Source organism: Salvelinus fontinalis, chromosome 2 (assembly GCF_029448725.1).
Source record: "Salvelinus fontinalis isolate EN_2023a chromosome 2, ASM2944872v1, whole genome shotgun sequence".
Lineage (NCBI taxonomy): Eukaryota > Metazoa > Chordata > Actinopteri > Salmoniformes > Salmonidae > Salvelinus > Salvelinus fontinalis.
The window spans coordinates 90,518,476-90,662,654 of NC_074666.1; the positions used below are offsets into that span (position 1 = coordinate 90,518,476).

The following is a 144,179-nucleotide window of genomic DNA, read 5'->3' on the forward strand; positions in this document are numbered from 1 at the left end:
TTTCAATGTTTACCCATTTTTATTCCAAAATCTTTTTTTATTTCACTGGATCAAACATTCATGCATTTTATTTGGGATGGCAAGGTACCACGGATTGGTAGAAAACATTTACAGAAGCCTAAGTCATTGGGGGGTTTAGCTCTACCAAATTTTCAGACATACTATTGGGCTGCAAATGTCAGAGCCCTTCTGTACTGGCTGCAGACTGATCCTACTGGCCCTAGACCAATCTGGGTCCAGATGGAGTCTGAATCGTGTAAACCTGCTGCACTTTCTTCTGTGTTGTGCTCGTCTCTCCCAGTGTCCCTAGGCAAAAGGTGTGTCAACCCAATTGTAAAGCAGTCTCTTAAAATTTGGAATCAGTTCCGTTTAGCCTTTGGCCTCCGAGGCTTTTCTCTATCAGGCCCAATCAATCAGAACATTTTATTTCCTCCATCTTTGAATGATGGGGCTTTTGGCATCTGGCACTCACTAGGCCTCTCCTCACTAGCCCAATTATTCTTTGATGATACATTTGCCTCTTTTGCTCAGCTACAGGAAAGGTTCAACCTCCCCCAATCCCACTTTTCCGCTATCTCCAGACTAGGAACTTTGTCAGAGCTAACACACCTGAATTTCCCCATAGGCCTGTGAATACAGCTATAGAGAGCATCCTGGAGCTGAACAAGCTTCCTAGGGGCGCAATTTCAGATGTATATGCAATCATTCATGACTTACAGAACCCTTCTTTGGTGCCTTTAAAGACTCGATGGGAAAAGGAGTTGGGGGAGGAACTTGGGGAAGACACCTGGGAATCTGTGCTGCGCAGGGTGCATTCGTCCTCTTTTAGCACTAGACACAGCCTCATTCAATTCAAGGTGGTTCACCGTATCCACTGGTCTGGGGCCAGACTTGGAAGAATATTCTCTGATTTTGATCCTACCTGTGTCAGATGTAAAATTGAACCAGCCACACTGTTGCATATGTTCTGGGGCTGTCATAAACTGTCAGGTTTCTGGGAATTAATATTTAAATGTTTCTCTGATATATATAACACTGTTATAGATCCCTCTCCCCTTACAGCCCTTTTTGGAGTACTGCCCATAGGCACCCCCCTGTCAAGAATCCAGTCGGACACTGTTGCTTATACAACTCTTTTAGCTAGACGGCTAATACTACAGAACTGGAAGATGGCAGCTCCCCCATCTTATAAATATTGGGTGAGAGATGTGTTGTGCTCTCTGAAACTAGAAAAAATTAAATTAAATTCACGTGGGAACCCCAAACTGTTTAATGAGGCTTGGGCTCCATTCCGGTCTTACTTTAAACAGTCCATCCTCTGATGGCATTCCTATTAAAACCAAAATAAGTCTGTATTTGACCCCCCTGTGACTTAGAGGTTGGATGAGCATTTCTCTGTGTTTTTTTCTGGGGTGGGGGTGGGGGGCATTAAGGCTGATGTGCTTATTGATTGTGACCTGCGGATGCCTTGTTCATCTTGCCCGGGCAGAGACTAAGGTGTGAGCTTGTTTTTCCCAGTTATTTTTATTTTTTAATTCTGTTCACGCCTACATAAAATTATTATTATTCATTTTTTATTTTAAAGCATTGTAAACTTTTTATTTTTGGTCCAGTGGATGGTTGGTCTGTGGCCTTGACTGTCTGTGAGTGGTTGCATTTCTCCACCCCATCCCTTGACTGTTTACAGGAACAATGGTGAGGTGTTTGCTCTGTCCCTATACTATAGATTGCCCTTTAACCTTTTGTAGCCTTCTGCCTGGTGTGTTTAACTTGTCTAAAGTATGGTATCTTTAAAGTTATTTTTTTTATATGTATTATTTGTATTTTTTTTCTAGTTGAGTATATTATTTATATTGCTTTGTCTTGTCTGTGTGTGTGTAAAACTTAATAAACAGAGTTTTCAAAAAAAAGAAATAAGGTTCATGAAATCAATAACTTGCTAACATCAGATAACATTCATATACTAGCCATTTCTGAGACTCACTTAGATAATTAATTTGATGATACAGCAGTAGCAATTGAAGGATATAACGTCTATAGAAGAGACAGAAATGCTTAAAGGGGAGTTGTGCTGTATATATTCAGAGCCAAATCCCTGTAATGCTTAGAGAAGATCTTATGTCAAGTGTTATTGAAGTGTTGTGGTTGCAGTTTCACTTGGCACATCTAAAGCCTTTTCTTTTGGGGTGTTGCTATAGGCCACCAAGTGCTAACAATCAGTATCTAAATAATGTGTGTGAAATGTTTGATAGTGCATGTGTTGTCAACAGAGAGGTCTACTTCTTGGGGGCCTGAATATTGACTGGTTTTCATCAAGCTGTCCGCTCAAGAGAAAGCTTCTCACTGTAACTAGTGCCTGTAATCTGGTTCAGGTTATTAATCAATTTACCAAGGTATTTATAAACATTACAGGAACAATATCATCCACATGTATCGATCACATTTTTACTAATACCGTCAAACTTTGTTCTAAAGCTGTATCCGTACCCAACGGATATATATTGTGGCTATATCCAAAAGCTATAAGTTCTAAAAGCTAGGCCAAAATAGTGATCATACAAAAGATTTTGCTGTGACTCTTATGTGGATGATGGTAAAAATATTCAAATAAAATAAAATTGTATGTGTCACACGAATACACAGTCCCCGCAGCCGGACAACTTTCTCATGGCTTCTGGAGGGAAATGCTGTTGGAATGCTCAACCGGTGTCGCTCATTCAGCCGACAGAAACTTTCAACCGGTTTTCCCCATTATGTAGCGAGTCGGAGTCTGAGTCTGAGTCTTCTCTTGTCTCTACTCCTCCCGTTACGGGGTCTGAGACGCCGAAGGCTCCCACCGTTAGCTCTGACAAATTGAAAACCCTAGTCATTGGCGACTCCATTACCCGCAGTATTAGACTTAAAACGAATCACCCAGCGATCATACACTGTTTACCAGGGGGCAGGGCTACCGACGTTAAGGCTAATCTTAAGATGGTGCTGGCTAAAGCTAAATCTGGCGAGTGTAGAGAGTATAGAGATATTGTTATCCACGTCGGCACCAACGATGTTAGGATGAAACAGTCAGAGGTCACCAAGTGCAGCATAGCTTCAGCGTGTAAATCAGCTAGAAAGATGTGTCGGCATCGAGTAATTGTCTCTGGCCCCCTCCCAGTTAGGGGGAGTGACGAGCTCTACAGCAGAGTCTCAGCACTCAATCGCTGGTTGAAAACTGTTTTCTGCCCCTCCCAAAAGATAGAATTTGTAGATAATTGGCCCTCTTTCTGGGACTCACCCACAAACAGGACCAAGCCTGACCTGCTAAGGAGTGACGGACTCCATCCTACCTGGAGGGGTGCTCTCATCTTATCTACCAACATAGATAGGGCTCTAACTCCTTTAGCCCCACAATGAAATAGGGTGCAGGTCAGGCAGCAGGCTGTTAGCCAACCTGCCAGCTTAGTGGAGTCTGCCAATAGCACAGTCAGTGTAGTCAGCTCAGCCATACCCATTGAGACTGTGTCTGTGCCTCGACCTAGGTTGGGCAAAACTAAACATGGCGGTGTTCGCCTTAGCAATCTTATTAGGATAAAGACCTCCTCCATTCCTGCCATTATTGAAAGAGATCGTGATACCTCACATCTCAAAATAGGGTTACTTAATGTTAGATCCCTCACTTCAAAGGCAGTCATAGTCAATGAACTAATCACTGATCATAATCTTGATGTGATTGGCCTGACTGAAACATGGCTTAAGCCTGATGAATTTACTGTGTTAAATGAGGCCTCACCTCCTGGTTACACTAGTGACCATATCCCCCGTGCATCCCGCAAAGGCGGAGGTGTTGCTAACATCTACGATAGCAAATTTCAATTTACAAAAAAAAAAATGGCGTTTTTGTCTTTTGAGCTTCTAGTCATGAAATCTATGCAGCCTACTCAATCACTTTTTATAGCTACTGTTTACAGGCCCCCTGGGCCATATACAGCGTTCCTCTCTGAGTTTCCTGAATTCCTATCAGACCTTGTAGTCATAGCAGATCATATTCTAATTTTTGGTGATTTTAATATTCATATGGAGAAGTCCACAGACCCACTCCAAAAGTCTTTCGGAGCCATCATCGACTCAGTGGGTTTTGTCCAACATGTCTCTGGACCTACTCACTGCCACAGTCATACTCTGGACCTAGTTTTGTCCCATGGAATAAATGTTGTAGATCTTAATGTTTTTCCACATAATCCTGGACTATCGGACCAACATTTTATTACGTTTGCAATCGCAACAAATAATCTGCTCAGACCCCAACCAAGGAGCATCAAAAGTCGTGCTATAAATTCTCAGACAACACAAAAATTCCTTGATGCCCTTCCAGACTCCTTCTGCCTACCGAAGGACGTCAGAGGACAAAAATCAGTTAACCACTTAACTGAGGAACTCAATTTAACCTTGCGCAATACCCTAGATGCAGTTGCACCCCTAAAAACGAAAAACATTTGTCATAAGAAACTAGCTCCCTGGTATACAGAAAATACCCGAGCTTTGAAGCAAGCTTCCAGGAAATTGGAACGGAAATGGCGCCACACAAAACTGGAAGTCTTCCGACTAGCTTGGAAAGACAGTACCGTGCAGTACCGAAGAGCCCTCACTGCTGCTCGATCATCCTACCTTTCCAACTTAATCGAGGAAAATAAGAACAATCCAAAATTTCTTTTTGATACTGTTGCAAAGCTAACTAAAAAGCAGCATTCCCCAAGAGAGGATGGCTTTCACTTCAGCAGTAATAAATTCATGAACTTCTTTGAGGAAAAGATCATGACCATTAGAAAGCAAATTACGGACTCCTCTTTGAATCTGCGTATTCCTCCAGGGCTTAGCTGTCCTGGATCTGCACAGCTCTGCGAGGGCCTGGGATCGGGAGAGACACTTAAGTGTTTTAGTATTATATCTCTTGACACAATGATGAAAATAATCATGGCCTCTAAACCTTCAAGCTGCATACTGGATCCTATTCCTACTAAACTGCTGAAGGAGCTGCTTCCTGTGCTTGGCCCTCCTATGTTGAACATAATAAACAGCTCTCTATCCACCGGATGTGTACCAAACTCACTAAAAGTGGCAGTGATAAAGCCTCTCTTGAAAAAGCCAAACCTTGACCCGGAAAATATAAAAAACTATCGGCCTATATCGAATCTTCCATTCCTCTCAAACATTTTAGAAAAAGCTGTTGCAACTCACTGCCTTTCTGAAGACAAACAATGTATACGAAATGCTTCAGTCTGGTTTTAGACCCCATCATAGCACTGAGACTGCACTTGTGAAGGTGGTAAATGACCTTTTAATGGCGTCAGACCGAGGCTCTGCATCTGTCCTCGTGCTACTAGACCTTAGTGCTGCCTTTGACACCATCGATCACCACATTCTTTTGGAGAGACTGGAAACCCAAATTGGTCTACACGGACAAGTTCTGGCCTGGTTTAGATCTTACCTGTCGGAAAGATATCAGTTTGTCTCTGTGAATGGTCTGTCCTCTGACAAATCAACTGTACATTTCGGTGTTCCTCAAGGTTCCGTCTTAGGACCACTATTGTTTTCACTATATATTTTACCTCTTGGGGATGTTATTCGAAAACATAATGTTAACTTTCACTGCTATGCGGATGACACACAGCTGTACATTTCAATGAAACATGGTGAAGCCCCAAAATTGCCCTCGCTAGAAGCCTGTGTTTCAGACATAAGGAAGTGGATGGCTGAAAACTTTCTACTTTTAAACTCGGACAAAACAGAGATGCTTGTTCTAGGTCCCAAGAAACAAAGAGATCTTCTGTTAAATCTGACAATTCATCTTGATGGTTGTAAAGTCGTCTCAAATAAAACTGTGAAGGACCTCGGCGTTACTCTTGACCCTGATCTCTCTTTTGACGAACATATCAAGACTGTTTCAAGGACAGCTTTTTTCCATCTACGTAACATTGCAAAAATCAGACATTTTCTGTCCAAAAATGATGCAGAAAAATTAATCCATGCATTTGTTACTTCTAGGTTAGACTACTGCAATGCTCTACTTTCCGGCTACCCGGATAAAGCACTAAATAAACTTCAGTTAGTGCTAAATACGGCTGCTAGAATCCTGACTAGAACCAAGAAATTTGATCATATTACTCCAGTGCTAGCTTCCCTACACTGGCTTCCTGTTAAGGCAAGGGCTCATTTCAAGGTTTTACTGTTAACCTATAAAGCGTTACATGGGCTTGCTCCTACCTATCTTTCCGAGTTGGTCCTGCCGTACATACCTACACGTACGCTACGGTCACAAGACGCAGGCCTCCTAATTGTCCCTAAAATTTCTAAGCAAACAGCTGGAGGCAGGGCTTTCTCCTATAGATCTCCATTTTTATGGAACAGTCTGCCTACCCATGTGAGAGACGCAGACTCGGTCTCAACCTTTAAGTCTTTACTGAAGACTTATCTCTTCAGTAGGTCATATGATTGAGTGTAGTCTGGCCCAGGAGTGTGAAGGTGAACGGAAAGGCTCTGGAGCAACGAACCGCCCTTGCTGTCTCTCCAGGGCCGGTTCCCCTCTCTCCACTGGGATTCTCTGCCTCTAACCCTGTTACTGGGGCTGAGTCACTGGCTTGCTGGTGCTCTTTCATGCCGTCCCTAGGAGGGGTGCGTCACTTGAGTGGGTTGAGTTACTGACGTGAACTTCCTGTCTGGGTTGGCGCCCTCCCTTGGTTGTGCTGTAGTGGAGACCTTTGTGGGCTATACTCGGCCTTGTCTCAGGATTGTAAGTTGGTGGTTGAGGATATCCCTCTAGTGGTGTGGGGGCTGTGCTTTGGCAGAGTGGGTGGGGTTATATCCTTCCTGTTTGGCCCTGTCCGGGGGTTTCTTCGGATGGGGCCACAGTGTCTCCTGACCGCTCCTGTCTCAGCCTCCAGTATTTATGCTGCAGTAGTTTATGTGTCGGGGGGCTAGGGTCAGTTGGTTATACCTGGAGTACTTCTCCTGTCTTATCCAGTGTCCTGTGTGAATTTAAGTATGCTCTCTCTAATTCTCTCGTTCTCTCTTTCTCTCTGAGAACCTGAGCCCTAGGACCATACGTCAGGACTACCGGGCATGCTGACACCTGACACCTTGCTGTCCCCAGTCCGCCCGGCCTTGCTGCTATTCCAGTTTCAACTGTTTCTGCCTGCGGTTACGAAACCCCTACCTGTCCCAGACCTGCTGTTTTCAACTCTTAATGATCGGCTATGAAAAGCCAACTGAGATTTATTCCTGATTATTATTTGACCATGCTTGTCATTTATGAACATTTTGAAAATCTTGGCTCTCTCTAATTTTCTCCTTCTCTCTTTCTCTCGGAGGACCTGAGCCCTAGGACCATACGTCGGGACTACCGGCCGTGGTGACTCCTTGCTGCCCCCAGTCCGCCTGGCCTTGCTGCTATTCCAGTTTCAACTCTTCTGCCTGCGGTTATGGAACCCCTACCTGTCCCAGACCTGCTGTTTTCAACTCTTAATGATCGGCTATGAAAAGCCAACTGAGATTTATTCCTGATTATTATTTGACGATGCTTGTCATTTATGAACATTTTGAAAATCTTGGCTCTCTCTAATTTTCTCCTTCTCTCTTTCTTTCTCTCGGAGGACCTGGGCCCTAGGACCATGCGTCGGGACTGCCGCCCGTGGTGACTCCTTGCTGTCCCCAGTCCGCCTGGCCTTGCTGCTATTCCAGTTTCAGCTGTTCTGCCTGCGGTTATGGAACCGCCACCTGTCCCAGACCTGTTGTTTTTCAACTCTTAATGATCAGCTATGAAAAGCCAACTGAAAATTGTTCATGATTATTGTTTGACCATGCTTGTCACTTATGAACATTTTTGAACATCTTGGCATAGTTCTGTTATAATCTCCACCCGGCACAGCCAGAAGAGGACTGGCCACCCCTCATAGCCTGGTTCCTCTCTAGGTTTCTTCCTAGGTTTTGGCCTTTCTAGGGAGTTTTTCCTAGCCACCGTGCTTCTACACCTGCATTCTAGCTGTTTGGGGTTTTAGGCTGGGTTTCTGTACAGCACTTCGAGATATTATCTGATGTACGAAGGGCTATATAAAATAAAATTGATTGATTGATTGAATACAACAGGTGTGGACCTTACCGTGAAATGCTTTCTTACAAGCTCCTAACCAACAATGCAGTTTTAAGAAAAATTTGATTTAAGAAAATATTTATTCAATACAGTAAAGTAAAAAATAAAAGAGTAACAATAAAATAACAATAAGGAGGCTATATACAGAGGGTACCAGTACCGAGTCAATGTGCGGGGGCAGTCGTGATGTTAGTCAAGGCAGTTGAGGTAATGGAGTATATGTAGGTAGGAGTAAAGTGACTATGCATAGATAATAGACAATAAACAGCGAGTAGCAGCAGCGTTTTGATTAGCTGTTCAGCTTATGACTTGGGGATAGAAGCTGTTCAGAAGCCATTTGGACCTAGACTTGGCGCTCCGGTACCGCTTGCCGTGCGTTAGCAAAGAGCACAGTCTGTGATTTGCGTGGCGGGAGTCTTTGGCAATTTTTAGGGCCTTCCTCTGACACCGCCTGGTATAGAGGTCCTGGATGGCAGGAAGCTTGGTCCCAGTGATGTACTGGGCCTTACGCACTACCTTCTGTAGCGCCTTGCGGTCTGAGACCGAATAGTTGCTATGCCAGGCGGTGATGCAGCCAGTCAGGATGCTCTCGATGGTGCAGCTGTAGAACTTTTTGAGGATCTGAGGACCCATGCCAAATATTTTCAGTCTCCTGAGGGGGAATAGGCTTTGTCGTGCCCACTTCATGACTGTCTTGGTGTGTTTGGACCATGATAGTTTGTTGGTGATGTGATAGGAGTGGCTATAGAGTCAGCTACCATCCTCAGAAATGTCTATATAGTACCTTTAAGTTAAGACCTCACAGATCTGTTCATGCCAGAGTAATTCAATTAATGATATTAATTGATTCTTAAAGAAGACAAGTTGTAAATCATGAGCCTCATCTTGAGGAGTCACATGTGACAATAAAACAATTGTATGAGTGCTGATCTAGGATCAGTTTAGTATTTTAGATCATAATGCATCAGATTACATGGAGAGGGGTGACCGGATCCTATATCAGACACCTGTATGAATAGGGGACCAGAAGTCACCAGGACCAAGAAACCGAAAACATACTGTTGTAAAGTCTAGTTACAGCATGTGTTTAGTGTCATCTAGTGGAAGATACGAATACAACACTATTCATAGAGTGGGGGGATAGCTGATTCAAACAGAAAGTAAAGTTGGTATTTTGTACTGGATCCATTTTGAGACAAATGAGCAGAAAACACTATATGCAGAGAAGTACAAAATAAAGTAAGTATTTCTGAACAATAATCTATTCTAATGGACATAGTAAGATAATTAATACATGGAATGAGATGATACTAGTTAGTAGAACTGCTACTTGAGCTTAGTTGCTGACAGACAGCAGTTTTCAAGTGGAAACTAATCAGTAGACCTACATGTTATCAGTCAAACGTCTGGTAAAGATGGTGGAGGAGCGTTTCAATAATAGGGTTTTATGTTTATCTTAGGGCTTCTCAAGCCTTTTGTTCCTACTCAGTATTTACACACCTGATTCAACTTGTCATCAAATATTTAAAACAGTTTAATATTTGAGGCATACAAATGAACATTGTCAAATTAAAAACTGTTTGGTTTGTAGGCATGCTTACAATTATTAAAGGCCACCAGTGATTCACATTTTGGAGGAGCAACATTTGGTGCAATGGCATGGGCTTCATGCAACTGACTGTTAGCGCCACATTCTGTTTACTGTTGTTATATAAAGGAGTTAAACCGTGAAGCATTCCCTGAAGTCTCGCCTCTGAGCCACCAAGGTAAAGACAGTTTCACGTTGGATATTTAACGGATATTCACGCTTTCAAACCTCAATAGCTTTCAAGCCACTTGAGCCACAGACTCCAAATAAGTGCCATGATGTTGGAAAAATTGCGCACAACATTATACACAGGTCTTATTTTCACGATTTGGACATTAAATTGCTTTCCAAAGCAAATAAACATGTGGAAATGTGAGCAGCATTTTGTATTCCTAGCTGATTCAGTTAGGGAGCATAAACAAAGTACAAACTTTTTTTTACATTCGAATTTCAATCGCTCCTTGGTCATGTGACCTACTTGACTCAAACAAGGTCCAGAATGTCCACTGACTACCCTTCTATATTGCACACCCTTGAGTTTGTCCATTTTCATCTCAAACGTTTTTACATTCATTTTTCAAACTTTCAAACATTTGTGACCTACTGATCTCAAACTACTTTCAGAATGTCCGTGGACTGGTGGAGACGGAGTGAAGCTTACACTCCGGTAACGCGACCGATCCCGGAGAAGCTGGCGGGAGCCCTGGGGAGAGTTCTCTTTTCTTTGTGAAGGGCAGGGCACCCTGGAATGGGTTCGCCCCAAGAGAAGGGCCCAAGCCCTGGAAAGCGTTGCGGTTCCGGTGGCGTCCGGTGAGCTCTCGCTGGCCCTTGAAAATCCGGGAGAGAGTGTATAAATCACGCAAAAATGAGCATTAGGGAGGTGGGGCACTGATGTTGGGCTATTAGGCCTGTGTCGCAGTCGGTGTTCCAATTCATCCCTAAGGTGTTCGATAGGGTTGAGATCAGGGCTCTGTACAGGCCAGTCAAGTTCGTCCACACCGATCTCAACAAGCCATTTCTGTACGGACCTCGCTTTGTGCGCGAGACATTTTCATGCTGAAACAGAAAACGGCCTTCTGCAAACTGTTGTCACAAAGTTGGAAGCACAGAATTGTCTACAATGTCATTGTATGCTGTAGCGTTAAGATTTCCCTTCACTGGACCAAAGGAGACGAGCCTGAACTATAAAAACCCCCTCAGACAATTATACCTCATCCACCAAACTTTTCAGTTGGCACATATGTATTTGGGCAAGTAGCGTTCTCCTGGCATCTGGCAAACCCAGATTTATTGGACTGCCAGATGGTGAAGCGTGATTCATCACTCCAGAGAACGCGTTTCCACTGCTCCAGAGTCCAATGGCGGCGAGCTTTACACCACTCCAGCCGATGCTTGTCATTGTGCATGGTGATCTTAAGCTTGTGTGCGTGCGGCTGCTCGGCCATGTAAACAAATTTCATGAACCCCCCATTTCATGACGAACAGTTCTTGTGCTGATGTTGCTTCCAGACACAGTTTGGAACTGGGTAGTGAGTGTTGAAACCGAGGACAGGCAATTATTACGAGCTTCAGCACTCGGTGGTCCCGTTCTGTGATCTTGTGTGGCCTACCACAATACGGCTCAGCTGTTGTTGCTCCTAGAAGTTTCCACTTCACAATAACAGCACTTACAGTTGACCGGGGCAGCTCTAGCAGGGCAGAAATGGGATGAACTGACTAGTTGGAAAGGTGCTTTTCCTACGACGGTGCCATGTTGAAAGTCACTGAGGTCTTCAGTAAGGCCATTCTACTGCCAATGTTTGTCTATGGAGATTGCATGGCTGTGTGCTCGATCTTATACACCTGTCAGCAACGGCTGTAGCTGAAATAGCCAATTCTACTAATTTGAAGGGGTGTCCACATACTTTTGTAGATATACTGTACATTCTCTGTCCTGCTACTGGCAGGCCTATAACGTTATGTGAACTGATCTGAACAGGTTTAGGCTGGTCATCTAGGATATGTAGGCTATAGCTGAGGTATAGACCTCGATCTGCATATCACTAACAAACCGCTATTATACATTTTATTACTTTACATAATATATAATATCTTACTTGTTGCAAAAAAACGTTCCAATTGGATCGATGATTCCCCCCAGATCAATCAGACCTGTTTTAGCCCTTCTGTCTACATTCTAAGATACGTTTAGAAAAGAACAGATTGAAAGACAATAAATAGCCTACTTTTAATGACTAAAAATAAGTGTGAGACATGGCTTTGTGTTGCTGCACTGTCTAGAACTACCTTAAAACCTCTACCACTTCTCTCTCCCGGATCCGGGATCCTCCTCATTAGAAAAGCTGACTAGCATAGCCTAGCCTAACGGGACAGGGATATCATATAATATAATTTTCATGAAATCACAAGTCCAATACAGCAAATGAAAGATAAACATCTTGTGAATCCAGCCATCATTTCCGATTTTTTAAATGTTTTACAGCGAAAACACAATATGTATTTCTATTAGCTAACCACAATAGCCAAACACACAACCGCATATTTTCACCATGTTTTCACCGCATAGGTAGCTTTCACAAAACCGACAAAATAGAGATAAAGTTAGTCACTAACCAAGAAACAACTGCATCAGATGACAGTCTTATAACATGTTATACAATACATTTATGTTTTGTTCGAAAATGTGCATATTTAGAGCTGCAAATCGTGGTTATACATTGTGAATACGTAGCAACATTTTCCCAGAATGTCCGGAGATATTTTGGACACTCACCTAATCTGACCAAAGAACTCATCATAAACTTTACATAAAAATACTTGTTGTATGGCAAATGAAAGATACACTGGTTCTTAATGCAACCGCTGTGTTAGATTTTTTTAAATAACTTTACCATAACATACAGCTTGCGTTATTGTGAGACAGCACTCACCAACACGGCGGAGAATAGGACTCAATATTTTACACAGAAATACGAAATAACATCATAAATGTTTTCTTACTTTTGCTGAGCTTCCATCAGAATGTTGTACAAGGAGTCCTTGGTCCAGAATAAATCGTTGTTTGGTTTTAGAGTGTCCATTTCTTCTGTCGATTTCGCGCCACAATGCTAGCCAAGGTTGCTAACATTCCCATCCTCTCTTGGCGCAAAGAACGGAAAACTCCAAAAGTCCCAATAAACGTTGAATAAACTGATAAAACTGGGTTGAAAAACCTACTTCATGATGTTATTATCATATGTATCAAATAAAATCAGAGCCGGAGATATTCGCCGTGTATACCGAACGCTTTTCAGACGACAATGTCGAGCTCCCCTGCGCGCCTTCGAGGACAAAGAAAATACTGGACCTGTCACTCCAAAAGCTCTTATTTGACCTCAGATCAAGCTAGACACCCCATTCCACCTTCCACTGCCTGTTGACATCTAGTGGAAGGCGTATGAAGTGCATGCATATCGATAAATAAAAGCCAGTTGAATAGGCAGGCCCTGAAACAGAGCCTCTTTTTCAGATTTTTCACCTTCTGTATGGAAGTTTGCTGCCAAATGAGTTCTGTTTTACTCACAGATATAATTCAAACAGTTTTAGAAACTTGAGAGTGTTTTCTATCCAACAGTAATAATAATATGCATATTGTATGATCTAGAATAGAGTACGAGGCCGTTTAAATTGGGCACGATTTTTTCCAAAGTGAAAACAGCGCCCCCCTATTGACAAGAAGTTACAAACAGTGACTTATTATTAGTTCATTGACAGTTACCATGGAGAAGAGATGTCACAACTACATGTTCATGTGCTTGCATTGAATCGCCTGACTGTTTTGATATGTCTGTTAGTAAATGTTTTATTTCAAAGAGAGAATGATTATAATAGAAACCAATTGACATTCAATAATTAATTGTCACTGTGTGAACCATAACCAACATGCTGGATCTCTGTTTAGGGGTCAGTGCTCTGAAATGAGTCTCTCTGGGGAGAGAGAGGAGGGGGACCCTGCCTCTGAAATGAGTCTCTCTGAGGAGAGAGAGGAGGGGGACCCTGCCTCTGAAATGAGTCACTCTGAGGAACATGACACCAAAGCTAAGAGGTGAGATGACAATTTTGTTTAAGAATAATTAAGTTTATTTCCAAAATACTATAGCCACAATTTCTTCACTTTAGTTTTTTCATCATAAATGATTGCTTATGGGTACCTTCAATATTGCTATTTTTAAAAACGTTTATATCCATTGTTTAGCTTGAATAGAATGTTCGTATCTTGTATATAAAACGAATGCACTTACAGATGTCATATCTTAATTTGACCCAGTTTCTCACAGCAGGAAAATTATGTGGATTATAATTCTTTAATAGGTTTTGTAGGGGTTGGTACCTTTCTTCATTAGGGCAAATCAAACTGGACATTTTTTAAGTGAAAATTACAAAATATAGAATACTTTTTTAAAGCTTGAATACACTACAGTACGATAACTGTATTGTAAGTCACTCTGGACCCAGTTTCCCGATAGCGATGGAATTTAGGTTTACGAGTGTTTTAAGATGCATCTTTCCTACAACAGCTGAAGATGTAACATACATTTCCCACTCACAACGTAGAGAGAACGATTTCTAAGTGCTTCGTTAGAGCATGTTGTTATGTAGAAGATCGAAAGTAAGGGAGCCCTGCTCTCAGATCAGCTTTCTGCGTTCAAATATTTTCTTAACATTATAATTAGTTCACAATACTGACAACAGATCAGCTCCTAGAGAGACATTACCACCTACGGCTGAAAATATTGAGGCGCCTTATTCTAAGGCTTATCCAATAAAAGTGCACTAAATCACAGATTTGGCACATCATTGCGCAAATGTTAGGCATCAAATATATTGACAAATTACTGACAGTAGTCTACAAGTGGCAATATAACTCCATTGATTGAACATTAAATGTATTTCAATATGATTGAAATAGGCTTATAAACTACTGTTAATATTTTAATGCAGTCATCTGGGCTTTTATTTGAAGCATACTTTCATATGTCGCTTGTTTGTGTCAATTACAAAGACATTTGTAACTTTGTATTTGTAGTCAACTTTGTTCTGAAATGATCAGCGATCAAAGAGAGACGGATTAACCATGTGAATCTATTTTTAGCAGAGATCTTCTCTGTATAAAATGATGCTGGAGGGGGAGAAGCATCTAAAGACTCAGCTGTTCTACGAGTGGTCTGAGGCAGGCGTTAGATTTTGAGCATTTTCAAGTGCATCGTTAATAATGATGGTTTTGCTAAACAGCTCAGAGATTTAACAATGATCGTACAAAGATTCTAATGATGAATTTAGCCTTAAGAAGCTTTTGTGAAACCGGGCCATGGATAAAAACATCTGCTAAATTCAAAAGTATGTGTTTTACATACAGATCTTATATTACTGTATTGAATTATAAAAAATAAATATTATATTATGCTGTTCTTTATTATACATGTAGCTATTTGTAACATTTTAACTGTGTAAAACCTAGCAGTACAACTTATTTCTCTGAGAGTGAGACAGATATATAGCATTTTGGAAAACAAACACACAATTATTTGTCGTTCTGAAATGAAACCATAGATATTAAACAAACACGTGTCTGTCATTGAATGCCATGATTAGCTAGTGAAAAAACACAACAATCTTTTTCATAATTTCTTTAAGCAATAAAATCAAATTTACCAACATTTCTGACAATGGATATATTGCGTTTTGGAATTAAACTTCTTATTTTTCCCTATTTGAGTTCAGAGTAAATGAGAGAAGAAATGTTTGTCTCTGTTGTGTTGAAGCCCAATCAAGCGCAAGAGACCAGCCTCCCTTGCACCCAGCTGTGTGTCCATGAAGAGTGACCGGTCTATGTTTCCTCCTATAATGTTTAGAGAGGGAGACTTTTCTACTGAACAAAGGTAAGAAGAACTCATGGGACATGGTCAGTGAGTTAAACAACTCTGTCTCTAGTAATTTCTCCTCCCATTTTCCCATTTATTTTTGTTGTTTTCATAATCCATATTCTAATCCTTTTTCGCATTTTCATAGTCATAAAACAATATTAAACAAAAACAACATTCCCTTCCTCTGTGTGTGTGTGTGCGTGCGTGTGTGTTTGAGAGAGAGAGAGAGAGACCTCCCTGGATGAGGAGATGTAATATCATGTTTTGTCCACAGTTACCAACAGGAGAGATCAGAGTCAGAGATTCTCAGTGGTCAATCTTCCCAGAGTCATCAAACAGACCTGGCCTCCATATTCAGTGTATGTAGTCCTTTTATGTACATTTGTTTTTGTTTACCTCAAGTAAAGTTGATCTGTAAATCATTCATTAATATGTCAATGAGAAAGCATTTATTATCTTGCTTAACTTAATGACTTAATTTATCTCAGTTGCTTGAAGAGAATATTATGACATTTGTGAAGAACGAGCTGAAGATGTTCAAGAGGATTCTTAGTCCAGAACTCCCAGAAGGCTTTGAGTTTCAGAAGCAGGATATGGAAATGGTGGATGCTGAAGATGAGCAGCAGGAGAGCAGTGCCAGAGAGGGGGCTCTGAAGATCACACTGCACATCCTGAGGAAAATGAACCAGAAGGAGCTTGCTGACACACTGGAGAAAAGTAAGAGTTGTCTGCCTCATGATAAATGCTGTTTTATAACAAACATTTAAAAACTGTAGATAAAGTACAGCTAAAGTAGCTGTGTAACTCAATGATATTGTAACAGCCTTAACACAACACCTAGTGACCTCATCAAGTAGCAGCGGAATGTGTTGTGTTGATTATTTTAGACACAGAGAAGAGGAGTGAGACAGTGAAGAGGAGAGACAGAGGAGAGACAGAGAGAGACAACATGAATAATACCATAAATAATACCAATAATAATATAATCAATCACTCCAGTGTGTAATGCATTATGAAAACATTTACACATTTATACAGACAGTTAAGAGAATACATTATTATAATGTACAACACTATAACACCGTCCTACAATACTGTAGGCATTAAAACAGACGTAATATTAGTATCCTCTGTGTTATTTTTAGATTCAGTAGAGCTTGATGTGATTTGCCAACGTCAACTCAAATCTAATCTAAAGAAGAAATTTCAATGTATATTTGAGGGGATCGCTAAACAAGGAAACCCAACACTTCTCAATAAGATCTACACAGAGCTCTACATCACAGAGGGTGGAACAGGAGAGGTCAATAATGAACATGAGCTGAGACAGATTGAGACAACAACCAGGAAACAAGCAATACCAGAGAGAGGAATCAAATGTAACGACATCTTCAAACCCTTAACTGGACAAGACAAACCGATCAGAACTGTGCTGACAAAGGGAGTCGCTGGCATTGGAAAAACAGTCTCTGTGCAGAAGTTCATTCTGGACTGGGCTGAAGGAAAAGCAAATCAGGATGTCCAATTTGTATTTTCATTCCCTTTTCGGGAGCTGAATTTGATGAAAGGGGAAAAACACACTTTGATTGATCTTCTCAATCACTTCTCAATGGAAACCAAAGAATCAACAATCTCCAACTATGACAAGTACAAAGTTCTGTTCATCTTCGATGGTCTGGATGAGTGCCGACTGCCCCTAGACTTCCAGAAGAACAAGATCTGTTGTGACGTCACAAAGTCAACTTCAGTGGACGTTCTGCTGACAAATCTCATCAAGGGAAATCTGCTTCCCTCTGCTCTCCTCTGGATAACTACCCGACCTGCAGCAGCCAATAAGATCCCTTCAGGGTGTGTTGACCAGGTGACAGAGGTACGAGGGTTCAATGACCCACAGAAGGAGGAGTACTTCAGGAAGAGATTCAGGGATAAGGACCTGGCCAGCAGAATCATCTCACACATAAAGACATCAAGGAGCCTCCACATCATGTGCCACATTCCAGTCTTCTGTTGGATTTCTGCAACAGTCCTTGAACACATGCTGAAACATAAGAGAGAAGAGATGCCCAAGACTCTGACTGAGATGTACACACACCTTCTGGAGTTTCATACCAAATGGAAGAATGAAAAATATCTTGGGAAAGAAGAGGCAGGTCCTGACTGGAGTAAAGAGAGCATTCTGTCACTGGGAAAACTGGCTTTTCAACAGCTTGTGAAAGGCAATATGATTTTCTATAAAGAAGACCTGAAAGAGGCTGGCATTGATGTCAATGAAGCCTCAGTGTACTCAGGATTGTGCACACAGCTCTTTAAAGAGGAATGTGGGCTGTACCAGGACAAGGTGTACTGCTTTGTGCATCTGAGCATTCAGGAGTTTCTGGCTGCTGTATATGTGCTCATCTCATACATCAACAACAATGAGAATCTAATGGCCAAACCGCAATCAACTTCCAGTAACTTTACTGCACTGTTCAGAGACAAGCCTGAAGTTGCTTTCTACAAGAGTGCTGTGGATAAAGCCTTACAAAGTGAAACAGGAAACCTGGACCTTTTCCTCCGCTTCCTTCTGGGCCTCTCACTGGAGTCCAATCACAAGCACTTACGAGGTCTACTGACAAAGACAAGAAGCAGCTCACAGAGCCATGAAGAAACAGTCAAGTACATCAAGGAGAAAATCAGGGAGAATCCCTCTCCAGAGAGGTGCATCAATCTGTTCCACTGTCTGAATGAACTGAATGACCATTCTCTAGTGGAGGAGATTCAAAGCTACCTGAGATCAGGAAGTGTCTCAAAAGCCAAACTGTCACCTGCACAGTGGTCAGCTCTGGTCTTTGTGTTGCTGACATCAGAGAAGGAGGTGGATGTGTTTGACCTGAAGAAATACTCCAGATCAGAGGAAGGTCTTCTGAGGCTGCTGCCAGTGATCAAAGCTTCCAGAGCTGCTCTGTGAGTACAAACATGACATTTAAGTACCAATCATCAGGAAGAAATATTCCGTTTAGAGAACTGATATTGAAAAACTAGATTGAAAAACATTTTGAATCAATGCATTGATGTTCACATAACTATAACGATATGACCATACAATTGTGGTAGAAGGAAGATGAATCTATATGTTGTTTGAGAGAATTAACCATTCTCCTTCTACACTACTGGTGTTAAATTAACAGTGTGTTTTTGACATCATGATGATCTTTCTGTCAGGCTGTCAGGCTGTGGAGTCACAGAGGAAGGCTGTGCTTCTCTGGTCTCAGCTCTGGAGTCAAACCCCTCACACCTGAGAGAGCTGGATCTGAGTAACAATGACCTGAAGGATTCAGGAGTGAAGCTTCTCTCTGCTGGACTGGGGAATCCCCACTGTAAACTGGAGACTCTGAGGTCAGTATTCCTGTAGTTGGTCAACAAGTGATAACTGTTCACCAGATCCACATGTGTTTTCCAGGCACACATAGTCCACACCATATGTGTTTGGACAGTGAAGCTTACAGTTTTACATTTGTCGCTATGCTCCAGCATTTTGGATATGACATAGAATGTTTGATATTAGGCGACAGTACAGTGTGTTACCTTTTATTTGAGGGTAATGGTGAGAGGTTAGCATGTTTTGTTGTAGCCTCTGTAAAACTCTCACTCATTATTATTCATGATTCATACATGATTTTCTTAATCATGGCACCATCAGGATTAATTTAGTAGTGTTTAGAAACATGTTATCTACTCACTTAGACAGATGATTAATCCAGTCATCATCCACCATTCAGTTACTATTGGTCAAAACATAACCCAAAACACAACCAAAACAAACTGCAAATGCAACCCACGAGTTTGGAACCAAATACTAAACTTTTGACGACTTTAATACACTGTAAGTGAATTGGTCAGAATAGTTATGACTTCTTCAAATGGGGGGACTAGATACATAAAGTGCTTTAATTTCTAAACTGTGAAAAAGATATGTATGAAAATACCCTCAAATAAAAGGTGACATTATATACTGTCACCTCATATGAAACATTTGATCTCCAATCCAAAATGCTGGATTATAGAGCCAAATCAAAATGTTTTCTTCACGGTCAAACTAGATATGTTTTGGACTGTATACTCAAAACAATCTAAATCTGATACCTGACTTTCTGTATTTTGACTGATACTGCTTTGTTAACTGGTCTGGTCTGTCTACTCAAATATTTGTGTTTTATATTTCTCTCTACAAGCAGTACTTTGATTATTAGAAATGTTTCATAATGATACATCCATTTAAAATGTTGTAAAAAATATACTGCCACTCCATTCACCACCAAATAATAGCATTGCGATTTTTAATATGATTTTACTCTTTTATCAGGCTGTCAGGCTGTGGAGTCACAGAGGAAGGTTGTACTTCTCTGGTCTCAGCTCTGAAGTCAAACCCCTCACACCTGAGAGAGCTGGATCTGAGTAACAATGACCTGAACAATTCAGGAGTGAACCTGCTCTCTGATGGACTGGGGAATCCCCACTGTCAACTGGAGACTCTGAGGTCAGTATTCCTGTAGTTGGTCAACAAGTGATAACTGTTCACCAGATCCACATGTGTTTACCAGGCACACATAGTCCACACCATATGTGTTTGGACAGTGAAGCTTACAGTTTAAAATTAGGCGCTATGCTCCAGCATTTTGGATTTGATATAAATTAGAATGTTTCATATTAGGTGACTTTACAGAATGTTACCTTTTTATATGAGTGTATTCATACATATCTGTTTTACCCTTTAGAAATGAACGCACTTTATCTGGGATTCTTTTATTTGAAGAAGTCGTAATTATTTGGACAAATTCACTTATAGTGTATTAAATTATTCAAAAGTTAAGCATTTGGTCCCATATTCTTTGCCTGCAGTGATTACATCAAGCTTGTGACTCTACACACTTGTTGAATGCATATGCAGTTTGTTTTGGTTGTGTTTTGGATTGTGTTTTTCCCAATAGAAACTAAATGGTGAATAAAGTCCTGTCATTTTAGAGTCACTGCACTTGTACTGTATGTAAGAATAGAAGATGTTTCTGAACACTTCTACATTCATGTGGATACTACCATGATTATGAATAATGAATTAATCGTGAATGATGATGAATGACCAAGTTACAGAGGAACAAATATCATACCCCCTCTGTTATTGGTAATGTTGAGAGGTTAACTGTTTTGTTGAATCCTCTGTAACTTTTCACTCATAATTTTTCAGGTTTGATTAATGATTTTTCTTAATCATGGAATCATCAGGATTATTTTAGTAGTGTCTAGAAACATGTTATCTACTCACTTAGACAGATGATTAATCCAGTCATCATCCACCATTCAGTTACTATTGGGCAAAACACAACCCAAAACACAACCAAAACAAACTGCAAATGCAACCCACGAGTTTGGGACCAAATACTAAACTTTCGACTACTTTAATACACTATGAGTGAATTGGTCAGAATACTTATGGCTTCTTCAAATGGGGGGACTAGATACATAAAGTGCTTTTATTCTGAAACGGTTCAATAGATACGTATGACAATACTGTCAAATAAAAGGTGACATGTATGTATGTATGTATGTATGTATGTATGTATGTATGTATGTATGTATGTATGTATGTATGTATGTATGTATGTATGTATGAAAACACTCTGAATTTAAAGGTGACGTTATATACTGTTATATATTTATTTATATGTTTATATATACTGTCACCCCATCGGAAAAGTTGATATCAAATCCCAAATTCTGGATTATAGAGCCACATTTAAAATGTTAGGTTCATTGTCAAAATAGATTTGGTGTGGACTCAATACAATCATAATCTGATACCTCACTGTCTGTCTTTGGACTGAAACTACTTTTTAAACTGGTTTGGTCAGTCTACTCAAATATTTGTAATTTACATTGTGTCTCTAAAAGCAACAATTTGATCATTTGTCATTTATGAATTCGTATGGCAGGTTTCAGGACACAGATGTATCTGAATATGTTGAAAAATAATAGTGTGATTTTAAAGTGCTGTTACTCTTTTCAGGCTGTCATTCTGTCTAGTCACAGAGGAAGGCTGTGCTTCTCTGGCCTCAGCTCTGAAGTCAAACCCCTCACACCTGAGAGAGCTGGACCTGAGCTACAATCACCCAGGAGACTCAGGAGTCAGACTGCTCTCTGCTGGACTGGAGGATCCACACTGCAGACTGGAGAAACTCAAGTATGTAGAGGATTTATGTCAATGTTCATATCCGACATGTTTGAGTTATCAGGCTAGTTAAGACACCAATTGGACAAAAGTGTGTGTGTGTGTGTGTGTGCGTTCACGTGTACCACTCAATAACTGTCTGTTCTGCTTACCTCTATACAGTGTGGAATATGGTGGAGAGTACACAATGAAACCTGGGCTTAGAAAATGTGAGTGTTTACTGCTGTGAAGAATATGACTAAGAATAAGTCTTAATTCAAGTCAAAGACCACCATCATTACTTACTTGGTCATATTAAATATAAGCTGTAGTTCTACAGAAGCAGAAATCAGGGACACCAAAGCTTAGAAAGAGTTGCTTTAACAATGTGTGTGTCTGTGTATGTGTGTGCCGTGTTTGTGCTACATAAGAAGTGTGTGTGTGTGTGTGAGTAATTAATGGGAATAAGTGTGTTTTATATTACCATACAGTATCACATATGATCTCAAGTTACCTTAACTTCTCCTTTTGATACCTAGAAACATCTACATCAAATTAATTAGTGAAAAGTGAGTTAACATTCTAATGTGAATGATGATGATTTCTAATATTGTGTCTGGTTTCATCCATCAGATGCCTGTGATCTCACACTGGACCCAAACACAGTAAACATACACCTCTCTCTGTCTGAGGAAAACACAAAGGTGACATGGAGGAGGGAGAGGCAGCCGTATCCTGATCACCTAGAGAGATTTGAGGACTGTGGACAGGTGCTGTGTAGAGAGGGTCTGACTGGGCGCTGTTACTGGGAGGTAGAGTGGAGTGGGAGTGTGGCAATTATAGGAGTGACATATAAAGGAATCAGCAGGAGAGGAGGGGGTATGGACTGTCTGATTGGATGGAATGACAAGTCCTGGAGTCTGTTCTGCTCTTACAATAGTTACAAAGCCTATCACAATAATAATCCCACTACCATAGACGTCCCCCCCTCCAGCCCCCACAGAGTAGGAGTGTATCTGGACTGGCCAGCCGGCACTCTGTCCTTCTACAGAGTCTCCTCTGACTCACTGACCCACCTGTACACATTCCACACTACATTCACTGAGACCCTCTATCCAGGATTTAGGGTTTGGTTTGAAGACTCCTCAGTGTCCCTGTGTCAGGTGGTCCCTGTGTCAAACACAACATGAGGTTTCACTCTAATCCTGGTCATGTTCAGTAAGACACACTGGAGCAACAATGTAGAATATCTCTCTAGTGTGTAAACATACGATTGTAAATATTCATGAATACACACCATTGAAGTTGACAGACATTGTCAACTAGATTCCTTCATTAATAGAATGAATCACCACACTGTCTGGTAAAAACTGTTTTCATTTAGAAATCACTGATCTTGTTGTTATTGGTCTTCTTGGTGTTTGTAAATATTGTTGTCTGTAAAAAGTTAATATGTTAAATTCTTGACACAACAATCTTGGTTCTGTATAAACTCAATTCCACTGAATGAAATGTACATGTGACAGATGTGACTAATAAAGGTTAATCAACCAGATGAAAGAAGAGAGGTGGAAATGTTTTATTATTGATCAGAATATGACAATACAGTAAATGGAGTACAGTAATAGGGGTTGTGTTCAGTACATAGAAAAGGGTCTTATTCAGTTGAAAAGGAAGCTGTTATGATCTCACACACACACACACACACACAGACCATAACCGTGTAAAATGTCACCTTCAATGGGGTCGTAGCTGTATTGAAGTGGTGTGTTTTTAGTGAATCTCCTTTCTCTATCATCTCTGGTACAACACCCTCTGTGGGGTCAGAAACATTCAGGGGAAGTGGAAAGAGATCCTGTGACGTGACTTACTCTTTTGGATGTTAACAACACAACATCTTAACTCCTCCTCCACAGTTACTGGATTGGTTCAACAGGACAGAAGAGAACCTCCCTCAATACATATTAATATATACACGACCGTAACAACACAACATCTTAACTCCTCCTCCACAGTTACTGGATTGGTTCAACAGGACAGAAGAGAACCTCCCTCAATACATATTAATATATACACGACCGTAACAACACAACATCTTAACTCCTCCTCCACAGTTACTGGATTGGTTCAACAGGACAGAAGAGAACCTCCCTCAATACATATTAATATATACACGACCGTAACAACACAACATCTTAACTCCTCCTCCACAGTTACTGGATTGGTTCAACAGGACAGAAGAGAACCTCCCTCAATACATATTAATATATACACGACCGTAACAACACAACATCTTAACTCCTCCTCCACAGCTACTGGATTGGTTCAACAGGACAGAAGAGAACCTCCCTCAATACATATTAATATATACACGACCGTAACAACACAACATCTTAACTCCTCCTCCACAGTTACTGGATTGGTTCAACAGGACAGAAGAGAACCTCCCTCAATACATATTAATATATACACGACCGTAACAACACAACATCTTAACTCCTCCTCCACAGCTACTGGATTGGTTCAACAGTGTAGAAGAGAACCTCCCCTGACATTTCATTTTTTTCTTGTAAGGACCAGAAAGACAGAAACGCCACTCAGTAATTTATTTTATGCCTCTTTTGTTACTGGTTGTCAACAATGATGACACCTGCTTAAATACACATCCTTGATACGTTGCAGCAAGATGCTTCAGGAAGTGATACTGTGCATTCAGTTTTCACATAATATGCAGTATTCTGTCATTATAATATCCACTATTCTGTCATTATAATATCCACTATTCTGTCATTATAATATCCACTATTCTGTCATTATAATATCCACTATTCTGTCATAATATCCACTATTCTGTCATTATAATATCCACTATTCTGTCATTATAATATCCACTATTCTGTCATTATAATATCCACTATTCTGTCATTATAATATCCACTATTCTGTCATTATAATATCCACTATTGTCATTATAATATTCACTGTTCTGTTATTATAATATCAACTATTCTGTCATTATAATATCCACTATTCTGTCATTATACTATCCACTATTCTGTCATAATATCCACTATTCTGTCATTATAATATCCACTATTCTGTCATTATAATATCCACTATTCTGTCATTATAATATCCACTATTCTGTCATTATAATATCCACTATTCTGTCATTATAATATCCACTATTGTCATTATAATATTCACTGTTCTGTTATTATAATATCAACTATTCTGTCATTATAATATCCACTATTCTGTCATTATAATATCCACTATTCTGTCATAATATCCACTATTCTGTCATTATAATATCCACTATTCTGTCATTATAATATCCACTATTCTGTCATTATAATATCCACTATTCTGTCATTATAATATCCACTATTCTGTCATTATAATATCCACTATTGTCATTATAATATTCACTATTCTGTCATTATAATATCTACTATTCTGTCATTATAATATCCACTATTTTGTCATTATGTCACGCCCTGGCCTTAGTTATCTTTGTTCTCTTTATTATTTTGGTTAGGTCAGGGTGTGACGAGGGTGGTTTGTGTGTTTTTGTCTCGTCTAGGGTGTTTGTACTGTCTAGGTTTTTTTTGTAGAGTTATGGGGTTGTGTTCATTATAGGTGTTTATGTAAGTCTATGGTTGCCTAGATTGGTTCTCAATTAGAGGCAAGTGTTTATCGTTGTCTCTGATTGGGAACCATATTTGGCCAGCCATGTTCTTTGGGTATTTTGTGGGTGATTGTTTCCTGTGTCAGTGTTTGTGCCACACGGGACTGTTACGGTTTATTGTTTTTGTATTGGTGTTCATAGTTCAGTTTTCTATATTAAAACATGGATACCTACCACGCTGCGTATTGGTCCGATCCTTGTTACACCTCTTCGGAGGAAGAAGAGGAAGACAGCCGTGACACATTATTATATCCACTATTCTGTCATTATAATATCTACTATTCTGTCATTATAATATCCACTATTCTGTCATTATAATATCCACTATTCTGTCATTATAATATCCACTATTCTGTCATTATGATATCCTCTATTCTGTCATTATAATATCCACTATTCTGTCATTATAATATTCACTATTCTGTCATTATAATATCTACTATTCTGTCATTATAATTTCCACTATTCTGTCATTATAATATCCACTATTCTGTCATTATAATATCCACTATTCTGTCATTATTATATCCACTATTCTGTCATTATAATATCCACTATTCTGTCATAATAATATCCACTATTCTGTCATTATAATATTCACTATTCTGTCATTATAATATCCACTATTCTGTCATTATAATATCCACTATTCTGTCATTATAATATCCACTATTCTGTCATTATAATATCCACTATTCTGTCATTATAATATCCAATATTCTGTCATTATAATATCCACTATTCTGTCATTATAATATCCACTATTCTGTCATTATAATATCCACTATTCTGTCATTATAATATCCACTATTCTGTCATTATAATATCCACTATTCTGTCATAATAATATCCACTATTCTGTCATAATAATATCCACTATTCTGTCATAATAATATCCACTATTCTGTCATTATAATATCCACTATTCTGTCATTATAATATCCACTATTCTGTCATTATAATATTCACTATTCTGTCATTATAATATCTACTATTCTGTCATTATAATATCCACTATTCTGTCATTATAATATCCACTATTCTGTCATTATAATATCCACTATTCTGTCATAATAATATCCACTATTCTGTCATTATAATATCCACTATTCTGTCATTATAATATCCACTATTCTGTCATTATAATATTCACTATTCTGTAATTATAATATCTACTATTCTGTTATCATATCCACTATAATGACAGAATAGTGGCTATTGTAATAACCACTATTCTGTCATTATAATATCCACTAGTCTGTCCAGATAACAGGAGATAACCATGGGACTGGAGGAATCCAACTAGAAACTTGGCATCTTTGATTGTTTTCCCCAGTTTATGATTAGAACATCACAAACAAATGACAAACTATAGGAAACCAGAAAGTTGTCCAGGTTCAGCCCCAGTTCTCTATTCTTGGGAGAGAGAGTTTGACCAAACCATTTACTGTATCAGTGAGTGATGAAGATCTGCTACACGTTTCCACCCTCATGAAAGGTAAGTGTTGTAATAATTATATTGTAAACATGGTTATCACTTATCTAGATAGATACTATACTATACTTTATTCAACCCATAGGAGCAAAGGACAGAATGATGATTGTCATCTTTGTATACCTGTCACTGTCATTGTAATGCTGGTCGTTGGAATGAGAAGAGGAGGACCAATGTGCAGCTCTGCCTTGGGGCGGCGATATTCTCCCGGCTGTAGCCAGGGTCCCTTGCCATCCAAGATCTCCTCCCAAGTCCAGGAGTCTTGAACCCTCTGCTCCTGGCTCCCACGCTGCTTGGTCCGGTTGTGGTGGGTGGTTCTGTAACGCTTGTCGTGGTTGGAATGAGAAGAGGAGGACCAATGCGCAGCGTGGTAAGTATCCATTTTAATAAGAATACTTGAACAATGAACAAAAACAATAAACTGACAAACGACCGAGACAGTTCCGTATGGTGAAGCACAGACACAGAAATTAATCACCCACAAAACCCAAAGGAAAACAGGCTACCTAAATATGTCTCCCAATCAGAGACAACGACTGACACCTGCCTTTGATTGGGAACCATACTAGGCCAAACATAGAAATAGACAACCTAGACAAAACAACATAGAATGCCCACCCACATCACACCCTGACCAAACAAAACATAGAAACATACAAAGCAATCTATGGTCAGGGCGTGACAGTCATTCATTGATTGTCTAATAAATGTAGTCAAGCCACTGTGCTTATGACGTTTACTAACCTGTTACAGCCCTGTTGAGAATTAATTATATATATTTTACCTTTATTTAACTAGCCAAGTCAATTAAGAACAAATTATTATTTACAATGACGACCTACATCGGCAAAACCCTCCCCTAACCCAGACGACGCTGGGCCAATTTTGCGCCGCCCTATGGGACTCCCGATCACGGTCGGTTGTGATACAGCCCGGGATCGAACCAGGATCTGTAGTGACGCCTCTAGCACTGAGTTGCAGTGCCTTAGACCGCTGTGCCATTCGGGAGCTAGGCTTGGACTGGTCCTAATCAATATAACCTGGTACAGGAGGCTTGGACTGGTCCTAATCAATATAACCTGGTACAGGAGGCTTGGACTGGTCCTAATCAATATAACCCTGGTACAGGAGGCTTGGACTGGTCCTAATCAATATAACCTGGTACAGGAGGCTTGGACTGGTCCTAATCAATATAACCTGGTACAGGAGGCTTGGACTGGCCCTAATTAATATAACCTGGTACAGGAGGCTTGGACTGGTCCTAATTAATATAACCTGGTTCAGGAGGCTTGGACTGGTCCTAATCAAAATAACCTGGTACAGGAGGCTTGGATTACCTGCCCGCCAGGACACCTACACCACCCGATGTCACAGGAAGGCCATAAAGATCATCAAGGACAACAACCACCCGAGCCACTGCCTGTTCATCCCGCTATCATCCAGAAGGCGAGGGCAGTACAGGTGCATCAAAGCAGGGACCGAGAGACTGAAAAACAGCTTCTATCTCAAGGCCATCAGACTATTAAACAGCCACCACAAACATTTAGTGGCCGCTGCCAACATACTGACTCAACTCCAGCTCACTTTAATAATGGAAATTGATGGGAGTTGATCAAAAATGTATCACTAGCCACTTTAAACAATGCCACTTAATATAATGTATATGTATATACTGTACTCTATATCATCTACTGCATCTTGCCATCTTTATGTAATACATGTATCACTAGCCTCTTTAAACTATGCCACTTTTATGTTTACATACCCTACATTACTCATCTCAAATGTATGTACTGTACTCGATACCATCTACTGCATCTTGCCTATGCCGTTCTGTACCATCACTTATTCATATATCTTTATGTACATATTCTTTATCCCTTTACACTTGTGTGTATAAGGTAGTAGTTGTGGAACTGTTAGGCTAGATTACTCGTTGGTTATTACTGCATTGTCAGAACTAGAAGCACAAGCATTTCGCTACACTCGCATTAACATCTGCTAACCATGTGTATGTGACAAATAAAAATTTGATTTGATTTGAACCTGGTACAGAAGGCTTGGACTGGTCCTAATGACTACAACTCTGGTACAGGAGGCTTGGTCTGGTCCTAATTAATACAACTCTGGTACAGGAGGCTTGGACTGGTCCTAATGAATATAACCTGGTACAGGAGGCTTGGACTGGTCCTAATCAATACAACTCTGGTACAGGAGGCTTGGACTGGTCCTAATGAATACAACTCTGGTACAGGAGGCTTGGTCTGGTCCTAATCAATATAACCTGGTACCGGAGGCTTGGACTGGTCCTAATCAATACAACTCTGGTACAGGAGGCTTGGTCTGGTCCTAATCAATATAACCTGGTACCGGAGGCTTGGACTGGTCCTAATCAATACAACTCTGGTACAGGAAGCTTGGACTGGTCCTAATAAATACAACTCTGGTACAGGAGGCTTGGACTGGTCCTAATAAATACAACTCTGGTACAGGAGGCTTGGACTGGTCCTAATCAATATAACCTGGTACAGAAGGCTTGGACTGGTCCTAATGAATACAACTCTGGTACAGGAGGCTTGGACTGGTCCTAATAAATACAACTCTGGTACAGGAGGCTTGGACTGGTCCTAATCAATACAACTCTGGTACAGGAGGCTTGGACTGGTCCTAATCAATACAACTCTGGTACAGGAGGCTTGGACTGGTCCTAATCAATACAACTCTGGTACAGGAGGCTTGGACTGGTCCTAATGAATACAACTCTGGTACAGGAAGCTTGGACTGGTCCTAATCAATACAACTCTGGTACAGGAGGCTTGGACTGGTCCTAATGTATACAACTCTGGTACAGGAGGCTTGGACTGGTTCTCATGAATACAACTCTGGTACAGGAGGCTTGGACTGGTTCTCATGAATACAACTCTGGTACAAGAGGCTTGGACTGGTCCTAATCAATACAACTCTGGTACAGGAGGCTTGGACTGGTCCTAATCAATATAACTCTGGTACAGGAGGATTGGACTGGTCCTAATGAATACAACTCTGGTACAGGAAGCTTGGACTGGTCATAATCAATACAACTCTGGTACAGGAGGCTTGGGCTGGTCCTAATGAATACAACTCTGGTACAGAAGGCTTGGACTGGTTCTCATGAATACAACTCTGGTACAGGAGGCTTGGACTGGTCCTAATGAATACAACTCTGGTACAGGAGGCTTGGACTGGTCATAATCAATACAACTCTGGTACAGGAGGCTTGGGCTGGTCCTAATGAATACAACTCTGGTACAGAAGGCTTGGGCTGGTCCTAATGAATACAACTCTGGTACAGGAGGCTTGGACTGGTTCTCATGAATACAACTCTGGTACAGGAGGCTTGGGCTGGTCCTAATGAATACAACTCTGGTACAGGAAGCTTGGACTGGTCCTAATCAATATAACTCTGGTACAGGAGGCTTGGACTGGTTCTCATGAATACAACTCTGGTACAGGAGGCTTGGGCTGGTCCTAATGAATACAACTCTGGTACAGAAGGCTTGGACTGGTTCTCATGAATACAACTCTGGTACAGGAGGCTACGATTGGTGTATTTCACTGTTGTAATTAATTAAACTATGGACTTTTCTAATGTGAATTTATTACACATCTTCACAGCAGCAATCACTGGTAAAAAATAAAATAACACACTTGTTAAAAATAATAAAAGTGCCTTAAAAACATTGAAGCCCTTTTGTACAATGCAAGGAAGTACACCATCAATGGTACACAATTCAGAAGACTGGTCTCCAGGTCTTCATTGGCTTGCCCCGAAGAGCCCTGCGCCGGCGGGGAGGCAGAAGGATGCACCCTGCAGCCAGGGAGTCCTCCATGTAGGTCTCCATAGCCTTGGTCTCCGGACCCAACAGAGAGTACAGTCGTCCCCGAGCCACTATCTCCAAATGCAGTACGAAGACAACATGTGCTTACCCACCCAACACCTGACATATTTACTGACACCTATTCAATCCTCTCAGATATACATGTGTCTATGGGTAGGGAGCTAGGAGTTGATATGCCTGTGTCTATGGGTAGGGGGCTAGGAGTTGATATGGATTGCATGCTGATTTTAGTGGGGCGGCTTAGCAACTCAATAGTCCAATGAGTGGTAGTGTTTAATGGAAGTTATTACGGTATAATACCACGTAGTGTCGTGTCATGCTGTGTTTCACATTCTGCATCAGTGACCAGAATAGAAGCTGCAGTTCTGTCAACGTCCACCAGAGGAGGACATAGGACCACCAATAATGACTGAGGAAAGATCTACATGTACTTTACAACAGGAACAGCTGTCTGTAGACCACTGGTTTCAGTCCCACCCAAAGACCAGCTGATGGTTTCATGTCTAGTATCTCTAGTTATCAGAGTCATTCACCAGGGACGTGTTCTAGTTCTGACACTGAGTTACAGGCAGTGATGCGTTGCTCCCCCAGGACACACCTGCTTCCCCTCCCCTCCTCCTCTCCTTATTTATAGCTTCATGCAAATGAAGGGGTTATTTTATCTCCTCTCAGAACTGTGTGTGGGGGGGAGAAGGGGGGGAGAAGGGGACTGAGGGTGCATCCCAAATGGCACTCTATTCCCTTTACAGTGCACTGCTTTGACCAGGGCACTATAAAGTACGCCCTCCCCAAAATTCACAAAAGCGTGACTCCACCGAAACCAGGCAGGCCCATTGTCAGTGGTAACGGATCTCTGACAGAGAATATCTCTACCATTTTGTGAAACCCTGGGTGATCTCTCTCCCCACGTATGTCAGAGAATCTATTGATTCTATTAATATTTTGAAATCTGTGGACCCTATTCCTGAAAAATTCTATTCTGTATACTTTTGATGTTACCAGTCTATATACTAACATCCCCCATCAGGGCGGCCTAGAGGTCCTCCTGTTCTACCTCAGTGAACGTCCTCCTAATGCTCTACCCAGCACTAATTGTATGGTGGACTTGGCTGAACTGCTGCTAACCTCCAACTATTTTCTCTTCAGAGGAGACCTTTTCCTTCAGACCAAAGGGACAGCGACGGGGAGCACTATGGCTTCTAATTATGTTAACCTATATCTAGGAATGTTTGAAAAACATGTGGTGCTGAATCCAGACCTTAACCCCTTTCTTGCAAATATTCTCCTAATTTGGAGATATTTGGATGACATTTTCGTGGTCTATACAGGGACCCAGGAAGAACTCTTGGAATTCCCTGCTTATCTGAACTCCATGAATGAACACCTTTGTTTCATCATTAACTGTGACCTGTCACAAATCCCTTTTCCTGATGTGATGGTTATTAAGGATCAAACCTCCTTCTCTGCAGATCTCTATAGGAAACCTACGGACAGGAATACCCTCCTTAGAGGTGACAGCTTTCATCCACATCCACTTATTAAAAGAGGGTAGAGGATATGTGTTGATTAATATAAACATCATGGATTATATAATGGAGGAGGGTAGAGGTTATGTGATTAATATAAACATCATGGATTATATAATGGAGGAGAGTAGAGGATATGTGGGGATTAATATAAACATCATGGATTATATAATGGAGGAGAGTAGAGGATATGTGATTAATATAAACATCATGGATTATATAATGGAGGAGGGTAGAGGATATGTGATTAATATAAACATCATGGATTATATAATGGAGGAGGATAGAGGATATGTGGTGATTAATATAAACATCATGGATTATATAATGGAGGAGGGTAGAGGATATGTGATTAATATAAACATCATGGATTATATAATGGAGGAGGATAGAGGATATGTGGGGATTAATATAAACATTATGGATTATATAATGGAGGAGAGTAGAGGATATGTGATTAATATAAACATCATGGATTATATAATGGAGGAGGGTAGAGGATATGTGGGGATTAATATAAACATCATGGATTATATAATGGAGGAGGGTAGAGGATATGTGGTGATTAATATAGACATCATGGATTATATAATGGAGGAGGGTAGAGGATATGTGGTGATTAATATTAACATCATGGATTATATAATGGAGGAGGGTAGAGGATATGTGATTAATATAAACATCATGGATTATATAATGGAGGGTAGAGGATATGTGATTAATATAAACGTCATGGATTATATAATGGAGGAGGATAGAGGATATGTGATTAATATAAACATCATGGATTATATAATGGAGGAGGGTAGAAGATATGTGGTGATTAATATAAACATCATGGATTATATAATGGAGGAGGGTAGAGGATATGTGGTGATTAATATAAACATCATGGATTATATAATGGAGGAGGGTAGAGGATATGTGATTAATATAAACATCATGGATTATATAATGGAGGGTAGAGGATATGTGGGGATTAATATAAACATCATGGATTATATAATGGAGGAGGGTAGAGGATATGTGGGGATTAATATAAACATCATGGATTATATAATGGAGGAGGGTAGAGGATATGTGGGGATTAATATAAACATCATGGATTATATAATGGAGGAGGGTAGAGGATATGTGATTAATATAAACATCATGGATTATATAATGGAGGAGGGTAGAGGATATGTGGTGATTAATATAAACATCATGGATTATATAATGGAGGAGGGTAGAGGATATGTGATTAATATAAACATCATGGATTATATAATGGAGGAGGGTAGAGGATATGTGGGGATTAATATAAACATCATGGATTATATAATGGAGGAGGGTAGAGGATATGTGATTAATATAAACATCATGGATTATATAATGGAGGAGGGTAGAGGATATGTGGGGATTAATATAAACATCATGGATTATATAATGGAGGAGGGTAGAGGATATGTGATTAATATAAACATCATGGATTATATAATGGAGGAGGGTAGAGGATATGTGGTGATTAATATAAACATCATGGATTATATAATGGAGGAGGGTAGAGGATATGTGGGGATTAATATAAACATCATGGATTATATAATGGAGGAGGGTAGAGGATATGTGATTAATATTAACATCATGGATTATATAATGGAGGAGGGTAGAGGATATGTGGGGATTAATATAAACATCATGGATTATATAATGGAGGAGGGTAGAGGATATGTGGTGATTAATATTAACATCATGGATTATATAATGGAGGAGGGTAGAGGATATGTGATTAATATAAACATCATGGATTATATAATGGAGGAGGGTAGAGGATATGTGGTGATTAATATAAACATCATGGATTATATAATGGAGGAGGGTAGAGGATATGTGGGGATTAATATAAACATCATGGATTATATAATGGAGGAGGGTAGAGGATATGTGGGGATTAATATAAACATCATGGATTATATAATGGAGGAGGATAGAGGATATGTGATGATTAATATAACCATCATAGATTATATAATGGAGGAGGGTAGAGGATATGTGGTGATTAATATTAACATCATGGATTATATAATGGAGGAGGGTAGAGGATATGTGATTAATATAAACATCATGGATTATATAATGGAGGAGGGTAGAGGATATGTGGTGATTAATATAAACATCATGGATTATATAATGGAGGAGGGTAGAGGATATGTGGGGATTAATATAAACATCATGGATTATATAATGGAGGAGGGTAGAGGATATGTGATTAATATAAACATCATGGATTATATAATGGAGGAGGGTAGAGGATATGTGATTAATATAAACATCATGGATTATATAATGGAGGAGGGTAGAGGATATGTGGTGATTATTATAAACATCATGGATTATATAATGGAGGAGGGTAGAGGATATGTGATGATTAATATAAACATCATGGATTATATAATGGAGGAGGGTAGAGGATATGTGGGGATTAATATAAACATCATGGATTATATAACGGAGGAGGGTAGAGGATATGTGATGATTAATATAAACATCATGGATTATATAATGGAGGAGGGTAGAGGATATGTGGGGATTAATATAAACATCATGGATTATATAATGGAGGAGGGTAGAGGATATGTGGGGATTAATATAAACATCATGGATTATATAATGGAGGAGGGTAGAGGATATGTGATTAATATAAACATCATGGATTATATAATGGAGGAGGGTAGAGGATATGTGGTGATTAATATAAACATCATGGATTATATAATGGAGGAGGGTAGAAGATATGTGGTGATTAATATAACCATCATGGATTATATAATGGAGGAGGGTAGAGGATATGTGGTGATTAATATAGACATCATGGATTATATAATGGAGGAGGGTAGAGGATATGTGATTAATATAAACATCATGGATTATATAATGGAGGAGAGTAGAGGATATGTGATTAATATAAACATCATGGATTATATAATGGAGGAGGGTAGAGGATATGTGGTGATTAATATAAACATCATGGATTATATAATGGAGGAGGGTAGAGGATATGTGATTAATATAAACATCATGGATTATATAATGGAGGAGGGTAGAGGATATGTGATTAATATAAACATCATGGATTATATAATGGAGGAGGGTAGAGGATATGTGATTAATATAAACATCATGGATTATATAATGGAGGAGGGTAGAGGATATGTAGTGATTAATATAACATCATGGATTATATAATGGAGGAGGGTAGAGGATATGTGGGGATTAATATAAACACCATGGATTATATAATGGAGGAGGGTAGAGGATATGTGGTGATTAATATTAACATCATGGATTATATAATGGAGGAGGGTAGAGGATATGTGATGATTAATATAAACATCATGGATTATATAATGGAGGAGGGTAGAGGATATGTGGGGATTAATATAAACATCATGGATTATATAATAGAGGAGGATAGAGGATATGTGGTGATTAATATTAACATCATAGATTATATAATGGAGCTGTGTTGAGGGTAGAGGATGGTGGAGGGTCAAAAGCAGAACAGATATATTTGAGATAGTTTATCATACTTGCTCTTTACTTAAATAGATGGGACACATTTAAAGTGACTTGTAGGTCAGTGTGTTTAGAGTAAAGATCAATCATTATAATAGTATTATTAGAACTGTGGAAGTCTGTTAACCCCCAGACATGTCAATCAACTATGAGAGTAGCTAGTGATTGTAGAGGCCCCTCCCTCTGGTCCTACGTGGCTTGCTGATAGGCTGCGATATAGAGGCCCCTCCCTCTGCTACTCCCTGTCTGTCTCCTTATAGGTGAGTCCTGCAGCCTCTCCTCACACTCCAACCCTGCTCATCTCTCAGCTGGACAGTAAGGGCCGTTCACACCACACACTGACAACATGCTGGGGACACTCTGCACTCTCATCACTGCTCTAACATGTAAGGAGTCTGACTTCCTGGAGGTTTTACTTCCTGGTTTATTAATAATGACTTTGTATGTTTCTCTTTACTACATGTCATCTTCTTATTTCCCAGGTGTCAGTGGTGTGACTGTGGTGACACAGAAGCCTCCTGCTGTGACAGTGAGGAAAGGAGAGACGGCCACCCTGGACTGTAACCTGGGGACTGTTCAGAATAGTGCTGCTCGTTGGTATAAACAGGTTCCAGGAGGAGTTCCACAGTATGTTTTGTATTGGTATCATGGTGATAACCGTGTATTCTATGGTTCTGGTTTCTCCTCTCCTAAATTCACATCTAATCATCAGTCTAAATCAGATTATCGTTTGATTATTAATACTGTGGAGGAGACAGACTCAGCAGTGTATTACTGTCATACATATGATGACTCTGTTAGTGAGCACGTATCACAGTGATATACACCATGACAAAAACCTCCTCACCAAACACACTCACTTCTGCTTTCAGATGTTCTGAATATAGACACTAACTGAATGTCAAGTCATCCTGAACCAGTGTGTCTGCAGTAGGAGAACATTCCATGATGTGTTTTACACAAAACCCTTCACACATTTACTAGAATGTTGTCATTAACAATTACACCTAGTTGTCACAAAGCATGAATGATAAAGTGATATTCCAGAAGGTTCCGTCCTAACAGAAGACTCCATGTATCAGACAACCTCCATGATAGTCAGTCCCCTGGTTTACAGTAGAGACATATTACATCAACAGTCATTTAGTGATGTACTGTTAGTTCAGAACTGTAACGATCGTCCTGGAAAGAAGGTGACCAAAACACAGCGGGGTAAGTGTTCATTATAATTTAATACATAACCTGAACACTGAAACAACAAAAACAACAAAGAGAGTGAACGAAACGAAACAGTCCTGTCTGGTGCAGACACAAAGACAGAAAACAACTACCGACAACACACAGGTGGAAAAAGGCTACCTAAGTATGGTTCTCAATCAGAGACAACGATAGACAGCTGCCTCTGATTGAGAACCACACCCGGCCAAACACACAGAAAAGAAAACATAGAACACCAAACATAGAATGCCCACCCCAACTCACGCCCTGACCAACCAAAATAGAGACATAAAAAGGATCTCTACGGTCAGGGCGTGACAAGAACCCCACTATCAGGTCCAGATAATGTTATTATTATGTTATTATTATACGTATTATGACATGCTGATTTAAACTAACTAACATAACTCACATGAAACTAACCACTGCTATTTTCAGTGTAACCAAAATGATCTCAAATGGTTTTTGTTAGTCCAATCTAAAATATATAGATATTATGGATAGTTTAATAGTTAGTCATTTAAATGGATCAGAAGTCCATCTTCTCAGAAGCTGATAGAATGAGATATAGAGGCCCCTCCTTATAGGTGGGTCCTGCAGCCTCTCCTCTCCTCACACTCCAACCCTGCTCATCTCTCAGCTGGACAGTAAGGGCCGTTCACACCACACACTGACAACATGCTGGGGACACTCTGCACTCTCATCACTGCTCTAACATGTATGGAGTCTGACTTCCTGGAGGTTTTACTTCCTGGTTCACTGATAATGAGTCTGTATGTTTCTATTTAGTACATGTCATCTTCTTATTTCCCAGGTGTCAGTGGTGTGACTGTGGTGACACAGAAGCCTCCTGTTGTGACGGTGAGCAAAGGAGACACGGCCACTCTGGACTGTAACCTGGGGACTGTTGATAATAGAGACGGCCACTATGGACTGTAACCTGGGGACTGTTGATAATAGAGACGGCCACTATGGACTGTAACCTGGGGACTGTTGATAATAGAGACGACCACTCTGGACTGTAACCTGGGGTCTGTTGATAATAGAGACGACCACTCTGGACTGTAACCTGGGGACTGTTGATAATAGAGACGACCACTCTGGACTGTAACCTGGGGACTGTTGATAATAGAGACGACCACTCTGGACTGTAACCTGGGGACTGTTGATAATAGAGACGACCACTCTGGACTGTAACCTGGGGTCTGTTGATAATAGAGACGACCACTCTGGACTGTAACCTGGGGACTGTTGATAATATTGCTCATTGGTATAAACAGGTTCCAGGAGGAGTTCCTCAGTATGTTTTACAGTGGTACTACTATAGTTGGACCTCTGTAAAATATGGTTCTGGTTACTTCTCTCCTAAATTCACATCTGATCATCAGTCTATATCAGATTATAGTTTTATTATTAATAATGTGGAGGTAGACTCAGCAGTATATTACTGTAAAACGAATGACTACTCTGTTGACGAGTGGGCATCACAGTGACATACACTATGACAAAAACCTCCTCACCAAATACACTCACTTCTGCTTCGTGGCAGAGGGGTGAACTCTAAGAAACAGCAGTTGATCAGTGATTATTATAACAATATATACATGACACAATGGGAGATCTGGAAATGGAGGAACCATCCATCCCTACATGTCAAAAAAGATTATAAGACAATTGTGAAAAGAGATTTATCCATTCTTGTTATGATCATCATCATCATCATCATCATCATCATCATCATCATCATCATCATCATCATCATCATCATCAGGTCAACACTGCATCATCTGGATATTGCGTTAACTGATGGATTCAAAAGGACCAGACACCAACAGCAGAATATGATGCTATTCTATATACTGTTACTTCATAGAGAGGAACTCTAGAAAAGCCTGAGATGTTTGTAGAGAGAGTGAAGCTCTGTCTGAATGGAATGTTTCAGTTCCTGTCCTCTCAGTAGAGAGAGTGAAGCTGTCTGAATGGGATGTTTCAGTTCCTGTCCTCTAAGTAGAGAGAGTGAAGCTCTGTCTGAATGGGATGTTTCAGTTCCTGTCCTCTCAGTAGAGAGAGTGAAGCTCTGTCTGAATGGGATGTTTCAGTTCCTGTCCTCTCAGTAGAGAAAGTGAAGCTCTGTCTGAATGGGATGTTTCAGTTCCTGTCCTCTCAGTAGAGAGAGTGAAGCTCTGTCTGAATGGATGTTTCAGTTCCTGTCCTCTCAGTAGAGAGAGTGAAGCTCTGTCTGAATGGGATGTTTCAGTTCCTGTCCTCTCAGTAGAGAGAGTGAGGAGGTTATTGTACGGCCGTGTATACAAACTGAATCACTGTGGTATTCGGACCAGGAAACAAGCTCATTGTTACTGGTGAGTACCCTTCTAATGTTTTAATCTACAGAATAGGTTTTGTTTCTACTATAGTGTTGGTCAGATATTAATATATTTTAATGTTTATTTAATAAAATGTCATTTATATTGACTGATTTAATATTTTGCACCTGCTTTAATCCTGTCTCGTATGTTGTTTGTAAATGACTTATGAAACAGTTTGATGACAGTGTTAATGTCTCTGGTTGGTCTGCTCTGTTCGTGTTTAATCATGAATATCTTGTGTTTCTGTTGTCTGTATAACTCAATGTAAAGGAGATATTTCATCTCCAGAAATTTTATCCAGCTCAATTTCTTAGACAAATATATATTTTTAAATCCCATTTCCTTGTGTCACGTTCCTGACCTGTTTTCTCTTGTTTTTGTATGTGTTTAGTTGGTCAGGGCGTGAGTTGGGTTGGGCATTCTATGTATTGTGTTTCTATGTTGGGTTTAATGTGTTGCCTGATATGGTTCTCAATTAGAGGCAGGTGTTTGACGTTTCCTCTGATTGAAAACCATATTAAGGTAGGCTGTTCTCACTGTTTGTTTGTGGGTGATTGTCTTCCGTGTCTGTGTATGTCGCACCACACGGGACTGTTTCGTTTTCGTTCGTGTCTGTTCCTGTTCGTGCGTTCTTCGTGTTTATGTAAGTTCACATGTTCAGGTCTGTCTACGTCATTTTGTTGTTTTGAGTTTATACAAGTGTTCATCGTGTTTCGTCTAGTTATAATAAATCATTATGGATTCAACCTACGCTGCATTTTGGTCCGACCCTTACTCCTCCTCGTCCGAGGAGAAGGCATTAGACGAGCGTTACACCTTGTGAATTATTTGTATTTTATAGTTAAAATGTCCACATTTCATTCAGCTTTTAGCATTTTAGTCTTCCAGAGCTGTGATGTAATGTATTAATAAATTGCTCTGTCTCTCATTTTAACACCTTAACATGTATGATTCCTTCTATCAATATCATTGTAAACATCATGAAGAGCAGTTCTCTATATAATTGCTCTTAATGCAGGGTGTATTGGTAATGATACCCACATGTACTGAAATATAAACTGGTATCCATTGTGTTTTCTTCTCATCCCATCTGTTGACTACTTTCTACAGATGGAGATCTGGCTACACCTGCTGTGACCCTGTTCCCTCCATCCACTGAAGACCTCAAGTCCAGCAGAGCAACACTGGTGTGTCTGACTAGTAACCTGTCTCAGAAGTCCAAGGGGTTGGCAGATGTCAGCTGGATGTCTAATGGTGAATCAGTGACAGAAGATGTTTCTACCAGCCCTGCTGAGCAGCAACCAGACAAAACCTTCAAGATCAGCAGCTATCTGACCATTCAGACTGCAGACTGGGACAAGGACCTGCTGTTCACATGTAAAGTGTTGTTGGGGTCAACATTCTCTGAGAAAGAGATCAGAAAGACTAGTTGTAGTCTGTAAATCAATAGTTTCAGACAGTCAATACAACTGGTAGTTTGTTATAGATTCACAGCGAGTGCAGCTGTTATTTTGTTAGAATGTTTAAGTTGTGTTTTGATCCTTGCTTTGCTGTTAAATATAGAAGTTAAAATCCTAACAACATGGATGATATTGGGCTGAAGTCTGAATGCAGCAGTGAATAGTATGACAATAACCAATGTAATGTCAAATAGTTGTTGAGGGTTGTTTCTCATGACAAGTTACTATTGATGCATTCACTGTACTGGCATCATGTTCTCTAAAACATTACATCTGAAACACTGTCATGATGACTAGGTCTCTCTACTATTGTGAAATGAGTTGAATTACTAATGATTAATAGAGGAATAGTTAGAGCTTTGCTGTATTGTGGATATTAAATAAAGAACATTCTAAAGAACAAGTGTTTGTATTTGAGCATGTTGATGAGCATCAGTGTTAGCACCACTAAATGAGGGTGAATCTGGATAATTATTGTTTAATTTGAACCAAGACAGAAGAGCCCTGAATCCTTACCTGGTTTATTATCATAAGAAGGATTCTGACCAACCAGAGATGACCTAACAGTTGACTGTAGCCTTACATGAGGATGCAGGATTGCCAGGTGAATGTTTAGAGAGTTAGAAGCTGCCATTATTGCATGGTATAAACTGTTCTCTAGTATTAACATTGGATGTTGGACTCAGTATCATTTCAGCATTATTACAACTGTATAGGTCTGGTCTTCACTTATTCTCCCACTGACATCAATCCATGACTGAGTGAACAACAGGAACAGCTTTCTGTAGACCACTGGTTTCAGTCCCACCCAAAGACCAGCTGATGGTTTCATGTCTAGTATCTCTAGTTATCAGAGTCATTCACCAGGGACGTGTTCTAGATCTGACACTGAGTTACAGGCAGTGATGTGTTGCTCCCTTTCTCCCCCTTTCTCCCCCAGGACACCTGCTTCCCCTCCTCCCCTTATTTATAGCTTCATGTAAATTAAGAGGTTGTTTTATCTCCTCTCAGAACTGTGTGTGTGGAGGGAGAGGACAAAAACTGAGACTATGTCCCTAATTGCACTCTATTCCATTTATAGTGCACTACTTTTGACAAAGGCTCATTGGGTTCTGGTAAACAGTAGTGCACTATAAAAGGATTAGGGAGATATTTGGGACTCATTTTGAATAACTCATCATTATGTTGTCTCTATGTAGAACTAGTATAGGATGTTAAACTCCAGTTATGGTTTGATGGAGGTAGAATATGAGTCAGTGATGAAGACAGGGCCTCATGTAGATCAATGAGAGCAGCTGGTGATTGGTTAACTGCAAAGTCCCCTCCCTCTGGTCCTCCCTGGCTTTGTGATAGGTTAACTGTAGAGGCCCCTCCCTCTGGTCCTCCCTGTCTGTCTCCTTATAGGTGGGTCCTGCAGCCTCTCCTCTCCTCACACTCCAACCCTGCTCATCTCTCAGCTGGACAGTAAGGGCCGTTCACATCACACACTGACAACATGCTGGGGACACTCTGCACTCTCATCACTGCTCTAACATGTAAGGGATTTACTATATGTTCAACATGAATCAAAAAAAGTCATTAAAAGTTGTTAATTCATGTATGATGAAATGTCTTATTTAATTCCCTCAGATGTCAGTTGCCAGAAAGCAGTGACACAGACACCTTCAGTACTGACTGTCAGTTCAAAGGGGACTGCCACCTTTCACTGTGACATCACCAAAGATGAAAGTCATTATGTAATCTGGTATAAACAGGTTCCAGGAGGAGCTCCTCAGTATGTGTTAAGGTTTCACCATTCTCAGGCCTCTCCTGATGAATATGGTTCTGGTTTCTCCTCTGATCGTTTCACATCTAAAGCCACGTCTGATAAGGATTATCAGTTTATAATCAGGAATGTGGAGGAGACAGACTCAGCAGTGTATTACTGTCAGACATATGATGCCTCTGTTAAAGTGCACGTATCACAGTGATATACACCATGACAAAAACCTCCTCACCAAATACACTCACTTCTGCTCTATGTGTGGCAGTGGGGTGAACTCTAAGAAACATCAGTTGATGAGTGATTATTATAACAATATATACATGACACAATGGGAGATCTGGAAATGGAAGAACCATCCATCCCTACATGTCAACAAGATTATAAGAAGACATTGTCTGAAAGGAAATGAATGTTGTCTTTCTTGTTGTGATCATCACCATCATCATCATCATCACCATCATCATCATCATCATCATCACAACCATCATCACATCCACCATCATCATCATATAAAGACTGCATCATATGGATAGTACTTTAACTCATGTATTTGTATTTGTATTTAAGGTATTTGTATTTATTATGGATCCCCATTAGCTCTTCCTGGGGTCCGGCAAAATTAAGGCAGCTATTGGCCTTATGTAGCCCCGCCCACTTGACCCAGTTCCATTCGAACACGATTGTGTTTCCGTTTTACAACTACCTTCAATGCTAGTGAATTACCTCAGAGCGGTGGCTAGCTAATTATTAACAAACGTGCATCATTAACACATTTGAACAAATAAACAAAAACAAAACATGGCTCACATTTGGGAACACACACAAATGGCTCTTCGGAGGTCGGATGGTATCACCGTACCCCATCCATCCACGAGTAATAATTGGGTGAATGAAATGACTTATGGGGACAATCTTAATTACTTGGTGCTCTCCTTGGGAGCGGATGGTTCCACTATGAAAAAGGCCTATCAGTACCTCCACAGTGGTAAGGTGGGCCGAGTTCTTCTTCACCAGGAGGAGGAAAAAGGATTGGTATTTTTGAAGGCTGATGTTCAGCCCAGCCAATCAATCAGCTCCTACCACTCTGCTTGGGTACTTGTATCCAATAACGGATCCGTAGAGACGGCTGGATGTCCTTGCATCGCTGGCCTTGGAAAGTCATGCAGCCTCAATTTTGTGGAAGGTAGGTAAATAAGCAAAGTCACTTGCATTTCAGCCTACATGTGCTGTGGTAACAGTTACTATAATCCATAGGCTAACTTTATGATAGAGTTCTCAGATGATATCTATGATCATTCTCAGCGTTACTTTCTCTTGTAATTGATGTTTATAGCCTATTTTCTTTGTTCCTTTTATTAATGAAAGTGCGCAATACTGCCTTATCTAGACACAGAATGATAAAAGAGTCAGGCTTAACATAGCAGTTAGACCCAACGTTTTGTTGGATGAAAGCTGAATGGAGAATGTAATGTTTTGTTATTATTGTAACATGTATTTGTGGATCAACAGAATGTCACAATACAGAGGCGGATGCAAGATGCAAGCAACGATGGTTTAATGAAAATAGTTTACAGTATCCACAGGACAGACAGAATATACTCAGACAGAATCCAACCCAGGGCCTAGGGCACATGCTCTGATGATAGCGTGCTGAGAAATCCAAGGGAGTGAGTCCGGCTGGGTAGGAAGGAGCACAGCAGATAATCCCCACAAGGGCTGAGAGAGAATGAGCACTGACACACGACACAACCTCAGGGAAGAAACAACGATCTGACAACAAGAAACACAGGTTACAGAACATATAAAAGGGGAAGATAATTAATTCCAGCTGGCGCAGACAATCAGGCCAAGATTGGGAACCACACCCACACAAACACAGGAGAGAGAGAGAGAGAGAGAGAGAGAGAGAGAGAGAGAGAGAGAGAGAGAAAAGAGAGAGTGAGGCAGTGGATTCATGAACCGTGACAATACCCCCCCCTAGGAACGCCTCTTGGCGTTCCCAGACAAATTTACCTGTCGATTGAAATCATCGATAAGGGAGTGATCCAGAATGTCCCTAGCGGGTACCCAACTTCTCTCCTCCGGACCGTAACCCTCCCAGTCTACCAGGTACTGGAATCCGCGTCCCCTCCTTCTCGAGTTCAAAATCCGATTGACAGAAAAGGTGGTCTCCCCATCAACAAGTCGTGGCGGCGGGGGAACCGGGACCGGCGGGTTAATGCGTGCCTGAAACACCGGTTTTATCTTGGACACATGGAAGGTAGGATGAATTCTCCTATACGCCGGAGGAAGCTTGAGACGGACCGCCACCGGACTAATGATCCTGGTGACCCTGAACGGCCTGATAAATTTGGGGGCAAGCTTGTTAGAAACGGATCGGAGTAGAATGTTCTTCGTGGAAAGCCACACTCTTTGTCCAACAACGTATACCGGAGGCTTCGACCGGTGGCGATCGGCCTTAGCCTTGGTGCGCGCCCCCACCCGGAGGAGAGTCTCACGGGCTCTGCTCCATACGTGACGGCACCTCTGGATGAAAGCGTGAGCGGAGGGAACAGTGACCTCGGACTCTGTACTGGGAAAGATAGGTGGCTGGTAACCTAAACTACACTCAAACGGAGAGAGACCCGTGGCTGCCACTGGCAACGAATTGTGAGCGTACTCAACAATAGAGAGTTGTTGACTCCAGGAAGAGGGGTTCTTAGAAACCAAACATCGCAACACTCTCTCCAAATCTTGGTTGGCCCTCTCCGTTTGACCGTTGCTCTGGGGATGAAACCCTGAAGAAAGACTGACACTTGCTCCCAGTAACCTACAAAACTCCTGCCAAAACTTGGACACAAATTGGGGCCCACGGTCAGAAACTACGTCCATCGGCAGGCCATGTAAGCGAAAAACATGATCCACGACCGTTACCGCTGTTTCCTTGGCAGATGGTAATTTAGGCAAGGGAATAAAATGAGCCGCCTTCGAGAACCGGTCCACCACAGTCAAAACAACCGTCTTGCCCTGGGAGGGCGGGAGACCGGTAACAAAATCTAGCGCGATGTGGGACCAGGGTCTCGAAGGGACCGACAGCGGTTGGAGTAACCCATCTGGGGGTCGATTAGAACTCTTCCCAGTGGCACAAACCGAGCAAGCCAAGACAAAACTGTGAATGTCACGAGCCATCAGCGGCCACCAAAAGCGTTGCTTCACTAAAAAGCTAGTACGGCTGACTCCTGGATGACACGCTACGTTGGAGCAATGCCCCCACCGAATAACATCGGACCGACACCCCTCCGGCACAAACAACCGATTAGGCGGACAACCGGGCGGAGGCGTTACCCCTTCTAAGGCCGTTCTGACCCTCGATTCAACCTCCCATATAAGTGTGGAGACCACTAGGGTCCTGGGTAGGATGCACTCGGGAGTGGATGGGCGTTCGGAATGGTCAAAAATACGAGAAAGGGAATCGGGTTTGACATTCTTGGAACCCGGGCGATACGAGAGAGAGAAGTCAAAACGTCCGAAAAAGAGTGCCCACCGCGCCTGCCTGGAGTTGAGTCTCTTGGCTGTTCTGATATATTCCAAATTCTTGTGATCGGTCCAAACTATAAAAGGTACCCCCGAACCCTCTAACCAATGGCGCCACTCCTCCAATGCTAACTTTACTGCCAACAACTCTCTGTTGCCAATGTCGTAGTTGCGTTCCGCAGGTGATAACCGATGGGAAAGGAACGCGCAAGGGTGCATCTTGTTGTCAGATGCGGCACGTTGGGAAAGTACCGCACCTACCCCCACCTCTGAAGCGTCCACCTCCACCACGAACTGACGCGAGGGATCGGGAGCTATGAGGATGGGGGCCGAAACAAAGCGGCTCTTGAGTTTGACGAATGCAGCCTCGGCTGTATCGGTCCACCTGAACGTCACTCTGGGGGAGGTTAAGGCGGTAAGGGAAGCGACTATCTGGCTAAAGTTGCGAACAAAACGCCGGTAGAAATTGGCGAATCCCAGAAACCTCTGTAGGGCCTTACGGGAATCTGGGCTTGGCCACTCCACCACAGCCTTAATCTTGTCAGGATCCATGCGAATACCCTCAGTCGAGACGATGTAACCTAGGAATGGAACGGATTGTGCATGAAAAATGCATTTCTCCGCCTTGACAAAAAGTCCATTCTCCAACAACCTCTGGAGCACTCGTCTGACGTGCTGAACGTGTTCCTGGAGAGAAGAAAAAATCAGTATGTCATCCAGGTAAACATATATGAACTGATCAATCATATCTCTCAGCACGTCATTGACGAGTGCCTGGAAAACCGCTGGGGAGTTGGATAGCCCAAAAGGCATGACCAAATATTCAAAGTGCCCTCTGGGGGTGTTAAACGCGGTCTTCCATTCGTCCCCCCTCCTTATGCGAACCAAATGATATGCATTACGTAAATCCAACTTAGTGAACACGGATGCTCCCTGTAACCTTTCAAAGGCTGAGGACATCAACGGTAAGGGATAGGTATTCTTCACTGTGATGTTATTCAACCCACGGTAATCAATGCAAGGACGCAGAGATCCGTCCTTCTTTCCCACAAAGAAGAACCCCGCCCCCGCTGGAGAAGAGGAAGGACGAATGAATCCAGATGCCAGAGAATCAGAGATGTATCTCTCCATAGCCTCCCTCTCAGGAACAGAGAGTGAATATAACTTGCCTTTAGGCGGAGACTCACCTGGCAATAATTCTATTGCACAGTCATAGGGACGATGCGGAGGAAGAGAAGCAGCACGGGACTTACTGAACACCTCCTTCAGGTCGAGGTATTCAACGGGCACGTTAGACAAATCCACTGCCTCCTCTAGAAACACAGAATCAGACACAGATGAACAAGCAGACACTAAACAGGACTCAAGACACTTGTTACTCCACATGGATATAGAGTTATGTCCCCAGTCAACTCTGGGGTTGTGTTGGGTGAGCCAAGGGTGGCCGAGAACTAATGGTGCAAGGGGTGAGTCCATGAGTAGAAATGATAGTGTCTCAGTGTGATTGCCAGAAGTGATGAGTGTGATAGGTTCAGTGGTGTGAGATATGTTGGGGAGTTCTTGACCATTGAGAGCGTTGACGGATATCTTGTGCGTGAGTGAAGTGATAGGAATCTGGAGCTTGTGAGCGAGCTTGAAGTCCATGAAATTACCCTCTGCTCCTGAGTCCAGTAAAGCTTGGGTGTCGTGCGTGTGGGTGGCCCATCTTAGTCTTACCGGGAGGAGAGTAGATGATGAGGTCTTCTCTGTGGTGACACCACCCGATAGTAGCCTCATACTTACTACCGGGCCTGATCTTTTACCGGGCAGGAGTGGATAAAGTGGCCCGCTCTACCACAGTAGAGACAGAGTCCTTGTGATCTCCGCCTCTCCCTCTCCTCCCGGGAGAGGCGAGCTCTCCCCAGCTGCATGGGTTCGTGAGCGGAGGCTGAACTGACCGTGTTCCCGCCGCTGGTATGCCAGCCCTCCGTGTCGTTATACGGTCTGTTAGGGCATGCTCGGCGGCCAATACGACTCAGACGAGCATCGACCCTCAAGGCTAGTTCCACTAGTCCATTTAAACTCCTGGGAACGTCCAGAACATAGATCTCCTTCTGGATCCGGTCCCCCAGCCCATGCAGGAACATGTCCCACTGCGCCTCCTCGTTCCACTGACACTCTGCGGCCAGAGTGCGGAATTGGATGGAGTATTCCGATACTGAACGGTCTCCTTGGCGAAGGTCAGCGAGTAGTCTGGCCGCCTCCCTACCCGCCACGGCCCGATCGAAGACCCTTCTCATCTCCTCGGATAGTGTCTGGAAAGAGGTGCAGCATGGGTCCTGGTTCGCCCACACCGCCGTTCCCCAAAGAGCTGCTTTGCCTGATAGCAGTGTGAGTACGAATGCTACCTTAGCCTGTCTAGGATCAGCGTGGCGCTAGCGGCACTCCCCCCCCCCCCCCCACTGAAAAACCAGTGCCGCGAAATTCAAAAAAAATATTTTTTTAAAATATTTAACTTTCACACATTAAAGTCCAATACAGCTAATGAAAGACACAGATCTTATGAATCCAGTCAACATTTCCGATTTTTAAAATGTTTTACAGGGAAGACACAATATGTAAAGATGTACATCTATTACCTAAAAACACATTAGCATAATCCACCATCTTTTATTTGTCCACCAACACCAGTAGCCATCACCAATTCGGCTAAACTAAGATATTTATAGCCCCTAACCAACAAAAAAACTCATTAGATGACAGTCTGATAACATATTTATGGTATGGGATAGGTTTTGTTAGAAAAAAGTGCATATTTCAGGTATATGGCATAGTTTACAATTGCACCCACCATCACAAATGGACTAGAATAATTACAATGAGCAACGTGTTTACCTAACTACTAATCATCAAACATTTCGTAAAAATACACAGCATACACGAATCGAAAGACACAGATCCTGTGAATACAGACAATATTTCAGATTTTCTAAGTGTCTTACAGCGAAAACACAATAAATCGTTATATTAGCTTAGCACATAGCAATTAGCAGCCCAGCATTGATTCTAGCCAAAGTGAGCGATAAAAGTCAACATCGCCAAAAGATATTAATTTTTTCACTAACCTTCTCAGAATTCTTCCGATGACACTCCTGTAACATCACATTACAACATGCATATACAGTTTGATCGAAAATGTTTATATTTAGCCACCAAAATCATGGTTAGACAATGTGAAATGTAGACAAGCTGGTAAAGAAAACGTCCTTGCGCCACTTAGACAGTGATCTACTCTTATACATAAATACTCATAAACGTGACTAAAAAATATAGGGTGGACAGGGATTGATAGACAATTTAATTCTTAATACAATTGCGTTATTACATTTTTTAATTTATCCTTACTTTTCAATACAGTTTGCGCCAAGCGAAGCTACGTCAAAAAACATGGCGTCCTAAGCCACTAAAATGTTTCGACAGAAACACGATTTATCATAATAAAAATGTCCTACCTTGAGCTGTTCTTCCATCAGTATCTTGGGCAAAGGATCCTTTCTTGGGAGAAATCGTCTTTTGGTGGAAAGCTGTCCTCTTGCCATGTGGAAATGTCAACTACGTTCGGGATGAACTGAAAAGCGTGCCCAACTTTTCACATCGTTGCAAAAATAAATGTCCCAAAATCGCACTAAACGGATATAAATTGCTATAAAACGCTTTAAATTAACTACTTTGTGATGTTTGTAACTCCTATAACGAGTGAAAAGATGACCGGAGAAATATAACAGGCTAAACTAACGCTTGGAACAGGAGAGGGTCGGTGTCTTCCACGCGCGTTACGCAGCAAGAAAAGACTTGCTAGCTAAAGGTTTTTTTCATTTGTAGGGCCTGTGAACGAGCAATCGAGCCCGTTGGAATCGTCATCACGTAAAGGCATCCAGGGGAAGACGTAAGAAGTGTCCGTATAGTCATAGCAACGACAGTGCCCGTTTAAATGACTTCAGAAAAGTGGCAAACGTTTCTCAAATCTGACTCCATGTCAGGGAAATTGCTGTAGAATGGGCTCTGTTCCACTTAGAGACAAAATTTCAACTCCTATAGAAACTATAGACTGTTTTCTATCCAATAATAATAATAATATGCATATTGTACGATCAAGGATTTTGTGGGAAGCCGTTTAAAAAATTAGCCACATTAGCATAAATAGTCTAAACAGCGCCCCCATCCCCAACAGGTTAGACTGTTCACGGTTGAAGGTCCGTGGCTGCAACGAAAAATGCATTGAACATCTCGTAAGAAAAGCTCTACAATAGTCCGGATCACCTGAATAACCCTCTGGTGTCGGTAGTCGTGGCTCTAGCTGAGAATCCAGCTCTGGCGGGGCGTGTGGAACTGCTGGTGTAGGTGGCGCAGCGAGACCCTTCAGATGTTGTAATTGTTGGGTCAGCTGGGATACCTGCGTCGCCATGGCTTGTACTGCCCGACCTGTGCTGGAGATGTTCTCCTCTTGTTGGTCCATTCTCGTGATACTGCGGGAAATGAATTCGGTCAGACTCGTTGAACTCGCTGCATCCATGATATGGTCAGATCGTTCTGTCACAATACAGAGGCGGATGCAAGATGCAAGCAACGATGGTTTAATGAAAATAGTTTACAGTATCCACAGGACAGACAGAATATACTCAGACAGAATCCAACCCAGGGCCTAGGGCACATCCTCTGATGATAGCGTGCTGAGAAATCCAAGGGAGTGAGTCCGGCTGGGTAGGAAGGAGCACAGCAGATAATCCCCACAAGGGCTGAGAGAGAATGAGCACTGACACACGACACAACCTCAGGGAAGAAACAACGATCTGACAACAAGAAACACAGGTTACAGAACATATAAAGGGGAAGATAATTAATTCCAGCTGGCGCAGACAATCAGGCCAAGATTGGGAACCACGCCCACACAAACACAGGAGAGAGAGAGAGAGAGAGCGAGAGAGAGAGAGAGAGAGAGAAAAGAGAGAGTGAAGCAGTGGATTCATGAACCGTGACACAGAACTGCCGTATTAATGTGGGGAATCTGTAAGTATCCTGTCAAATCTCATGTTGGGGAAGCAAGGTAGGTTTATGGAGTCCAGGTGAGTTATTTAAACATGTCAGCATCACATGTATTTCTTTAGTGTTATTAGTCTTTAGTGTTATTAGTCTTTAGTGTTATTAGTCTTTAGTGTTATTAGTCTTTAGTGTTATTGTTTTTCAGAGTGAATAAGGTTTGTAAAATATCATTGTGGTTGGGGGTAAGGCCTAAAGTATGGTACGTATAAGTGGCCTCATCTCATTGGGAACAATAGCAAGGTAAGTGTATGATGAAACTTGCATGTGTTTTGATTAAGTTGATCACATAGTCCTCAGTCACACAATTGTTAATAATGGGATTTTCTCTGAATGTCTTTTTGTAACAAACATTTTATCACAGGTGCAGAATGCAGTGTCCAGTGGGCTAACTGACAGAGCCTGCTCAGATGAGCAGTAACAACAGAATGCAGTGTCCAGTGGGCTAACTGACATATCCTGCTCAGATGAGCAGTAACAACAGAATGCAGTGTCCAGTGGGCTAACTGACATAGCCTGCTCAGATGAGCAGTAACAACAGAATGCAGTGTCCAGTGGGCTAACTGGCATAGCCTGCTCAGATGAGCAGTAACAACAGAATGCAGTGTCCAGTGGGCTAACTGGCATAGCCTGCTCAGATGAGCAGTAACAACAGAATGCAGTGTCCAGTGGGAAAACTGGCATAGCCTGCTCAGATGAGCAGTAACAACAGAATGCAGTGTCCAGTGGGCTAACTGACATAGCCTGCTCTGATGAGCAGTAACAACAGAATGCAGTGTCCAGTGGGCTAACTGACATAGCCTGCTCAGATGAGCAGTAACAACAGAATGCAGTGTCCAGTGGGCTAACTGACATAGCCTGCTCAGATGAGCAGTAACAACAGAATGCAGTGTCTAGTGGGCTAACTGGCATAGCCTGCTCAGATGAGCAGTAACAACAGAATGCAGTGTCCAGTGGGCTAACAGGCATAGCCTGCTCAGATGAGCAGTAACAACAGAATGCAGTGTCCAGTGGGCTAACTGACATAGCCTGGTCAGATGAGCAGTAACAATGGAATGCAGTGTCCAGCGGGCTAACAGGCATAGCCTGCTCAGATGAGCAGTAACAACAGAATGCAGTGTCCAGTGGGCTAACTGACATAGCCTGGTCAGATGAGCAGTAACAATGGAATGCAGTGTCCAGCGGGCTAACAGGCATAGCCTGCTCAGATGAGCAGTAACAACAGAATGCAGTGTCCAGTGGGCTAACTGGCATAGCCTGCTCAGATGAGCAGTAACAACAGAATGCAGTGTCCAGTGGGCTAACTGGCATAGCCTGCTCAGATGAGCAGTAACAACAGAATGCAGTGTCCAGTGGACTAACTGGCATAGCCTGCTCAGATGAGCAGTAACAACAGAATGCAGTGTCCAGTGGGCTAACTGGCATAGCCTGCTCAGATGAGCAGTAACAACAGAATGCAGGGACTTGGAGGAACCTTGAGCCACAGTGGTTAAACAGCATTGACTTCACATACCATAAGGCCAGTGACCAATATGCAGAAAAACATCCAGAATGTCCACCCATGCCTCCCACACCTGCATTCCACTCACAGGAGGAATTGAATAGGAGCCTGAGACACCTGAATCTGCCCGTGGGGAGTCTGCTCTATCAGTGGTAATGCTGAACCGAGAGTATTATCACAGCCAGTAGCATCCCAGGTAGAATTGGACTGAAAGGAATATTTATTTATGGCTGTACCATTTTAATGGATTTGAATTCTTCTGTTCAATGCTTTCTAACTCCATATAATACCTTAATATAGATTCTCTACTCTTTCTCAGCCACACGGAGAGCATGTCAATTACAACTGGCAGAAGTGCCTGTCCTTCTACAATGAATTGGTGAAACTTGACCCAACCCTGTCGACTGCTCAGGAACAGATCACAAAGGAGCACAGTGCCTCACACTTGTGGCATGATTCAAGGAAGCTTTGAGTTACTGCAAGCTCAGCCAAGAAGGTCCCTGTCAGGGAATCCACCAACCCTGGTAAGGTTCTCCAGTAGCATCTGTATCCCAGGTTACGAGGGAAAGCAGCCACACGCTACGGGAAGATAATGAGCTGATGGCATCCCAGCCCAGTGGTGTAAAGATGGAGTGAAGTTGCAGAGGGGATGGAGGACGGAGGGAGGTGGAGTGGAAAGAGGGATCCTTGGAGACGAGAAGCAGGGACAGAAAGGAAAAGATGAGTCGTTCCACGAAGTTTCCTTTGATATTTTAAGGTGAAATTGTGCACCAATATTGAATTTTAAAAGCCTGTTATATTAAATGATGTGCCCTTTAATATGACCACATAGAAAATTCAGTAAATCAGATTTTTTATCTGAATAAAGACCTGCTAAACTGCCAAAATGCAGCACTTTGACATGTCCCTCTGAGACTTAATCCACAAATATCTCTAAGTTTCAACATTGTAAAGCCATAGTTATTTTGTTGCTTTGACAAACAACTGACTAGGTATCCCCCTTTCCCTTAATTATTTATGTGATTAGTGATTCATTTACGTCTGTCCCCCATTTTAAGGTCAACTCTGTGACCTGCTCCCGTTCCCCCTCCCTGGCACTCGAAGGCACTAGGCTCCCCAGAATTATGCAATCCTGCCACCTTCATTTACGCCCAGCCGGCTTGCCCAGCGCCCGTGACTCGGTCGGCCCGTCAGGATTGCCCAGGTGGGACACCGGGTGGCGCCCCTAGAGGGGGAGGGGGGGGGGGGGGGGGGGGGGGGGGGGGTACTGTCACACCTGCCCCGCTCCCCTCCCTGGTGCTAGAAGGTGCCAGGCTCTCCAGCATTAGGCACTCCTGCCACCTTTATTACGCACACCTGCCTTTCCACCGTCACGTGCATCAGCGATTATTGGACTCACCTGGACTCAATCACCTCTGTCATTACCTCCCCTGTATCTGTCTGGTTCCCCGCTCTATTCCCTGCTGCAGCATTAATTGTCATATGTCCTTGTTTACCCATGTGCTGACGCTGTTCCTGTCCTGTTACCTGTCTGTTCCTTATTAAATGTCAACTCCCCATACCTGCTTCTCTTCTCCAGCGTCGGTCCTTACAGTGAGCTGAACTCTCGTTTTAAAGGTAGACTCAGCGATATGATGTAGATACAGAAAGTAAACAGCTTAGTGGGTCAATTCTCACAACAACTAAGTGCATTGAAGCGCAAATCTTAACCTCTCCGCTCTTTTGATGTCCGGGCTACCACGCTGTACACAGTGTGAAATGTACCCGTGCACATGCGCAGATACTGTGTGTGAGGGTGAAGTGTTGCATGTCTCCCATCTCAATATCTCCGGTGCGACTCGTGGCAACATCATTTTACTGAGTCTACCTTTTAATTCATATTTAATTAAACTACTCCTTTTTAAATCGTTTTCAAAAGAAACATTAAACATCTAATAGTTAAATCATATTGCAAAAGCAGGTGCGCTGGTTCTACTTTTCTTGGAAATGTTGTGGTGTTTTGTGGTGGAAAGCTGAGCGGATTTAGAATAATGTAGATAGGATATAAATGTTTTTACAATAAATACAACATTTTGAAGTTTGCATTCAATTCCTACTCCCTTTTGCACACAACAAGCTTCCACTCCCCGCTGTCACAAGGGGATTCATTACATGTTACCATGTGTTTGTGGATCAACAGAACCCCTGTCACAAGGGGATTCATTACATGTTACCATGTGTTTGTGGATCAACAGAACCCCTGTCACAAGGGGATTCATTACATGTTACCATGTGTTTGTGGATCAACAGAACCCCTGTCACAAGGGGATTCATTACATGTTACCATGTGTTTGTGGATCAACAGAACCCCTGTCACAAGGGGATTCATTACATGTTACCATGTGTTTGTGGATCAACAGAACCCCTGTCACAAGGGGATTCATTACATGTTACCATGTGTTTGTGGATCAACAGAACTGCTGTCACAAGGGGATTCATGGCTTATTTAAGAAGAAATCATCAACCCTGTTACTTTATTTGACACTTATTAGGCTTTTGTTATAGTCAATTCTTTATTTAACCTCTTGAGATGGGAAAACACCTTGTTTATGAAGGCGAATATGTGCTATTTATGACAAAATCTAAAAAATGTTTTACCAAGTTACACTTTTCAATAGGCACCGAATTGGTGGAACGACCCAGATGCTGGGCGGAGAGAGAAGCATTCAAGTATTTCAGACTAGAACACCGGCCTCTAATTTACCTTAGGATGCAGGAATGACAGGCCAATGTTTAGAGAGTTTGAAGCTGCCATTATTACATGGTTTAAACTGTTCAGACTAGAACACCGGCCTCTATTTTCGGCGTCATGCTACGGTGTTTCACATTCTGCATCAGTGATCAGAATAGAGGCTGCAGTTCTGTCATACGTCCACCAGAGGAGGACAAAGTACCACCAATAATGACTCAGGATATACATACATTAAAGCAGGCACAGTTTGGCGCCAGTCAGACCACTGGTTTCAGTCCCACCTAGTCTCGCCGGGCCATCCTTCCGTACTAACCCAGAAAAAACTGATGGTTTCATGTCTAGTATCTCTAGTTATCAGAGTCATTCACCAGGGACGTGTTCTAGATCTGACACTGAGTTACAGGCAGTGATGTGTTGCTTCCTTACTCCCCCAGTACACACCGGCTTCCCCACCTCCTCCTCCTCCCCTCCTCTTCCCCTTATTTAATGAAGAGGTTATTTTGTCTCCTCTCAGAACTGTGTGGGGAGAGGAGGGGGGGGGGGGGGGGGTAAGATACCTAATCATTATGTTGTCCCTATGTAGAACTAGTATAGGATATTAAACTCCAGTTATGGTTTGATGGAGGTAGAATATGAGTCAGTGATAAAGACAGGGCTTCATGTGGAGCAACGAGAGTAGCTGGTGATTGGTTAACTGCAAAGTCCCCGCCCTCTGTTCCTCCCTGGCTTGGTGATTGGTTAACTGTAGAGACCCCTCCCTCTAGTCCTCCCTGTCTGTCTCCTTATAGGTGGGTTCTGCAGCCTCTCCTCTCCTCACACTCCAACCCTGCTCATCTCTCAGCTGGACAGTAAGGGCCGTTCACACCACACACTGACAACATGCTGGGGACACTCTGCACTCTCATCACTGCTCTAACATGTAAGGAGTCTGACTTCCTGGAGGTTTTACTTCCTGTTTTATTAATAATGAGTCTGTATGTTTCTCTTTACTACATGTCATCTTCTTATTTCCCAGGTGTCAGTGGTGTGACTGTGGTGACACAGAAGCCTCCTGTTGTGACAGTGAGGAAAGGAGACACGGCCACCATGGACTGTAACCTGGGGACTGTTCAAGATAGTGGTGCTAAATGGTATAAACAGGTTCCAGGAGGAGTTCCTCAGTATGTGATAAGGTTCTACCATGGTAATAGTGCTCCTACCTATGGCTCTGGTTTCTCCTCTCCTAAATTCACATCTAATCATCAGTCTAAATCAGATTATCGTTTGATTATTAATTCTGTGGAGGAGACAGACTCAGCAGTGTATTACTGTCAGACATATGATGCCTCTGTTAAAGAGTACGTATCACAGTGATATACACCATGACAAAAACCTCCTCACCAAACACACTCACTTCTGCTTTCAGATGTTCTGAATATAGACACTAACTGAATGTCAAGTCATCCTGAACCAGTGTGTCTGCAGTAGGAGAACATTCCATGCTTGTGTTTTACACAAAACCCTTCACACATTTACTAGAATGTTGTCATTAACAATTACACCTAGTTGTCCCAAAGCATGAATGATAAAGTGATATTCCAGAAGGTTCAGTCCTAACAGAAGACTCCATGTATCAGACAACCTCCATGATAGTCAGTCCCCTGGTTTACAGTAGAGACATATTACATCAACAGTCATTTAGTGATGTACTGTTAGTTCAGAACCCCACTATCAGTTCCAGATATTATTCTCATTATGTTATTATCTATACTATGACATGCTAATTTCAGTAAACTAACCAACACAACTCACATGAAACTAAATACTGCTCTTTTTAGTGTAACCAAAATGATCCCATATAGTTTGTTATACCAATCTAATATATATATTTTTGATAGTTGAATAGTTACAGTATGTTACGAATCCCTTTGGCCCGGCAGTCTAGGGGGGATGGTAACGAGACCCGTAACATAACTCATGCAAATTATGAAAAAGTAAGTGAGAACGAAATAACTAAATTAACATCAAACACTCATGGTTTATTTTTAACACGCGGTAAAGGAGGGCAGGAAAAGGAGCTGAGTTGGACCGAAGGAAAGAAACAAATATCCCAAAACACCCCTAAGCTAGTCTAGCCTACTTCAATACAGCTAACTAACTAACTAACCAAAAATACAGCGGGTGGTCCACCCAGTTCTAACTAGTGTTCTTAGACAAAGTATACCTACAGGGTGTGTATGCCCATGGGCGACTTGTCTTGGTACCCCCTTTTCCCACCATCAAACAAACAGTCAAACACCATAACAAAACAATACTCACAGAGTAACAGACTAAGTGACATGTAGTTGCAAACCACAAGCGATCTAGAGAGAGATTGCATGACATAGAGATCGAGCTCCAGAGAAAACAACTGACGGGGTTTTTAAACCTAGGGAAAGGGAATGTGATTGGGTAAGAGAAAAGGAGCAGGTGTCTTCTGATTAGCGACTGATTGGTGACTGATTGGGGAATGATGATTGCCACCTGTGAGGGGAGAAGGAGAGAAAAGAAATACACACACAGGATACACACACACAGGATACCTGTATCCATAACACAATCATTTAAATTGATCAGAAGTCCATCATTACAGAAGCTGATAGGCTTAGATATAGAGGCCCCTCCCTCTGTTCCTCCCTGTCTGTCTCCTTATAGGTGGGTCCTGCAGCCTCTCCTCTCCTCACACTCCAACCCTGCTCATCTCTCAGCTGGACAGTAAGGGCCGTTCACACCACACACTGACAACATGCTGGGGACACTCTGCACTCTCATCACTGCTCTAACATGTATGGAGTCTGACTTCCTGGAGGTTTTACTTCCTGTTTTATTAATAATGAGTCTGTATGTTTCTTTTTACTACATGTCTTCTTATTTCCCAGGTGTCAGTGGTGTGACTGTGGTGACATAGAAGCCTCCTGTTGTGACAGTGAGGAAAGGAGAGAAGGCCACTCTGGACTGTAACCTGGGGACTGTTGATAATAGAGACGGCCACTATGGACTGTAACCTGGGGACTGTTGATAATAGAGACGACCACTCTGGACTGTAACCTGGGGACTGTTGATAATAGAGAAGGCCTCTCTGGACTGTAACCTGGGGACTGTTGATAATAGAGACGGCCACTATGGACTGTAACCTGGGAACTGTTGATAATAGAGACGACCTCTCTGGACTGTAACCTGGGGACTGTTGATAATAGAGACGGACACTATGGACTGTAACCTGGGGACTGTTGATAATAGAGACGGCCACTCTGGACTGTAACCTGGGGACTGTTGATAATAGAGACGGCCACTATGGACTGTAACCTGGGGACTGTTGATAATAGAGACGACCACTCTGGACTGTAACCTGGGAACTGTTGATAATAGAGACGGCCACTCTGGACTGTAACCTGGGGACTGTTGATAATAGAGACGACCACTCTGGACTGTAACCTGGGGACTGTTGATAATAGAGACGGACACTATGGACTGTAACCTGGGGACTGTTGATAATAGTGCCCGTTGGTATAAACAGGTTCCAGGAGGAGTCCCTCAGTATGTGATAAGGTTCTACCATGGTGATAGTGCTCCTACCTATGGTTCTGATTTCTCCTCTCCTAAATTCTCATCTAATCAGTCTAAATCAGATTATCATTTTGTTTTTCATCATGTGGAGGAGGCAGACTCAGCAGTGTATTATTGTAAGACCTGAGACAGCTCTGTTAAGGAATACGTATCACAGTGATATACACCATGACAAAAACCTCCTCACCAAATACACTCACTTCTGCTCTATGTGTGGCAGTGGGGTGAACTCTAAGAAACATCAGTTGATGAGTGATTATTATAACAATATATACATGACACAATGGGAGATCTGGAAATGGAAGAACCATCCATCCCTACATGTCAACAAGATTATAAGAAGACATTGTCTGAAAGGAAATGAATGTTGTCTTTCTTGTTGTGATCATCACCATCATCATCATCATCATCATCATCATCATCATCATCATCATCATCATCATCATCATCATATCATCATCCTCACCACCATCATCATCCTCACCACCATCATCATCATCATACCATCCTCATCATCATTTAATCATCTTCCTCTACATCAGCATCATCATCATCATATCATCATCATGTCATCATATCATCATCCTCATCATCACATCATCTTCCTCTACATCAGCATCATCATCATCCTCATCATCATATCATCATAATCATCATCATACCATCATCATCATCAAGTCAAGACTGCATCATATGGATAGTAATTTAACTGATGGATTTGTATATATTAAGGCAGCAGCTAATCTTCCTGGCAGCCGGATAAATTAAGGCAGTTATACAATTTTAAAAACATTACAAAACATTCATAACATATTTCCCTGTAACGGCAGATTTCTTCCTCTTCGTCTGAAGAGGAGGTGTAGCAGGGATCGGACCAAGATGCAGCGTAGTAATTGTCCATGTTTTAATATAATCAACTGAACATGACACAAATACAAAATAACAAAGTAATCCTAACCGAAAACAGTCCCGTGTGGCACAAACACTGACACAGGAAACAAACACCCACAAACCAACAGTGAAAACAGGCTACCTAAATATGGTTCCCAATCAGAGACAATGAAAAACACCTGCCTCTGATTGAGAACCATATCAGGCCAAATGACAAACCTAAACATAGAAACACAGAACATAGACTACTCACCCCAACTCACGCCCTGACCAACTAACTAAAGAAAAAAACAAAGGAAATAAAGGTCAGAACGTGACAGTATCCCCCCCAAGGTGCGGACTCCGGCCGCAAAACCTGAACCTATAGGAGAGGATCTGGGTGGGCATCTGTCCGCGGTGGCGGCTCTGGCGCTGGACGTGGCCCCCACTCCACCATAGTCAATACCCGCTTCCGTGGCCTCCTAGGAACGGGGACCCTTCTAAATGGCCCCACTGGACTGAGGGGCATATCTGGACTGAGGGGCAGCTCCGGACTGAGGGGTAGCTCCGGACTGAGGGGCAGCTCCGGACTGAGGGGCAGCTCCGGACTGAGGGGCAGCTCCGGACTGAGGGGCAGCTCCGGACTGAAAGGCAGCTCCGGACTGAGGGATAGCTCCGGACTGAAAGGCATCTCCGGACTGACGGGTAGCTCCGGACTGACGGGCAGCTCCGGACTGAGGGGTAGCTCAGGACTGAGGGGCAGCTCCGGACTGAAAGGCAGCTCCGGACTGAAAGGCAGCTCATGACTGACTGCCGGCTCTGGCAGCTCCTGACTGGCGGCCGGCTCTGGCAGCTCCTGGCTGGCTGGCTGCTCTGGCGGCTACTGGCTGGCGAGCGGCTCTGGCGGCTCCTGGCTGACTGGCGGCTCTGGCGGCTTAGGACAGACTGGCGGCTCTTGCGGCTCAGGACAGACTGGCGGCTCTTGCGGCTCAGGACAGACTGGTGGCTCTTGCGGCTCAGGACAGACTGGCGGCTCTTGCGGCTCAGGACAGACTGGCGGCTCTTGCGGCTCAGGACAGACTGGCGGCTCTTGCGGCTCAGGACAGACGGGAGACTCTTGCGGCTCAGGACAGACGGGAGACTCTGGCGGCTCAGGACAGACGGGCGGCTCTTGCGACTCAGGACAGACGGGCAGCTCAGATGGCGCTGGGCAGACGGGCAGCTCAGACGGCGCTGGGCAGACGGGCAGCGCGGGCGGCGCTGGACAGATGGCAGACTCTGGCCTACTGAGGCGCACTGTAGGCCTGGTGCGTGTTGCCGGAACTGGTGGTACCGGACTGTTGCCATGTACACCGGCCCGAGGAGATGCACTGGAGACAAGATGCGTTGAGCCGGCTTCATGGCACCTGGCTCGATGCCCACTTTAGCCCGGCCGATACGAGGAGCTGGAATGTATCGCACCGGGCTAAGCACGCGTACTGGGGACACCGTGCGCTCCACCGCATAACACGGTGCCTGACCAGTACGACGCCCTCTCTCTCCACGGTAAGCACAGGGTTTTGGCGCAGGTCTCCTACCTGTACTCGCCACACTCCCCGTGTTCCCCCCCCAAGACATTTTTGGGGCTGACTCTCGGGCTTCCAACCGCGCCGCCGTGATGCCTCCTCATACCAGCGCCTCTCTGCCTTCGCTGCCTCCAACTCTGCCCTGGGACGGCGATATTCCTCTGGCTGAGTCCAGGGTCCTTTGCCGTCCAGAATCTCCTCCCAAGTTCATGAATCCTGTGTCTCTTGCCGCTGCTGCTGCTGTCCTCTACCACGCTGATTGGTCCTTGGTTGGTGGGTGTTTCCGTAACGGCAGATTTCCTCTTCAGACGAAGAGGAGGTGTAGCAGGGATCGGACCAAGACGCAGCATAGTAATTGTCCATGTTTTAATATAATCAACTGAACATGACACAAATACAAAATAACAAAGTAATCCTAACCCGAAAACAGTCCCGTGTGGCACAAACACTGACACAGGAAACAAACACCCACAAACCAACAGTGAAAACAGGCTACCTAAATATGTCTCCCAATCAGAGACAATGAAAACACCTGCCTCTGATTGAGAACCATATCAGGCCAAATGACAAACCTAAACATAGAAACACAGAACATAGACTACCCACCCCAACTCACGCCCTGACCAACTAACTAAAGAAAGAAACAAAGGAAATAAAGGTCAGAATGTGACATTCACGACACACTGTGTGCCCTCAGTCCCCTACTCCACTACCACATATCTACAACACACTGTGTGCCCTCAGTCCCCTACTCCACTACCACATATCTACAACACACTGTGTGCCCTCAGTCCCCTACTCCACTACCACATATCTACAACACACTGTGTGCCCTCAGTCCCCTACTCCACTACCACATATCTACAACACACTGTGTGCCCTCAGTCCCCTACTCCACTACCACATATCTACAACACACTGTGTGCCCTCAGTCCCCTACTCCACTACCACATATCTACAACACACTGTGTGCCCTCAGTCCCCTACTCCACTACCACATATCTACAACACACTGTGTGCCCTCAGTCCCCTACTCCACTACCACATATCTACAACACACTGTGTGCCCTCAGTCCCCTACTCCACTACCACATATCTACAACACACTGTGTGCCCTCAGTCCCCTACTCCACTACCACATATCTACAACACACTGTGTGCCCTCAGTCCCCTACTCCACTACCACATATCTACAACACAAAAATCCATGTGTATGTGTGTGTATAGTGCGTATGTTATCCTGTGTGTGTGTGCATGTCTGTGCCTATGTTTTTGTTGCTTCACATATACATTATCTGTTATCTGTTTTTTAAATCTGATTCTGCTGCTTGCATCAGTTACCTGATGTGGAATAGAGTTCCATGTAGCCATGGCTCTACATAAAACTGTGTACCTCCCATAGTCTGTTCTGGACTTGAGGATTGTGAAGAGACCTCTGTTGGTATGTCTTGTGGGGTATGCATGGGTGTCTGAGCTGTGTGCTAGTCGTTTAAACAGACAGCTCGGTGCTTTCAACATGTCAATACCTCTCACAAATGTGACCGACCGCCTTGAGACGGTCTTATGTTGAAAAACTTGAAATTGTGTTTTTTTACATTGGATAAAAGCAGAGACACAGAGCTACAAAATGGTATATCATACACTACATTTGAGGAACTATGGGGAAGTAATTCTGCTTTGAAAGTTGATAAACCTCTCTTTTAAATTGCATATTCAACAACTTACAAAAAAATTGAAGCTGAAATTGGGTTTTTATTTTAGGAATAAGGCCTGTTTTTCAATTGAAGCCAGAAGGAGGCTAGTATCAGCTCCATTTATGCCTTTACTGGACTATGGGGATATTTTATATATGAATGCTTCCGCTCAGTGTTTGAGATCAATTGACACTCTTTACCATGGCACTTTGAGATTTATTTTAAACTGCAAAACCCTTACGCACCACTGCACTTTGTATACCAGGGTTGGCTGGCCTTCTCTAGTCACTCGTAGGCTCAGTCACTGGTATACTTTTATTTACAAAGCCATTTTGGGTTTACTACCTTTTTATTTGGGCATTTTTATTGTTCAGAAATGTGGTGGGTACTCTCTTCGTTCGCTAGACTTTATCCTGCTAACTGTTCCAAATGTCCGAACTGAATTTGGTAAAAGGTCTTTTATGTACTCTGCGCCATCGCCTTGGAACACCTTACAAAATAATTTTAAACTGGAAGAACTTGTCCCGATTGGTGTTTTTAAATCACTGATGAATGATTTTGAGGCTGATTCCCTGACCTGTCAATGTTTTTAATTTGCTGTTTTTGATTTTGTTATACTCTTGTGAATTCAATGGTTTTTACTAGATTACCTGTAGTTTTTCATGTTGTCTGTCTGTAATTTTTGTAATGACTTGGTGCTGCCTATCTTGGCCAGGACGCTCTTGAAAAATAGATTTTAAATCTCAATGAGCCCTTCCTGGTTAAATAAAGGTTAAATAAATAAATAAATAAAAAACCTGTAACCTCACTTTTGAGAAAATGGCCTTTGAATGTTATGGTTCCAACTGGAGAGCTCTTCTTTGTCTACACCCATTCAGCATCGTTCACACCCTCTTTAGCCCCCACCCAAACTCTGACCATTTTACTCACCATAGCAGAGCTGGTTAGGCTGTTTTCATGTTATCCAGATCATTGGTGACTGTAACTGTGCTGCTGGCAACAATTTAATTACGCTTTTTGCCACAGTTTACTGACACCGGCCATATTTAACGTGTGTTTAGCGTTCGTAATTTCCTCTGTTATTTTGCACTCTGGCGAGAGCGCTCTGACATCAATCACCCGAAAAAGTTACTTGCATACTGGAGTCTTTTGTTAAGACTTGTAGCTAGCTAGCTAAACAATGAACCATAATCCCAACTCATGACCTTAGTACCATGCATGAATCTGCAAGTAGGTTCAACCAGGTTCAATGTTAGCTAGCTTACATTAGGCTATAACTAGCCAAGCAAATGGCTCTGAGATACAAATAATAAAATCATACAAGTAATGTTAGCTAGCGAGCCAGCCAGCTAACATTAGCTAGCAAACACTACACTTGAACTTAAAATGAAACCACTTTCTGTCAAAATTAGAAACGTGTAATATCTGAAAATGTAGCTAGCTAAACTATCTTACCCGTATACATCATGGATGGACACGATTCCTGCCGGATGCCATGGTTGCACTTAGTTTGAAGATGTAATCCGGAGACAGGGTTTTTCTCCATCTCCTTTGCTATCATACTCGAATTCCACTGATTTCAAAACTCGGTCCTCCAGAAAGTGGAGAGCAACACTTATGCAGTTTTACCACGCAACATATTTTTAAAAAGCCTCGTTAGACAGGATTACAGGATTACCTAGACAGAAGCGTGCTATATGCAGACCAATCCAAACTCATCTCTGGCATGTACAGCCCACTCATTATCTCAGCCAATCATGGTTAGCGGGAAGGTTGCTCACTTTTTCTGTGGCTAAACCAACTAGACTTGTAATTTAACAATTGTATTTGTATTTACAGATGGCATACAAGTTTGTTATTAAGGCACATGAAAGTTCACATGTTCGAGAAGGCATTTCTGCCCCCCCAAAAAAACATAAGTGAAGCAGTGACTCGCGACATAAACCTAGTTTCCTGAAACGGGTCACAAATATTGAAGTCAATCTCTCCTCCACTTTGAGCCAGGAGAGATTGACATGCATATTATTAATATTAGCTCTCAGTGTACATCCAAGGGCCAGCTGTTCTGCCCTGTTTTCCTAAGTCCCTCTTTGTGGCACCTGACCACACGACTGAACAGTAGTCCAGGTGCGACAAACCTAGAACCTGTAGGACCTGCCTTGTTGATAGTGCTGTTAAGAAGGTAGAGCAGCGCTTTACTATGGACAGACTTCTCCCCATTTTAGCTACTGTTGCATCAGTATGTTTTGACCATGACAGTTTACAATCCAGGGTTACACCAAGCAGTTTAGTCACCTCAACTTGCTCAATTTCCACATGATTTATTACAAGATTTAGTTGAGGTTTAGGGTTTAGTGAATGATTTGTCCCAAATAGAATGCTTTTAGTTTTAGAAATATTTAGGACTAACTTATTCCTTGTCACCCACTCTGAAACCAACTGCGGCTCATTAACTTCTCTGCGCTACGAATCCCGTTAGTGGGATCACCCGCTGAATTGCAGGGCGCCAAATTCAAAAATATTCCTAAAAGTATTTATAATCATGCAATCACAAGTGAAATATACCAAAACACAGCTTAGCTTGCTGTTAATCTGCCTATGGTGTCAGATTTTGAAAATATATTTTACAGCGAAAGAAATCCAAGCTTTTGTGAATGTAGCTTTCAATGCTACATCAGCTAGCCCCAAATTTGCATGGTCACGAAAGTGTGAAAAGCAATAAAATAAATCGCTTACCTTAGATAATCTTCGGACGTTTCCACTCACATTATTTGTTAGGGAGTATGTATGAGGGTAGAAAGGAATGCCTGTGTGTCTCTAAAGAAAACAAAATGGATCAGTGACCTATGGTTGAAACACTAAGCTATAACTCTGTGGAGATAAGATAAGGAAATAATGCAGATATGGTGTGTAAGGTATGTGCTTGAGTGTGTTGGAATGAACTTTTGATCAACTTTGTCCTCGTCGGAGGGGGAGGGACTCTATAGCGCTGTTTGTGATATATAATGTGAGATACATTGTTTTTGGACAGAGATCTCTCTCGAGAATAAACACTATTGATTAATTTGGACATGGGTCTATGTCTATTTTATGCAAATAAGGATCTTACATATTCTTAGAAACGGACAGAGTGTTTGCTTTGTATAATTAAATTGGTTAATGAACATATAGGGAACAGATTCCTTCAACAATTAGAGAGGCTTCCATTAAAGAACACCCTCTGTGTTCTGTTAGACAAGTAACTCTTTATCCACAATAAAGCAGGGGGTGCAAAGCCATTACACATACATTTTTCCAGCAGCAGACTATGATCAATCATGTCAAAACCCGCACGGAAGTCTAACTAAACAGCCCCACAATATTTTTTGCATCAATTTCTCTTAGCCAATCATCAGTCAGTCCTTCCTTATAAGCGTGCTGAAAGTCTGTTGTCAATTTGTTGACTGTAAAAAAGCATTGTATTTAGTAAAACACAATTTTTTCCAAAACTTTACTAAGGATTGGTAACAGGCTGATTGGTCGGTTATTTAAGCCAGTAAAGGGGGCTTTACTATTCTTAGGTAGCGGAATGACTTTTTATTGCCTCCACGCCTGAGAGTACACACTTTATAGTAGGCTTAAATTGAAGATATGGCAAATAGGAGTGGCGGGCCCAGTTGTCAGACTCCGGTGGCATGTCATTATTGATAGACAACAATAATTTTTTCACCTCTTCCACATTCACTTTACGGAATTCAAAACTACTATGCTTGTCTTTCATAATTTGTTCAGATATACTTGTATGTGTTGTGTCTGTTTAGCGGAGCGACACAGGGGAACCCAAGAGCAGACTCAGACGCGGAAACAGGGATGAATGAAACAAGGTATTTATTGTAACACAGGGAGATATGGAGTGCAGATCCGGGGAAGCTCGGATGAGTTGTAGGAAACCAGATGTGGAGGCTGAGGTTGAAGTGAGCTGGGTTGGAACAGGGTAAACCGGTCAGGAGGTGAATCCAAGGGAGTGGTGGTGTGGTAAATCCAGAACAGGGTAGCAGGGTGGTGAGATGTGGAACAGGAGACAGGAGCCAGAGTCAGAGCGGCAAAACTGTAGTATTTCTAGAGATCTTGATTATGGAACGGGTTGCAGCTGGTTGGGATCTGCTCTGACTCCAGCACACCTGTCTCCAACCACACAATCACACAGAGAGGGAGAGGGAGAGAGAGTGTACTGGGGGAGTGGCTGCAGGTCAAGAAGACACCGGATGAACACAAGAGGGCGTAGCAGGAGCAGATGTGACAGCGTCAGCATCTGTTGCTGGCATATCATGCCTAAGTTTGCTAATCTTGCCAGTGAAAAAATCATTAAAGTCGTTGGCAATATCAGTGTGTTTTGTGATGAATGAGCCATCTGATTTAAAGCACGATGGAGCTGAGTTTGCCTTTTTTACCAACATTTCATCAAATCAAATCAAATTTTATTAGTCACATACACGTGTTTAGCAGATGTCATTGAGGGCGTAGCAAAATGCTTGTGTTTCTAGCTCCAACAGTGCAGTAATATCTAACAATTTCACAACAATAAACACAATACACACAAATCTAAAGTAAAGGAATGCAATTAAGAATATATAAATATTTGGGCAAGCAGTGTCAGAGCGGTATAGACTAAGATACAGTAGAATAGGATAGGATACAGTATATACACATGAGATGAGTAATGCAAAATATGTAAACATTATATTGAAGGTGCTCCAAAGCTTTTACTACTGTTCTTTATGTAATTTATCTTTGTTTCATAGTCTAGTTTCTTCTCCTTTTTATTCAGTTTAGTCACATGATAACTACATTTGCAGTACATTTGCCAATCCGTTGTGCAGCCAGACTTATTTACCATTCCTTTTGCCTTATCTCTCTCAACCATACAATTTTTTAATTCCTCATACAATCCACGGGGATCTAACAGTTTTTACAGTCATTTTCTTAATGGGTGCATGCTAATTAGTAACTAGGATAAGCAATTTCATAAATGTGTCAGGGTGCTGCGTCTGTTTGCTCCTCATTACACACCCCAGACAAACAAATATTCTTTACATCAATAACATAGGAATCCCTACAAAACTATAGCAGCTTCCCACCAGAATGGGCTTTAGGTGAGGCAGATGAACCTGAAGCCATACAACACTATTTGACATGATATCCTCTCTAATCTTTACAGGAATGTGGTTCTGAATATAAACAGCAACACCTCCACCACTGGCATTTCTGTCTTTTCTGTACATGTTATAACCTTGTATTGCTACCACTGTATCATCAAAGGTATTATCTAAGTAGGTTTCAGAGATAGTCCGAATACAAATGTCATCTGATACTAGCAAGTTATTCATTTCATGAACTTTGTTTCTTAAGCTACATTAAACATGGGCTATTTTGAGCAGTTTTCTGAGATGCTTGCATGTTTTCATTGCTTTACTGGGAAGCTTAGCAGAAGTAGATATTCTCTTGTTATTTGTATTAGTGCAAGGTGAGCTGCACACAGTGGACTTCCTACTAAAAGCTACACTCACTGAGCTGCAATATTCACATACTGTAGCCAGTTGTGAAGAGAAAGAATCCTGCTAAAGATTTTTTTTAGTTAACTAGACAAGTCAGTTTTAAGAACATATGCTTATTTACATTGACAACCTAGCAACAGTGGGCTAACTTCCTTGTTCAGGGGCAGAGCGACAGATTTTTACCTTGTCAGCTCAGGGATTTGATCTAGCAACCTTTCAGATACTGGCCCTAACCACTAGACTACCTGCCACCCCTTAAAATGTTCAAAAGGACCAGACACCAACAGCAGAATATGATGCTATACTATATAATGTTACTTCATAGACAGAAACTGTTAAAAAAGTCTGACATGTTTGTAGAGAGAGTGAAGCTCTGTCTGAATGGGATGTTTCAGTTCCTGTCCTCTCAGTAGAGAGAGTGAAGCTTTGTCTGAATGGGATGTTTCAGTTCCTGTCCTCTGAGTAGAGAGAGTGAAGCTCTGTCTAAATGGGATGTTTCAGTTCCTGTCCTCTCAGTAGAGAGAGTGAGGAGGTTTTTGTACAGCCGTGTATACAAATTGAATCACTGTGGTATTCGGACAAGGAACTAAGCTCATTGTTACTGGTGAGTACCCTTTCTTTTAACCTTATATTTTTCTTTTCAAGGGTTTCTTGTAATACATAATAGTTCATGGAGTCACGTATTTAACATTATATTCTTATTTCATATATATTTAGTGTAAATAACCTACTTTGTGGACTGATTATCAAGAGTCATGGACACCATGTGACAGCTTCATAGCCTACAGTATATCTGTAGTTGTTGATTTCACATTTAAACTTAAAAAATGTAATGGACTATTTGACCATGTAGGTTACTGCTGTCACTTGACAACACTACTCATTTATAATGTCTCATACAATAACAATATATTTACTCAGAGGTAGATTTAAATGTGAAGTCTACATAAAGTTGTATGAACCCTTTAATATGTTGGTCCCACATTATATTAATTAATGATAAAACCATGTATATGGTAGTTACACACAATGTTGCTACATGATTCATTACATTACAGTTGGTAACTCTGTTTGCTGGTTGACTAGTAGTAGGATATATGTTTGATTGTATCCCTCATTCAGCACATCTGACTACTTGATTATGTTAAAACTTAGAGATCTGAACTCATTATCCACTTGCACAGGAATCTGCTTTACCTCTGAAAAGTCACACATGGAGAGTTACTTAGAAAGTCAAGCTACAAACAGACATATGAGTAATATGTAACTATAGAATTACATGGTTTTAGTGCCTTTTCATTTATGAGCCCAACATGTTCATTGTTTGTAGCCTTTGAGAAAATGTTATATTTTTTATTCTACAGTATAATCACACAACCCTGTTTCATTCTACTAACATATCAAATGATTTAGTGTAATATTTATTCTGCTCATTCCATTGGTCCAGGCTCTACCCTCCCTCCGCCTGTCTTGACCATCTTCCCTCCGTCCAGCGATGAGTTGAAGTCCAGCAAAGTCACCCTGGTGTGTCTGGCCAGTCAGATGGCCATGGTCTACGCCGATGTCAGCTGGACCGCGGGAGGGAATCCGGTCACCGGCGGCATCGCTACGAGTGGCCCGGTGCCGCAAGCCGACAAGACGTTCCAACTCAGCAGCTGTCTGACCGTTGACACGTCAGAATGGAACCAGGACAAAGTGTTCTCATGTAAAGTCACCGCGGGCTCCAAGTTCGCTGAGAAAGACATCAAGAAGTCTGTATGCAGCACTGAATAGCCTGAGAACCATTGTAATGTCCAGTTGATTTTCTACATCACTTTTCAATATATTGTTAATGCATTAGAAGTTTAACCTGCATATATACATTATGTTCCATAAAAGATAAATAGCTAATCACACTGATATCATAGGCTATATGATAAGTAGACTTTTTATATTTGAAATGGGTTGCTTTGTAGATGTATAATAGAGGAATAGTTAGAGCTTTGCTGTATTGTGGATATTCAATAAAGAACATTCTAAAGAACAAGTGTTTGTATTTGAGCATGTTGATGAACATCAGTGTTAGCAGCTCTAAATGAGGGGGAGTTTAACTGAACTCAAATAGATCAGCCTGCTCTCTGACTTTAGTCCAGATCCAGAAATAGTTGATCTAGATATCCAGGATGTAGAGCAGGTTTACTGTAATGTTAATGAATAACCAGAGATGGACCAGAGGTTTAAATTACAACTTCACATTGTTGAGAACCTTCATTACTGTGATATGATTGTATTATAAGATCATTCTGAAAGTATATATTTAATAATCTATTTAAAATAGTGATTTGAAAAGGCAACTTGATTATTTCCTAGGCAATATTTGCTTTTACTTTTCACTGTATGAAGAATTAAAACAACAGTACAGTAACATGATAAATTCAATATATTCATAGTTTATATTCAATAGTGTTATAAACGTACGTCTTACTATAATGTACAATAACATTTTACTCATGAATCTTTTCTCTCCGTACATCTTTGCCAGCAGGGGGAAAAACAAGAGATATAATATTATAATATGCTTCCACCTTGTGGCTCAAACAGTTGTATTTCATTATAGTTGTATTTCATTGTAATCATTTCCAGACTAAATCCATCACGCAGTTTCAAATCATTCACAAATGACGTTATGGAAAGTTAGTGTACAATATCTCTGTTGTCAGTACAAAGCTCTGCTCAGTTCTGTGTTGGTCTGGTTCAGAGAGGAGTGTAGTGATGTAGTTGAGACTAAATCAGTCTAACTAAGGTTTAGGGACCCTCCTTCCTCTAGTACTAGTGGATGGGTGTAGTAGTAGAGAGACTATATCAGTCTAACTAAGGTTTAGGGACCCTCCTTCCTCTAGTACTAGTGGATGGGTGTAGTAGTAGAGAGACTATATCAGTCTAACTAAGGTTTAGGGACCCTCCTTCCTCTAGTACTAGTGGATGGGTGTAGTAGTAGAGAGACTATATCAGTCTAACTAAGGTTTAGGGACCCTCCTTCCTCTAGTACTAGTGGATGGGTGTAGTAGTAGAGAGACTATATCATTCTAACTAAGATTTAGGGACCCTCCTTCCTCTAGTCCTCATGAACCCTTGTCCTGTTCCATTTTCTCTCTCTGTGTCCTCATCTGGTTCCTGACATCTGTCCTCGGTCGTGCCCTCACTCAGTCTGGTCTTGTTCACATTGGGGAGAATCCTAACTTGCAGTTCAGTCACATTGTCATTTAGTCTCCCATTGGCACCAATGCATGACTAAGTAAAGATTCACCTTAATTGGAAGTTAGGATTCACCCCATTGTGCCTCAGTGATCAGAATAGAGTCTGCAGTTCTGTCAACGTACAGCAGAGGAGGACATAGGACCACCAATAATGACTGAGGAAAGATCTACATGTACTTTACAACAGGAACAGCTGTCTGTAGACCACTGGTTTCAGTCCCACCCAAAGACCAGCTGATAGTTTCATGTCTACTGTCTCTAGTTATCAGAGTCATTCACCAGGGACGTGTTCTAGCTCTGACACTGAGTTACAGGCAGTGATGTGTTGTTCCCTTTCTCACCCGGCACACACCTGCTTCCCCTCCTCCTCTCCTTATTTATAGCTTCATGCAAATTAAGAGGTTATTTTATCTCCTCTCAGAACTGTGTGGGGGGAGGGGGGGGGTGGGGGGGTCTGCAGGTGACCAGAGGAGTGGACTGAAACTGAAAATGTGTCCCAAATGGCACTATGTTCCCTTTATAGTGCACTACTTTTGACAAAGGCCCATTGGGTTCTGGTCAACAGTAGTGCACTATAAAGGGAATAGGGAGACATCCTGAGTACCTCATAATTATGTTGGTCTTGTGTAGAACTAGTAAAGGATAATAAACTCCAGTTATGGTTTGATGGAGGTAGGAGATTAGATACCTCATCATTATGTTGTCCCTGTGTAGAACTAGTACAGGATATTAAACTCCAGTTATGGTTTGATGGAGGTAGAATATTAGTCAGTGAAGAAGACAGGGCCTCATGTAGAGCAATGAGAATAGCTGGTGATTGGTTAACTTTAGAGGCCCCTCCCTCTAGTCCTCCCTGTCTGTCTCCTTATAGGTGGGTCCTGCAGCCTCTCCTCTCCTTACACTCCAACCCTGCTCATCTCTCAGCTGGACAGTAAGGGCCGTTCACACCACACACTGACAACATGCTGGGGACACTCTGCACTCTCATCACTGCTCTAACATGTATGTTTTCATTAACGTTTTTATTTTTAACTTTTAGTCATACTTTGTATATTTACATATATATGTCTCATGGTGATTGTGATGTGTCAACAGGTGTTCATGGTGTCATTGTGTTGACCCAGAAGCCGTCTGTCCATTCCAAAACCACAGGGGAGGAGGTCACTATGGACTGTAACATTGGCAGATTTGATGCAAACTATGTCCATTGGTATAAACAGCTTCCTGGTGGGGTTCCTCAATATGTTCTGAGCTTTATTGACGATGACAGTCCTAAATATTATGGGCCAGGTTTCTCCTCTAGTCGGTTCAACTCTGAATCCACCTCAGACTTAGATTATCAGATCATCATTAAACAGGTAGAGGCAGGAGACTCAGCAGTGTATTACTGTCAGACGTATGATGATTCTGCTGAAGCGGTCGTATCACAGTGATTTACACAATGACAAAAACCTCTGACTGCAACACTTCTCCTTTTTGACTGAAAGAGGGACAAGCCATTAATCAGATGTGTCAGTTCAAGTGAGTCAGTGATTATTGATTACAATGAGATAAAGGATCATTCAAAGACATTGTCTGAACATCATCATCAAGTCAAAACTGCATCATCTGGATATTGCATTAACTGATGGATTCAAAAGGACCAGAGACCAACAGCAGAATATGATGCTATTCTATATACTGTTACTTCATAGAGAGGAACTCTAGAAAAACCTGACATGTTTGTAGAGAGAGTAAAGCTCTGTCTGAATGGATGTTTCAGTTCCTGTCCTCTCAGTAGAGAGCGTGAAGCTCTGTCTGAATGGGATGTTTCAGTTCCTGTCCTCTCAGTAGAGAGAGTGAAGCTCTGTCTAAATGGGATGTTTCAGTTCCTGTCCTCTCAGTGGAGAGAGTGAAGCTCTGTCTGAATGGGATGTTTCAGTTCCTGTCCTCTCAGTAGAGAGAGTGAAGCTCTGTCTAAATGGGATGTTTCAGTTCCTGTCCTCTCAGTAGAGAGATTGAAGCTCTGTCTAAATGGGATGTTTCAGTTCCTGTCCTCTCAATAGAGAGAGTGAAGCTCTGTCTGACTGGATGTTTCAGTTCCTGTCCTCTAAGTAGAGAGAGTGAAGCTCTGTCTGAATGGGATGTTTCAGTTCCTGTCCTCTCAGTAGAGAGAGTGAAGCTCTGTCTGAATGGGATGTTTCAGTTCCTGTCCTCTCAGTAGAGAGAGTGAAGCTCTATCTAAATGGGATGTTTCAGTTCCTGTCCTCTCAGTAGAGAGATTGAAGCTCTGTCTAAATGGGATGTTTCAGTTCCTGTCCTCTCAGTAGAGAGAGTGAAGCTCTGTCTGAATGGGATGTTTCATTTCCTGTCCTCTCAATAGAGAGAGTGAAGCTCTGTCTGAATGGATGTTTCAGTTCCTGTCCTCTCAGTAGAGAGAGTGAAGCTCTGTCTGAATGGGATGTTTCAGTTCCTGTCCTCTCAGTAGAGAGAGTGAAGCTCTGTCTGAATGGGATGTTTCCGTTCCTGTCCTCTCAGTAGAGAGAGTGAAGCTCTGTCTGAATGGGATGTTTCAGTTGCTGTCCTCTCAGTAGAGAGAGTGAAGCTCTGCCTGAATGGAATGTTTCAGTTCCCGTCCTCTCAGTAGATAGAGTGAAGCTCTGTCTAAATGGGATGTTTCAGTTCCTGTCCTCTCAGTAGAGATAGTGAAGCTCTGTCTAAATGGAATGTTTCAGTTCCTGTCCTCTCAGTAGAGAGAGTGAAGCTCTGTCTGAATGGGATGTTTCAGTTCCTGTCCTTTCAGTAGAGAGAGTGAAGCTCTGTCTGAATGGGATGTTTCAGTTCCTGTCCTCTCAGTAGAGAGAGTGAAGCTCTGTCTAAATGGGATGTTTCAGTTCCTGTCCTCTCAGTAGAGAGATTTAAGCTCTGTCTAAATGGGATGTTTCAGTTCCTGTCCTCTCAGTAGAGAGAGTGAAGCTCTGTCTGAATGGGATCTTTCAGTTCCTGTCCTCTCAATAGAGAGAGTGAAGCTCTGTCTGAATGGATGTTTCAGTTCCTGTCCTCTCAGTAGAGAGAGTGAAGCTCTGTCTGAATGGGATGTTTCAGTTCCTGTCCTCTCAGTAGAGAGAGTGAAGCTCTGTCTAAATGGGATGTTTCAGTTCCTGTCCTCTCAGTAGAGAGAGTGAAGCTCTGTCTGAATGGGATGTTTCAGTTCCTGTCCTCTCAGTAGAGAGAGTGAAGCTCTGTCTAAATGGGATGTTTCAGTTCCTGTCCTCTCAGTAGAGAGATTGAAGCTCTGTCTAAATGGGATGTTTCAGTTCCTGTCCTCTCAGTAGAGAGAGTGAAGCTCTGTCTGAATGGGATGTTTCATTTCCTGTCCTCTCAATAGAGAGAGTGAAGCTCTGTCTGACTGGATGTTTCAGTTCCTGTCCTCTAAGTAGAGAGAGTGAAGCTCTGTCTGAATGGGATGTTTCAGTTCCTGTCCTCTCAGTAGAGAGAGTGAAGCTCTGTCTGAATGGGATGTTTCAGTTCCTGTCCTCTCAGTAGAGAGAGTGAAGCTCTGCCTGAATGGAATGTTTCAGTTCCCGTCCTCTCAGTAGATAGAGTGAAGCTCTGTCTGAATGGGATGTTTCAGTTCCTGTCCTCTCAGTAGAGATAGAGAAGCTCTGTCTAAATGGGATGTTTCAGTTCCTGTCCTCTCAGTAGAGAGAGTGAAGCTCTGTCTGAATGGGATGTTTCATTTCCTGTCCTCTCAGTAGAGAGAGTGAAGCTCTGTCTAAATGGGATGTTTCATTTCCTGTCCTCTCAGTTGTGAGAGTGAAGCTCTGTCTGAATGGGATGTTTCAGTTCCTGTCCTCTCAGTAGAGAGAGTGAAGCTCTGTCTGAATGGGATGTTTCAGTTCCTGTCCTCTCAGTAGAGAGAGTGAAGCTATGTCTAAATGGGATGTTTCAGTTCCTGTCCTCTCAGTAGAGAGATTTAAGCTCTGTCTAAATGGGATGTTTCAGTTCCTGTCCTCTCAGTAGAGAGAGTGAAGCTCTGTCTGAATGGGATCTTTCAGTTCCTGTCCTCTCAATAGAGAGAGTGAAGCTCTATCTGAATGGATGTTTCAGTTCCTGTCCTCTCAGTAGAGAGAGTGAAGCTCTGTCTGAATGGGATGTTTCAGTTCCTGTCCTCTCAGTAGAGAGAGTGAAGCTCTGTCTAAATGGGATGTTTCAGTACCTGTCCTCTCAGTAGAGAGAGTGAAGCTCTGTCTGAATGGGATGTTTCAGTTCCTGTCCTCTCAGTAGAGAGAGTGAAGCTCTGTCTAAATGGGATGTTTCAGTTCCTGTCCTCTCAGTAGAGAGATTGAAGCTCTGTCTAAATGGGATGTTTCAGTTCCTGTCCTCTCAGTAGAGAGAGTGAAGCTCTGTCTGAATGGGATGTTTCATTTCTTGTCCTCTCAATAGAGAGAGTGAAGCTCTGTCTGAATGGATGTTTCAGTTCCTGTCCTCTCAGTAGAGAGAGTGAAGCTCTGTCTGAATGGGATGTTTCAGTTCCTGTCCTCTCAGTAGAGAGAGTGAAGCTCTGTCTAAATGGGATGTTTCAGTTCCTGTCCTCTCAGTAGAGAGAATGAAGCTCTGTCTAAATGGGATGTTTCATTTCCTGTCCTCTCAGTTGTGAGAGTGAAGCTCTGTCTGAATGGGATGTTTCAGTTCCTGTCCTCTCAATAGAGAGAGTGAAGCTCTGTCTGAATGGGATGTTTCAGTTCCTGTCCTCTCAGTAGTGAGAGTGACGCTCTGTCTGAATGGGATGTTTCAGTTCCTGTCCTCTCAATAGAGAGAGTGAAGCTCTGTCTGAATGGATGTTTCAGTTCCTGTCCTCTCAGTAGAGAGAGTGAAGCTCTGTCTAAATGGGATTTTTCAGTTCCTGTCCTCTCAGTAGAGAGAATGAAGCTCTGTCTAAATGGGATGTTTCAGTTCCTGTCCTCTCAGTTGTGAGAGTGAAGCTCTGTCTGAATGGGATGTTTCAGTTCCTGTCCTCTCAGTAGAGAGAGTGAAGCTCTGTCTGAATGGGATGTTTCAGTTCCTGTCCTCTCAATAGAGAGAGTGAAGCTCTGTCTGAATGGGATGTTTCAGGTCCTGTCCTCTCAGTAGAGAGAGTGAAGCTCTGTCTGAATGGGATGTTTCAGTTCCTGTCCTCTCAGTAGTGAGAGTGAAGCTCTGTCTGAATGGGATGTTTCAGTTCCTGTCCTCTCAGTAGTGAGAGTGAAGCTCTGTCTGAATGGGATGTTTCAGTTCCTGTCCTCTCAGTATTGAGAGTGAAGCTGTCTGAATGGGATGTTTCAGTTCCTGTCCTCTCAGTATTGAGAGTGAAGCTGTCTGAATGGGATGTTTCAGTTCCTGTCCTCTCAGTAGAGAGAGTGGGGAGGTTATTGTACGGCTGTGTATACAAACTGAATCAATGTGGTATTCGGACCAGGAACCAAGCTCATTGTTACTGGTGAGTTCCCTTTATTTTAACCTTATATGTTTTTTTAAAATGAGTTTTTGTACTACATAATAGTTAATAAAGTTAAAGTACTTAACATGATATTATTTTTTCATATATATTTAGTGTAAATAACCTACTTTGTGGACTGATTATCAAGAGTCATGGACACCATGTGACATCTTCATAGCCTACAGTATATCTGTAGTTGTTGATTTCACATTTAAACTTAAGAAACGTGATGGACTATTTGACCATGTAGGTTACTGCTGTCACTTGACAAAACTACTCATTTATAATGTCTCATACAATAATAATATATTTACTCAGAGGTAGATTTGAATGTGAAGTCTACATAAAGTTGTATGAACCTTTAAAATGTTTGTCCCATGTTATATTAATAATGATAAAACCATGTATATGGTAGTTAAACACAATGTTGCTACATGATTCATTACATTGCAGGCTACTACATTACAGTTGGTAACTCTGTTTGCTGGTTGACTAGTAGTAGGATATATGTTTGATTGTATCCCTCATTCAGAACATCTGACTACTTGATTATGTTTAAACTTAGAGATCTGAACTCATTATCCACTTGCACAGAAATCTGCTTTACCTCTGAAAAGTCACACATGGAGAGTTACTTAGAAAGCTAAGCTACAAACAGAGATATGAGTAATATGTAACAATAGAATTACATGGTGTTAGTGCCTTTTCATTTGAGCCCAACATGATAATTGTTTGTAGTCTTTGAGAAAACGTTATATTTTTTATTCTACAGTATAATCACACAACCCTGTTTCATTCTACTAACATATCAAATGATTTAGTGTAATATTTATTCTGCTCATTCCATTGGTCCAGGCTCTACCCTCCCTCCGCCTGTCTTGACCATCTTCCCTCCGTCCAGCGATGAGTTGAAGTCCAGCAAAGTCACCCTGGTGTGTCTGGCCAGTCAGATGGCCATGGGCTACGCTGATGTCAGCTGGACAGCGGGAGGGAATCCGGTCACCGGCGGCATCGCTACGAGTGGCCCGGTGCCGCAAGCCGACAAGACGTTCCAACTCAGCAGCTGTCTGACCGTTGACACGTCAGAATGGAACCAGGACAAAGTGTTCTCATGTAAAGTCACCGCGGGCTCCAAGTTCGCTGAGAAAGACATCAAGAAGTCTGAATGCAGCACTGAATAGCCTGAGAACCATTGTAATGTCCAGTTGATTTTCTACATCACTTTTCAAGATATTGTTAATGCATTAGAAGTTTAACCTGCATATATACATTATGTTCCATAAAAGATAAATAGCTAATCACACTGATATCATAGGCTATATGATAAGTAGACTTTTTATATTTGAAATGGGTTGCTTTGCAGATGTATAATAGAGGAATAGTTAGAGCTTTGCTGTATTGTGGATATTAAATAAAGAACATTCTAAAGAAGAAGTGTTTGTATTTGAGCATGTTGATGAACATCAGTGTTAGCAGCACTAAATGAGGGTGAATCTGGAGAATTATTGTTTAAATTGAACCAAGACAGAAGAGCCCAGAATCCTTACCAGGTTTATTATCATAAGAAGGATTCTGACCAACCAGAGATGACCTAACAGTTGACTGTGCTCTAGTATTAACATTATATGTTGGACTCAGTATCATTTCAGCATTATTACAACTGTATAGGTCTGGTCTTCACTAAGTCTCCCATTGACATCCATCCATGACTAAGTAAACACTCAGTGAGGTCCTTTATCTACTTCCCCAGAGTCAGATGAAGATCGCACAATGACTGGAAGTCTGTGGGAAACACTAGTTAACATTGACTGACTAAACTAACTAACTTCCTTCAAACTGGACACAGAGACATACAAATGGTATGAACAAGTCCATCTGACTATGGGGAAGTATATAAAGGGCCTCATTGCCAAAATTAGAATGGCTGGTAAAGTATCCCCTTACTAAGTGGAAGTTAGGATTGGTCCAACAAATAGAGAGAGTCATGTCATGCTGTGTTTCATATTCTGCACCAGTGATCAGAACAGAAGCTGCAGTTCTGTCAACGTCCACCAGAGGAGGACATACGACCACCAATAATGACTGAGGAAAGATCTACATGTACTTTACAACAGGAACAGCTGTCTGTAGACCACTGGTTTCAGTCCCACCCAAAGCTGATAGTTTCATATCTAGTATCTCCAGTCATCAGAGTCATTCACCAGGGACATGTTCTAGTTCTGACACTGAGTTACAGACAGTGATGTGTTGTTCCCCTTCTCCCCCAGAACACACCTGCTTCCTCTCCCCTCCTCCTCTCCTTATTTATAGCTTCATGTAAATGAAGGGGTTATTTTATCTCCTCTCAGAACTGTATGTGTGTGTGTGTGGGGGTGGGGGGGGGGGGGGTCATATGTCTGTTGCACTAATATCTGTTCAGTGGAGATAAGGAATGCCTAGTTTAGAATAGTTTAAAGGTCTATGAGAGGGATAATATTTAGTTATTTATTTTACATTTTTCAGATTAGTTCTCTTGAGATGCCCCATCTCATCCAAATGAATTATATTAAGTGCCATAGATATTTATTCAAACTATACAAGATACCTAACATCCCTTCTCATCGACATTTCATCAGTGTAACCAAACCAGAAACCACCACAGACAGACAGTCTACAGACCCAGTGTCCCCACAGAGACCAACAGAACCATGAATAACCTGGGCACCATCCGAGCCACCTGTTCTCGCTCCCCAACCAAGGGGCCCCCCAAGTTCAAACAGAGTTACACTCTCCAGTTTAAAAGCATTCCCAGGGGGGGGGGGGTCATTGGATGAGTCACTATTCATTTGATTTAGTTCTAAAATAAAGATTTCTAAACATTCCAAATGTATTTCTAAATTTATCTCTGATTTATTTAGATTTTTTACATATATACATTTTATATTGTATTGTTTAAGGTCAGTGACAGTGGTAAGGTAGAGAGGGATACAGAGAGTGGGGGCTGAGGCAGGATTAGTAACCCCATCTCCAGTGGGTCTGTGTGTGATCTGGAGTCAGCAGTGTTACCACGAGACCTGACTCCAGCACTATTCTAGTCAACAGTGTTACCACGAGACCTGACTCCAGCACTATTCTAGTCAGCAGTGTTACCACGAGACCTGACTCCAGCACTATTCTAGTCAGCAGTGTTACCACTAGACCTGACTCCAGCACTATTCTAGTCAGCAGTGTTACCACGAGACCTGACTCCAGCATTATTCTAGTCAGCAGTGTTACCACGAGACCTGACTCCAGCACTATTCTAGTCAGCAGTGTTACCACTAGACCTGACTCCAGCACTATTCTAGTCAGCAGTGTTACCACTAGACCTGACTCCAGCATTATTCTAGTCAGCAGTGTTACCACGAGACCTGACTCCAGCACTATTCTAGTCAGCAGTGTTACCACGAGACCTGACTCCAGCACTATTCTAGTCAGCAGTGTTACCACTAGACCTGACTCCAGCACTATTCTAGTCAGCAGTGTTACCACTAGACCTGACTCCAGCATTATTCTAGTCAGCAGTGTTACCACGAGACCTGACTCCAGCACTATTCTAGTCAGCAGTGTTACCACTAGACCTGACTCCAGCATTATTCTAGTCAGCAGTGTTACCACGAGACCTGACTCCAGCACTATTCTAGTCAGCAGTGTTACCACGAGACCTGACTCCAGCACTATTCTAGTCAGCAGTGTTACCACTAGACCTGACTCCAGCATTATTCTAGTCAGCAGTGTTACCACGAGACCTGACTCCAGCACTATTCTAGTCAGCAGTGTTACCACTAGACCTGACTCCAGCACTTTTCTAGTCAGCAGTGCTTTTTTTTTTTTTTTTTTTTTTTTTTAGGGGTGGATCAGCTTAGTATTGCGGAAAGAATGTTGCTTCCAATGTAATTGTCTGCATCATTTCCAATCCCCCATATTTTTTGGGGTAAATATATATATCCATACACGTATGCATACATATACACATATATACATACACATACCTATATAGACATACATACTTTTTTAAAGAATATGCCTTTATTATTATTCCCCGCGACCCTACCACCAATCCCCTAATTGGAGTAAACTTATAAACACTTCTGCTTTTACCTTCAATTTCTACATCTTATACCTATCTTACAGACACAGTCCACTTTACAATAGTTCTCTCTTATTTGTTCTTAGTCCTTCCTCTATTTCTGTTGTCCATCCAGTTTGATTTCCACTTGTAACTGTGCTATTTCACAATAGCTCCGCACCTATACACATTTCACAGATCCCGTATGCCCTATATTGTTTATCTTGTTATTAGTCCCACCCTTCAGTTCCACCCAACCCTTCCCATCTATCTTCCAACATCATCCATTTCGGATTTCTATTTGCCATACATTTCTCAACTGTGCTGTGATGCTTCACAAAAGACCTGAACCTTCCTATTCTCATAGCTTCTACAGATTGTAAATTAAAAATAAACATCTTTGCCAAAATAATTATTATATTATTGATTGATTGACTATGGCTTTTCAAATCCCCCAGTATTGCTATCTGTAGCGTTAGTTTTAGGCAAATGTTGCAATTCTTCAGCCATTCCTGGACCTGTGACCAAAAACGAGCTACATATGGACAATACCAAAATAAATGATCTAATGACTCTGCCTCCTCACAACAGAATCTGCAGAGCTGGGAAGATTGTATCACCCATATATATAACATTCTATTAGTTGCAAGAATTTTGTACAGTAATTTATATTGAAAAATTCGAAGTTTTGAATCCGGCGTTGTTTTGCGTATCAATTCATAAACCATGTGCCATGGAATGGGTACATCGAAAATCTCTTCCCAACTATTTTGCAATTTGTATGGCACAGCTGTTAGTTTTTTGGTCCTTAAATGAAATTGGTATATGTTTTTATTTATCACACTTTTCTTTAACCATTTTTGTTCTTTAATACAGGGCCGACATACAAGTTCCTTACTTTTTTCCCCTTCTACTTGCCTCTTCCATTTTTGTGGTAATGCTGCAATTAATTGGTTGTAATTTTGGGTAGAGCAGACTTTTCCATATGTCTGTGTTAGCTGCATGTGTGACATAACTCCACCAGTCCTATTTATGATATCATTCACAAAAATTATACCTTTTTTAAACATTTCTTCGATAAATACAGTTTTTTTATCAATTATTATATTTGAATTTAACCACAATATTTGTTGTACTATTTGTTCCGTCCTTTCAGGTGGATTAAACTGAAATTGCAACCAACTTTCTAAGGCTTGTTTAAAGAATAAGGATATTTTGGAGATCATTTCCTTTTCAAACAACCGAAAATGAGCAGGTGTAATCTGAATAAAGGGAAAAAGGCCCTTCTTGAACATAGGATGAGACATTCGTACCAGTTTACTAGAGAACCAGTTTGGATTTAAGTATAACTTTTGTATGACCGATGCCTTTAGTGAGAGGTCTAATGCTTTAATATTTAATAATTTCTGCCCTCCGAATTCATATTCGTTATATAAATAGGCCCTTTTAATTTTATCTGGCTTGCCGTTCCAAATAAAATTGAATATTTTTTGTTCATATAATTTAAAAAACAGGTCACTAGGTGTAGGCAAAACCATAAGCAAATAGGTAAACTGTGATATGACTAAAGAGTTAATTAGGGTGATTTTTCCACAAATAGACAGGTATTTTCCTTTCCATGGTAGCAAGATCTTATCTATTTTTGCTAACTTTCTATAGAAATTTATTGTAGTGAGATCATTTCTTTCTTTTGGGATTTTTATACCGAGTATGTCCACATCTCCGTCAGACCATTTAATTGGTAAACTACATGGCAATATAAAATGTGTATTTTTTAGTGATCCAATACGTAATATGGTACATTTATCATAATTTGGTTTTAATCCAGAGAGGATAGCAAAGGTATCTAGATCCTCTATGAGGCCCTGGAGAGACTCTAGTTGTGGTTTTAAAAGAAAACATGAATCATCAGCGTACAATGACACCTTAGTTTTTAAGCCATGGATTTCTAATCCTTTAATATTAATGTTTGATCTAATTTTAACAGCTAACATTTCGATGGCAATAATAAATAGATATGCCGATAGTGGACAACCTTGTTTTACTCCTCTAGATAGTTTAAAACTTTCTGAGATGTAGCCATTATTTACTATTTTACACCTAGGGTTACTATACATAATTTTAACCCATTTTATAAGAGATTCCCCAAAATTGAAATATTCTAGGCATTTATATATAAACTCCAGTCGTACTTTATCAAAAGCCTTTTCAAAATCAGCTATGAAAACCAGGCCTGGTGTCCCCGATATCTCATAGTGTTCTATTGTTTCCAGTACTTGCCTTATATTATCTCCAATGTATCGTCCATGTAAAAAACCTGTCTGATTAGGATGAATAATATCTGACAAAACTTTTTTTATTCTATGCGCCAAGCATTTTGCTAGGATTTTTGCATCACAACACTGAAGTGTAAGAGGTCTCCAATTTTTAAATTGGACTGGATCTTTATATATACCACTTGGGTCCTGTTTCAGTAATAACGATATCAGACCTTCTTGTTGTGTGTCTGATAATCTACCATTTATATAGGAGTGGTTAAAACAAGTTAATAATGGTCCTTTGAGTATATCAAAAAACGTTTTGTATACTTCCACTGGTATGCCATCCAGCCCTGGAGTTTTCCCATCTTTAAAGGCCCCAATTGCAACAAGCAGTTCCTCCTCTGTAATTTGGCCTTCACATGAGTCTTTCTGTTCAGATGTTAATTTTACATTATTAATAGGAAAAAAATCCATACAATTAGTTTTAGTTAGTGGAGATGGAGGAGCCTGAAACGAAAACATATTCTTAAAGTACTTTACTTCTTCTTTCAAAATATCATTTGGTGAATCATGCGTGACTCCATCATTTGTCACAAGTTTTAATACATTTTTTTTGGTAGCATTTCTATATTGAAGATTGAAAAAGAATTTGGTGCATTTTTCCCCATATTCCATCCAGTTCGCTTTATTTTTATAATATATTACACTGGATCTTTCTTGAATAAGTTCCTCCATTTCTTTTTGTTTTTCCTCTAAATTATTCTGTGCCTCTATGGTACCGTTTTTATTGCTATCTAACTGTACTGTTAGTCCTTCAATTTCCTTTGTTAATATGGACTCTTTTGATCTAAATTGCTTTTGTTTTATAGATGAGTACTGAATTGCATGGCCTCTAAAGGCACACTTAAAAGTGTCCCATACAATAAGGGGATCTGCTATGTTATGTCTGAAAAAGTCAGTTATAAAATCTTCTGTCCTAGTTCTAAACAATTTATCATCTAGTAGACTTTGATTAAATTTCCAATATCCTCGCCCACGTGGAAATTCTGTAAGAGAAATATATATGCCAATTATGTGATGATCCGACCGCATTCTATCCCCTATCAACACTTTTTTAACTTTTGGTGCCAGAGAGAATGGAATAAGAAAGTAGTCAAGACGACTAGCTTGATTCAGCCTCCGCCATGTATATCTCACTAAATCAGGGTATTTAAGTCTCCATATATCCACTAATTCCAATATATCCATGACATTCATGATTTCCTTAAGTGCCTGAGGGTGATAATTTGTAGTGTGATTTCCTTTCCGGTCTATAGAGCTATTTAAGACCGTATTAAAATCTCCCATTATAATAATAGAGTCTAGTGTTGCTTGTAGAGTTGATAAGTTCTTATATATATTTTCAAAGAAGCTTGGATCATCATTATTCGGACCGTATAGGTTAACAAGCCATATTTGTTTATTGTCCAATAACATATTTAAAATAATCCATCTACCTTGAGGATCTGTTTGGACAATTTGCACATTTGGATCAAAATTATTGTTAATTAAGACCATCACCCCTTTTGAATTTCTTTGCCCATGGGAGAAATATATTTTGCCCACCCAGTTCTTTTTCCACAAAACTTCATCTAAAATTGTTGAATGGGTTTCCTGTAAACAATAAATATTATAATCCTTCTCTTTTAGCCAGGTAAATACTGATCGTCTTTTCTTATTATCTGCTAAGCCATTACAATTGTAACTGGCTATACTTATTTCACCACTTACCATGAGACACACCTTTCATTCTTTTAATCAGAATATATTTTTGTAAACGTACTATTAAAAAGTAACATAATGATTGAGTGTCTATATAGTTGTACCATGATATTTGCATTTCTACTAAGTAAACCTCCCATTGGTCCCTACTATTCCACCCGCTAAAAGGCCTCATCTCGAGATGGCTTGTCATCCCAATGCCCGGCAGACCACCCTCGACCCCCTGTATCCCATAGCCCTGAACCGACTGGGATCCATTCTTTGAAAAGAGCATACAGTTCCATTTACCGAATTGAAGTAAATCAATTGCCATATGCATTTCCATTGCCGTCACCTCGATTTGTATTATATATAGCTGTGGATCATCCTCTATTGTACCTTACATCTTTTACTTCTTCTTTCGCAACAGTTGTGGGATACACACATACACACTCAGCCCTTACCCCCACACAACCATAAGCTCACTTTCTCAACAGTTGCACCATCCCAGAGCCCAACTCAAGATGGGTCATGATTTCCAAATGCTATTGCAGTTGCAGCTGCATGAGAAGGCCTGCAAGACCGCGCAAAAAAATAAGCAAAAATTGAAATTTATTTACCATTGTCATATCCTAGATAATGGCAGTCAAATGTACACCCTATTCCTGAAAAAACACCCACAATACGGCCACCAGTCATGACCATGTCCCCACGCATCTCCATGCAGTCCGACCTTGATTCTGTGCCACCAGGGCCACAATAATATACCCCCTCTCTGAATGTCCGAGTGTGACCCCCTCCCCATGGGTTACTGCAGCTAGTGTTGCCAGCACTGCCACTGCCTGGGTGGGGGTACCCCACCGGAATCCCCACCGGCTAGGTACAAGGTCGTCAAGGTTCTCATTAGCAGCTTTGAGAAATTCCTTGTATATTTTCCTCTCCCTTTAGGGGGCTTTGGCTTTGCAGGACCAACCCTGCCAAGCAGGCTCAGAATCTTGAGGGGGCAGTGCTGCTCTTGGTCTCTGACCTCATTTTAGCTGCATATAGACCGCTTACAGCGAGCACATAAAACAGTTAGGGACTTCTCCTTAATATCTGGGTCATTCAGGTGGGTGTCTAGGGTATAGGGCCATAGACAGTACCATTAAAATAGGATAATAATTAGATATAATTTATTAAGATAAAAAAAATGTAGTTTTCCATGATAGGACAATAAATAAATAAGACGTATAATTCATTATAAAAGTATATCCATCATCTGAACAACATTGAAAGCCCTCTCATACCCGGCTCACAGCAATACATTGGCTCTGGGATATGCAACCATTTCATTACTCACTCACTCAACTTTCCAAACATAACAAATAAGATAAAAAATAAAATAAACACAAACCATACCATCCACACATACTGTGCCTTCTGTTTACTTAGTTTTTATCTTCACTGTGTAAAAATAGTGCTTGTGTGTTCTATTAGTTATATGTGAAGATTTATAAAAAAGCTATATTTTTTGTTGTATTGTTACAATCAGTAACCGGGCTTGAATTGTGTTTATTTTCCTCGTCTATGAGAATTTTGTAAATTTTAAAATAACCATGGAGTAGTGTCACGGCTCCTCCTCTGCAGTGCAGGGGGCGGTTCCTCCTGCAGGCAGAGGAGGGTCGTTAGTGATTGGAGCCACCTGGGCTCAGGGTATAAAACTGCTTACTAATCACCTCTCTCTCGCCCTGGTCTTGCTCTCTCTCTCTCTCTCTCTGCTCCTCCAGGTATGCTCATGATTTGTTTGTTCCTTTTTAGTTTTGCATAGTTTCCACTCAGTCATGTTCACACACACATATTCATGCACCCATGCACTTTACATACACCTTACATTATGATACATCCACACCTCATTCCTATTTCTTAGTTTAAGTTAATAGTTTGCTTAATAATAAAGAACACTTTTGAATTGGCCTATACCTGTTGTTCGTGTCCTCTCATTTGTCACAGGCTATGAGCCGGCTTGTGACAAGTGGGGGCTCGTCCGGGATAGTAGTTAACTTGGGTTAGTTTAGTTCAGATTGACAATTTTTTTTGTTTGAGTGGATGTTTTGGTTGGGCCAATTTTGTTTAAGAGAGAGTTGAGAGCCATGTGTTCTTTTGGTTCAGTTAGTTTGGTAGCTAAGCAATTCACTCTGTTTTTCTGGGTTTTGTTCAGGTGGGAGTCCTCTCCTGTTCAGGCATATCAGCAAGTGTCAATAGGAGGCTTGTGGTGTTTTTGTTTTAGGTGGCAGTGAACGTGGGTAGAGCATCCTTTTCCCTTTTCCCCTACATCGGCTCGGGAGCACCTCCGTGGTTATGGGAGGGCTGCCAGTTTCTGGTTGTCTTTTCCACTCCACTGGTTTTGTGTGCATAAAACCCCACCACATGTGACTGCACGAAGACCAGGGCCAGTTAGTTAGTAGTTTTGGAGGATAGTGGGGTGTGGCTCCTGTCCTTGAACCCAGATTGACAGCAGGTGAGTTGTTTTTTTGAGCATTTGTAATAGTTGTATTGGTTAAGGAAAATGTCTTCCATTTTGTGTAGTTTTGTTCAAGCTCCTTCAGAGGTAGCCTTAGAGTTGTGTACTAAGGAGCAGTTAATTGAAATTGCTGAACATTATCAGATTGAGATTGTTGATAAAAAAATTAAAGAGACTGTTAAAACTAGCTTAAAGCAGGGTCTTAGGGAAATGGGTGTTTTTGGCGGTCAGTCTGCTGGTAGTGAGGGTGCAAGTTTTCAGGCTAGCCCTTCATTAACTTTTGAGCAGCAGAGGGAACTGTTGCAAATGCAAAGGCAAATGCAATTAGAGCAAATGCAAATGCAATTAGAGATAGAGCGATTGAGAAATGCTAATAGACCGGAAAGACTACCACAGTTTGATGTTTCACAGAATCTTCATTTGTTGCCTAAATTTGATGAGTCAGATCCAGACACATACTTTACTTTATTTGAGCGTATTGCGGAAGCTAGAGCTTGGTCAGATTTGGACATGACTATGTTGTTGCAATGTGTACTTACAGGTAAAGCACGTGAGGCTTTTGCAGCACTGAGTGTAGCTGACAGTAAAGTTTATGCTAAAGTTAAATCAGCAGTTCTGAAGGTCTACGAGCTTGTGCCAGAGGCATATCGTCAACGTTTTCGTTACAGGAAAAAGTTAGATTCACAAACCTATTCTGAGTTTGTTTGTGATTTGACTTCTGCATTTAATCGTTGGTGTACAGCTTCTGAAGTTAGTACTTTTGAGGGTCTGTCTAATTTGATTGTGTTAGAACAGTTCAAAAATTCTGTTCCTGACCAGGTTGCTACATACATGAATGAACGTAAAGTTAAGTCTCCAAGTGATGCAGCAATCCTTGCAGATGAGTACAGGCTAACACATAAAAGCCATTTTGAGTCAAACAGTGATATGTACCATAAGAATAACTTTACTCCTAGGAATAGTAGGTCACCTTTTTGGGGGGCATCTTTCCAAAGGCCTCAGCAGAAGTTTGGGTCTGGAGGATTTAAAGCACCGGTTAATGCTAATACCTGTCGCTACTGCTTAGTTGAAGGACATTGGAAGAAAAATTGTCCTCTGCTTAAATCAAAACAGTCAGTTCAAGTTAAACCTGCTGTGATGGCAAGTCCTGTTACAGCCTCTGACCACCAGGGTGAGCTGTTTCAGCCACTAGTTGAGTTTGATTCTCAGTTTTCCCGCTGTGATTTTTCAGCCTTTATTTCAGATGGTGTAGTGTCCCTGGTAGATGGCAACCAGAATGTTAAAATCAAGATCCTAAGAGACACTGGAGCTTTAGATTCTTTTATTCTGGAATCTGTTTTGCCGTTCTCTAAAGAGTCTGATACTGGCCGTTGTGTAATGGTATGTGGTATGGGTTTAGTTCCATTCTCTTGTCCTTTACATGAAGTTACCCTAAAATGTGGTCTGGTAGAGGGTGATGTAGATGTTGGGGTTAGACCTCAGTTGCCAGTAGAGGGAGTACACATGATTTTGGGGAATGACTTGGCAGGTAGTAAGGTGTGGGCAGATGGCAAATTAAACATCTGTAAGAAGCAACCTTCAGTGTCCCCTGCAAGGGAATCTCCGGATCAGAACTGTGTGTCTCCTGAGATATTTCCAGTTTGTGCGGTTACCCGTGCAGCCTCTCGTAAGGAGATTGAGAGTAAGCCAGAAAGTCTTGAGTTGCCAGTCAAACTCCAGACAGAACAGTTGACTAGTTCTAGAGATTCATTGATGGCTGAGCAAAAAGCCGATACTACTTTGGCTGATCTGTTTGATAAAGCGGTTCCTGATTCAGTGGTGAGGAATAGTGCTCAGTGTTATTTTCTTCTTGATGGGCTGTTGGTCAGGAAATGGGTTCCACACTATGATAAGGGTTTAGGAGAACCAGTCTTTCAGATAGTTGTACCTACTACTTTGCGAAATAAAGTGTTGCAAACTTCACATGGTGATGTGGCAGGTCATATGGGTGTTCGTAAAACGTATGATCGTATACTTCGTTATTTTTTCTGGCCACGTTTAAAGCGGGATGTATCTCAGTTTATTAAAACTTGTGATACGTGTCAGCGCACAAGCAAGCCAAATCAGGTTGTAAAGCCTGCACCGTTGTATCCAATACCAGCCGTAGGGCAACCTTTTGAGCATCTTATTATCGATTGTGTTGGGCCATTACCAAGGTCCAAGTCAGGTCATAGCTACTTATTAACTGTTATGTGTCAAGCAACCAGATATCCGGCAGCTTTTTCCTTGCGTACCATAACTTCAAAATCAGTAGTTAAAGCTTTAACTCAATTTATTTCAACATTTGGGATTCCAAAAACCATCCAGTCAGATCAGGGGTCTAACTTTACCTCTCATTTATTTGCTCAGGTTCTCAAACAGCTTAAAGTTAAACACAAGTCTACTGCGTTCCATGCCCAGAGCCAGGGAGCTTTGGAACGTTTTCATCAAACTTTAAAATCCTTGCTTCGTGCATATTGTACGGAACTGTCTGCCGACTGGGAGGAGGGGTTACCTTGGCTGTTACTAGCTGCTCGTGAAGTAGTGCAGGAAAGCACAGGGTTTAGCCCAAATGACTTAGTGTTTGGCCATAAGGTGCGTGGGCCTTTAGCAGTGTTGCAGGATGGTTGTTTGCCTGAGGAACCACCTCGGAACCTTATTGACTATGTAAATGGTTTTAGGTTGAAGTTGTATAGGGCTGGTGAACTAGCGAAAGAAAAACTAAAATGTTCTCAACGGAAAATGAAACTGAAATATGACGGACAGGCTGAGCTGCGTGAGTTTAGTCCCGGTGATCGGGTACTTGCTCTTCTGCCTCTTGTAAGTTCACCTTTTCAGGCAAAATACTGTGGTCCTTTCACTGTGTTGCGTAAAGTGTCAGATTTGAACTATCTTATTGAAACCCCTAGTCATAGGAAGTCCTCTAAATTATGCCATGTGAACCTGTTAAAATGTTATCACTCCCGTGATCTAAGCAAAGTTGAAGGCACTCCAGCAGTGAGGTCAGTGTTGACTGCTGCCCCAGTCCCTGCATCTTGTGGCTTTAATTTGGTGGAGGGGGGAGAAGAGGAAGTTAAAGTTTCAGATGAGGTCTTACAAGGACGGTTGAAAAACTCCCAGACTTTGCAAAACCTTGGGGTTTTGGTAGATCATTTAGACTCTGAGAAACGTGATGAATTGGTAGCTCTTATTAGAAACTACCCTGTTTTGTTTTCTGACACTCCATCGCAAACCCACTTAATTGAACATGATATAGACATCGGAGATGCTAAGCCTATCAAACAGAGATTTTATCGTGTATCTGAGGAGAAGAGACTAAAACTGGAAACAGAGATGCAGTCTATGTTGGACACAGGTATTGATTTGGCAAAATGTGAGTTTGCCAAAGCTACAGTCACATACCTAGGCAAGGTTGTTGGTCAGGGATTTGTCTGTCCCGTAGAAGCCAAGGTTCAGGCTGTGAAGCAGTTCCCACAGCCCTCTACAAAGAAAGAACTGATGCGCTTCCTGGAAATGGCGGGGTACTACCGTGCTTTTTGTAAAAACTTTTCGGTAGTAGTGTCCCCACTGACCAATCTGTTGAAGGCCAAGGCTGAATTTATCTGGTCCACCCAGTGTCAAGAGGCATTTGATGCAGTTAAGACTCTTTTGTGTTTGGCACCTGTGTTGGCAGCACCAAATTTTGGGAAACCTTTCAAATTGCAGGTAGACGCCAGTCAAATCGGTGCTGGGGCTGTGCTTCTCCAGGAGAATGACGACAAGGTTGAGTGTCCAGTCAGTTTCTTCTCCCGAAAATTTAATAAGTATCAGAAAAACTATTCTGTAATTGAAAAGGAGGCTTTAGGTCTCATTTGGGCTTTACAGCACTTCGAGGTCTATGTTGGTTCTGGTTTGACCCCTTTAACTGTGTTCACTGACCACAACCCACTTGTTTTTCTGAGGTCTCTGCAAAACCCAAACCAGCGCCTGATGCGTTGGGCTTTGTTCTTGCAACCATTCAACCTTGATATTAGGCACATTAAGGGTAAGGATAATATCATTGCTGATGCTCTGTCCCGTGCTCCTTTAACCTAGCTTGTACCTTTTCTCTGTTGACCCCTACGGGCTGTCTGTGCCTCTTTCTCTTAAATTGCTCCCCAGGTACCAGGGCTGCTGAGTTTGAGGGGCGGACAGTCAGCTGGGGGACACGGGGCTACTGCTAGGAGCCGGGATTGGTATTTTTGTTGTTTATTTGTTTTTTGGGAAATTTGAATTATTTTGAATATGTTGGAGGAAGTTGGGTTGAGGGTGGGACCCTCATTTTAAGGAGGGGGGTGTCACGGCTCCTCCTCTGCAGTGCAGGGGGCGGTTCCTCCTGCAGGCAGAGGAGGGTCGTTAGTGATTGGAGCCACCTGGGCTCAGGGTATAAAACTGCTTACTAATCACCTCTCTCTCGCCCTGGTCTTGCTCTCTCTCTCTCTCTCTCTGCTCCTCCAGGTATGCTCATGATTTGTTTGTTCCTTTTTAGTTTTGCATAGTTTCCACTCAGTCATGTTCACACACACATATTCATGCACCCATGCACTTTACATACACCTTACATTATGATACATCCACACCTCATTCCTATTTCTTAGTTTAAGTTAATAGTTTGCTTAATAATAAAGAACACTTTTGAATTGGCCTATACCTGTTGTTCGTGTCCTCTCATTTGTCACAGGCTATGAGCCGGCTTGTGACAAGTGGGGGCTCGTCCGGGATAGTAGTTAACTTGGGTTAGTTTAGTTCAGATTGACAATTTTTTTTGTTTGAGTGGATGTTTTGGTTGGGCCAATTTTGTTTAAGAGAGAGTTGAGAGCCATGTGTTCTTTTGGTTCAGTTAGTTTGGTAGCTAAGCAATTCACTCTGTTTTTCTGGGTTTTGTTCAGGTGGGAGTCCTCTCCTGTTCAGGCATATCAGCAAGTGTCAATAGGAGGCTTGTGGTGTTTTTGTTTTAGGTGGCAGTGAACGTGGGTAGAGCATCCTTTTCCCTTTTCCCCTACATCGGCTCGGGAGCACCTCCGTGGTTATGGGAGGGCTGCCAGTTTCTGGTTGTCTTTTCCACTCCACTGGTTTTGTGTGCATAAAACCCCACCACATGTGACTGCACGAAGACCAGGGCCAGTTAGTTAGTAGTTTTGGAGGATAGTGGGGTGTGGCTCCTGTCCTTGAACCCAGATTGACAGCAGGTGAGTTGTTTTTTTGAGCATTTGTAATAGTTGTATTGGTTAAGGAAAATGTCTTCCATTTTGTGTAGTTTTGTTCAAGCTCCTTCAGAGGTAGCCTTAGAGTTGTGTACTAAGGAGCAGTTAATTGAAATTGCTGAACATTATCAGATTGAGATTGTTGATAAAAAAATTAAAGAGACTGTTAAAACTAGCTTAAAGCAGGGTCTTAGGGAAATGGGTGTTTTTGGCGGTCAGTCTGCTGGTAGTGAGGGTGCAAGTTTTCAGGCTAGCCCTTCATTAACTTTTGAGCAGCAGAGGGAACTGTTGCAAATGCAAAGGCAAATGCAATTAGAGCAAATGCAAATGCAATTAGAGATAGAGCGATTGAGAAATGCTAATAGACCGGAAAGACTACCACAGTTTGATGTTTCACAGAATCTTCATTTGTTGCCTAAATTTGATGAGTCAGATCCAGACACATACTTTACTTTATTTGAGCGTATTGCGGAAGCTAGAGCTTGGTCAGATTTGGACATGACTATGTTGTTGCAATGTGTACTTACAGGTAAAGCACGTGAGGCTTTTGCAGCACTGAGTGTAGCTGACAGTAAAGTTTATGCTAAAGTTAAATCAGCAGTTCTGAAGGTCTACGAGCTTGTGCCAGAGGCATATCGTCAACGTTTTCGTTACAGGAAAAAGTTAGATTCACAAACCTATTCTGAGTTTGTTTGTGATTTGACTTCTGCATTTAATCGTTGGTGTACAGCTTCTGAAGTTAGTACTTTTGAGGGTCTGTCTAATTTGATTGTGTTAGAACAGTTCAAAAATTCTGTTCCTGACCAGGTTGCTACATACATGAATGAACGTAAAGTTAAGTCTCCAAGTGATGCAGCAATCCTTGCAGATGAGTACAGGCTAACACATAAAAGCCATTTTGAGTCAAACAGTGATATGTACCATAAGAATAACTTTACTCCTAGGAATAGTAGGTCACCTTTTTGGGGGGCATCTTTCCAAAGGCCTCAGCAGAAGTTTGGGTCTGGAGGATTTAAAGCACCGGTTAATGCTAATACCTGTCGCTACTGCTTAGTTGAAGGACATTGGAAGAAAAATTGTCCTCTGCTTAAATCAAAACAGTCAGTTCAAGTTAAACCTGCTGTGATGGCAAGTCCTGTTACAGCCTCTGACCACCAGGGTGAGCTGTTTCAGCCACTAGTTGAGTTTGATTCTCAGTTTTCCCGCTGTGATTTTTCAGCCTTTATTTCAGATGGTGTAGTGTCCCTGGTAGATGGCAACCAGAATGTTAAAATCAAGATCCTAAGAGACACTGGAGCTTTAGATTCTTTTATTCTGGAATCTGTTTTGCCGTTCTCTAAAGAGTCTGATACTGGCCGTTGTGTAATGGTATGTGGTATGGGTTTAGTTCCATTCTCTTGTCCTTTACATGAAGTTACCCTAAAATGTGGTCTGGTAGAGGGTGATGTAGATGTTGGGGTTAGACCTCAGTTGCCAGTAGAGGGAGTACACATGATTTTGGGGAATGACTTGGCAGGTAGTAAGGTGTGGGCAGATGGCAAATTAAACATCTGTAAGAAGCAACCTTCAGTGTCCCCTGCACGGGAATCTCCGGATCAGAACTGTGTGTCTCCTGAGATATTTCCAGTTTGTGCGGTTACCCGTGCAGCCTCTCGTAAGGAGATTGAGAGTAAGCCAGAAAGTCTTGAGTTGCCAGTCAAACTCCAGACAGAACAGTTGACTAGTTCTAGAGATTCATTGATGGCTGAGCAAAAAGCCGATACTACTTTGGCTGATCTGTTTGATAAAGCGGTTCCTGATTCAGTGGTGAGGAATAGTGCTCAGTGTTATTTTCTTCTTGATGGGCTGTTGGTCAGGAAATGGGTTCCACACTATGATAAGGGTTTAGGAGAACCAGTCTTTCAGATAGTTGTACCTACTACTTTGCGAAATAAAGTGTTGCAAACTTCACATGGTGATGTGGCAGGTCATATGGGTGTTCGTAAAACGTATGATCGTATACTTCGTTATTTTTTCTGGCCACGTTTAAAGCGGGATGTATCTCAGTTTATTAAAACTTGTGATACGTGTCAGCGCACAAGCAAGCCAAATCAGGTTGTAAAGCCTGCACCGTTGTATCCAATACCAGCCGTAGGGCAACCTTTTGAGCATCTTATTATCGATTGTGTTGGGCCATTACCAAGGTCCAAGTCAGGTCATAGCTACTTATTAACTGTTATGTGTCAAGCAACCAGATATCCGGCAGCTTTTTCCTTGCGTACCATAACTTCAAAATCAGTAGTTAAAGCTTTAACTCAATTTATTTCAACATTTGGGATTCCAAAAACCATCCAGTCAGATCAGGGGTCTAACTTTACCTCTCATTTATTTGCTCAGGTTCTCAAACAGCTTAAAGTTAAACACAAGTCTACTGCGTTCCATGCCCAGAGCCAGGGAGCTTTGGAACGTTTTCATCAAACTTTAAAATCCTTGCTTCGTGCATATTGTACGGAACTGTCTGCCGACTGGGAGGAGGGGTTACCTTGGCTGTTACTAGCTGCTCGTGAAGTAGTGCAGGAAAGCACAGGGTTTAGCCCAAATGACTTAGTGTTTGGCCATAAGGTGCGTGGGCCTTTAGCAGTGTTGCAGGATGGTTGTTTGCCTGAGGAACCACCTCGGAACCTTATTGACTATGTAAATGGTTTTAGGTTGAAGTTGTATAGGGCTGGTGAACTAGCGAAAGAAAAACTAAAATGTTCTCAACGGAAAATGAAACTGAAATATGACGGACAGGCTGAGCTGCGTGAGTTTAGTCCCGGTGATCGGGTACTTGCTCTTCTGCCTCTTGTAAGTTCACCTTTTCAGGCAAAATACTGTGGTCCTTTCACTGTGTTGCGTAAAGTGTCAGATTTGAACTATCTTATTGAAACCCCTAGTCATAGGAAGTCCTCTAAATTATGCCATGTGAACCTGTTAAAATGTTATCACTCCCGTGATCTAAGCAAAGTTGAAGGCACTCCAGCAGTGAGGTCAGTGTTGACTGCTGCCCCAGTCCCTGCATCTTGTGGCTTTAATTTGGTGGAGGGGGGAGAAGAGGAAGTTAAAGTTTCAGATGAGGTCTTACAAGGACGGTTGAAAAACTCCCAGACTTTGCAAAACCTTGGGGTTTTGGTAGATCATTTAGACTCTGAGAAACGTGATGAATTGGTAGCTCTTATTAGAAACTACCCTGTTTTGTTTTCTGACACTCCATCGCAAACCCACTTAATTGAACATGATATAGACATCGGAGATGCTAAGCCTATCAAACAGAGATTTTATCGTGTATCTGAGGAGAAGAGACTAAAACTGGAAACAGAGATGCAGTCTATGTTGGACACAGGTATTGATTTGGCAAAATGTGAGTTTGCCAAAGCTACAGTCACATACCTAGGCAAGGTTGTTGGTCAGGGATTTGTCTGTCCCGTAGAAGCCAAGGTTCAGGCTGTGAAGCAGTTCCCACAGCCCTCTACAAAGAAAGAACTGATGCGCTTCCTGGAAATGGCGGGGTACTACCGTGCTTTTTGTAAAAACTTTTCGGTAGTAGTGTCCCCACTGACCAATCTGTTGAAGGCCAAGGCTGAATTTATCTGGTCCACCCAGTGTCAAGAGGCATTTGATGCAGTTAAGACTCTTTTGTGTTTGGCACCTGTGTTGGCAGCACCAAATTTTGGGAAACCTTTCAAATTGCAGGTAGACGCCAGTCAAATCGGTGCTGGGGCTGTGCTTCTCCAGGAGAATGACGACAAGGTTGAGTGTCCAGTCAGTTTCTTCTCCCGAAAATTTAATAAGTATCAGAAAAACTATTCTGTAATTGAAAAGGAGGCTTTAGGTCTCATTTGGGCTTTACAGCACTTCGAGGTCTATGTTGGTTCTGGTTTGACCCCTTTAACTGTGTTCACTGACCACAACCCACTTGTTTTTCTGAGGTCTCTGCAAAACCCAAACCAGCGCCTGATGCGTTGGGCTTTGTTCTTGCAACCATTCAACCTTGATATTAGGCACATTAAGGGTAAGGATAATATCATTGCTGATGCTCTGTCCCGTGCTCCTTTAACCTAGCTTGTACCTTTTCTCTGTTGACCCCTACGGGCTGTCTGTGCCTCTTTCTCTTAAATTGCTCCCCAGGTACCAGGGCTGCTGAGTTTGAGGGGCGGACAGTCAGCTGGGGGACACGGGGCTACTGCTAGGAGCCGGGATTGGTATTTTTGTTGTTTATTTGTTTTTTGGGAAATTTGAATTATTTTGAATATGTTGGAGGAAGTTGGGTTGAGGGTGGGACCCTCATTTTAAGGAGGGGGGTGTCACGGCTCCTCCTCTGCAGTGCAGGGGGCGGTTCCTCCTGCAGGCAGAGGAGGGTCGTTAGTGATTGGAGCCACCTGGGCTCAGGGTATAAAACTGCTTACTAATCACCTCTCTCTCGCCCTGGTCTTGCTCTCTCTCTCTCTCTCTCTGCTCCTCCAGGTATGCTCATGATTTGTTTGTTCCTTTTTAGTTTTGCATAGTTTCCACTCAGTCATGTTCACACACACATATTCATGCACCCATGCACTTTACATACACCTTACATTATGATACATCCACACCTCATTCCTATTTCTTAGTTTAAGTTAATAGTTTGCTTAATAATAAAGAACACTTTTGAATTGGCCTATACCTGTTGTTCGTGTCCTCTCATTTGTCACAGGCTATGAGCCGGCTTGTGACAGTAGTCTTTGTGTCTCTGAACAACTGGTTATCAATATATAGTTTATCAACGACGAGAGCTACTCGTTTCGCTTTTAATCTGTTTTCTTTGAAAATTGGATACAGAACTTTGCGCCGTTCTGCAATTTCTTTCGGAGACTGATCATTCATGCCAATTTTGGTCCCAGCAAGTCTTTTACCTAGGCTTTTAACCATTATTTTATCTTTAAATGAAGCAAATTTTGCAACGATTGGGCGTTCGTACCTCTGCCCTCTCTGTCCGAAGCGGTGAACACGTTCAAGTTGGATTTTGTCGACAACTTCGCATGGAATCTGAAGCGCTGTACGGAGGAACTCTCTAACTATAGATTCAGGAACTTCTCCTTCTTTTTCTTGGATACCTGTAAGTACCAAATTCTCTCTCATGGATCTAGTTTGAATCTCCAGTAAGGCTTCCTTCAGAACGATGTTCTCTTTTTTAATTCCATTCATTTCGGTTTGAATCTTATTGACTGTCCCTTTTAGCGCGTGTGTTTCCTTCTCCAATGTCGCAGCTTTTTCATCACTCATCTCTAGGCTTGCCTTTAACTCTTTTATATCCTTACTAAGTAATTCAAGTAAACCCAGTTTGTCATTTATTGATTTTAACAGATCGGTTTCGACCTTTACCATTCCCGGTGGTGAGAATATTAAATCGTCAGTATCTGTCGAAGAATCTCGCTTGCGTTTTGTAAACGGTTCCCCTGTCTTATTCTCCGTCATGTTTGGTTGTTGTCTGTGTTCGTAATATTTGTCGATAAATGTCTCTAGTCTTAGGATTTGTTTTGTGTTATTATCCAGATTGAAGGTTTATCACTCACCAGATTATGTAGTGCTAATATTTTAGTCTAATTTAGCAGATATTTAGAATATTATGTTTTATCTTGAGGTGCTCTACATAACTTCGTTCAGTCCGCCATTACCTTTACTTTACCTTTACGTCCGCCGTCTAGTCAGCAGTGTTACCACTAGACCTGACTCCAGCACTATTCTAGTCAGCAGTGTTACCACTAGACCTGACTCCAGCACTATTCTAGTCAGCAGTGTTACCACTAGACCTGACTCCAGCACTATTCTAGTCAACAGTGTTTCCACTAGACCTGACTCCAGCACTATTCTAGTCAGCAGTGTTACCACTAGACCTGACTCCAGCCCTACTCATTTGATTTCTTTACAAGGTAATTCAGTGGTACTCAATGCTTTTGTGGGTAGAGAACAGAGGAGGCTGGTGGGTGATGATATAGGAGTACAGGCTTATTCTAATGGCTGAAATGTAATTGATTGCAATGATCTGATCTTCCGATATCTCTGCCCACTAGTCACCACTGGTGAAAAAATTATTATTTGAATAATGATTAGAACATACAGTGTGATACAATTCATGTTCAGCCATACAACCTCAACAGTGACACCACTTAGATGGTTTACAGTTGATGATCTGGTCGTTCTGATAATGTTCTGTAATAACAAAGTGATGTTGATTGTTTTCCTCAGGTTTGGAGATGATATTCCAGGGATGGATCATCTTGGTACTGGTAAGATCTCTCTGTTGGCAGACACATTCTAGACTGTTACAGCTTCCTGTCTTTAACAACAAGATTCAACTTGTTTCCAACGTAGTCCCCGATGGAATTTCATGTTGAATTCCTAACTGAATTCTAACTGAATCCTAACTGAACACTGCTCTATTGCACTATTACAACACACACACTAGCCAATACATTGTAGTGTTTCTCTAAGACACTAGCCAATACATTGTAGTGTTTCTCTAACACACTAGCCAATACATTGTAGTGTTTCACTAACACACTAGCCAATACATTCACTAACACACTAGCCAGGACATTTACTGTATAATAATCATAATACATTTCCATGGTTACAGTTTTATCCATCAGTACATAGTGATAATAAGAGTCCAGCTTGCATTATGGATGTTATCTTGTAGCTTTACTCTACTAGATGTTATCTTGTAGCTTTACTCCACTAGATCTTATTATATTGTAGCTTTACTCCACTAGAAGTTATTATCTTGTAGCTTTACTCCACTAGATGTTATTATCTTGTAGCTTTACTCCACTAGATGTTATTATCTTGTAGCTTTACTCCACTAGATGTTATTATCTTGTAGCTTTACTCCACTAGATGTTATCTTGTAGCTTTACTCCACTAGATGTTATCTTGTAGCTTTACTCCACCAGATGTTATTATCTTGTAGCTTTACTCCACTAGATGTTATTATCTTGTAGCTTTACTCCACTAGATGTTATTATCTTGTAGCTTTACTCCACTAGAAGTTATTATCTTGTAGCTTTACTCCACTAGATGTTATTATCTTGTAGCTTTACTCCACTAGATGTTATTATCTTGTAGCTTTACTCCACTAGATGTTATTATCTTGTAGCTTTACTCCACTAGATGTTATCTTGTAGCTTTACTCCACTAGATGTTATCTTGTAGCTTTACTCCACCAGATGTTATTATCTTGTAGCTTTACTCCACTAGATGTTATTATCTTGTAGCTTTACTCCACTAGATGTTATTATCTTGTAGCTTTACTCCTCTAGATGTTATCTTGTAGCTTTACTCCACTAGATGTTATTATCTTGTAGCTTTACTCCACTAGATGTTATTATCTTGTAACTTTACTCCACTAGATGTTATCTTGTAGCTTTACTCCACTAGATGTTATTATCTTGTAGCTTTACTCCACTAGATGTTATTATCTTGTAGCTTTACTTCACTAGATGTTATTATCTTGTAACTTTACTCCACTAGATGTTATCTTGTAGCTTTACTCCACTAGATGTTATTATCTTGTAGCTTTACTTCACTAGATGTTATTATCTTGTAGCTTTACTCCACTAGATGTTATTATCTTGTAGCTTTACTCTACTAGATGTTATCTTGTAGCTTTACTCCACTAGATGTTATTATCTTGTAGCTTTACTCCAATAGATGTTATCTTGTAGCTTTACTCCTCAGATGTTATCTTGTAGCTTTACTCCACTAGATGTTATTATCTTGTAGCTTTACTCCAGTAGATGTTATCTTGTTACTTTACTCCACTAGATGTTATCTTGTTGCTTTACTCCACTAGATGTTATCTTGTAGCTTTACTCCACCAGATGTTATTATCTTGTAGCTTTACTCCACTAGATGTTATCTTGTAGCTTTACTCCACTGGGTCTTATTAACTTGTAACTTTAATGCACTGGATGTTATCCATCAGTCGTGTGGTGATGAACAGAGTGATGATCTGAATCCCCAGTAGGACGATACCCACGGCTCCTATCAGGCCTGTGTGCTGCTCTATCCAGCGGGACATGCCCCCCAGACAGCCCCCCAGGAAGATGACGCTCTGAGCAGAGAACTCATCCAGCTGCTGGGATCCTACTCCACACTGGGAGTTCCACACGGTGCCGTTCTCCAGAGGGTCCACACAGCAGGTAGCAGGGACCCCACAGGACAGCACCCCCGGGGCAGAGCAGTTATAGTACCTGGGAGGAGGACGACATGGGAGGGGAGAAGCAAGGACTGTAACCAATTCAATTGGCTGCTTGGATAATGTTATGTGACATAAAAGCAATAACTCTGGTTAAGTAACATATCATCTTCGACAGATTTGTATTTTATACATTCTATTTCATCTTTGTTCTTACAGTTTATTCTCTGAGATAAAAATCTATTTTACAAGAGAGACCTGCTCAAAACTGACAAAACTATCAAAATGATAGTAACAACCCACATTGACAGACATCAGTTCACAAGGCTGTGTGTCAGTCAATGGACCATGTTATCACAAGTCATCATGTAAATGGTCTGGTCAGTCACATCTCACTCACATGTTGACCTCCCAGTCTCTGTAGTTGTCGGCCCCGCAGCACTGCAGTCCTATCTGGATCTCATCTGTGATGAACCTCAGGTCCAGGTCATCCTGGTAACGCACCATGGCAGCCAGCATACCTGACCTCAGGTATCCCTCTATCTGTCCCTGCAGGCTGTATGCCACGATGGCCGCTAGGACCTGGGCTGCTACCAGGACCAGCACGGTGGCTGAGAAGACCTGGAGCAGGCAGCAGTTCTCTCTCAGAGCCCCCACACAGCCTGACAGGCAGAGGGTAGACAGCACCAAGCCCAGTATCACAAACACCAGCATGGGGTCGGTGCTGATCTGTCCTATTTTCTCCTGAGCGAAGGATTCCTTGTTGATGAGGCCCCACAGTCCCAGGGCCAGGACCACCAGGCCTAGCACCGTGAAGAAGAGGTTGCTGAAGAACAGGAGGTACTTGAGAAGACAGTCTCTCAGGGAGAAGGGCCTGCTACGGGCTCTGGGTTTTACCTCCCTGGTTCTACCCTGGTTCCCTGATCCATCATTCGGTCCTGGTTCTGGAGCCTGTTCTTCTGTGCTGCTCTCATCATTCCCCTGAAGGACTCCTGACAACTCTCTATCTGTGTCTGTCTTCAAAGAGGAAACAGGACAGACAATAAACAATGAGATTTCACTGAGACAAAAACAACTCATCAAGTTCAGTCTGTAGCGGTCATTGTCTTAAGGTTTAGCCTACTTGCAACCATAGAATTAGAATCTATAGAACGGGTCTCCTCATCCAAGTCAAGACTGGCATAATGGGTGGACTGGTAGCCATTGGAGTTTGTGCATGACTTTACCCGTCAAACTGACAGGGTTAAAGGTTGCATGTCCTTTTATTCATTTATTTTTCTATGCTTGCAACATTGAAGGGACTGTAAACTCTATTCAATATGATGTACAGTGAGTACATAACTAACAGTATACAGGTTGTCAGACGGACATACAGTTACTGTACCTTTGGTATGAGTGGGCTGGTCTCAGTCTGTGAGGTCTCTCTCCTCAACCAGGGAAAACTAAACCATCTCATGGACTGCAACCTCCTCATCTTCCTAGCTGCCAGGAAACGGTTCTCCCTCTGTCCTCTCAGAAGATATTCTTCTCCTGTCCTCTCAGAAACTATTCTTCCACTATCCTCTCAATGAATCAATGTGCGATGGACGATTCTCCCCTTGTCCTCAGCTAATCAATGTGTGATGGACGATTCTCCCCTTGTCCTCAGCTAATCAATGTGTGAGAGGCAGTTCTCCCCGTCTTCCGGTCAGTTTACGAGACTAGAGGAGAGAAAAGGAGAGGAGAGGAGACTGTGTGAGGGGTAGGGAGAGAGTTGAGGTGGTTGAAGCCAGGTCAGTACAGCTCTATGCAGTGTGGTGTGGTGGGTGGGTAGTTAGCTCAGGGCTCCAACAGACAGAAGAGTGTATTCATTCATCTACACTGTAGCAAAATAACTTGTAACGGAACAAGAGTTTCTTATTGGTCAAATTCATGTAGAACACTCCCTGTTTTGGACCGTTGCTTTTGTTTGGTTCCTAATGAATAAAGCCCAGGGCTCCCAGGGATTCCAGCAACATCATGTGAGAGTCACAGTGGAGGCGATTAAGAAGTAATCAGATCACGCCTCAATGACTGTTACACTCCAGGGTGAAGTTTCCCTTAGGTACAGATCTAAGATCAGCTTACCCTCCCCAATCCTAACCTTAACCATTAGTGGGGAAAAGGCCAAACTGACCCAAGATCAGCGTCTACTCAGGCCAACTTCACCCGAGTGTTACAGGAAGAAGAGATGCTCAGGGAACAGACCCAACTTTGATCCACAACAGCCATGTGATGAGGCTGTGGAATGACATCATAATACAGAATTGTGAGAATGTTGTGAGCATGTTGTGTGTTTTAGCCAATGAGTGTCTCTATGGTAGATATAATTACTTCAAAAAGAATGAAGTGAAAATAACAGCAAACTTTAGACACAACCAGGGGTGGAAATGGAGGGAAACCATGGAAACCAATATCCCAAAGCCACATTTAGACACAACCAGGGGTGGAAATGGAGAGAAACCATGGAAACCAATATCCTAAAGCCACATTTAGACACAACCAGGGGTGGAAATGAAGGGAAAGCATGGAAACCAATATCCTAAAGCCACTTTTAGACACAACCAGGGGTGGAAATGGAGGGAAAGCATGGAAACCAATATCCCAAAGACACATATAGACACAACCAGGGGTGGAAATGGAGGGAAAGCACGGAAACCAATATCCTAAAGACACATATAGACACAACCAGGGGTGGAAATGGAGGGAAAGCATGGAAACCAATATCCTAAAGACACATATAGACACAACCAGGGGTGGAAATGGAGGGAAAGCATGGAAACCAATATCCCAAAGACACATATAGACACAACCAGGGGTGGAAATGGAGGGAAAGCATGGAAACCAATATCCTAAAGACACATATAGACACAACCAGGGGTGGAAATGGAGGGAAAGCATGGAAACCAATATCCTAAAGACACATATAGACACAACCAGGGGTGGAAATGGAGGGAAAGCATGGAAACCAATATCCTAAAGACACATATAGACACAACCAGGGGTGGAAATGGAGAGAAACCATGGAAACCAATATCCTAAAGCCACATATAGACACAACCAGGGGTGGAAATGGATGGAAACCATGGAAACCAATATCCTAAAGCCACATATAGACACAACCAGGGGTGGAAATGGAGAGAAACCATGGAAACCAATATCATAAAGACACATTTAGACACAACCAGGGGTGGAAATGGAGGGAAAGCATGGAAACCAATATCCCAAAGCCACATATAGACACAAAATATTATTTTTAGTATAATTTTTTAGTTGAATTCCCATGGTTATTTATTTTACAGTGCTGCGTTTCCAGAATAACTTTTTGAATTCCACCCCTGGACACAACAAAAATCAATTCCAGCTCGTTAAGGATCTGTAGGGTAAGGAGGAGGAAAGGTTTAATTTTATAACAGTATGGTCAGGGATGTGGTCTATTTCCCTCTTTATGCAGTAAAATACCTCTAAATACCTTGTCTCTTTTAAAATATACTTTGGCAGAAAATGTGAATCTCTTATAAAATGTATAAACTATATAATGTCACAATCTTAAACCGGTGTGTGTGTGTGTGTGCGTGGGTGTTGTGCCATTTATGAAGCTCTGGGCCTGGTTAGATATGCCAGCCCATAATAAAAAGTATCCTCTAGAAATTATATCAGTGGGTTAACTGCCTTGTTCAGGGACAAAAGATAGATTTTCACCTTGTCAGTTCGGGGATTCGATCCAGCAACCTTTTACTGGTTACTGGCTCTAAACGCTAGGCTACCTGCCACCCCAAAGTCATGAAACTATCAGAGGCTGTCAGATTGGACTCAGTCCCAACATATAGTTCATCTGAATAATAGAGATCTAGGGAGTATAAGAGTGTATGAAAGTAATTATTATGATGCTGTATGTGAAGTCTATGAACTTCTACCTGGCCTGTTGGAGGACTGATAGTGATCAGTATCAGTAGTACAATTGAAGTAACACTTCCTTCAAATCACCTGCAGGGGGCAGCAGTGCTAACCTAACAGCTTGTAGTGATTGTAGATGGCTTCCACAGGAGCTGCTCAGAGGTATTCTGTTGTTCTGCTTCAATAATCAGTCAGTCAACAACACAGTATTTACATATCTACTTTATCTCTGTTGTTAACACTGTCAATCAGTGATTACACATTGTTAACACTGTCAATCAGAGATTACACATTGTTAACATTGTCAATCAGTGGTTACACATTGTTAACACTGTCAATCAGAGATTACACATTGTTAACACTGTCAATCAGTGATTACACATTGTTAACACTATCAATCAGTGATTACACATTGTTAACACTATCAATCAGAGATTACACATTGTTAACACTGTCAATCAGAGATTACACATTGTTAACACTGTCAATCAGAGGTTACACATTGTTAACACTGTCAATCAGAGATTACACATTGTTAACACTGTCAATCAGAGATTACACATTGTTAACACTGTCAATCAGTGATTACACATTGTTAACACTGTCAATCAGTGGTTACACATTTTTAACACTGTCAATCCCACAACACCAATCTAGGGCTGCAATGGATTCATGTATTTAATGTATTCAGAAGCATGTTTAAGTCGGAATCAGGAGTAGCATTGTATTTGAAGTGCTGCAGTCCACCTCTGAGATCCAGTCATCCATCACCTCAGAGTTGACACCTCCAGGCTCCAAGGCCAGGTTTGTTCCAGTAGGTAGCTGGTTAGTCTCAGGTCCAGGTTTGTCCCAGTAGGTAGCTGGTAGGTCTCATGTCCAGGTTTGTCCCAGTAGGTAGCTGGTTAGTCTCAGGTCCAGGTTTGTCCCAGTGGGTAGCTGGTTTGTCTCAGGTCCAGGTTTGTCCCAGTAGGTAGCTGGTAGGTCTCATGTCCAGGTTTGTCCCAGTAGGTAGCTGGTAGGTCTCAGGTCCAGGTTTGTCCCAGTAGGTAGCTGGTAGGTCTCATGTCCAGGTTTGTCCCAGTAGGTAGCTGGTAGGTCTCAGGTCCAGGTTTGTCCCAGTGGGTAGCTGGTTTGTCTCAGGTCCAGGTTTGTCCCAGTAGGTAGCTGGTAGGTCTCAGGTCCAGGTTTGTCCCAGTAGGTAGCTGGTAGGTCTCAGGTCCAGGTTTGTCCCAGTAGGTAGCTGGTAGGTCTCAGGTCCAGGTTTGTCCCAGTGGGTAGCTGGTTTGTCTCAGGTCCAGGTTTGTCCCAGTAGGTAGCTGGTAGGTCTCATGTCCAGGTTTGTCCCAGTAGGTAGCTGGTAGGTCTCAGGTCCAGGTTTGTCCCAGTAGGTAGCTGGTAGGTCTCATGTCCAGGTTTGTCCCAGTAGGTAGCTGGTAGGTCTCAGGTCCAGGTTTGTCCCAGTGGGTAGCTGGTTTGTCTCAGGTCCAGGTTTGTCCCAGTAGGTAGCTGGTAGGTCTCAGGTCCAGGTTTGTCCCAGTAGGTAGCTGGTAGGTCTCAGGTCCAGGTTTGTCCCAGTAGGTAGCTGGTAGGTCTCAGGTCCAGGTTTGTCCCAGTAGGTAGCTGGTAGGTCTCAGGTCCAGGTTTGTCCCAGTAGGTAGCTGATAGGTCTCAGGTCCAGGTTTGTCCCAGTGGGTAGCTGGTAGGTCTCAGGTCCAGGTTTGTCCCAGTAGGTCTCAGGTCCAGGTTTGTCCCAGTAGGTAGCTGGTTAGTCTCAGGTCCAAGTTTGTCCCAGTAGGTAGCTGGTAGGTCTCAGGTCCAAGTTTGTCCCAGTAGGTAGCTGATAGGTCTCAGGTCCAGGTTTGTCCCAGTAGGTAGCTGGTAGGTCTCAGGTCCAGGTTTGTCCCAGTAGGTAGCTGGTAGGTCTCAGGTCCAGGTTTGTCCCAGTGGGTAGCTGGTTTGTCTCAGGTCCAGGTTTGTCCCAGTAGGTAGCTGGTAGGTCTCAGGTCCAGGTTTGTCCCAGTAGGTAGCTGGTTGGTCTCAGGTCCAGGTTTGTCCCAGTAGGTAGCTGGTAGGTCTCATGTCCAGGTTTGTCCCAGTAGGTAGCTGGTAGGTCTCAGGTCCAGGTTTGTCCCAGTAGGTAGCTGGTAGGTCTCAGGTCCAGGTTTGTCCCAGTAGGTAGCTGGTAGGTCTCAGGTCCAGGTTTGTCCCAGTAGGTAGCTGGTAGGTCTCAGGTCCAGGTTTGTCCCAGTAGGTAGCTGGTAGGTCTCAGGTCCAGGTTTGTCCCAGTATGTAGCTGATAGGTCTCAGGCCCAGGTTTGTCCCAGTAGGTAGCTGGTAGGTCTCAGGTCCAGGTTTGTCCCAGTAGCTAGCTGGTAGGTCTCAGGTCCAGGTTTGTCCCAGTAGGTAGCTGGTTGGTCTCAGGCCCAGGTTTGTCCCAGTAGGTAGCTGGTAGGTCTCAGGTCCAGGTTTGACAGAACCCAGTCATCATGTGTATGGTACATCTCAGTGGTCCACAGGGTCAGTGGACAGAACCCAGTCATCATGTGTATGGTACATCTCAGTGGCCCACAGGGTCAGTGGACAGAACCCAGTCATCATGTGTCCGGTACATCTCAGTGGTCCACAGGACCAGTGGACAGAACCCAGTCATCATGTGTCCGGTACATCTCAGTGGTCCACAGGGCCAGTGTTCAGAACCCAGTCATCATGTGTCCGGTACATCTCAGTGGTCCACAGGACCAGTGGACAGAACCCAGTCATCATGTGTTTGGTACATCTCAGTGGTCCACAGGACCACTGGACAGAACCCAGTCATCATGTGTATGGTACATCTCAGTGGTCCACAGGGTCAGTGGACAGAACCCAGTCATCATGTGTCCGGTACATCTCAGTGGTCCACAGGGCCAGTGGACAGAACCCAGTCATCATGTGTCCGGTACATCTCAGTGGTCCACAGGGCCAGTGGACAGAACCCAGTCATCATGTGTCCGGTACATCTCAGTGGTCCACAGGGCCAGTGGACAGAACCCAGTCATCATGTGTCCGGTACGTCTCAGTGGTCCACAGGACCAGTGGACAGATCCCAGTCGTCATGTGTTATGAGCTAGAGGTGAACCATCTCAGTGGACAACAGGGCCAGTGTTTTGGAGAAGTATACAGTTAGTTTATCTTGTCTTAGCTTGTTGTATCTGTGGATAAATAAGCATAGCTTTGAAGCGTAGTCAGTTTTCCACACATTCTGACGTTCTCTCTCTCTCACTCACTCACTCTATATATATCTCTCTCTCTTCCCTTTCCCCCTCTCTCCTCCTCTCATCATAGTTATGTAATCTGCTGGCTGACAGGGTGAATTCCCAGTTCTCCTGGCTGGATGTCAGGTATTCCCACTTTCATATTCAGATATATACCAGATGAATGGCAGCACTAGTTTCTCTGTTTTGAATCTGTTTAAACGCCTTCAGCCTCTCAGTATATATAAACTTTTGCAGTTTTGACCGTAGGAAAATACTTTAAATGTTTGGAAGGATTTAGCATTTTGAGAAAACGTGATGCATTTAATTCCCTCCCAGTTGCGTCTCAGCCCCTCTCAATCTCACTCCAGCTACACCTTATCTAGTTATATTGATGTGTAGAATGCCTTCACCTCGTGTGTGTGTGTGTGTGTGTGTGTGTGTGTGTGTGTGTGTGTGTGTGTGTGTGTGTGTGTGTGTGTGTTTGTGTGTGTGTGTGTGTGTGTGTGCGTGTGATAAATGGGATCAGGTTATTTCTACAGTATGTGGCTGCATGGAATGGGTTCTATCTGGTTTCTACATCTCTGGTCTCTCAGTAGAGGAATATTCTGCCAGTAGAATAACCTGAATGCAGTCAAAGGGGCAATATTTTTGCTCGCAAATTACCTGAAAAGCTTTTACCAACAAAGCTTATTCTTGTAATCACTGGACATTACCTTACAGTAATACACTTTCTGTGATAAATCATCATAAGATAGCTTGTAAACCTTTGGTCGTAATAAGTGATGGACGCTGGTTAAATGTTTCACATCCGCCTGCTATTAAAAGTGTTGTAGGGTGGCTAAATGTGTCCCCTTCCCTGCTATTAAAAGTGTTGTAGGGTGGCTAAATGTTTCCCCTTCCCTGCTATTAAAAGTGTTGTAGCGTGGCTAAATGTTTCCCCTTCTCTGCTATTAAAAGTGTTGTAGCGTGGCTAAATGTTTCCCCTTCCCTGCTATTAAAAGTGTTGTAGCGTGGCTAAATGTTTCCCCTTCCCTGCTATTACAAGTGTTGCAGAGTGGCTAAATGTTTCCCCTTCCCTGCTATTAAAAGTGTTTTGTAGGGTGGCTAAATGTTTTCCCTTCCCTGCTATTAAAAGTGTTGTAGAGTGGCTAAATGTTTCCACTTCCCTGCTATTAAAAGTGTTGTAGGGTGGCTAAATGTTTCCACTTCCCTGCTATTAAAAGTGTTGTAGGGTGGCTAAATGTTTCCCCTTCCCTGCTATTTCAATAGAGACTGTGTTTCACTGATACATGGTCTAGTTTATTGAGTCTCTGTTAGGAACAAACATTTTGGTTCCAGTCAGTGCTTTGGTTCCTGTGTCAAAAAAGGTTAGTGTCAACATTCAAATGTCCCAAAGAGAGCATTGGTCTGTCAGATTCCAATACATCAATACTGTTATCTGGTGAGAAGTTTAATCAAAACTGTTTCTAATTTTTCTCTCCTTGAAAGTTCCTACACCTGTTTGTAACATTTCAGAGTCTAGAAACATAGAAGACAAACGGTATATCTCACGGGTGCCATGAATCTCTTCTCGTTACTGCGTGATGGCTCTCTGCTCTGCAGGGATCTCCAGACCAGGCTGGCTCAGGCTCTGGGCTGGCCACAGACTCTCCTGTCCCCTCCCTTCCCCTCCTCACCTCTCCCCTTCTCTTCTCTTCTCTCCCCACCTCTCCCCTCCCCTTCCCTCCCCACCCCTCCTCTTCTCTCCTCTCCTCTTCTCTCCTTCTCTCCTATATAAATATGTTATTTACAGTTATAAGGGAAATCTTATGGTCTTAAATTTTATTGTACTATATTAAGAAATTATAAAAAATTATTCTGGCCTTATTCACCCACTTTTTGGGGTATTTGGTATTTTATTAGGATCCCCATTAGCTGTTGCAAAAGCAGCAGCTACTCTTCCTGGGGTCCACACAAAACATGAAACTGTCACAGCCATCGTAAGGTGGAGACCAAGGCGCAGCGTAGTAAGCGTACATTCTTCTTTAATTAAAAAAAGAACACTGAACAAACTATCAAAACAAACCATGAAGCTAATATGCGTAGTGCAGACAGGTAACTAAACATAGATCAAGAACCCACAAAAACAAAAAAGGGAAAATGGCTACCTAAATAGGATCCCCAATCAGAGACAACGATAACCAGCTGCCTCTGATTGGGAACCAATTCAGGCCACCATAGACATACACACTACCTAGAACTCCCAAAATCCTTATACATACAAAACCCCTAGACAATACAAAAACTAACATACCCACCCTCGTCACACCCTGACCTAACCAAAATAATAACGAAAACAGAGATAACTAAGGTCAGGGCGTGACAGAAACATAATACAGAATGACATAATACAGGACATCAATAGACAAGAACAGCTCAAGGACAGAACTACATAAAAAACATTTAAAGGCACATGTAGCCTACATATCAATGCATACACACAAACTATTTAGGTCAAACAGGGGAGAGGCGTTGTGCCGTGAGGTGTTGCCGCAATCAGTTCTTTTTAAACCAGGTTTGTTGTTTATTTGAGCAATATGAGATGGAAGGAAGTTCCATGCAATAAGGGCTCTATATAATACTGTACGTTTTCTTGAATTTGGGAACTGTGAAAAGAACCCTGGTGGGATGTCTGGTGGGATAAGTGTGTGTGTCAGAGCTGTGTGTAAGTTGACTATGCAAACAATTTGGGATTTTCAACACATTTATGTTTCTTATAAAAGGAAGAAGTGATGCATTCAGTCTCTCCTCAACTCTTAGCCAAGAGAGTCTGTCATGTATAGTATTAATATCAGCCCTCTGATTACAATTAAGAGCAAAATGTCCCACTCTGTTCTGGGCCTGCTGCAGCTTAACTAGGTCTTTCCTTGTAGCACTGGACCACACGACTGGACAATAATCAAGATTAGACAAAACGAGAGCCAGCAGAACTTGCTTTTTGAGCAGAGCATCTCTTTTTTACGGACAGACCCCATCTTTACAACCATCTATATGTTTTGACCATGACAGTTTACGATCTAACGCCCAAAAAATGTTGTCTCTGACAAATAGGTTTATGATAGCATTTCATATCATCATGCTTTCATATTTTCTATCACACCTTTATTATGTACATGATCTTGTGTGTTTTTTTAATATGATAGCTGAGGAAGTAAGCTTTTTGCTAATATAAGTCATGACTAGTTCCTCCTTGCCATGAAGGATGAATCAAGGTTTCCTAGGACCAAATAAAGCCTTTTTTCAGAATGTGTTTCTGTTCTTCTCCTTATTAATGAGATACGATACGAGTAAAAGTCCCACTCAAAACAAGGGTTTAGTGAGAGGAAAAACAGTACAGAACGTAAACAGTGTAATACTTATTCTGATCTTGTTCTGTCAACTCTAATTCAATACACCATTTGTGACGTCCTAAGATAAGTTTACCAACCCTCTAATTTAGAAAGAACAATGTAAATGACTGATGATGATGCTGATGTGGTGATGTTGGTGATGGTGATAATGATGGTGATAATGATGGTGATGATGCTGATGATGCTGATGATGATGATGATGATGATGATGATGATGATGATGATGATGATGGTGGTGGTGGTGGTGGTGATGATGATGATGATGATGATGATGATGATGATGATGATGATGATGATGATGATGATGATGACAAGAAGCCAACATCAGTTTCCTTTCAGACAATGTATTTGTATCATCCTTTTTGACATGTAGGGATGGATGGTTCTTCCATTCCCAGATCTCCCATGTTGTTTATAATATAGGACAACCCCCCCAAATCAAGTGAAATCAACACAATAGTCTTTCATCCTCATTATAATAATCTGTAATCATGGTAGAGGTGCAAAGAGACAAACACATACTGTTGGTTTCGGAATTCAATGTTTATTACATTAGAAAATGAAGTATGGCTTTACAGAAGCACAAGCATAAAAGCATTACAGTGGTTTAACATCGTCTATCCATAACAGGGTGTTGAAGGTTCATGTTGGATACATGTAGATCTTAGACGTGATGATCTGTGTATGTCCTTCCTGTACAAATATACATGTCCTGAATTTTAAAAATGTGATAGGATGGAGGCTAAAATACTTGTGTTTGCGTTGCTTATAGCAGTCACGTTCAAACAAAAAGATTATGTATATACATTTTCTTAGATCATGATTTGTATGATTCAATTGGGGGATATTTTTACTTCGGAATTCTGAAAATTATGATGGTTAGATGAATGTCCAACTCTCTGGCAGAATGGCACCATTACAAAATTCTGTCAACTTTCCCAAAATTCCCAATTTTTCGAATATCCCCAGGTTTGCCGGATTTCCCGTGCTTTTCTTCTAACTAGTATTTCTGGAATACCTGGTAATTTGGGGGAAGTTACCACAATTTTGCAACCTCAGGAAATTAGCAATCATTGAAGTGAGACAGGCACAGAGAAAGAAAGACACATTCTGCACAGGAAGCAGGTGAGGGGAGGATGAATCATAATAACAGCTGAAATAGAAACTATGTGTTTGAAACCATTACATGTATTTAGCTCCAGCCAATTACACATCCTCCCTACCAGCCACCTGTGATGCTTATGCATCTTCACCCACATTTACATTCACGGTCATCACATCGTCCTGAATATTGATCTCACACTTTTCACCATAGAAGCCCTCATTGCATTCACAAATTGTCAAAGAGGTGTCTAGTATTCTCTTGCATTGGCCATTTCCACAGTCAGTGTTGACAGAGCAGGGGTCAAGTTGTCTAATCTGGTTATCACTTTTTACATAGACTGAAAAGAAGCCCCAGTGACAGTCATTTCTGATTAGCGCATCTGGAGTTTCAGAAAACCCATCTTTTTTTGTTGAAATATGGATAGCTGCAATTTGAGTCATAGCCAATTTGTATGTAGAAGGACCATACCTGCTGTATTTGTATGAACATTCAGGAAGTTTGTTCAGCACTTCAGGCTTTGAGCACTCTATGTTTTTCACACAGTTAGAAGCATATTCTTTTATAGTATTTCCAATAAAATGGTCGCCTTTCTCTGAGAAGCTCACAGCAACAATGACCTTCTCAAGAGGAATCTTGGTATAACGTACCATGTCATGGCTACTGTCATCTTCCTTTTTGTACACAGCAACTATCCAGTCATACCAGAAGTACTTTTTATTCAAAAACTCTCTAACTTTGCTAGCTAGTGGGGTCATTTCTAAGGATTCGGATGTGCCAATCACTTCCACATCGTTCTTCATGTACTGTTCAAAGTTCTCAATGCATTTCAGCACTGTTTGTGTGTGAGCTTGGGTAACGTTGTAAAACTGAATAATTGATTGCTTGGCCTTGGCCTCTGTGTTGAAGTCCTTCAGCTTGTAATAGATGAGATTCAGCTGCAGGCCCTTCCACATCAGACCTCTGAAATATATGCTGTATGTCTTCACCTTTTCAACTTCACCACTGAATTTTTTTACCGTGAGCTCCAGGAGGTTTTCGATGAGTGAAGGCTGGTCTCCCGTCAGGTATTTGTAGAAATTGGTCACGCTGTTCTCCGTTGCTGTGTTCTCATAGAACTGGGTGAACCTCAGAATCAGAATCAGAAAACTTCATTGTCAGGCAACAAACCTTATTAGGAATTTTTCTTTGTGTGTTATTTCAAAAGTGGGAAGTTAGTTTAGTTTAGAAAGAAAGAAAGAAAGAAAGAAAGAGAGAAAGAAAGAAAAAACTTGATGTGGTTACTGAAATAGCTTTTTCTTTTTATTGGTAGAATATATATCTGTTCTGATTGCTGATTTGAATAGCAGCGAAATAGACAAATATTGCATAACCTCCTTTTTCGGCAATTTTGGGAGGAAAGTGGTCAAAATTGCATTTGTTTCTAAAAGTTGAGTGAAAAAGAAGTTGATGTGGTTACGGAAATAGCTGTATCTTCTGATTGGTAGAAAATGTCTGTTCTGATTTCTTACACTAGTTTTTGTCTAATGGGTCATTCTTGAAATGCGGTGGCATTTGAGCATGACATCTTGTAAGTGTATTTGGGTACATCTTTCCATCTATATGAACTAATATGGCACTTTAATAACTGCTTTTACGTTTTTACCATTATGATAACACTGTGCCACCAATAGGAGTAGCAACGTCAAGGATGGTAACACCAAATACACATTTTAGGTAATTAAGGATTTTCTTAAATGAAGGCCACCGATGCTCAAATCTAAGTACATTAACACTTATAAATTGATATACTGAAACTATTTGATTAATAACTTTGCTCACAATGTAATTTCCCTTCATTTAAATAGAGTAACACCAACTGCACTTTTTATTTAGACACACCAAATGATCAATGGAATCCTCAAATGCTAAAAGGGTGCAATTACCTAATCATTTTCTTTAATATACATCCCTCCCCTGATAACAGCTTGGCAAAGGAAGGAATGCTCAAGGTCCTTGTATATCTTTGCAATGAGTGATTTTTGAGGCGGTATCACCAATGACATAAATCTTGCATATTTGTAAAATAATGATAGGTCATTAAATAGCCTTATTTCTTTTGAATCAATCTATTCAATATAGTAAATACTTTGGTTTCTTTCTAGCATTCAAAATAATATATAGATAGAATCAGATGTAAGGTCTTAATTTGATCACCCTGTTGCAAGATAACTTTTCTGCAATGCTTTACTTGTAGTGTATTTGAGATTTAAAAGGGCTTCTGAAGTTTGTAATTTCCACTTTGACATTTCAGACTTGATTTTCCCGTACAGAAAATGTATCAACCTCTACAAAAATATAAATTAAATATAATCCACATAATTATTCACATTTCCTTTTACTGCTGGATTATTTTCCATCTGTAGCAAACTGGATCAAATTAAGATACCACATCTGTAAGTACACTATACAAACAAAAGTATGTGGACTTCGCTTTAAATGAGTGGATTCAGCTATTTCAGCCACACCCGTTGCTGACAGGTGTATAACATCGAGGACACAGCCATACAATCTCCACATACAAACATTTGCAGTAGAATTGCCTTACTGGAGAGCTCAGATACTTTCAATGTTGCACCGTCATAGTATACCAGATTTCCAACAAGTCAGTTTGTGAAATTTATGCCCTGCTAGTGCTGCCCCAGTGAACTGTAAGTGCTGTTATTGTTAAGTGGAAATGCCTAGAAGCAAAAACGTCTCAGCTGCCAAGTGGTAGGCCACACAAGCTCACAGAATGTGACCTCCGAGTGCTGAAGCGCGTAGTGTGTAAAAATCATCTGTCCTCGGTCGCAACACTCACTACCGAGATCCAAACTGGCTCTGGAAGCAACATCAACACAATAGCTTCATGAAATGAGTTTCCATGGCTGAGCAGCCATACACAAGCCTGAGATCACCATGCCAAGCGTTGGTTGGAGTGGTGTAAAGCTCGCCGCCATTGGACTCTGGAGCAGTCCATATACCAACTCCATATTAATGCCCATGATTTTGGAATGGGATGTTTAATGAGCAGGTGTCCACATACTTTTGGTTATGTAGTGTATTTTAAACAATGCATAAACATAACGTTTTGCAGTATAAAGGACTTGCATTATGTTTTATCATTGATAAACAGTTCAATGTAAACAAACCATTTATGATGTGTAACTATTAGTCATTTGTCAAGTTATTTTTGTTATGGTTGAAAATGCAAGGTAGGCAAATGCCACCTCAGTTCTAGAACCATCTAACCTGTTGGGAAAATGGTCAAAATTCATGTTGTTGAATCCCATCACTGATTTTTAAAGCAGTAACTACAATTTAAGTTGTAAACGGTTACATACTTCTCCACCAGTTGTCTCTTCTTGTCCTTGTCCTTGGCTGCCATGCTATCCGACAAGAATTCCATGAACATGTCCCAGGAGTTGGTGATCTTAAGCTCGTCTTGAGAGTAGACACTGGCGTAGGTTACCCACTGGACTTCAGTTTTCAGAGAGTTGATTTGCAAAGTGATTGAGTCAAGCTTTCTGTTAACCTCTGCAAACTGAGTCTTCACCTCAGTTAACACGGGGTCATCTTGACCGACAAATGCCAGGGCAAAATTTACAGCAGCACCAGCAAAACCACCAAAGGCAGGGCCATAACGTGCCGTGAACTTTAAGACTTTCTTAAGTACACCAGTCCAATCTGATCGATCCTTTGCCTCAACTATTATTTTAACAATTTCCAAACTCTTTTCAAATACTTCAACAGATTTCTCAACTCTTTCTCTTGTGTAGTATTCCAGGTCTTCAACTGATACAGTGGTTCCAATTGAGGTTGCATATAACAGGAGTATCAGCAGTGCTGAAGATGCCATGACTGCAAATTAGAAGAAAATATATATATATATTTACAGTGTTAAAGTTCAATAGCTTTTCCAGATGTATACATATTAATATCCAAAAAGGGTTGGTAAAAACAAGCTTTGTAATTGGTTGAGATACTGTACGTTTTAAGCCGTGCTAAAAAAGCTGTTTACAAAGGGTAGGCCTATGATGCAAAAATAGGCTACTTTTTTATTGTTCGATCTGAGAAACCATTGCACATCTACTGTCCCATCAGCCCAGCCAGGCAATTCATTAATGGGGCAGTGCAGTCAAACACGGAATTTGCCTTTATCATATGCAGAAAGTATTGACACCCCTTGGCTTTTCACACATTTTTGTTACAGACTGAATTTAAAATGGATTAAATGTATATTTTTCTTCTCACCCTACCCCACAATGACAAAGTGAAAACATGTTTTTAGAAATGTTAGCAAATGTATTGAAAATTCAATACAGAAATATCTAATTTACATAAGTATTCACACCCCTGGGTCAATACATGTTAAATCCCTGTTGGCATCGATTACAGCAGTCTTATACAATATTTGCAGATTATTCTTTTTTTAATTCTTCAAGCTCTGTCAAATTGGTTGTTGACCATTGCTAGTCAGCCATTTTCAAGTAATGCCATAGACTTCAAGCCAATTTAAGTCAAAACTGTGACTAGGCCACTCAGGAACATTCAATGTCATCTTGGTAAGTAACTCCAGTGTATATTTGGCCTTATTTTAGGTTATTGTCTGCTGGTGGAAAGCAGACTGAACCAGGTTTTCCTCTAGGATTTTGCCTGTGTTTAGCTCTATTCAGTTTATTTTTATCCTCCAAAAAATGTCCAGTCCTTGCCAATGACCCATACCCAATGACAAGCATACCCACAAGCATACCCATATGAAAAGTGGTACTCAGTGATGTGTTGTGTTGGATTTTCTCCAAATATAATGTTTTTTATTCAGGACATAAATGTAATTTCTTAGCCAAATTCTTGCAGTTTTACTTTAGTGGCTTATTGCAAACAGGATGAATGTTTTGGTATATTTTTATTCTGTACAGGCTTCCTTCTTTTCACTCTGTCATTTAGGTTAGTATTGTGGAGTAACTACAATGTTGTTGATTCATCCTCAGTTATCTCCTATCACAGACATTAACCTCTGTAACTGTTTAAAAGTCATCATTGGCCTTGTGGTGAATTTTTGTAAGCTATTTTTTTTATTTTTTTTTACCATTTTAATTTAAAACAAGCACAGTAAAGGTACTTCATTGTAACCCAGAAATGATTTTGATATTGAGATTAAAACAGCTGCATTGGAACTTTAACTTGATCTTCACTGTAAAAACGCATCTAGACGTTATTTTCTCTTGCTTCTAGCCTAGCACTTGCTTTGCTTGATTTGAACAAACGTTGCTATCTGCCTCTCCGACCTTTGCAACATTGTTTACATTTTTTAATTCGATCTCCACCAGCCCGTAGAGAATAAACATGTCAGGACAAGACCGATAGTGTTTCTGAGACAGGTGAAATCATGCATCAACATACTGTTTATGGATATAAAGACATGGCAATAGAATAACAGGTCAAACTAAACGAAATGCAGCTGGTTTGCTCTCTCTCCAGCTTCAGTTTGAAGTGATTGTGTTATCTGCGTACATTTCATTTAATGTAATAAGTAACCCATTGTAGAAAAGCAATTGTACACACAAGGTTATGTGATAGAAATGTTTTGCACAGCTGTGCTGATCTACTGTACTCGGCTTCACCTCATACCTATGACCACAGCATAGCCATGCTAAAAAATGGTGTCACATGCCCTCTTGTGTACAATTTATTTTATATACATATACTGTAACGACCCTGGGTTTATAAGCGTGGATATCCACTCTGCCGCTTGAGAATGCTTTTGGGGCCCAGTCGACAGCGCGCTGGACTTCGGGCTAGAAGGTTGAGGGTTCGAGACCTACTTCCTGCCTGTTTCATGACAATGCATATTAATAAGTGATTAGTCATTTTATTAAAATAATAATCTATAGGCCTACCTGAAGTTCCAAAAGTAAGCAAAAGTTCAGGTCTCGAGGTGAAGAGATGTGTCTCTGCTGAGTTTCAGCCTCACATTTGATAACCCCTTTATAGCCACCAAACTCATTTTCTTTGTAAACAAACCCTGTAACCGTTTTTTATCAACTAAAAGAGGGTTTATTGGCCTTTAAATATTTACTTAACAAACATCTCCCTCCATGTGATCTCCCTACCTACTTCATCATAAAATATTTAATGTGCTTGCTGAAAGCAAGACTAATCTCAATTCTTATTATTCTGCTCCCTCTAGTGCTTACACACAGCTATAATCACCAAACCAACTTTCAAATGTGCAGATGACACCATCTTAGAATTCTTGATAAAATAATTTTTATAGACCTAGCAAAGTTCACAGAGACAACACTTAAAGCATTTTCATGTGGCTGATGAGAAATTAAAGCAGGGGAGTATGAAGGGAATGCTATCACAGCATACCGAGGACGTTACATACCATTCTGACGGTGCAAACAAATCAATTTTACGCAAAATGATGCTCGAGGACATAAATAGATAATGTACACGTGATCAACCTGAGATTAGAAAACAACAACACTTACCTGACTGCTCCCATCCCTGGCTGGACAGCCAATACAGACAATGAGGGTACACAGGATCGGCCAGCCGACACAATCACTTGCTAATCCCAGAGTCCTCATTGTGAAATGCCAATGCTTCACATAGACAAGATTATTGTGGAAGCAAGGAAATCCCCTGTGGAGATGGCTGGTCTCACTGTCTGGTTTGCAGTCGACTCCAGTGATCATACCTACAAGCATCGGCGACCCTGCTACTCGATCATGAACCGGGTGAGGGGCTTTGGCTACCATGCTTTACTGCTGTACCCGGCAATCATCAAGCTGATGCATGGAGCTGAACAATGTATTTTCACGACACAAACCTGCTTAGTGAAGTTTGTTTGCTCTCTGGAGGAAGAAGGCCGTGAACAGCCCGCTTGACTGCTGGTAAGACCGACATAAGCTTGCTTAGCTAGCTAACTTTAGCTCTTACAAACAAGGGCTATGGGTCTAGTGCTGGCACTTGGGACTGTGAAAAATAAACCCGGAACCATGAACCAGAAACTGGGGCTGCTGCAGGTGCTGGTTTGGGATCTGGGTCTGTAGAAGGAAGGAAGGACAACCTGAGGAGCAAGCTGAAACACGAGGGATTCCCAGGCCCAGAGGTCAAAAGTGGTACTCCCCTGTGGCCTGCTCGCTCTGGGTCCCTACTCCATGCCTCGTCTTGTGGTTGTAGGAGTAATTGATATATATGTAGGTAGATATCACACTATTAAACAATAGACAGGTGTACACTAGAAAATAGGAGAAGAAGGCAGACGTGAGTGCATTTGCCATTCTGGTAAACACAGGAAACCAAAGATTAGCAGATGGCCAAAGTCATACGTGCTTTAAAGTGCATGTATGGAAAAAGTAGGACACCATTATGAATATAAAATTGACAGGAACGGCCATAAGTGCTTAGGGTAAAGACCATAAGTGCTTAGGACAAGATAGACATATATTAATTTTAGGGGACAAGGGGGTCCTGCCCCCATTATAATCTAATCAAGAGCGGATACAGGCGTTATTGGGCGTAGACAAGCAGGAAGCCTGAAATGAAGGATAATGGTGGCAGATGACCATAGGAGAAGTAATTTAATTAATGTATGTAATGATCTCATGTGTGTGGATGTGTATAAAGAGCGAACCAGTGCTCTGGGAAGAGGTGGGATCCGCGGATCGTTCCGGCTTGTGATACATTGTATTAAAAAGTCTATTTGATTTCACAAGTTCTTACTAGTGTTATATTTCTGAGACAATTTTCCACGACATATTCTGGTGCTGGGACTGAGTTAGGTGCGGGTGTTGGATCTACAGAGGGGAGGAAGGACAAACTGAGAAGCAAGCAGAAACAGCCAGAGGTCAGGGATGGTACTCCCCTGTGGCTTGCTCGCTCCGGACGTAGGTCTAGATCTTTGGTCCTTCTTCCGTGCCTCTTCTGGTGTGGTGACTTGTTCCCGGTTCTGGTCCGGTTCTGGTTCTGTGAGAAGGATTGCTATAGAGGAAGGAAGGGGGTGAGAGAGGAAAAGGGAGAAGGGAGGTGGCGGTGGTGGTGGTGGTGGGAATGTCCATTGGCCTGGGCTGGTGCTGGAGGAGGAGCGATGTGACGGCAAGGTTAGGAGGCAGGAGGCTGGAAGACGGAGGGGAACATACAGGTCCCAGACCCACCTGGCCCACCTGGGGTTGATCATTTTGTTGCATATTTTAGTGAGAGTAATTTGTGTTGTTGGGTGGTTCTGTTCACAGGTTACCAGTAGAGGCTCCTCAGAGGAGGAAGGGGAGGACCATCCTCCTCAGTGAAATTCATGATTTTTTTTTATTGTAAAACATTTAAAAAGTTTTCCTTTTTAGATAAAACTATATGAAATATATGCACGTCACCAAATAATTGATTCAAATACACTGTTTTACAATGAAAGTCAACAGCACTCTGTAGGGTAGCACCATGGTGTAACTGGAGAACAGCTAGCTTCTGTCCTCCTCTGGGTACGTTGACTTCAATACAAAACCTAGGAGGCTCATGGTTCTCACCTCTTCCATAGACGTACACAATAATTAAGACAACTCCCGAAGTTTGTCCTCCAACAAATCAGAAGTCTTGCAGCATAAACTGACATGTTGTTATTAGCTATGTTGACACTTTATTTTTGTTTATTTTATTTCACCTATATTTAACCAGGTAATCTAGTTGAGAACAAGTTCTCATTTACAACTGCGACCTGGCCAAGATAAAGCAAAGCAGTGCGACACAAACAACAACACAGAGTTACACATGGAATAAACAAGTGTACAGTCAATAACACAATATAAAAAAAGTAAAGTCTATATACAGTGTGTGCAAATGGCGTGAGGAGGTAAGGCAAAGAAAAATAGGCCATAGTAGCGAAGTAGTTACAATTTAGCAAGTTAACACTGGAGTGATAGATGAGCGGATGATGATGTGCAAGTAGAAATACTGGTGTGCAAATGAGTAGAAAAGTAAATAAAAATAATATGGGGATGAGGTAGGTAGATTGGGTTGGATATTTACAGACGGGCTATGCAATATGACGTTACTTTAGCTAATATGGTGACAACAATGTAGACTGTGTGTGTAGCGGTTATGATATGGTTTGGCTTGGAAACTTTTTTTCACCTGGTCAGATACAGCTGATGTGTTTCTTATTGAAGTCCACAAGTGAAGGGAAAATGTGAGAGTAGGAGAGCGCATAGATGTGAGAAGGAATACAACGTGGCTGCTTTGAAAGTGAACTGTGTTTACGCATGATATGGGGTGTATTCATTCCGCCGATTCTGTTGAAAAACATTTCTTAAAATGAAGCAAATGGAACGAAACGGGGATAAACATACCTGCATTTGTCCAATAGAAACTCTCTTTTGCAACTGTTGGACTAATTATTACACACTAGATCAGCTAGATGCAGGCAAGAGAGTGCAATGTGGTATTGAATGTGTCACTGTCCATCCATGTGTCATTGTCTGTTACCTCAAATGTTTTTTGAGGATCATGCAGTAGCCTAGTCAAGTTTGTTTGCTAGCATTGGAGTTTGGGTTCTGGGGTGGTCTTCTGCTCTGGTCTCTTGTTGGTCTGGTAGTGGTCTTTCCCGTTAAGTAAGTTTTGTCCCGTTGGAGTTGTCGTCATCTGAGTACAGGAGTTGTGAGGCGAGGGGTTCTTCCGGTTTTGGCCTCTATCGAAACCAGCTCCCCTTTGACGAGGGCTTTGGAGTGGGATGGAGGTGTCTAGGAAGGGATTTGTTGGGGGAGCAGATGTGGAGGGGCTGGCAGGGGTGGGGACTGTTTCAAGAGACATCTTGGGTTGTGCCTGATGGAAGGACTGGGTCTGGTTCTGGGACTGGTTCTGGGTCTTCGTTGTTGTCTGGTGGAGGGGGTGAGGGGTTGGTTGGGTTAGGATTTGGATTAGTGGGGTTGGGTTAGGTGGCATTGACCCTTGCCCTGCCGGCAGGAACCGGGGCAGGTTCTGAAGAAGGGGCCCCCTTTCCCGCACAGGTTGCAGGGTCATGTGGAGGCTCAGTCTGAGGTGGGATTGTTATCTTTACAGATCTTGCAGATGATGGCTGTGAAAACTGTGGCCAGATGGCCCAGTTGGCTGCAGTTCCTGCACAGTTTGTGCATGCTCTAGTAGTGGACGAAGCCTGTTGTTTCCCAGTGTGATGGTGTTGGGGTGGTGTTGGACTCTGCCCACTCTGAATGTGTCTGGTCTAACCTGGATCGGCCATTTTCGTACACCAGTACTGACGTTATCTTTGTCCAGGACCCTCTTAGCTGCTGACTTGAGGGTGGTGAACCTGCTTAGCCTACCTGGGAAATGTGGGACGGTAGCGTCCCACCCCGCCAACAGCCAGTGAAAGTGCAGGGCGCCAAATTCAAAACAATAAAAATCTCATAATTAAAATTCCTCAAGCATACAAGTATTTTACCACATTTTAAAGATAGAATTCTCGTTAATCCAGCCACAGTGTCTGATTTCAAAAAGGTTTTACAGCAAAAGCACCACAAACGATTATGTTAGGTCACCACCAAGTCACAGAAAAACACAGCCATTTTTCCAGCCAAAGAGAGGAGTCACAAAAATCAGAAATAGAGATAAAATTAATCACTAACCTTTGATGATCTTCATCAGATGACACTCATAGGACTTCATGTTACACAATACATGTATTTTTTATTAGATAAAGTGCATATTTATATACAAAAATCTCATTTTACATTGGCGTGTTATGTTCAGTAGTTCTAAAACATGCAGTGATTTGCAGAGAGCCACAACAATTTACAGAAATACTCATCATAAATGTTGATAAAAATGACAACTATTATACATGGAACTTTAGATAAACTTCTCCTTAATGCAACCGCTGTGTCAGATTTTTTACAAAAACTGAAAAAGCATACCATGCAATAATCTGAGTACAGCGCTCAGAGACCAAAACAGCCAAAGAGATATCCGCCATGTTGTGGAGTCAACATTAGTCAGAAATAGCATTATAAATATTCACTTGCCTTTGATGATCTTCATCAGAATGCACTCCCAGGAATCCCAGTTCCACAATAAATGTTTGATTTGTTCGATACAGTTCATAATTTATGTCCAAATACCTCCTTTTGGTAGGGCGTTTGGTAAACAAATCCAAACGCATGTGCAAGTCCAGCCGAAAGGTCAGACGAAAAGTCCAAAAAGTTATATTACAGGTCGTAGAAACATGTCAAACGAAGTATAGAATAAATCTTTAGGATGTTTTTATCATAAATCTTCAATAATATTCTAACCGGAGAATTCCTTTGTCTGTAGAAAAGCAATGGAACGCGAGGTAACTCTCACATGAACGCGCATCACGAGCTCATGGCAATCTGCCAGACACCTGGCTCAATCCCCTCTCATTCGGCCCCCCTTCACAGTAGAAGCGTCAAACAAGGTTCTAAAGACTGTTGACATCTAGTGGAATCCTTAGGAAGTGCAAAATGACCCCACAGACACTGTATATTGGAATGGCAATGAGTTGAAAAACTACAAAACTTAGATTTCCCACTTCCTGGTTGGATTTTTCCCAGGTTTTTGCCTGCCATATGAGTTATGTTATACTCACAGACATCATTCAAACAGTTTTAGAAACTTCAGTGATTTCTATCCAAATATACTAATTATATGCATATTCTAGCTTTTATGGCTGAGTAACAGGCAGTTTACTCTGGGCGCCTTATTCATCCTAGCTACTCAATACTGCCCCCCAGTCAGCAAGAAGTTAACAACACTTGGATGTTATAGCTCTGGATGCATTCAATTTGAAGCTGTACTATAACTACCTTGGATTCTCTGTTGGTAAAGGGGTATACTCTGCGTCTTTGACCAAAACTGTTCTAGTAACTGGGGGGTCTTGAAACTGAAAATGATTCCTGTGGACCTGTGGGTTTCACCAGGCAGTTCAGGTCAGACGGCACAAAGCCTATATCTCTCTGCACAAGCCTATACCTCTCTGGAGAATTTCACTGCTGAATTCCAGGCAGGTCATGGTTTCTGGTCTGGCGGTTGTTGATGTTGCTGCTGCTCCCCCCCTCTCTCTCTCTCTCCCACATCAGGTTTACAACGGTCAAAAATACCTGGTAGAATCTGACATGCAGCATTGAGGGAGACAGTCTACCAGAACAAAGAGCTTCTCTTTGTTCAAAACTCCTAATCCCCAAAATGGGAGAAATAAACAATATTTATATTTTTGAGAATGTGGGAATGGTCAATGGACACTTAAGGGACAGTCATGTCGAGTGTGTTTCATTTGGTTATCTCATGAAGGACAGGAAACACACATAACTATATCTCTTAATTTAACGTGTACATTTCTAGTACACGTTAAACTAGTCACGTTTAACTAGTCAGTGAGGCCCCCGTGAGGCCAAACATTACATTAGGCATCATGGAACCGCTCCTTCTTCCCGAAATTTACATTAGACCAAGCAAACCACGGTGTAAGATAAGCAGCTGTTTAAATACTTTAGCCTGGTAAACACATCCGATTATAAGAAGATTTCTGAATGGTACTCAGAAATATCCATTCTAACAACCTACGGCTTTGATCTCTGGTGTACAAACCAGAGGCTTTTCTGACGACTCTCTCCAGCAGATGGACCGGTGACCATAGAGAGAGACAGTGAGACATAAACTCGTAAATATGTAAATTGCAGTTTATTTTTGAATGAGCGGTCGTTCGTGTAAAGTATTAGCAATTTCTATGAGTATAATCAGCTATAAGTTTCCCGGTCTTGAGCGGTCCACACCCCCTTTCCTTTGTCTACCAAGCCGTCATATCGGTTTCATCCACTAGGGACTTTTTCTTTGTATCATGTAATACTACAAGTATGAACTAGTTGTGTGAGTTTATGTATTTCTGTGATTTGATTAGTTAGTTAGTAAATAAATAATTAAGCCAATTTGTATATCGCTGATTCATAATTTATAATTTATGCTAGGGTTCGTGCAGATATCCAAGGGTTTGCGACGTTTGGAATGAGACTAACGAAGGTAACAATTAATCATCATTAAAAGAAGACTGTAATTGATCAGATATTGCAATTTCTGAAGAGTATATTCGGGAAATTATAACGCTGTAAATCTCAATATTTTCCGTTGTGCCCCGACTTCCTAGTTAATTAATGTTTACATGATTAGTTTAATCACGTAATAATTAAACCTAGGTAAGTGATTTGATATAAATAAGTCATTTAATGAAAGTCCTGACACGACAACTGGTACTGTATACTTCCATACATTTTTTGAACTGGTACCGGGGGACCTTCAGACGAGTCTTGTGAAGCCTGTGGGCGTTCTAGCGCAAAACTAATGACATGTATGTGTACACCTTTACACAGAGGGGTCATAGTGTGTAGGCCAAACTGTTCTGACACTACAGACAGAATGTGGAAGATCGGATGTACCAACTTCAGACGAGTCCAAAGAAGCTTGTGGGGTTTGTAGAGCAAAATGGAGAACATCATCTTTCCATAGAGGGGTTTGTAATAGTTTGTAGGCCAAACTGTTTGGACGCTACAGACAATTTTGTGAGAAGAGCGATTTTTGGTATGTCAAACACCGCTCTAGTTCGGTCACGTTTCACTGCAGATGTGGAAGTGTTACATAGGCGGTTGTGTTGGATTGAGACGCATCCAATGGAAATATTTAAAATAAATCTTAAAACCTTTTTAGCTTTGCTTTTCCTTATGGTACTTTTAAGTCTTTCAGTTTTTATTATTGTACTTCAGTTTTTGTCCTCTTACTGTATGAGTTCTCAATTCATTGAACCATAGCATCCTTTAGAAGTTTAGACACCGCTTTCTATATTGTGGTACATTCTGATTGTTATCAGACACTAGTTTTTTGGGCTATACAAGTGGGAGGATGAATGCTTTGATTTGTAAACTCGCACACCTACGGTGTTACATGAAGTCCGAAAACTAGAGTATCCAACCGTGGCCGGACTACATGAAGGTAGCGGACGTAGTGCAGGAGGTGCATTAAAGGAACTTCACCTTAGAACCGTCAACTGTCAACATTCCACTTTCAACCCAGCTGCCAAAATAACCCTGATTCAGATGGCCATCCTACCCATGCTAGATTACGGAGATGTCATTTATAGATTGGCAGGTAAGGGTGCCCATCAGCGGCTAGATGTTCTTCACCATTCAGCCATCAGAGTTGCCACCAATGCTCCTTATAGGACACGTCACTGCACTCTATACTCCTCTGTAATCTGGTCATCTATGTATACACATCGCAAGACCCACTGGTTGATGCTTATTTATAAACCCCTTTAAAACCTCTCTGGGGTAGGTGGGACGCAATCGTCCGACCTGGCCAATAGCCAGGGAAAATACAGAGCGCCATATTCAAATAAAATTATATAAAAATCAAACTTTCATTAAATCACACATGTAAGATACCAAATTAAAGCTACACTCGTTATGAATCCAGCCAACATGTCAGATTTCAAAAAGGCTTTTCGGCGAAAGCATAAGATGCTATTATCTGATGATAGCACAACAGTAAACAAAGAGAGTAGCATATTTTAACACTGCAGGCACGACACAAAACGCAGAAATAAAAATATAATTCATGCCTGACCTTTGACGAAATTATTTTGTTGGCACTCCAATATGTCCCATAAACATCACAAATGGTCCTTTTGTTCAATTAATTCCGTCGATATATATCCAAAATGTAAATTTATTTGGCGCGTTTCATCCAGAAAATCACAGCTTCCAACTTGCGCAACGTCACTACAAAATATATCAAAAGTTACATGTAAACTTTACCAAAACATTTCAAACTACTTTTGTAATACAACGTTAGGTATTTTTAAACGTTAATAATCGATCAATTTGAAGACGGGATGATCTGTGTTCAATACAAAAAGAAAACAAACTGACGCAACTTTTTTGGTAATGTGCCTCTCTCAAACAATTTACTTCAAGTGACCCTCCTTTACGATGGCTGTACTTCTTCATTACACAAAGGAATAACCTCAACCAATTTCCAAAGACTGGTGACATCCAGTGGAAGCGGTAGGAACTGCAAACAAGTCCCTTGGAAATCTGGTGTCCCAATGAAACCTCATTGAAAAGACAGTGACATCAAAAAAATAAAAATCTGAATGGTTTGTCCTTGGGGTTTTGCCTGCTACATAAGTTCTGTTATGCTCACAGACATGATTCAAACAGTTTTAGAAACTTCAGAGTGTTTCCTATCCAAATATACTAATAATATGCATATCTTATATTCTGGGGATGAGTAGAAGGAAGTTGAATTTGGGCACGCTATTTATCCAAAAGTGAAAATGCTGCCCTCTACCCTGAAGACGTTAAGCCTCATTCCCCTCTACCTGAGAGATCTACTGCAGCCCTCATCCACATACAACACCCGTTCTGCCAGTCACATTCTGTTCAAGGTCACCAATGCACACACATCCCTGGGTCGCTTGTCTTTTCAGTTCGCTGCAGCTAGCAACTGGAACGAGCTGCAACAAACACTCAAACTGGATAGTTTTATCTCTTCATTCAAAGACTCAACCACGGACACTCTTACTGACAGTTGCTGTTTTGCGTGATGTATTGTTGTCTCTACCTTCTTGCCCTTTGTGCTGTTGTCTGTGTCCAATAATGTTTGTACCCTGTCCTGCTGTCATGTTGTGTTGCTAGCATGCTGTGTTGTCATGTGTTGCTGCCTTGCTATGTTGTTGTCTTAGGTCTCTCTTTATGTAGTGTTGGGTTGTCTCTCTTGTCGTGATGTGTGTTTCGTCCTATATTTTTACTTAATGTATTTTGATTTTTAATCCCAGCCCCCATCCCTGCAGGATGCCTTTTGCCTTTTGGTAGGCCGTTATTGTTAATAAGAATTTGTTCTTAACTGATTTGCCAAGGTTAATAAAAAATAAAGGGTAAATAAATAAATACAAATTATTGTTGTGTAGTAAACATTTGTTTTATTTTCTAATTATTATTTTTTCTTTCTGTGAAGTGCATTGCGTTGCAGTCATATCTGAAATGTGCAATATTTTTATTTTTTATTTTTTATTTTACCGTTATTTTACCAGGTAAGTTGACTGAGAACACGTTCTCATTTGCAGCAACGACCTGGGGAATAGTTACAGGGGAGAGGAGGGGGATGAATGAGCCAATTGTAAACTGGGGATTATTATTATTATTATTATATTATTATTATTAATATAAATAAAGCTTGATTTGATTTTGATTTGTAAAATGTTGCTCACTGTTCAAACTTTACGTCAAGATGTTGGCATCTCGCCTAGAACCCTTTATGTCCACTATTTCAAAATTACCAAAAAATATCAGCCTCGTGGCTGATAGTATTCGGTGCCTCCTCCATATCATCGAAGCATCTGATAGTACTGACTCATAATGCAATTCTCTCACTTGATGCAGCTTTTGATCCCCTAAAATGAATATTTATGGGAAGTGTTATGCTACATGGGTATCAGTGATTACGCATGCATTGTACACTACATGACCAAAAGTATGTGGACACTGAATTTTCCAGGACATGTGTGGCAATTATTTATTTCAGGAGAGCCAGAAAGACTAGTGCGCTCTATATGTGCTCTGGGTCATTAGACACCATTAGACATGCACCTGTCTGGGAAGTGGACATGACTGGTTATTTCTGTAACAGTGGTATGGTCTAATATAAACTGTTGCTATGGTTATGCCTCTTGGGACTTTTCCAGAACATGGGTGTTCATGGAGTTAACAGGATGACATGGCTGTTTATTCCTGGACCAGTGGTATGGCCTAATGTTTACGGTTGCTATGGTATTTTTGAACTAATGCTGTGGCTCTAAAGTTTCCATGCCCTAATATGAAACCAAACTAAAATTAGTGCAAGGCAATAAGATAACGGTGGCTAAATGCCAGAGGGGATGAGTCATTAAGAGGAGTTACGATGTGTGACGTAAGGAGGAAACATTTATAAGAAGTGCAGAGACTGGAAAGTTAGTTGTTTTCATGAACCAGCTCGGCTTTTATTATGTCGAAATAAAAGTCTATTTGAACTCACAGGCCCCGGTATTTGTGAAATATTATTGACTGAATATTTCCATGACAACACCTGGTCGTCAAACATCTCATTCCAAAATCAGCAGCATTAATATGGAGTTGGTCCCCCTTTGCTGCTATAACAGCCTCCACTCTTCTGGGAAGGCTTTCCACTAGTTGCTGGAACATATCTTTATGTACATATTCTTTATCCCTTTACTTCATCAAATCAAATCAAATCAAATGTATTTATAAAGCCCTTCTTACATCAGCTGATGTCCCTTAGTGTTGTACAGAAACCCAGCCTAAAACCTCAAACAGCAAGCAATGCAGGTGTAGAAGCACGGTGGCTAGGAAAAACTCCCTAGAAAGGCCAAAACCTAGGAAGAAACCTAGAGAGGAACCAGGCTATGAGGGGTGGCCAGTCCTCTTCTGGCTGTGCCAGGTGGATATTATAACAGAACATGGCCAAGATGTTCAAATGTTCATAGATGACCAGCAGGGTCAAATAATAATAATCACAGTGGTTGTCGAGGGTGCAACAGGTCAGCACCTCAGGAGTAAATGTCAGTTGACTTTTCATAGCCAATCATTCAGAGTATCTCTACCGCTCCTGCTGTCTCTAGAGAGTTGAAAACAGCATGTCTGGGACAGGTAGCACGTCCGGTGAACAGGTCAGGATTCCATAGCCGCAGGCAGAACAGTTGAAACTGGAGCAGCAGCATGGCCAGGTGGACTGGGGACAGCAAGGAGTCATCGGGCCAGGTAGTCCTGAGGCATGGTCCTAGGGCACAGGTCCTCCGAGAGAGAGAGAAAAAGAAAGAAAGAAAGATAGAGATAGAAAAGAGAGAAAGAGAGCATTAGAGAGAGCATACTTAAATTCACACAGGACACCGGATAAGACAGGATAAATACTCCAGATATAACAGACTGACCCTAGCCCCTTGACATATAAACTACTGCAGCATAAATACAGGAGGGGTCAGGAGACACTGTGGCCCTGTCCGACGATACCCCGGACAGGCCCAAACAGGCAGGATATAACCCCACCCACTTTGCCAAGCACAGCCCCTGCACCACTAGAGGGATATCTTCAACCACCAACTTACCATCCTGAGACAAGACCGAGTATAGCCCACAAAGATCTCTGCCACGGCACATCCCAAGGGGGGGCGCCAACCCGGACAGGAAGATCACGTCAGTTACTCAACCCACTCAAGTGACGCACCCTTACTAGGGACAGCATGGTAGAGCACCAGGAAGCCAGTGACTCAGCCCCTGTAATAGGGTTAGAGGCAGAGAATCCCAGTGGAGAGAGGGGAACCGGCCAGGCAGAGAGAGCAAGCGTGGTTCGTTGCTCCAGTGCTTTTTCGTTCACCTTCAGACTCCTGGGCCAGACTACACTCAATCATAGGACCCACTGAAGAGATGAGTCTTCAATAAAGACTTAAAGATTGAAACCGAGTCTGCGTCTCTCTCATGGGTAGGCAGACCATTCAAAAAGGTAGGCAGACCTCACATGGGTAGGCAGACCAAAAAATCCAAGATGGCGTAGCAGTCAGACGTCTTTGTCTTAGTCCTGTCGTGTCCCTTGTATATATCTTTTTATATATTTTTCTTCGCATATCTTTTAAAAATATTTTCCTAAACCTCAACTTCTAAATACTCTCCTGCAACCCACCTCACCCAATGTGGCATGGATCTGTATTGCTATTTACTTCGGATCTGGAATCCCTCAACTAATGCTAGCCAGCTAACCACCTACTTGTGGACTTCCCCTCCTACTTCCGGCGCCGAGCGAGATGGCAGCCTCGCTTCGCGTTCCTTGGAAAATATGCAGTATTTTGTTTTTTTATGTGTTATTTCTTACATTGGTACCCCAGGTGATCTTAGATTTCATTACATACAGTCGGGAGGAACTACTGAATATACGATTAACGTCAACTAACCACCGTTCCTACCAGGAATATGACTTTCCCGAAACGGATCCAGGGTTTTGCCTTCCACCCAATACAATGGACCTGATCCCAGCCGGGGAGCCTACGCGACGCCGTAAAAGGGGCAAACGTAGCGGTCTCCTGGTCAGGCTTCGGAGACGGGCACATCGCGCTCCACTCCCTAGCATACTACTCGCCAATGTCCAGTCTCTTGACAATAAGGTCGATGAAATCCGAGCACGGGTAACATTCCAGAGAGACATCAGGGATTGCAACGTGCTCTGCTTCACGGAAACATGGCTAACTCAAAAGACGCTAACGGAGTCGGTGCAGCCAGCTGGTTTCTTCACGCATCGCGCAGACAGAAACAAACATCTTTCTGGTAAGAAGAGGGGCGGGGGGGTATGCCTCATGATTAACGAGACGTGGTGTGATCATCATAACAACACTCAGGAACTCAAGTCATTCTGTTCACCTGATCTAGAACTCCTCACAATCAAATGTCGACCGCATTATCTACCAAGGGAATTCTCTTCGATCATAATCACAGCCGTATATATTCCCCCCCAAGCAGACACATCGATGGCCCTGAACGAACTTTATCTGACTCTTTGTAAACTGGAAACCACACACCCTGAGGCTGCATTCATCGTAGCTGGGGATTTTAACAAGGCTAATCTAAAAACAAAACTCCCTAAATTCTATCAGCACATCGATTGTCCTACCAGGGCTGGCAAAACTCTGGATCACTGTTATACTAACTTCCGCGACGCATATAAGGCCCTCCCCCGCCCCCCTTTCGGAAAAGCTGACCACGACTCCATTTTGTTGATTCCAGCCTACAAACAGAAATTAAAACAACAAGCTCCCGCACTCAGGTCTGTTCAACGCTGGTCCGACCAATCTGATTCCACGCATCAAGACTGCTTCGATCACGCGGATTGGAATATGTTCCGCATTGCGTCCAACAACAACATTGAAGAATATGCTGATTCGGTGAGCGAGTTCATTAGGAAGTGCATTGACGATGTCGTACCCACAGCAACGATTAAAACATTCCCAAACCAGAAACCGTGGATTGACGGCAGCATTCGCGTGAAACTGAAAGCGCGAACCACTGCTTTTAACCAGGGCAAGGTGACCGGAACCATGACCGAATACACACAGTGTAGCTATTCTCTCCGCAAGGCTATCAAACAGGCAAAGTCCCAGTACAGAGACAAAATAGAATCGCAATTCAACAGCTCAGACACAAGAGGTATGTGGCAGGGTCTACAGTCTATCACGGATTACAAAAAGAAAACCAGCCCCGTCGCGGACCAGGATGTCTTGCTCCCAGACAGGCTAAATATATTTTTTGCCCGCTTTGAGGACAATACAGTGCCACTGACACGGCCCGCTACCAAAACCTGCGGGCTCTCCTTCACTGCGAGGTGAGTAAAACATTTAAACGTGTTAACCCTCGCAAGGCTGCAGGCCCAGACGGCATTCCCAGCCGCGTCCTCAGAGCATGCGCAGACCAGCTGGCTGGTGTGTTTACGGACATATTCAATCAATCCTTATCCCAGTCTGCTGTTCCCACATGCTTCAAGAGGGCCACCATTGTTCCTGTTCCCAAGAAAGCTAAGGTAACTGAGCTAAACGACTACCGCCCCGTAGCACTCACTTCCGTCATCATGAAGTGCTTTGAGAGACTAGTCAAGGACCATATCACCTCCACCCTACCGGACACCCTAGACCCACTCCAATTTGCTTACCGACCCAATAGGTCCACAGACGACGCAATCGCAACCACACTGCACACTGCCCTAACCCATCTGGACAAGAGGAATACCTATGTGAGAATGCTGTTCATCGACTACAGCTCAGCATTTAACACCATAGTACCCTCCAAACTCGTCATCAAGCTCGAGACCCTGGGTCTCGACCCCGCCCTGTGCAACTGGGTCCTGGACTTCCTGACGGGCCGCCCCCAGGTGGTGAGGGTAGGTAACAACATCTCCACCCCGCTGATCCTCAACACTGGGGCCCCACAAGGGTGCGTTCTGAGCCCTCTCCTGTACTCCCTGTTCACCCACGACTGCGTGGCCATGCACGCCTCCAACTCAATCATCAAGTTTGCGGACGACACTACAGTGGTAGGCTTGATTACCAACAACGACGAGACGGCCTACAGGGAGGAGGTGAGGGCCCTCGGAGTGTGGTGTCAGGAAAATAACCTCACACTCAATGTCAACAAAACAAAGGAGATGATTGTGGACTTCAGGAAACAGCAGAGGGAGCACCCCCCTATCCACATCGACGGGTCAGTAGTGGAGAAGGTGGAAAGTTTTAAGTTCCTCGGTGTACACATCACGGACAAACTGAATTGGTCCACCCACACAGACAGCGTTGTGAAGAAGGCGCAGCAGCGCCTCTTCAACCTCAGGAGGCTGAATAAATTCGGCTTGTCACCAAAAGCACTCACAAACTTCTACAGATGCACAATCGAGAGCATCCTGTCGGGCTGTATCACCGCCTGGTACGGCAACTGCTCCGCCCACAACCGTAAGGCTCTCCAGAGGGTAGTGAGGTCTGCAGAACGCATCACCCGTGGCAAACTACCTGCCCTCCAGGACACCTACACCACCCGATGTCACAGGAAGGCCATAAAGATCATCAAGGACAACAACCACCCAAGCCACTGCCTGTTCACCCCCGCTATCACCCAGAAGGCGAGGTCAGTACAGGTGCATCAATGCAGGTACCGAGAGACTGAAAAACAGCTTCTATCTCAAGGCCATCAGACTGTTAAACAGCCACCACTAACATTTAGCGGCCGCTGCCAACATACTGACTCAACTCCAGCCACTTTAAAAATGGGAATTGATGGAAATTATGTAAAAACGTACCACTAGCCACTTTAAACAATGCCACCTAATATAATGTTTACATACCCTACATTACACATCTCTTATGTATATGTATATACTGTACTCTATATCATCTACTGCATCTTGCCATCTCATGTAATACATGGACCACTAGCCACTTTAAACTATGCCACTTTATGTTTACATACCCTACAGTACTCATCTCACAGGTATATACCGTACTCTATACCATGTACTGCATCTTGCCTATGCCGTTCTGTACCATCACTCATTCATATATCTTTATGTACATATTCTTTATCCCTTTACACTTGCGTGTATAAGGTAGTAGTTGTGGAATTGTTAGGTTAGATTACTTGTTGTTATTACTGCATTGTCGGAACTAGAAGCACAAGCATTTCGCTACACTCGCATTAACATCTGCTAACCATGTGTATGTGACTAATAAAATTTGATTTGATTTTACCAGCGATCAGTCAGGAAACCCCTGCTCGTGGTCATCAGCTAACCACCTACCAGCTATCAGTCAGGAAACCTCTGCTCGTGGTCATCAGCTAACCACCTACCAGCTATCAGTCAGGAAACCCCTGCTCGTGGTCATCAGCTAACCACCTACCAGCTATCAGTCAGGAAACCCCTGCTCGTGGTCATCAGCTAACCACCTACCAGCTATCAGTCAGGAAACCCCTGCTCGTGGTCATCAGCTAACCACCTACCAGCTATCAGTCAGGAAACCACTGCTCGTGGTCATCAGCTAACCTTTAGCTTGGAAAGCTCTCGCCAGTTCGTACTACGTGACTAAAACCAGAGCATAACGGACCTATTTTTTTCTCTCCATATCCCCGGATTCCTACCGCAAAATCTGAACATTTTCATCTGGAACTAAGCAACTAGCTAACCGCAATCCCGGGTGACTACTCCTGGCTAGCATTTCCATCCCGGAGCAAGCACCAATTAGCCTGGAGCTAGCCCATCTTGGGCTCCTTTGCTACCACCAAAGCCCGCTCCTGGGCTACAATATCCGGACCCCTTCTACTGCCGGTACGGGGCATGGAACCCCGCCGATCCTCTATGACTGGAATACCGACATAATCTGCACGAGAATTGCAACAGGCCCCTCAGGCGCGACGTCCGCTGAAGGCCCATTCTGCTAACCGCGGCCTGCTAGCTACCTAGAGCTACTTGGAACCCTATTAATCCACGAGTGGTCTATCGATGTCACCGCACAAAGAGGCAATAACAGACTTACCTCCATCGCGACGTCCCCCAAAGGCCCTTCTGCTAACTTGCTAGCCCCGGTCTGCTAACTGCTAGCTTGGTTGCCCCAGTCTGCTAACTGCTAGCTTTCCTCAGTCTGCTAACTGCTAGCTTGCCCCAGTCTGCTAACTGCTATCTTGCTTGCCCTGGTCTGCTAACTGATAGCTTGCTTTCCCCGATCTGCTAACTGCTAGCTTGCTTGCCCCGGTCTGCTAACTGCTAGCTTGCTAGCCCCGGTCTGCTAACTTCTAGCTTGCTTGCTAACCCGGTCTGCTAACTACTAGCTTGCTAGCCCCGGTCTGCTAACTGCTAGCTTGTTTAGCCCCGGCCTACTAACTGTTAGCTTGTTAGCATCGGCCTACTAACTGTCTGAATTGCTGTGTCCCCAGTCTGCCCAACCACTCACTGGACCCATATGTTCACTTGGCTACGCATGTCTCTCTCTAATATCAATATGTCTCATCTATTACTGTCCTGGTTAGTGATTACTGTCTTATCTCAATGTAGAGCCTCTAGCCCTGCTCAATATGCCTTAACCAACCATGTTGTTCCATATCCTACATATGCGATCACATCACCTGGTTTAAACGTCTCTAGAGACTATATCTCTCTCATCATTACTCAGGTTTACCTCCAATGTACTCACATCCTACCTTACCTTTGACTGTACACTATGCCTTGAATCTATGCTATCGTGCCCAGAAACCTGCTCCTTTTACTCTCTGTTCCGAACGTGCTAGACGGTCAGTTCGTATAGCCTTTAGCCGTACCCATATCCTACTTCTCCTCTGTTCCTCTGGTGATGTGGAGGTTAATCCAGGTCCTGCAGTGCCTAGCTCCACTCCCACTCCCCAGGTGCTCTCATTTGTTGACTTCTGTAACCGTAAAAGCCTTGGTTTCATGCATGTTAACATTAGAAGCCTACTCCCTAAGTTTGTTTTACTCACTGCTTTAGCACACTCTGCCAACCCGGATGTCTTAGCCATGTCTAAATCCTGGCCAAAAACCCTGAAATCTCCATCACTAACTACAACATTTTCCACCAAGATAGAACTGCCAAAGGGGGCAGTGTTGCAATCTACTGCAAAGATAGCCTGCAGAGTTCTGTATTACTATCCAAGTCTGTACCCAAACAATTCAAGCTTCTACTTCTAAAAATTCACCTTTCCAGAAACAAGTCTCTCACTGTTGCCGCTTGCTATAGACCTCCCTCTGCCCCCAGCTGTGCCCTCGATACTATATGTGAATTGATTTCCCCCCATCTATCTTCTGAGCTCGTGCTACTAGGTGACCTAAACTGAGACATGTTTAACACCCCGGTCATCCTACAATCTAAGCTTGATGCCCTCATTCTCACACAAATGATCAAGGAACCTACCAGGTACAACCCCAAATCTGTAAACACGGACACCCTCATAGATATCATCCTAACTAATTCGCCCTCTAAATACACCACTGCTGTTTTCAATCAAGATCTCAGCAATCACTGCCTCATTGCCTGCATCTGTAATAGTCTGCAACGAAACGACCACCCCTCATCATTGTCAAACGCTCCCTAAAACACTTCTGCGAGCAGGCCTTTCTAATTGACCTGGCCGGGGTATCCTGGAATGACATTGACCTCATCCCGTCAGTAGATGATGCCTGGCTATTCTTTAAAAGTGCCTTCCTCACCATCTTAACCTGTCTAGGGCAAGCGTTCCGCTAGCGGAACCCCACGACAACATTCCGCTGAAAAGGCAGCGCGTGAAATTCAAAAATATTTTTGGGAAATATGTAACTTTCACACATTAACAAGTCCAATACAGAAAATGAAAGATAAACATCTTGTTAATCTACCCATGGTGTCCGATTTCAAAAATGATCTACAGCGAAAGCACAACATATGATTATGTTAGCTCATAGTCAAGTCAAAACAACACACAGCCATTTTCCAGCCAAAGATAGCAGTCACAAAAAGCAGAAATATAGATACAATTAATCACTAACCTTTGATGATCTTCATCAGATGACACTCATAGGACATCATGTTACACAATACATGTATGTTTTGTTCGATAATGTGCATATTTATATCCAAAAATCTCAATTTACATTGGCGCGTTACGTGCAGTAATGTTTTGATTCCAAAACATCTGGTGATATTGCAGAAATACTCATAATAAACATTGATAAAATATACAAGTGTTATTCACAGAATTAAAGATAGACTCTATGCAACCGCTGTGTCAAATTTCAAAAAAACTTTATGGAAAAAGCATAATCTGAGAACGGCGCTCAGTACCTGCATATAAACAATTAGACAATTCCGCCATCTTGGAGTCAACATTAGTTAGAAAAAACACTATAAATATTCACTTACCTTTGATGATCTTCATCAGGTGGCACTCCCAGGAATCCCAGTTCGACAATAAATGACTGATTTCTTCCATAAAGTTCCATAAAGCCCATCATTTAGCCACTTGTTGTTAGCGTGTTCAGCCCGGTAATCCATCTTCATGAGGCGCGACCATTTCCTCCATGACAAAAACTCAAAAAGTTCCGTTACAGGTCGTAGAAACAAGTCAAAACATGTCTGCAATCAACCTTTAGGATGTTTTTAAATGAGCATGCCCCATTCATAAAATTTAGAACTAGGAATAGATATAGTCCTTGGTTCACTCCAGACCTGACTGCCCTTGACCAGCACAAAAACATCCTGTGGCGTTCTGCATTAGCATTGAATAGCCCCTGTGATATGCAACTTTTCAGGGAAGTTAGGAACAAATACACACAGGCAGTTAGGAAAGCTAAGGCTAGCTTTTTCAAACAGAAATGTGCATCCTGTAGTACTAACTCAAAAAAGTTCTGGGACACTGTATAGTCTATGGAGATTAAGAGCACCTCCTCCCAACTGCCCACTTCTCTGAGGCTAGGAAACACTGTTACCACCGATAAATCCACTATAATTGAGAATATCAATAAGCATTTCTCCACGGCTGGCCATGCTTTCCACCTGGCTACCCCTACCCCGGTCAACTACCCGGCACCCCCCACAGCAACCCGCCAAATCCCCCACCATTTCTCTTTCACCCAAATCCAGATAGCTGATGTTCTGAAAGAGCTGCAAAATCTGGACCCCTACAAATCAGCCGGGCTAGACAATCTGGACCCTGTCTTTCTAAAATGATCTGCCGAAATTGTTGCAACCCCTATTACTAGCCTGTTCAACCTCTCTTTCGTATCGTCTGAGATTCCCAAAGATTGGAAAGCTGCCGCGGTCATCCCCCTCTTCAAAGGGGGTGACACTCTAGACACAAACTTCTACAGACCTATATCTATCCTACCCTGTCTTTCTAAGGTCTTCGAAAGCCAAGTTAACAAACAGATTACCGACCATTTCAAATCCCAACGCACCTTCTCCGCTATGCAATCTGGTTTCAGAGCTGGTCATGGGTGCACCTCAGCCACGCTCAAGGTCCTAAACGACATCCTAACCACCATCGATAAGAGACATTACTGTGCAGCCGTATTCATCGACCTGACCAAGGCTTTTGACTCTGTCAATCACCACATTCTTATTGGCAGACTCGAGAGCCTTGGTTTCTCAAATGACTGCCTCGCCTGGTTTACCAACTACTTCTCTGATAGAGTTCAGTGTGTCAAATCGGAGGGCCTGTTGTCCGGACCTGTTGTCTGGCATGGGGGTGCCACAGGGGTCAATTCTCGGGCTGACTCTCTTCTCTGTACATCAATGATGTCGCTCTTGCTGCTGGTGATTCTCTGATCCACCTCTACGCAGACGACACCATTCTGTATACTTCTGGCCCCTCTTTGGACACTGTGTTAACTAACCTCCAGACGAGCGTCATAGCCATACAACTCTCCTTCCGTGGCCTCCAACTGCTTTTAAATGCTAGTAAAACTAAATACATGCTATTCAATCGATCACTGTCCGCACCTGCTTGCCCGTCCAGCATCACTACTCTGGACGGCTCTGACTTAGAATACGGGGACAACTACAAATACCTAGGTGTCTGGTTAGACTGTAAACTCTCCTTCCAGACTCACATTAAGCATCTCCAATCCAAAATTTTATCTAGAATCGGCTTCCTATATTCCAACAAAGCATCCTTCACTCATGCTGCCAAACATACCCTCGTAAAACTGACCATCCTACCGATCCTCGACTTCGGTGATGGCATCTATAAAATAGCCTCCAACACTCTACTCAACAAATTGGATGCAATCTATCACAGTGCCATCCGTTTTGTCACCAAATCCCCATACACTACCCACCACTGCGACCTGTACGCTCTCATTGGTTGGCCCTCGCTTCATACTCGTTGCCAAACCCACTGGCTACAGGTTATCTACAAGTCTCTGCTAGGTAAATCCCCGCCTTATCTCAGCTCACTGGTCACCATAGCAGCACCCATTCGTAGCATGCGCTCCAGCAGGTATATCTCACTGGTCACCCCAAGCCAATTCCTCCTTTGGTCGTCTTTCCTTCCAGTTCTCTGCTGCCAATGACTGGAACGAAGTGCAAAAATCTCTGAAGCTGGAGACTTATATCTCCCTCACTAGCTTTAAGCAACAGCTGTCAGTGCAGCTCACAGATCACTGCACCTGTACATAGCCCATCTGTTAAAAGCCCATCTATCTACCTACCTCATCCCCATACTGTATTTTATTTATTTTTCTTGCTCCTTTGCACCCCAGTATCTCTACTTGCACATTCATCTTCTGCACACCTACCATTCCAGTGTTTAATTGCTATATTGTAATTACTTTGCCACCGTGGTCTATTTATTGCCGTAACTCCCTTATCTTACCTCATTTGCACTCACTGTATATATACTTTTTGTTTTCTTTTGTTCTACTGTATTAATGACTGTACTGTACTGTTCTACTGTATTAATGACTGTATGTTTTGTTTATTCCATGTGTTCGACACATACAACTCGGTGTTGTATGTGTCGAATTACTATGCTTTATCTTGGACAGGTCGCAGTTGCAAATTAAAACTTTTTCTCAACTAGCCTACCTGGTTAAATAAAGGTGAAATAAAATAAATAAATAAAAATTCCATAAAAATGGAGCTCTATAGGAGAAAGCCCTGCCCTCAGCTGTTTGCTTCGAAATTCTAAGGACAGTAAGGAGGCCTGCGTCTTGTGACCGTAGCAACGTGTAGGTATGTACGGCAGGATCAAATCGGAAAGATAGGTAGGAGCAAGCCCTTGTAATGCTTTGTTGGTTGGCAGTAAAACCTTGAAATCAGCCCTAGCCTTAAAGAGACTGATTTTTATGGGGATGTGTTTATTATGTTAAATAGATCAACACACGGGTGCGTCATTCGACACGTAAGGAATGTGACCCTGGAATCGACCCTGGCACTTCATTGGGATCTACGGTCAGTGATTGAGTAAGGCAAACTTACATGTTGTTTGCTCTGCTTTTGGACACAAGGTCAATGACTTGCAGAGAAAGGGCATGGTAGGACAAGTACTGAAAGGTTCACTGAGTTGCATGTTTAGGAGCAAAGAAAAGACATTTTAAAAATAATATTATAATATAAATAAACCTAACCATTGATCAATCAACCCAATCTCCAAATAATACGCCAACCCGCGGGGTACCTGCAGCAGCAGAATTACGCCTTGACTTGACATTTAAATTACAACATGTGGTGTCTTATCTTAGCTGTCAGTCAAACGCAGCAAAAGTGAAAATAAAACTTAAATTTAAACAAAAAAATCTAAATGTTTAATTTTAGGGTTACATTTTGGGAGAGGGTTAAACTTCCGTTTAGGCATTCATTTCGAGTGGTTAAGTTAAGGGTTACATTTTGGGAGAGGATTAAACTTCAGTTCAGGCATTCATTTCGAGTGGTTAAGTTAAGGGTTACATTTTGGGAGAGGGTTAAACTTCCGTTTAGGCATTCATTTCGAGTGGTTAAGTTAAGGGTTACATTTTGGGAGAGGGTTAAACTTCAGTTCAGGCATTAATTTCGAGTGGTTAAGTTAAGGGTTACATTTTGGGAGAGGGTTAAACTTCAGTTCAGGCATTCATTTCGAGTGGTTAAGGGCTACATTTTGGGAGAGGGTTAAACTTCCGTTCAGGCATTCATTTTGAGTGGTTAAGTTAAGGGTTACATTTTGGGAGAGGGTTAAACTTCAGTTTAGGCATTCATTTTGATTTATGGTAAGTGGTGGTGTGTTATGTGATTAACAATGACTCTGGAATCGATCCTGGCACTTCATTGGGATCTACGGTCAGTGATTGAGTAAGGCAAACTTACATGTTGTTTGCTCTGCTTTAGGACACAAGGTCAATGACTTGCAGAGAAAGGGCATGGTAGGATAAGTACTGAAAGGTTCACTGAGTTGCATGTTTAGGAGCAAAGAAACGCCATTTTAACAATAACATTATAATATAAATAAACCTAACCATTGTTTAAATCATTTATTTATTTATTTGTTTATTTTATTTAACCTTTATTTAACCAGGTAGGCAAATTGAGAACACGTTCTCATTTACAATTGCGACCTGGCCAAGATAAAGCAAAGCAGTTCGACACATACAACAACACGTAGTTACACATGGAGTAAAAACAAACATATAGTCAATAATACAGTGAAAAAAAATAAAAAAATAAGTCTATATACAATGTGAGCAAGTGAGGTGAGATAAGGGAGGTGAAGGCAAACAGATATATGTATAAATAAATAAAAATATAAAAAGGCCATGGAGGCGAAGTGAGTACAACACAGCAAGTAAAATAAAAACTAAAAAAAACACTGGAATGGTTGGTTTGCATTGGAAGAAAGTGCAAAGTAGAGACAGAAATAATGGGGTGCAAAGGAGCAAAATAAATTAATAAATAAATACAGTAGGTAAAGAGGTAGTTGTTTGGGCTAAATTGTAGATGGGTTATGTACAGGTGCAGTAATCTATGAGCTGCTCTGACAGCTGGTGCTTAAAGCTAGTGAGGGAGATAGGTGTTTCCAGTTTCAGAGATTTTTGTAGTTCGTTCCAGTCATTGGCAGCAGAGAACTGGAAGGAGAGGCGTCCAAAGGAAGAATTGGTTTTGGGGGTGACTAGAGAGATATACCTGCTGGAGCGCGTGCTACGGGTAGGTGCTGCTATGGTGACCAGCGAGCTGAGATAAGGGGGGACTTTACCTAGCAGGGTCTTGTAGATGACCTGGAACCAATGGGTTTGGCGACGAGTATGAAGCGAGGGCCAGCCAACGAGAGTGTACAGGTCGCAGTGGTGGGTAGTATATGGGGCTTTGGTGACAAAACGGATGGCACTGTGATAGACTGCATCCAATTTATTGAGTAGGGTTTTGGAGGCTATTTTGTAAATGACATCACCGAAGTCGAGGATTGGTAGGATGGTCAGTTTTACAAGGGTATGTTTGGCAGCATGAGTAAAGGATGCTTTGTTGCGGAATAGGAAGCCAATTCTAGATTTGACTTTGGATTGGAGATGTTTGATGTGGGTCTGGAAGGAGAGTTTACAGTCTAACCAGACACCTAGGTATTTGTAGTTGTCCACATATTCTAAGTCAGAGCCGTCCAAAGTAGTGATGTTGGACAGGCGGGCAGGAGCAGGCAGCGATCAGTTGAAGAGCATGCATTTGGTTTTGCTTGTATTTAAGAGCAGTTGGAGGCCACGGAAGGAGAGTTGTATGGCATTGAAGCTCGCCTGGAGGGTTGTTAACACAGTGTCAAAAGAAGGGCCAGAAGTATACAGAATAGTGTCGTCTGCGTAGAGGTGGATCAGAGAATCACCAGCAGCAAGAGCGACATCATTGATGTAAACAGAGAAGAGAGTCGGTCCAAGAATTGAACCCTGTGGCACCCCCATAGAGACTGCCAGAGGCCCGGACA

The 144,179-nt window shown here is 42.0% G+C and overlaps 6 protein-coding genes across 7 annotated transcripts; 4 read left to right on the top strand and 2 right to left on the bottom strand.

The window, feature by feature from the left end:
• Positions 1–15,866: 15,866 nt before the first annotated feature.
• On the top strand, positions 15,867–23,361 carry LOC129831434 (NLR family CARD domain-containing protein 3-like). Its single transcript, XM_055894819.1, has 8 exons — positions 15,867–15,972; positions 16,102–16,330; positions 16,759–18,556; positions 18,815–18,988; positions 19,956–20,129; positions 21,654–21,827; positions 21,978–22,024; positions 22,428–23,361. Exons 2-8 carry the CDS (start codon positions 16,120–16,122, stop codon positions 22,982–22,984), a joined length of 3,135 nt encoding a protein of 1,044 aa, XP_055750794.1. The 5' UTR covers positions 15,867–15,972; positions 16,102–16,119; the 3' UTR covers positions 22,985–23,361.
• A 12,860-nt stretch (positions 23,362–36,221) lies between these two features.
• Positions 36,222–41,389, top strand: LOC129831593 (immunoglobulin lambda-1 light chain-like). The gene is made up of 5 exons (XM_055894944.1): positions 36,222–36,328; positions 36,425–36,549; positions 38,441–38,643; positions 39,489–39,520; positions 40,637–41,389. The coding sequence occupies exons 1-5, from the start codon at positions 36,289–36,291 to the stop codon at positions 40,966–40,968; spliced, it is 732 nt and encodes a 243-aa protein (XP_055750919.1). The 5' UTR covers positions 36,222–36,288; the 3' UTR covers positions 40,969–41,389.
• A 14,958-nt stretch (positions 41,390–56,347) lies between these two features.
• On the top strand, positions 56,348–71,036 carry LOC129831572 (immunoglobulin lambda-1 light chain-like). Its single transcript, XM_055894929.1, has 4 exons — positions 56,348–56,491; positions 56,588–56,913; positions 69,391–69,424; positions 70,268–71,036. Exons 1-4 carry the CDS (start codon positions 56,452–56,454, stop codon positions 70,591–70,593), a joined length of 726 nt encoding a protein of 241 aa, XP_055750904.1. The 5' UTR covers positions 56,348–56,451; the 3' UTR covers positions 70,594–71,036.
• A 1,907-nt stretch (positions 71,037–72,943) lies between these two features.
• LOC129831582 (immunoglobulin lambda-1 light chain-like) lies at positions 72,944–78,957 on the top strand. Its single transcript, XM_055894937.1, has 4 exons — positions 72,944–73,058; positions 73,152–73,473; positions 77,477–77,514; positions 78,370–78,957. Exons 1-4 carry the CDS (start codon positions 73,019–73,021, stop codon positions 78,693–78,695), a joined length of 726 nt encoding a protein of 241 aa, XP_055750912.1. The 5' UTR covers positions 72,944–73,018; the 3' UTR covers positions 78,696–78,957.
• A 22,209-nt stretch (positions 78,958–101,166) lies between these two features.
• On the bottom strand, positions 101,167–103,258 carry LOC129831457 (tetraspanin-10-like). The gene is made up of 3 exons (XM_055894864.1): positions 102,915–103,258; positions 101,931–102,547; positions 101,167–101,585 (listed from the first exon to the last, which is right to left on the bottom strand). The coding sequence occupies exons 1-3, from the start codon at positions 103,002–103,004 to the stop codon at positions 101,279–101,281; spliced, it is 1,014 nt and encodes a 337-aa protein (XP_055750839.1). The 5' UTR covers positions 103,005–103,258; the 3' UTR covers positions 101,167–101,278.
• A 9,333-nt stretch (positions 103,259–112,591) lies between these two features.
• LOC129831445 (uncharacterized) lies at positions 112,592–119,775 on the bottom strand. Of its 2 annotated transcripts, none has more exons than XM_055894851.1 (3): positions 119,685–119,775; positions 116,532–117,048; positions 112,592–114,297 (listed from the first exon to the last, which is right to left on the bottom strand). In XM_055894851.1, exons 2-3 carry the CDS (start codon positions 117,044–117,046, stop codon positions 113,307–113,309), a joined length of 1,506 nt encoding a protein of 501 aa, XP_055750826.1. In that variant the 5' UTR covers positions 117,047–117,048; positions 119,685–119,775; the 3' UTR covers positions 112,592–113,306. The 2 variants fall into 2 exon arrangements, with proteins under 2 accessions (XP_055750826.1, XP_055750818.1); XM_055894843.1 differs by lacking the exon at positions 119,685–119,775 and adding an exon at positions 119,088–119,177.
• Between the last annotated feature and the right edge of the window lie 24,404 nt (positions 119,776–144,179).

Excerpts from the sequence above, each read along its gene's own strand:
- LOC129831572 (XM_055894929.1), top strand. The coding sequence starts at position 56,452 with ATGCTGGGGACACTCTGCACTCTCATCACTGCTCTAACAT. Across the intron at positions 56,492-56,587 it reads TCTCATCACTGCTCTAACAT|GTGTCAGTGGTGTGACTGTG; the intron begins GTAAGGAGTCTG and ends CTTATTTCCCAG. Across the intron at positions 69,425-70,267 it reads AACTAAGCTCATTGTTACTG|GCTCTACCCTCCCTCCGCCT; the intron begins GTGAGTACCCTT and ends CCATTGGTCCAG.
- LOC129831445 (XM_055894851.1), bottom strand. The coding sequence starts at position 117,046 with ATGGCATCTTCAGCACTGCTGATACTCCTGTTATATGCAACCTCAATT. Across the intron at positions 114,298-116,531 it reads AAGAGACAACTGGTGGAGAA|GTTCACCCAGTTCTATGAGA; the intron begins GTATGTAACCGT and ends TCTGATTCTGAG.
- LOC129831434 (XM_055894819.1), top strand. The coding sequence starts at position 16,120 with ATGACATTTGTGAAGAACGAGCTGAAGATGTTCAAGAGGATTCTTAGT. Across the intron at positions 18,557-18,814 it reads AAAGCTTCCAGAGCTGCTCT|GCTGTCAGGCTGTGGAGTCA; the intron begins GTGAGTACAAAC and ends TCTTTCTGTCAG. Across the intron at positions 20,130-21,653 it reads TGTCAACTGGAGACTCTGAG|GCTGTCATTCTGTCTAGTCA; the intron begins GTCAGTATTCCT and ends TACTCTTTTCAG.
- LOC129831593 (XM_055894944.1), top strand. The coding sequence starts at position 36,289 with ATGCTGGGGACACTCTGCACTCTCATCACTGCTCTAACAT. Across the intron at positions 38,644-39,488 it reads TACTCTGTTGACGAGTGGGC|ATTCGGACCAGGAAACAAGC; the intron begins ATCACAGTGACA and ends AATCACTGTGGT. Across the intron at positions 39,521-40,636 it reads AAACAAGCTCATTGTTACTG|ATGGAGATCTGGCTACACCT; the intron begins GTGAGTACCCTT and ends TACTTTCTACAG.
- LOC129831457 (XM_055894864.1), bottom strand. The coding sequence starts at position 103,004 with ATGAGGAGGTTGCAGTCCATGAGATGGTTTAGTTTTCCCTGGTTGAGG. Across the intron at positions 102,548-102,914 it reads CCAGCCCACTCATACCAAAG|ACAGACACAGATAGAGAGTT; the intron begins GTACAGTAACTG and ends TCCTCTTTGAAG. Across the intron at positions 101,586-101,930 it reads AGAGACTGGGAGGTCAACAT|GTACTATAACTGCTCTGCCC; the intron begins GTGAGTGAGATG and ends TCCTCCTCCCAG.
- LOC129831582 (XM_055894937.1), top strand. The coding sequence starts at position 73,019 with ATGCTGGGGACACTCTGCACTCTCATCACTGCTCTAACAT. Across the intron at positions 73,059-73,151 it reads TCTCATCACTGCTCTAACAT|GTGTTCATGGTGTCATTGTG; the intron begins GTATGTTTTCAT and ends ATGTGTCAACAG. Across the intron at positions 73,474-77,476 it reads TATGATGATTCTGCTGAAGC|TGTGGTATTCGGACCAGGAA; the intron begins GGTCGTATCACA and ends AAACTGAATCAA.